This window comes from Sinohyriopsis cumingii, chromosome 10 (genome assembly GCF_028554795.1).
Source record: "Sinohyriopsis cumingii isolate HCF-2022 chromosome 10, ASM2855479v2, whole genome shotgun sequence".
Lineage (NCBI taxonomy): Eukaryota > Metazoa > Mollusca > Bivalvia > Unionida > Unionidae > Sinohyriopsis > Sinohyriopsis cumingii.
The window spans coordinates 46,685,792-46,807,687 of NC_142970.1; the positions used below are offsets into that span (position 1 = coordinate 46,685,792).

The 121,896-nt window shown below is 36.5% G+C and overlaps 3 protein-coding genes across 3 annotated transcripts; 1 reads left to right on the forward strand and 2 right to left on the reverse strand.

The window, feature by feature from the left end:
* Positions 1-12,962: 12,962 nt before the first annotated feature.
* Positions 12,963-32,657, reverse strand: LOC149789986 (E3 ubiquitin-protein ligase TRIM45-like). Its single transcript, XM_089972063.1, has 2 exons — positions 31,557-32,657; positions 12,963-16,554 (listed from the first exon to the last, which is right to left on the reverse strand). The coding sequence occupies exons 1-2, from the start codon at positions 32,526-32,528 to the stop codon at positions 15,547-15,549; spliced, it is 1,980 nt and encodes a 659-aa protein (XP_089828189.1). The 5' UTR covers positions 32,529-32,657; the 3' UTR covers positions 12,963-15,546.
* Positions 32,658-46,053: 13,396 nt separating this feature from the next.
* On the forward strand, positions 46,054-46,980 carry LOC149789987 (uncharacterized). Its single transcript, XM_089972064.1, has one exon. The coding sequence runs from the start codon at positions 46,180-46,182 to the stop codon at positions 46,966-46,968; it is 789 nt and encodes a 262-aa protein (XP_089828190.1). The 5' UTR covers positions 46,054-46,179; the 3' UTR covers positions 46,969-46,980.
* Positions 46,981-61,690: 14,710 nt separating this feature from the next.
* On the reverse strand, positions 61,691-119,731 carry LOC149789988 (puromycin-sensitive aminopeptidase-like). The gene is made up of 21 exons (XM_089972068.1): positions 119,275-119,731; positions 112,377-112,452; positions 109,290-109,372; positions 107,089-107,214; positions 105,433-105,540; positions 101,063-101,263; positions 97,960-98,056; positions 95,451-95,599; positions 93,531-93,695; positions 91,559-91,663; positions 90,195-90,350; positions 88,378-88,459; positions 86,628-86,764; positions 81,979-82,113; positions 77,893-78,112; positions 75,240-75,382; positions 74,662-74,718; positions 71,756-71,863; positions 71,228-71,380; positions 68,822-68,869; positions 61,691-62,947 (listed from the first exon to the last, which is right to left on the reverse strand). The coding sequence occupies exons 1-21, from the start codon at positions 119,641-119,643 to the stop codon at positions 62,807-62,809; spliced, it is 2,859 nt and encodes a 952-aa protein (XP_089828194.1). The 5' UTR covers positions 119,644-119,731; the 3' UTR covers positions 61,691-62,806.
* Positions 119,732-121,896: the final 2,165 nt, after the last annotated feature.

The window sequence follows — 121,896 nt, forward strand, 5'->3', positions numbered from 1 at the left end:
CGACTTTGTTTCGATCGAAAAAGCGTTTGGTTTGATGAGGAATCTGAATGATTCCTTGGAGTAATTGACGTGCCGTCACCGTGAACCATCGTAAGACTTCTTTGAGACTAGCTTCTAAGACACGAGCTCGTGTTTGTGGATCTTTTTCTCGACTGATGCCATACAAGGCACGAATCAATTTGACGGGAAGATGCGACTGAAGGGACGTCATGTTCGCACTGAGAGTGAGACAGACGAAAAAGGGTCTGAGGTTTTTATAGATTTTTTTTATGTGGAGTGAAATGAAGTCGAGGACGGAGACGTGTACAGGACAGGCCCTCCGTCTTGGCACCAGTGGTGAAACAAGTGGGTACGAAATCGCAAATCCTCGGGAGTCGTAGGTTTCAAATCGACGAGTAAATAGGCGTGTGGCGTTTGAGTGGAATCGTCGTAAGCCTGAGTCAGCCAAGGCGTTCCTAACTGTTTGGCTAAGACTTGCACTTGCGATTTATCTCGAGGGCTTGTAAACAAGACCACGTAATGAGCATTGAGACTGATGGTGTGATGGGCTTTACTTTGTTGAAACAAATTTTGGGTGATGTAAACGACACTGGCATTACGGTGATGCCCTTTGCGCGTGAACCACAGTTTAATTTCTTCTTCGTCTTCTCCTAACATGTCGTCAAAAATGACCTAATGGGTTTGACGGGAGTCAGAGACGATGCCGTCGTCTTCTTTAGGAATGCCTTCCACAAACACGATGGAATCGCCTTGACTTTCTCGCAAGAGGCTGTACGCCGATTGCCACTCTTTGTAACACCACACGATTCGTTGAGGGGGTCGATCGATCAAATGATGTTTATGTTCGATCAAACGTTTGACGAATTCGGTTTTGCCAGAACCGCTAGGTCCAGCAATGAGCATGTTAAAGGGATGGCGAAGATACAAAGCCTCCCAACTGGCACGATCTAAGTGTTCGTCGATGACTTTGACAGTAGAGGAAGAGGGAGCAGAGACAGCAGAGGTAGCCATAGTGTGAGGAATGTCACTTGTGACACGAAAAACAAACAAGACAAGAGTTTATATACTTTTTCAGAACACGTTTATTGAATGTTTTTTTCAAACATGAATACGAAAGACAAAAATACATAAAAGCCAAAGGCTTAAGTACAAGAATAAAAGGCACATGATAACCATGAACGTGGAATAAAAACAAGTGTCTGTACAACAACCACATGTTTTGGGTAAAGTTCTAACCAGTTCTATAGTAGGGGGTAAGGTCACACAAGTGTCCTCCCGAAAGGGTCTTTCAGGCCTGTCCACGACAGTCCTGTCCTGGGTGACGGGTTCTTCTGGCACCGTCACTAACACAGGTTGAAAAGTAACTTTTTTCCTTGAATAACTCTCGTGCATACTGCGCCACCTCTTGTGTCCAAGCCTCAAAACCCTGGTCTCGGTGATGTCCAACATTTGACTCCTAACCAATCTGGTTTCTTCTTCGTCAACGACATGGTAAGTTACTTCAATGAACAATGAACTATCGATCTTGCCTAGGGTTCCTTTTCATATACAGACCAATACCGACGTGACCGTACGGCAACGTAAAGTGATTGGGAAGTCTCACTCGCTTCTGGTACACGATTTGATAGACTTTTTCCAAGGGTCGACTGACGATGTGGTGAGTGGGTAAACGTACAATCTTGTTCGGTTGATAGGTGGTCACTTTAAAGTTTCCATCCTCTCCCGATTGCAAGGCTTCTTTCAATACCCCAAAGTTGACCACTCGACTGGTACGATGATTCAGAGTCAGTCCTTTCACTTTGCACGTCGTGTGCACTTCTCCTTGTTTGTCCCGGTATTCGTAGCCGTAATTTTTGGGGCCGCCACTGACGAAACTTAGAATCTTGTCGTCGGGATGCTCGTCTGTCCAGGCTCCTAAACGGTCTCCTTCGATGTCAGGATGATGTTGAATCGGGTGATGGATGTAAATGCAACTGTCCGTGTCAAAGTACAGGACGCGTTCCCCTAACAGTTCTAAAGCTTCGTACAATTTTAAGCGAGCATGGGCTGTCACGTAAGCCGCAATGATGACATTTCCAAAAGGGTCGTCTTGTACAAAGTCCAGATCTTCTTCGTAATTGACCAAGATCAAATCCTCTCGAACGACGTCCACGTGTTTCATGTATTTGGTTTTGTCGTGAATCATCTGGAAGTAGCGGGAAGGTTCTGTCAAATATTCCGTCTTGGGTAAACACGATCGTTGTGCCATTTTACCCCACAAGCAATTTAACATCACTTTGGCAAACGATCGCCTGCCTTCGTTTTTCTCGATGTGGTCTAAAGAGATGCCTTCTTGTGCATAGTATTTCTCTTTGAATTGTATTTGGTCTTCGGGAGTGTGACACCAGGAAGGATAGCCGCTGGCTTCTTGCTTCAGTTTCAAAAAGGCATCCACGTAGTCGGCGAAAATGCCTTTCTGAGTAGGGTCACCCTTGTGGTACTGTTGTGTCTTGGGAAAGTGGCAAATTTCGTACACTTCTAACAGTTGGTATCCCATGTCCAGAGCTTTGAACAATTCTACGCTGACCCAGGTTCCCGTCAAGGCCCGTTCTTCCTGGCTGTGATGACAAGGCTGATCTTGGTTGCACGTTTCGGCACAAGTACGGCACAATGGAAACATGAGTTTGCCTTGACAATGGTGAGGTAAGACGGGATGGTACAGGTTCGTGGGAGGCAAAACTTTGCACTTGATCAAGCCTTCGTATTGTCGAATGTTTTTCAGGTCGATGTGTTCCGTCAGCAATTGCGGGTGCCCTACAGGAAAGCGACAATATTTGCACACGTAGGGATACAGCGAACACACGTCCAAGTATTTGATTTCTTCTCCTTTCTCTTCGTCGGCTTGGTACAGCAAAGAGGTGGCATTGGTCCTTCCTCCGTACAAACTATCCCTCGGGTTCAGCGGGTCCATGAACTGGTAACTTTCCACGAGGCGTTTAAACTCGGGATCGGTTTTCATACGGTGATCGTACTCGTGTTCCCACATTTCCACCACTTGGTATCCTTCCTGTTCTAACTTTAGGCGTCGCTGACAAGTGTCCTGGTACAGGTCTTCCATGGTCCGTTGTAAAAACTGATTTTTAGTGTCACGGTCAGGGTAGCAGACGGGACATCCGTGAAATAAGCAACCGTTAAACTCGTACACGATCTTGGGGTTTTCTAAGTCCCAGCCATCGACCGAATACGTTCCGATGGTCTTTTCGCCTCCTCCGTTGCGGGCATGCTGAATCCATTTATCTTCTTTGTCGCACAAGTAATGTAACCAACGTAGGGCTTTGACCGATTACTGACGCTTGACATAGTGGGTCGTTTGAGGACTGATGACAGCCACGGTCTTTTCAGGCATGAATCGTTGGCGATACACTAAGGAACACGCTTTGGCAATGGTGCAAGCTTCTTTCAAAGGATCGACCCCTCCGTGTTCCATGAACAGTTCTCGAAATTTTCCACAGCAACGTCGTAAAATGTCCACGTCGGAACTACAATACTTTAACATTTCTTCCTGAAAGTCGAAGGGGTCCGAGGCGTGAGCCTGGTACCAAGCGTAGAAAGCTTCTCGTTGTTCGGTACGCATGTTGTCCGGGTCGTAACAGTGAGCCTCAGGTAAATGGGGTAGAACGGCGTGTTGATTGGCTTCCGTATTGAAAAAGTGTGGAAAGTACCCTTTAGCCATTTCTGTCATTCCAGACGTTTTAGGCATTCGACTCAAAGGCATGGCCAAGTAACTCATCGAATCTTTAAACTGCACTTGTCCCACTTGCATGAAAATGATTTTGGCTCCGTTCAAAGTGACTTTAGGACGCTCGGTGCCTTGTTCCGTATAGTACCTCAAAAGAAACTGTCCATCGTATCCGGAGAAATTGTGAGCCATCACCGTGGCATGACGATGACAATCTCCGTAACGTTCGATGTCCTCTTGGCTCCACGTCTTGTCGATGGGGTCTAAGACCCATCGGGCAAAATCGGCTAACGTGTTCGGTCCCCGAAAGATTTTTTCACGCCCTCCAGGAATCTTGCTGCAGTGAGGGCAATGACTGAAGATAGGTTCTTGAATGCACTTCTCGCACGCTCGATGAGCCACGCAGAAATTAGGAATGTGAATGCCAGTCTCTTGCATGCATTCGAAATCGAAAAAGATGAAATTGCCTTTCTTCTTGTGACCGTCCTCTTTCTCTGGTGGGGGTTGGTATTTTTGCACGTAGCATTGGTGTTCCAAGTCCACGATGTGGTGACAAATGTGACATTTTTTCTTTCCTCGACATGCGTGTGCCTTGGTACTATTGGTACGTATGTCTTGTCCACAGGTAGGGCACAATCTCAGAAGTTGACAAGCACATTTCTTCTGTGAACCTTGCGTCTTCAAATGTTGTTGGTAACAGGTAGGGCTGACAAACGTGCGCAAACAAGTTGAACAAGGCACTGGTTCTTCGCTCAGACAGGGTGGAGAGGCCAAACATCCTGGGCATTTCCATCCGCAATGTTTGTATTGCTCTCGATTGTTATAACCATAGTCACATTTCTCACAATAATAGCCGTATCGCAGGAATTCAGTGATACTGGTAATGGTATCGAAATGGTCATCGTGATGATAAAGGTGAATGTATTTTCCGTCCTTAAAGTCTTGGCCTCGAAACAACAGAGACCCACGCACTTCTTGAGGGTGCACTTTCAAGGTGTATCGTGGAGCTAGGGCATCTTGCAATTTTTGCATCTCAGGAATGCCACAGGGTGTGTCTTTGGACAGACCAGCTTGTTGCAACAGGAGTTCTGCTTCGTTTCGTTGTTTGGCTCGGTCCGATTGTCGAATAGTTTTCCAGGCTCTTTTCCATTCTGCCGTGTCGTTCTTGTTGGTATAGGTTCGTCCCACCACGATGGCTCGAGCTAAACACATCTGGTCTTGAGGATTGTGAATTTGGACAAGGCTACGCTTAATGCTGCGAAGCTCGTTCACTAATAACATCTTTTTGCGTCCAGTCCCTTGAGGAGGAGAGACGTGGGCCATTTTCAGTGTGGCTTTACCATCGGTGATGTCAAACTGATCATTAGATTGTTGTACGTGTTGAATCTTGTCCATGACTTTGGAAGGGGTTAGTTCTGCGGGTCTGCTAAACTCGATCCAAACAGGGGATTTCAAACCGTCGTGATCTATGGATAGTGTCAAGCGATCGTCTTCTTTGGGTTGACATTGTCGCTTGAGTGCAGTGAGCAAAGAATCCCACATCTCGGTGATAACCATTCTGCTTTCTCCAAGGGTACGTCGGCCTTGAAATCTTTAAACTTCACCGTGTAGGTGTAAGCCGTGGTTCTAAATTTTCTAGAGGAGCGCTTTTCCGTCTCTCGAATGTGATAGTACTTTTCAGGGTTGACTAAGGGTGGTGAACTTGGTTTAGAGGGTTCAAATTCTGGTTCACTCATGTCCTCTTCAAAATCACTGGCATGAATTTGTGCCAAGATTTCAGCCCTGGTACGAGGCGATAGATCACGTTTCTGCCTCTTACTTTCTTCTTCTTTCTTCTCGAATGAATAGGATCGTTTCATCTTGAGTGCAAAACGTCAAATGACTCAAGTTTAAACACCATAGACTAATTTATAGTCATGGCAGACCAGCGTATATAAAAGAGTGTGTGTCTTGTCCTTTCACTATTCATTTCACTCTCAAGCCGAGCACAATGATGGAAGAGACTAACCAAATCGAACGTTTCGTCAGAGCTTTGCGAGGGGTCATTAGAAAATTCTCTTCAGACCAGCCTACGGACTACTCTCCTTCCTTTCGAGATAAAAGTCAGGATACTTGCTATATCTGTCAGAAGAAAGGGCATTGGTCTTCAGAGTGTCCAGACCGTCAAAAAAGAAAAAAAACAGGGACTAAAAAAGACAAAAGTCAAGATACCTGTTATTATTGTAAAGAAAAAGGACATTGGTCTCCAGATTGCCCAAAAAAGAAACAAGAGGAGTCAGAAGAAAAGAAGGATTCTTCAGAAGAAGAGAGGGATTCTTCAGAGGAAGAAGAGGAAGAAAGAAGACAATTCTATTTACAAGAGGCAAAGAAACAGGAGAAGAAAAGAAGAAGGGAAGAAAATGAGGAAAAAACGGTGAAGAAATTCAAAAAACAGAGAGACTAAACAAGGAGAAAGAAGAAGTCAATGAACTTTTAATTAAAGTGTTCTGTGGTGAATTGTGAATTGGATTGTAACTATGGAGAAAAGAATACATGAATGATATAAGGTAAGTGTCTTTGAGTTTTGATTTTAAAATAAGAAGCTACACTCACGCACTCATACACAGACACGTACTATAAGGGTAAAATGGTTTGTATTTTTTTGTTGATTTTTGAGTTATTGGCAAATTGAAAGGCTATCTCTTTTCGAGACAAGTGGGCGGCCCTGAAAAGGGCCTTTTTATTTTGGTGTAGGGGTGAGTTTAACCAATCAACTTTAACTGCCTTAAGCCTTTGCCACGGCCGAGGCCTACTTCTGATGATTGGGTTGAAATCACTAAGGGTGGTACGATAGGCTTAGTCACAGGGTTGGCGTGTTTAGCTCGGGAAGGTCGTATTCTCTTCGGTCGTGATAAAGAAGTCTGATACATTTGTTTCAGACTTCTTAACTCCGCTAAAATGTCCAACAGTACCGTAGCCGTTTGATTTTCACCCTCTTGTTTCTTTGCTGCTAATTCTTCTTGTTGTTGTTTTTTTCTTACCTCTTCTTGTTGCTGTTGCTCTTGCTGTAGGAGAAAAGCTTGTTCCGCTTCCTTTTGTCGTTGCATAAATTTCTCCAATTCTTCTTTCTGTCTCTGTCTAAAATTCTCCATTTGCGGTAATGAAGAAGGTAACGAAGGTTCCGGAACAAATTCTTGCGAGGTAAGAAAATCCACAAAATCCCAATGTACCTCTTCTGAAAGTAAGTCCGGGTTCCCTTGGGCAGTCTCCCCTGCTGGTGCACCCCAATGGATCGTTTTCTGAGTTTCCGTCATGTTGAATCACTGTCGCATAGATTGACTGCACACAAGCGCTAACGAATCTATATAGACCACGTGACGTCACAGACTGCTCTCTTCGGATTGGATGCGAGCTGACTGAATTTTGTAACGCGTGTTCGGATTGGTGAATGAATTCAATCCGTTTCAATCCTTCCTGTACCTATAAATAAGCGCAGTTCACTGCATTGATTCACCTATTCTCGTCGCTTCAAGATGTGGACCACAGTTGAGTCATCCACCCTTGTGTCTTCCATGATGTTTAGGACGGACATGCTCATGTATGTCAGGTCCAAGTGGACTGTTGTTGATAGGACAGATACTAGTCAATGGATGAGGAGAGTTTACATAGAAAGACAAGGATGTCTCAAGAGGGTACTTGTGTATGGACCGGCAGTTAGAAGGAGTTTAAGAAGAAGAAGATGTGACAGATGCCATCTATGTTAATATTAATATTAACATAAACCCAAAGGCCCTTTTCAGGGCCAGCCATATTTCTCGAAAAGAGAAGCCTTTCCATTGCCTACCCCTTTTTGTAAATTTAAATTTAAATTTAAATTTAAATTTAAAAAAAAAAATCCCATATTCAATTCCCCTTGTCCCTAGACAAACCCAAACTCTATTCCCCCATGTTAAATTCCCCCTTGTACGTAGAGTGACCCACGATTTTTTCACCATGTTCAATTCCCCTTGAGGCTAGAGTGACCCAAGACTTTTTCCCATGTTAAATTCCCCTTGAGGCTAGAGTGTCCCACGATTTTTCTCCATGTTAAATTTCCATTGAGGCTAGAGTGTCCCAGGGGTCTCTGTAATGATAATTCCCATTGAGGCTCTAGTATCCCCATTCACTACTGCTCAGATGCACGAGATGCCATGCTCGTAAGAGAACGTTATTGGTCCCAATTTTCTGGTTTATCATCCACTTATGCTGCTATCATCTGGCATAAAGTTCTATTATACCGTTCCACAATCTCATTACATTGTGGATGATAGGGAGACGTTCGTGTCTTCTTAATCCCTAATATTACACGGAACTCTTTGAATACGGCACTTTCAAACTGTCGGCCTTGGTCAGATAACAGCACACGAGGCACGCAAAATCTACAGATACAATTATCCAGCAACGCTCTTGCGACCGTGGTGGCTTCACTATTAGGCAGAGGCACCGCCTCAATCCACTTAGCGAAGTGATCTCCAATTACAAGGATGTATGCATTTCCTTCTTCCGTTTTCGTAAGAGGTCCCAAAATATCCAGGCCCAACAGCTCTTCTGCTTCCCCAGCAGTTATGCCCTGAAGTTTCGCTCGGCGCTTCTGCTTGGGACTTTTGTGCTGAGTGCAGACGGAGCACGTCGCACAGTAGTCACGAATATCATCCCTCATACCGGGACAATATTAACGTTCACGCACTTTACTGAGCGTTTTGTCAACACCTAAATGTCCCCCGGCGACTCCATCATGGCATTGTTTTAGGACTTCTCGCCGCCAACTGTATGGTACGACGATGTATCTTTTAACTGGCTTGCCGGAACGATCTAGCCATTCGCACAAGCATCTCGTCTGACAAGCATCTCGTCTAATAATTTGTATGCCCCCCTTCCCCCCTCCCATAAAGCCTTAACGTCTGCACTGTTCCCATATATTTCTTACCAAGCAGGGCTTCTGTGCCTCAACCCAACTAATAACTCGTGATAAAGTAGCATCTTGTCTCTGTATATCTCCAAAATGTATCCCACTGTCCAGCCGTATAGCAGAGAACCCCAAGGTACGTTTGCTACAGTATTTGCAACCGTTGCACGGTAAGCGACTCAACCCATCAGCATTGGCATGGCGAGTTCCAGGGCGATGTTCTATCACAAAATCATATTCTGACAACTGCTCCAGCCAACGGGCCAAATGTCCCTCGAGTTCTTTGAAGCTCATGAGCCATAATAGGCTGCTGTGGTCATTGCGTACTTTGAAATTTATGTCATAAAGGTAGGTCTTAAAATGGCGAATGAAATGTAAGACGGCCAACAGCTCACGACGAGTGACACAATAATGGCGTTCTATCCTGTCCAGACACCGACTAGCGTAAGCTACTACTCTTTCTTTCCCATCTATGTTCTGGGACAGGACAGCACCTATGGCTTCACCACTCGCATCTGTGTCAAGTATAAAGGGGTTATTGAAATCCGGTACAGCCAACACTGGTGCAGAGGCAAGCGATTTGCGTAGTTTTCCGAATGCCACCTGGTGTTCCTCTGTGCAGCGGAAAACAGAAATTTTTTCTGTTATTCGACCCCTACCCTGATGGCTTCTTGCAAGCTGCTCGGGCGATGACGCCAAATTTCGGGCTTCAGGTTTTCATCCTGTACCGCCCCTAAGAAGTGATCTTTTGCGAGCCTATCGCGAATATCAGGTGGGCAACTGGGATATGCCAACGAAACCAGTCTTTGTATCGTTTGACCTAATTCAGGGAGTGTGTCCCCCCTTCTCCTGAAACAGCTTTGGAGCTGTGCCTTGTAGTACTCATCTTGGTTTCGAGGCGCAAAGCTAGCTTCCAAGGAAGCTTTCAAGTTCTCAAATTCGACTTGACCGGGCTGGACTTGGAGATCTGTTAAGACTTGGAGAGCATCTTTCCTTAAACACGCAGCTAAGCGCAACCCTTTTTCAGCTTCACTCCAATCGGTAATCATTGCGCAGTGTTCGAAATGTGTCATGTAGTCTAGGAAAGGTTGCGAACCATCGTAAGTGTCTGCTTTAACTCTTGTCTTTGTTCGAGTTGGAGACAGAGAAGAACTAAACTCTGTTTTTCCCGTATCACCTTCCTTGGTCACACGTAAGCCTGACGTCACTTTTCCATTGTTTATTTCACTGTGGCTCCCGACCGATTTTTTTCTTAACAAACAGTCTATGGTTGTTCCTAATTTTTCAAACTTTTCTGTGATGAGGGTATCTATAGTCTCTAGTAGACTGTCAGTGGGGCGACTAAACGGTCTCTTCGATACTGGATACGTAGCTCGATTATAACCGTCAGACCTCACGTTCTCAGGCGTACCCTCCTTTATAGTTTCGAACCTCAGATAATCAGACTTGCCACCAAATGCACGTGCATCGCCATCAACTTTATTGGCCTCGCACGGAGTCGAGGTCACAAGAAACTGGACGTTACTGTCTACGTCCACATGTTTTCTGTGCCTCGCATTAGTAGGCGACAATGGCGACAAGAGTCGCCACTGAACTGACTGTGGTCAAGGCGTATCGATTAAACAGGTAGGTGTACCTCTGCCTGTAGCCATTATAATAACTTATAATTCCTTTTCAGTATTCCCTATTAGCCTGTCGCGATGTACTTTGTAAGAAACTTGACAACTAGCAATTGCTATTTAAAACAGATTTATAAATATTTGTTGTTGTTGTTATTGTTACTGCCAAATCGGTTACGAAATTTCAATAAATTCAATATTAAACTCGTCGACTTAACACAATACAGCGAGGGGTGTGTCAAATAATTTGTAATAATTAATGGTCGCTAGTCACAAGTACGCAGACCGATGTATGTATTTTTCAGTTCACTGAGAAAGAAGCAGGTCTGTCAAAACTGAAATAATGAGATTTTAATAAAACGAAAATAGAGCGAGATGAACGATTATTTTGGTCAAATCTGTGTCTAGTTTATGCTATTTCGGGGGGGGGGGGGGGACATTATCAAACACGCGATCTTATTTATGGTTCTTATCTTATTAATTAAAAATTATACAGCCAGTTTCATGAATCGGGAATGCCATAATTTCATGGCCAATAATTCTGATATTGTTAGACCATTTCAGTTTAGTTATCTTGGGAATAATCAGTCGTTTTGCTCAATTCTATTTTCCACGTTTCAGCAATGTAACATGATGCTTCTAACTGACCTACATTCTTTTAACCCCTGAGCCATCTCAAATTTCACTTGCTTGTCTGCATCACTGCCGACATTACGTCCTAGATAGAAGATTCCGTCTTGACTGGACATATCCACTAAAATTAAATATATTTCTTAAGAGCAAATAAATCTAACTACATTGGCAGACTAATATCGCGAAATAATCAAAATAAAATTGCTAAAGGCGCTGTATCATTTGTGCATGTGTGTATATATATATATATATATATATATATATATATATATATATATATATATATATATATATATATATATATATAGGACACGTTTTCTTTCCAAATTTCGAAGAAATAGTCTGTTCTATACATAATAAAAACTAATCACTTTCAACCCAATCACATAACTATTCACATATCCCACCGCAGCCACCTGAAATTTTCTTGTTCACACACACAGGTATTTACTTGACAGAGCGGTTGTCAAACCCTGGCGCGATTCTCGCTAGAAGTCATAAGTTTACCCCGACTTTCCAAAGACTTCCATACAACTTCTGTTGTAAATTAGAAAGCCCGACGTGTCCATTCTATACCTAAATTTTCCTCTAATTAATGCAAGACCACAGATAAAGCACGCTGCCAAATATCTATCAACCACACATCTGCATGTTTAATCTTCATCGTGTTTCCGTAACGACAACCGTTCACGCCTTAGAAAATATATGAGTATCCCCTAACAATAGGAAGTATTTTAACTCCGCCACCTTAGGCCAGTCAATGTATGCTTTCCAGGCACATTTCGCAAATATAACTGCACCATTTTCGCCCACATAGCGACATAAACGCCCACAGCGACATAAACGGTGTCTGCCAAGTCCCTTCTTATGTATTCCCTTGTGTAATTTACCTGTTTAATACCGTAAATACTGCTGTTGCAGTCATACTACCAATGTACACCACTAGATTTTAATATGGACTATTTTACGACAGGGACATTCATTCGGTTTTGGCCGGAATTCGCTATTAGTGAACCATGGCATCATGGAAATACACTAACACTTCACTCCGTGACGTTTGCTCCTAATAATTGACTCATTATTTCGGGCTTGGAATATTTCCATGGCGCCGAATTCCAATAATCACACAAGTAATCACATAAATCTAAGAATTCCTTAAAACGGGGCGCTATAACCAAGTGCGCATACTCTAAATTTATTACAATATAAATAATAATTATATGGTTCCGTTCAGACGAGATTACATTCATATGAACTCTTCATGCATCTTTGATAAAGTGTTAGATTGCATGTTTAGATCTTTTTTTTGTAGTAAAACTACAAGAGTTTTAATAAAATTGCAGCGATTACGGTATGGACTGAACACTATTTTGTAGTCTATTTACAGCGGTGAGGGTCTGGACTTAACACTCTTCAGTCACATAATTAAGGTACTACATCTAAATATAAATAAACAACATTTGTCAATGACTTCGTTAGACATTTCCAATCTTGTTAGAAATAGTGGTGGCAGAATCTGGTCTTCAAGGTGGATAAAATTGTTGTACCCAGACAAAATCATAAAAGTTGGTATCGGTTATACGGATCAGTTTCGCAGCGGTGCATAGTGCGTAACTAAAGAACTGCGCTGTGTTCTGTCTTTTGAGTAGACTACATTAACATATGCAAACGATCTTAAATTTTATGTTATCTTTATTTTCTTCATTTAAGTACAGTGTGACCGGCGCAATCGACTCTGTTGAACACGGGCACTGGCTAAAGTAAGTTGGACTCTTTGCTATACACAGGTGATCTTTTTACAAGTGTGTGCTACATGTCAATTTACACCATGTCAATCTCGCTTAACTTATCAAATGCGTTTTATCGCTGCAACAATTTGAAAACGTTTTAAATAGTGAAGCTTTTTTCCGATTCAAAACCGTGTTCTATGGAGGAACTCTCATAAACATACACTTTTCCATATATATTGTTTAATCAACAACGTATGAACTTCATTTAACCATCACAAGGTTCGTCATTCAAATTTAAAAGAATAAGGCGGACAAAGAAAACAACTCAGACAACATGCTGTACATGCAGATATTTATGGTTTCAATGCTATGTAGCTTATAAGATGTTTCTTCAATTATTATTTTGTGAAGGGCGACAGTTATCAAGCATATAAAGCATCATTATCAGCCCACAATATGGGTTACCATAAACAATTTATAGCTTAATTGAAAATGTAGGCTTCCTATCATAATATAATATGTTACATTACTCTAGCAAGATATATATATATATATATATATATATATATATATATATATATATATATTAGACATATAATAGTAAGATTTAACTTTGAAGTCAACCATTTATACAAACAATACTTCATTATTTGCACATCTTGTAACCATGTTTACTATCTGAACACACACATACACACGCATACCTACATACATGCATACATACATACATACATACATACACGCATCCGTGATATCATTCTGTTGACCCTGAGAAATATATGAAAATATATATTTATGTATATGGAAAATAAATCAAAAGAAACTTTCCAAATAATGGTTCTTCATTTTTTAACATTTGAATTTAGTTGATTATTTAACTAAATCACAACAAATATATTTGCATATCAACAAAGTTTTCGTAACCTGAATGCATCGGGTATCCACGGAGAGAGAAAGAGAAAGGAGGAGTTCGCGAGTTTGTTTCGAATTTAATTCACTCTAAAAAGCTGACAAAGATTTCCAAATTATTAATAACGGGGTATTTAATAAATACAAAAAGCGCACTCTTGTAGTGTTCCTTCCTCAGAAAAAGAACTTTTACCGTCACGTCCCCGTCGAATCCCCAACTTCATATTAAACTTGTTCTTTTCGTCAGCTCTAAACAAAATACAGATATAGTTATTTGTATGTAAAAGTGGGACAAAATTGATATAGCCACAGCTGCGATACCACTTTTATCGATGCATTGACTATTTCAGTATTGGAAGTGCTTTCTTTTTCCATTTAGGAAATATATCTGCTCTTATTACAAATTGTATGCAAACGTCCATGTCTATATTTAGGACTATCTCAATTTTCCTTTTTCTTTTGCTCCTTTCCTTTCTCCTTCCCTTCATTACCTTTTACTCCTTCATTATGAAAAGGTCTTAAAATAGGTCAAGACTGTAGCGTGTAAATTTATGCAATTAGTGAAGGGCTGTAATAAAAAAGATAAAACCAAATAAAAAAAGAAGTGTAAAAAAACGATCTTTATGCTAAAAGTATTAACTTTTTTATTATTAGTTTTCAACATGAATCGTGCAAATTGTCCTTGACTGGACTAATATAACCCGTTTCTATGCGATTTTCACTGTTACCCTATCTTATCACATACCTTTCAAGCTCTACGACAAACGGAATAAATACAAGTGTATATTGTAAAACTCGTGATCAAGCAAAGCAGTCAAATTATTTAAGTAGTGATTTTAACTCTCATCACAATGATAATCATTTTTTTTTGAAACGATGGAGAAATCGGAGATAGAAGAGTATGGACTGCAACCATGGGAGCTTTTGGAGAATATTGACGTTATAATATGGATAATGACTATTATGGTATACGTGTAAGATATTAGTCTAAATGCCTATTGTAGCATATGCCCAGCTAACTGTATCTCACGAAATGATACATGATGTTAAGGGTACAGGTCGATAGTGAGAGAATAACTTGGGCAACTTATATTGAAGCGACTACTTTGTAAACATGAGTTTGATTTTTCGTACGATATTGGCGATATTGATTATCTAATGTGCAGTTTATACAAAGGTTAATTACACCGACATGCAATAGTCGCCCGAAGAAATACTTAGATCAACTCCTTTAAAGAATCCTATGGATGATGAAAGTCCTTATATAATGTGAAAAATACTCATGAATTGTTGTACATAACAAAATTTGACTACCGTAAATTATCTATTATGCTACATATCGCTCTATAATATGTAAAATTTCCCTTTAATTATCAAATGACCCTTACCTCGGTTAAAACTCTGAGAACGTTTCAACCTGTGAAACGTTGTACCTGCCAAAATCCTGTTTAATTCAGAAACTCTCATAAATGTATAATTGGTCGCTGTATCGTGTTTAATGATCGTAGAAACTTCTTTGAAACATTACAAAGTTTAAATTCGGCTTACCTTTTCAGAGTATCCTTGATAAGATAGAGCTGGTCAAGAGCTCTTTCTAATAAATTGTAAATAGGACAGGTAACAAGATCTGGTCTACTGGAAATATTTGCATCATATCCGTACACAGGTTCGACACATGCATTTGTGTGTAATAATGGCATATTAACAGAAGAATTCAGGTTATGTTTTGAATATAAAAAATTAAGTTTTGTCAGAAATCTAGGACTATTATTTAAAATTATCTTTTGTGATTTACATCGGTTTATCTCATGACCATATGTATTATTTACACACACACTTCATAAACTGTGCATGTCTCGTAATCGATTAATTGAGTAAATCTATTTCATTTTTTTTTTTTTTTTTTTGTAAAATATACTCTTAGCCGTTTATAACAAAGTCATCAGAAGGTCAACGTCACGCAAATCGCTCTCTACCGAGCTTTGTGGATAGGAATCACAATTGACTTAACTGTTACTTCAGTCGAAACACATTTATAGAATCTGAAGCAGTAGTCATAATAAACTTGTCATGACTACTGTTGAAACAAATTGCCACTGAATCGCAAGGAATACCCTCTGTGATGATTCTAATGGGAGTTCCGTCTGAGGTAAGCTGGTGGATGTTTTTAGACTTCCGTCCCACCACATACACGTTATCATCCCTGTCTGTAGCAATACCGAAGGCAGCCTTGAGACTGTCAGGACTGTATGTATACATTATCCTACCATCCATGTCAAAACAATACAGGGAATTGGCATTACACACAGTAACGTACACACGGGTACAGGATGAATTGAGAGCGATATAAGTAGCTGAATTACTACACTTACAGTCAAATGGATAACACATCTCCTTTCCTGTACTTTCGATCAGACTCCAGTAGCATTTACCTTTATCATTACAGAAACTAGAAACAGCTATTTTCCCATTTCCCGCTGAAGCGACACCATCACATGTGTATCTAGTGTTAACCTTCCTGGTGGGTTTGATGGCTTCGGTTGTTTTACACAGGAACTGAAGTGTATTTTGACATGGTAAAGAGACGGCCATCTCCTGATTATCCATAACACAGATGTCCCATGGCCCGTCTGTTAGTGTAACGCTGGCGATGTATTGGTACGAGGAATTCAAAAGAATAACTCTCTTATTATTATAATCTGCAAGCATCACCTGATCCCCTTCTAAATATGTGACCCCTGTAAACAATGGAGTCTCATCATCAGGCCCTTTTATCTTCACAGCATCCTCCATATCAATGTGACATTCCTTCAGTGGCTTTTTCACTCTTGATATAGGAATACGTTCACGTTCCTTTCTGTATATCACTCTCCCAATATCAAATCCCTGGGTCAAGATGCATTGAATTTGTGGATCAACTTCAAGATTTAATGTGACAGTACCCAGCGCTTCAAATTTTTCTTTAATCTGTTCGTAGTAGAACTTCACCTGCGATATCGTTCTGTCGGCCATAAGAAATATCTGAAAAAGATGAACTGACGTAATTTTTTTATTATTTTAATGTAGTTGATTATATGAAGAAATCACAACAAAATATATTAGTTCTATATCCCAAAACATGTAACCTAAATATATCATGCATCATTAAATCAATAAATCAATCGATCAATCAATCAATCGATCGATTGAGAGAAAGAGAGAGAGATAAAGATCTGCATCATTGCGAGATGAACAAACTTGTATTCCTTATAACTGAGTACCAAGGGTCTGAGTTCAGCATGCACTGGCCCTATCTCAAACGGAAGAAATGTTATGAGAGATATGCAGCACTATAAACGTGTGTGTTTGTGTGTGCGTGTATGTGATTTCCAGTCACATCGTTAAGATGTCTGCATTGTGGCAGTTTACAGTGATGTAAACACTAGAGGCATCACGCCGCAGACATAGAGCATGATGTCCGACGCAGACACATTATCCTGACATCAGGCCGACAAGTCCTAAAACTAACTTCTTAATACTGAACTCCTAGAAAGGCAGCTGGCAGTATCATTTTTATAAGTCTTTGGTATGACTCGGCCAGGGTTCGATCCACTTAGACCAACGAAGCGGTTGGACTACCAAAGTATGAAAGTACAGAAAATTCTGCATTGCGTGTAGGCGTAGGCAAAATACTGTACGTGATATTATATTTAAGTGCTTTGATAATAAAATGAAAGCCTGGCATTATTATCGAAGGTAAATATTTCCAATCAGTGAATATATTTCAAAGAAAGGAAAAGATGAATTAAAAGTCACCTGAACACTTAAATTCAAATGGAAACGATGAGATTTGTGTGATCAGATGTACTGGAATGTATGTTACCAATTGAAATTTATTTTGGGACATAAAATCTAGAATTTTGTAACATACACACAGACAAAGACAAACAGACACACGCACGCACACACACATATCCGAATTACATGAGCCATTATTTAAGTTCTCAATCTTGATTACACATTTTGAAATTGTACTGTAACTTTGAATATAAGTGCAATTACATCCTCCGTACTGCACTAAAAATGAAATAAGCATTAAATTCCAGAGTCTTTTTAATAATTGCAATTGAAGGACTTCATATATTTCCCACATCATGATTTCAAACATTCAACGACAGTAACAGAAACACATTTGCAGTTTTCAGCACGCTTCTCACTCGCTTCTTCAATCCGATGTATTTCATTTTGAATTTTCACATACAAATCCATTCCAATATAATGAGATTTTGTAGATTCAACAAAAAATACCAAAATCTTTTCATTCCAGACTAGATGGAATAGTTGTTGCAATGCGCACTCATTCACAATATGACTCCAAATTTCAATTTTAACTAGACGCCATTTTCCTTTGAAAGTTATGTGTAGCGCGCAACTGCGCATGTGTATTTAGTTTGGAATACGGCATACATTCAGTTACTTTGTTTCTTGTAGTGTATTTTGTTAATATAAATAAGCATTATGTGGAATAACAAAGTGAGCATATAATAAAATGGTTACTGCATTTGTATAGGAAAATATGAACTCGTTTTGTCGGAAGGATATACTGAACTCCCAATGTCGAGAAGTATTGCATCCGAAAAACTCGTTCATATTTTCCCATACAAATGCAGTAACCTATAATTCTTATATTAGCTTCCAACAGGAATCGAAACATTGTGACTGAACATATGTGAGCTGTTTTCTGTTTGATCTTCTGGGTCACTCATACCGTATCGCATACTTGTCATACTCAACAACGAACAGTACAAAATTTTAGGAGAAATCTCTTTGACCAAACAGAGCAAATAAATGTTTCATTAACGAGTTGATGTATCATCTCAATTATAGTGATTTTTGAAAACGACGGAGAAATCGGAGATTGACGAGTCTTGATTGTAAACATGGGAGCTCTTGGAGAACGTGGACCATATACGATGTATTTTTATTATTATATTCGGTGCATCAAATATTGGGTTATAATTCTGCTTATACGAAGCTGAAGAAAGAAAAAGTAAGAAAGTAATATATATATATATATATATATATATATATATATATATATATATATATATATATATATACATACATACATACATACATACATACATACATACATTAAAAATTACACGACATTTAAAGTGTTGGCATAAAGCAAATTGATATACCAATACTTTAGGTATATCAACCTGTGATCAGCCCATGGCGCAATCATACAAATGTATAAACTTTCTTTCAAATGCGGGCCTATAGATCAATCATGAATTTCTACTCATTCATTAATCATAAATGACATTTGAAAATAACAAAAAAAAAGTATTTTCTAAATGAAATTAAAATGGTTCACAATTTCATCGGAATATTGTTTTTCCATTCCCTCTCCCCTCTCCTGTGTAGGGGACCAAAAAAAGAGCAAAAATCTAGAATGTGAGAGAAAAACATATGGCGCTGGACGAATACATTAAAACTGAACATGTATCAAGTCACCTACAGTAATCTGGTTCGTCATAAAGATGTGTTCACGCTTTCCTTGATATATATCTACAGTGTTAATAACATTAATGATACATAGTTGCAATCGCACATCGACACTAGGCCTACATGTTAAACTTGTCAGTTACGAGCTTACAAGGCCCAGATATTCTAACGTATCTAATGCTTTGTTGTTGTTTGTTCTTAAACCAATTATAATGGTCTAAAACTCGATTATTAATTATTAAATATAAAAATGTCCAAATGGTCGCCTCGTCCCACCTTCTCTCTCCCTCTGTCTCTGTCTGTCTATCTGTGTGTGTGTCTCTCTCTCTCTCTGTTTCTCTCTCTCTCTGGGTTATCGCAGCTAGATACGGGCGAAAATTCATGAAAAAACAAGTGTTGGTGATTTTCGTTTGTGTAACACGATGATGACTCTGGCCCTATGAGTGATGGTAAAGCTTAGTCAAAATGTCCAAGGAAGAGAGAGAGAGAGAGAGAGAGAGAGAGAGAGAGAGAATTTTACAGTCTTTAGTAATGTTCAGTAAAGCAGTTTAATGACTGAGATGAACTGTCAATCTATTAAAATATTTTAATTACCTCGTGCTGGTTCATCATTTCGCTATGTTCCTATTCCACGCCAGTTTGCATACGCGAGTACGTGAATGCCTTACAGTTCAGGTTCAGTGTACAAGAAGCTAACCGTGTTTGTAGTGGACTACTTTCTTCATAAAAACCATATTTCATGTTCAAATCATGAGTGTGTCTTATACTGATTTAATCAATGTGAATAAAAATAGAAACTCAAAAATAAAACAATCAATTTATCAATTTGCATATGTGACTGTGAACAACAAGAACTATATTTTATGCGGACACACTCGCAGGGACGTGAGTAGTTTATTCACTCGGTCAATACACAGTTTCCAGGAGTATATCGTAACTCCATACAAAGTGCAAATATGTGTATTTGTATGTAATCTAAATAACATATATGTATAGTACGTACGCTGTATCAATGATATACCACTCGTTGTATAAATTGTTCAATAAACGGACACTCTGCAAGCCTCGTTTCCATTTAATGAAATATTTATACATCTCGTGGTATTTCACTGACAGCGTATATACTATACACGTATTCTCCCTTTCCCTCCATCTCTTTCTCTGTATATATATATATATATATATATATATATATATATATATATATATATATATATATATATATATATATATATTCTGCATTCAAACATAGGAAAAGTACTTTGCGAATTCTTTAATTAAGCATATTCTGTCATACGTCATACGTATATGATTAGTATAGGATCTCAAATAGGGATTTACTACTTAATATTGAATTAATTAAACAAGCTGAATAACTTCCAGTTTTACAAGTCTTGTCGAGCACAAATGGATATTATGCACCGAATTTCATAAACGCATTAAACAAATTAATGAAACAAGCACAATTGAATATTATGCAATGATTATCATAAGCGCAATCTCAAATTCGATTACCAATAGCGTTTACCAGTAGATACAAATTGCAATTCAAAAGACAAATATTCATCTAATCAGCAAAACATTCAATACATACTTTTTGTAACACTGGATCTCCACTGGAATTTCCTGTATGATGTTATTGTGTTCACTTGGTCAAGCCAACTAGAGTTGTTAATGAGCAATTTAAAATTGAATTTAGAAACAAGCTGAACCTTTTTCATCTTGTACGAATCTTGGTGAGTAAAAGTTGATGCTATAAAAATGTAATTCATTCAATATCAAATCATTTACATGTGAGAGTTTGCTTAGCCCATACCTTTCATTCTGAGTGGAAAGACTCTGGATAGAAAGAAGAACATATAATTTTCGGCATTTCATTTCATTCTAGCACAGACGCTACACCTTAAAATTCCTATGGATGAAATAAAATTGTCCCATACGCGAGTCTCCACAGTTGTGCACACAATTTGATGACCAATAGCACTTACAAGTATATATGTTTTTCTTCAAATTACAAATATCCCTCGAATCAATAGAAAATTAAATAGGGACTGCTTAAAAGTTTTCCGAAAAAAGAGGGTATAAAAACAGGCTGCGATGCCATGGCTTATATCAACAGTGATTCAACAGATTCCGTGGAAGGAACTCCATGAAGAAGAAAAAAACCTTGGAAGATTACCAACATTTAGTACCACAACTGTATCCGTTTAATTTGGGTCGACGTGTGGTGTGTGTCTTAGTGACTTGTTTTCTGGGATTTCGACTCTTTGCGATCAGTACTTTCCAATCCATTCAACATAAAAGTGGCACCTTTAAATGGTCACGAAATACTCATTTTGTTCAAAGCATTGCGTTTTCATTTGGATACTTCTCGACCTTTACGAGAAAAAAAGATTCGTCAACTTTTAGGTACCGAAGAAGTGTATGACGATGTGTGTGTAGCTTGTGACTTACACCCCCATTGGACAGATGTCCGTGACTGGAAAAAATGGGGTTTTGAGGCTTGGACCCAAGAAGTGGCCCAGTATGCTCGAGAGCTGTGATCCAACATTTCAACGTCCAAAGAAAAAAGTCACTTTTCAACCTGTGTTAGTGACAGTACCAGAAGAATCCGTCATGGACATTTCTAAAAAGACCCTTTCGGGAGGAAACTTGTGTAAACTTGTCAGAACATTACCCAAAACATGTTGTACAGAAACTGGTTTCTATTCGATTTTGATCGTTTTCACATGCCTTTTATCTTTGTACTTAAGCCTTTGGCTTTTATGTATTTTAGTCTTTCGTGTTCAGTTTTAAAACCTCAATAAACGTGTCCTGAAAAAAGTATATAAACTCTTGTCTTGTTTGTTTTCGTGTCACAAGTGATATTTATGACACTATGGCTACCTCTACTGTCTCAGCTCCCTCTTCCTCCACTGTCAAAGTCATCGACGAACACTTAGATCGTGCCAGTTGGGAGGCTTTTTATCTTCTCCATCTCTTTAACATGCTCATTGCGGGACCCAGCGGTTCAGGCGAAAACCGAATTCGTCAAACGTTTGATCGAACATAAACATCATTTGATCGATCGTCCACCTCAACGAATCGTGTGGTGTTACAAAGAGTGGCAATTGGCGTACAGCCTCTTGCGAGAAAGTCAAGGCTATTCCATCGTGTTTGTGGAAAGCATTCCTAAAGAAGACGACGGAATCGTGTCTGACCCTCGTCAAACCCATTTGGTTATTTTCGACGACATGTTAGGAGAAGACTGAGAAGAAATTAAACTGTGGTTTACGCGCAAAGGGCATCATCGTAATGCCAGTGTCGTTTGCATCACTAAACATTTGTTTCAACAATGTAAAGCCCATCGTACCATCAGTCTCAATGCTCATTACGTGGTTTGTTTAAAAGACCTCGCGAGAAATCGCAAGTGAAAGTCTTAGCCAAACAGTTAGAAAAGGCTTGGCTCACTCAGACGTACGACGATGCCACTCAAACTCCACACGCCTATTTACTCGTCGATTTGAAACTCACTACCCCCGATGATTTGCGATTACGTACCCATTTGTTTCACCACTGGTGTCAAGACGGAGGGCATGTCCTGTACACTACTCCGTCCTCGACTGAACTTCACTAAAAAATCTATAAAAACCTCAGACACTTTTCGTCTGTCTCACACAGCGTCAACATGACGTCCCTTCAGTCTCATCTTTCCGTTAAATTGATTCGTGCCTTGTATGGCATCAGTCGCGAGAAAAATCCACAAATACGTGCTAGTGTCTTAGAAGCCAGTCTCAAATAACACTTACGATGGTTTACGGTGACAGCACGTCAATTACTACAAGGCATCATTCAGATTCCTCATCAAACAAAACGCTTTTTTTATAGAAACAAAGTAGCCTTGCCCCAACTGGCCGATCCCCGCATCGATACTCAAACCAAACTCAAACTCAAACTCAAAACTCTAGGAGGGGTCATCCTTCGCTCCATCTTAAGATGGGATCCTAATGCTCCCAAAGTTCTCCCCAAGAAAAAGTCAAACGAAGCCCCAAGAAGAAAAAGAGCAACGGTGTCCAGACCAGGTCAAAACCCCAGAAAAAGAAAGCCCACAGAAAAAGAAACAGAGAAGTCCCCAGAAAAAGAAAAGCCCACAGAAAACTCGCAAGAGAGGCACTTCAGCCAGGACGCAACCTTACATTCGCAAACCACGACCTGCAAGGACGATGACCGCGTCTCCGGTAGCCTCAGGTTGATCCACCTCTCCGTTGATGACACCAAGAACTGAGAAGTACTTGGAGACGTTGATGACACTAAGAGCGTCTCCGTTGATGACACCAAGAACTTCTCCTCAAGGGGTGACACCCTTCTCCACTTCCTTAGTGCCAGTGGCCGCTGCTCACAAAGTACCTGCTCCCAAAATCAAAGTCCAAGAGAGATCGGGCATGTTACAGAGTTTACTGGATTTGTCCAAGCAAGAATTGGCACGATTTAGTCCGTTGCGAACCCCTAACCGACACGTGATGCTTGTCGTCAAGTTGATACGACGCAAAGACAATCAGTGGCGACGCGTTACAGTATAAAAATGACCTGAAACCAAGCAGGGGCATCAGTGTTTTTGTGCTCCTGAAGACCCAAAGATGTCACCCCCCAGAAAACATCCCTCTTCTAAAACCCAAGGAAAGAAAAGGACAGGACTGCCTCCTCGTTTAGTCAAACATGGTGACATGTTGTCTGTCCTGTCCAAAGCTTCTCCACCCCTGCGAATAAAACTCATTCAATCAGCCTCCAAAGATGTCATCGATACCGTGTGCGAATGTTGTTTGAACGTCTTGAAAGGCACAATCCCTTTCTCCAAACACCAGAAACAATGCTTAGACAAATATCGTCAGGTTCTTTGCCAAATGGTTCAAAAGCAAATTCCCATTCGTCATAAGAAGATGTTGGTGCAACGTGGAGAAATTTTTGCCACTCTTGTTAGGTCCATTACTGAAAGGAGTTTTTGGAACCATGTTGGGAGGCCTGGTGGGAGCAAAATAAAAAGGCTCTCTGGAGTCCCAAGATCTCAGAATTGACCCTTGACATCGAATGGAAGGACGAAAACTAGCTTTAGTGACTTACAAACGATGGATGGAATACCATCGTTGGCAAGAACAACGAACCCCGCATTTGCCTCCCAATCCCAATTTGAGCGAGATGTCCCAGTTACAACACGAATTGCAGTCGTTGATGGATCGCCACGATCTGTCCGAAACAGAAAAATCGCAAAAGTACAGTCAACTCTTGCAGCTACTGCAACTCCTTCACCAGAAAGCTTTAGACGAAACAGCTCTACCCACTCTTAAAGATTTTAAGACCTTGATGAAAAGTCCATCCCCCACACCATCAGTACCACCATCATTTCCAGGGATCGTGAGAGACGCTACCCCACGAAAGCCTGAAGAAGAAGACATACCAGAAGTTTTTCAAACGCCGTCAGCAGCTCCCATTTCTAGTAAGATTGCAACGTCCTTGTTAACCCCATCCCCCACACCCCAACGAGAAGAAATGAAAGTCTGGGTAAAAAAAATGATGTCCATTCCTCCTTCGACAGAAGTGAAAAAGAACGAAGGGAAACCAGAAGTGAAAAAAGAAAAGAAGGCCAAAGCCATTCCATTACTACCTCCACCACTACCTTCGACTTCTACTCTTGTAGCCCATCGGACACGTAAATCCGCTCCCAAACCACCCTTTCGTCCCGTCCAAAGTAGCATCACCGAAGAGTGGGTGACTTATTAACACGCACAAAAAATGGAGAAAGTGTTAGCCAACATTTACTACGATCCATCCCATCCTGCAGGTTACGGAGGAGTTCAGAAATTGTATCGTGCTGCCAAAACTCGACTGAAAAGTCTCCGTTTACCTCAGGTGCAACGATGGTTACAAGAACAAGCTTCCTACTCTTTACACAAACCCATTCGACGCAAGTTTTCCAGAAGTCGCACCCTAGTGGAAGGCATCGATCATCAATGGCAAGCCGATTTAGGTGATGTCTCTCATTTGGCCACCTACAAATATTTGTTTTGTGTCATCGACGTCTTTTGCAAATTTGCCTTGGTCGTGCCATTGACTTCCAAATCGAGCAGAGAGTTAGTGCGAACCCTGCAACGGGTGTTGAAACAAAGCGGTCGTCACCCTCTTCGATGGCAAACGGACAAAGGCACCGAATGTTTGAACCAAACTTTCCAAAAGAATTAAAGAAACGTGACATTCACTTTTTCACCACCGAGAATCCCGAAACCAAACCAGCTTCATGGAACGTTTTCAACTCACTTTGAAAGAACGCATGTGGACATGTTTTACTCATCACCACACACTCAAGTACATCATCTTACCGCACCTGGTGCAAGCGTACAACCAATCTTACCATCAAAGCATTGGACGTGTCTCGCAAGAGGTGACTCCCGACAACGAAGTGCTGGTTTCTGATCGCCTGTTTGGTACTTCCCCGATGGTGGCTGTCCCCAAGAAAGGTGAAGTCTTAGCCGTAGGAGATTGGGTGCGCATTGACAAAAACAAACGCACTTTCGACAAAGGCTACTTGCCTAACTGGACCACCGAATTGTTTCGTGTCACTGGACGAGTGCATGGCCGGCATCCTGCCGTCTATAAATTGGAAGACATGAACGGAGAAGTGCTCAAAGGAACGTTTCGCTTACCCGAGTTACAACGTGTCACCAAAAAAGAAGACGACGTGTACGACATCGAAAGCATTCTCGAACGCAGAACCCGTAAAGTGGGCAAACGATGTGTCAAAGAAGTCAAAGTACGTTGGAAAGGATATCCACCCAGTTTTGATCCTTGGATCGACGCTTCGCAAGTCATCAACTATAAAAAGAAGTGACCATCATGTCCTTTCACACAGACTCAGCTACCGCTACCATTATAGGGTCCAGTCCTTCACCCATTTCTTCTCTGCAAGATTTACAGAAACAACCCTTGTGGGTGTGGTGTTGAGTACGTGTGCCTAAAACACAAATCGTCCTTTTCTGCCAAATCTTTGTAGTGTATTGTGTCAGTGCCGCTTTCCATGTGATGGCCCATGCCAACGAATACATAACTATCATCCAAGAAGCCAGGCTCTACGTGCGTCATGTGGAAGTGTTACCTGAAGTGGGAAACGACATCAGTTACACTTTGAGCAGAACCACTGCCAAGTATCCCATACAAAGAGTGGAAGTGAAAACGTTCACTAATCCTACTGGACTACGATCCATGATCTCTTCCAAGGACAGTTACCCAAGCGATTAATCCTTGGCATCGTCAGCAATGCAGCCTTCAACGGAGACCACAACGAAAATCCTTTCCACTTTCAACATTACAACGTAGCCAAAATCGAAGTCAGTCGCGATGGCAAACCCTGTGTACCAGACCTTTCGAGCCTAAGTTTGGTGACAGAAATTATTTGAGATCATACTTGTCCCTGTACGAAGCCACCGGACAGTTAGGGACCAACACCAGTCACGGTATTTCGTACGAAGATTATGCAGGAGGCTAAGGACGTCGTTTAGAACTGTTGTATCGCTTACATTTGTAAACACTCACGAACGTTTGTGTGGATAATAGAGTATTGTGTTTTGTAAGCACTGACGTACGTTTGTGTGGATAGTAGATAATATGAGAAGAGAAAAGTAAGGGTGTTTTCCTTCACGTCCGTGCCTTTGATATAAAAGTAAATGATCGTCATTTGCACCATTCTACGGAATAAAGACAAGTAAGATGGCTTGCCACCATCTTGACAAAATGAAAAATTTGCAAGACGTGCTAGACAGTTTGAGGATGATAGAGCAAATGTTGCTCAACTTAAATGAAGATCACTATTCTTACAGTTCCCATCGAGTCAAGATGGAGATCAATAATCTAAGAAAGATGAAATAAGCGGTAAGTGAGCTGATTCAAGAAGAAAAGGAGGAAAATGAGGATGAAGAAGATAGAAGACAAATGAGGACATGGAATGAAAAAATAGAAAAAGAAGAATAAAATGAGAAGAGGAAGAAAGAGGAGGAGGAGAATAAGAAAAATGAGGAAGAAGAAAAAGGGAAGAAGAAGAGAAAAAGTGTAAGAGATAGAATAAGAAGTTGGTGGGGAAAAGAAGAAATTAGAAGAAACCTCAAAGGCCTTTTTCAGGGCCCCTTCCATGTCTCGAAAAGACATTGACTTTCATGCCTAACCTTTCTTAAATTTTTTTATAAATCTCCCCTGTTCCATTTTCCATTCCCATATTCATTTTTCCTTGAGGCTATAGAGACCCACCCATGTTCAATTCCCCTTAGAGTCCTATAGCCTCAAGGGAACCCTTGAGGCTATATTACGTATGAGTTTTTTATAAAAAGTAGAGCAACAGTGGGAAAAATTATGTTATTTGCCCCATGTTAAATTCCATTGAGGCTATATTACAAAACCCATTTTTTTCCATAGTACGTACCATTGAGGCTCAATCGTCCCCGTTCACCACTTACAGCAATTAGATAGACATTTATTCTGCCGTATCCAATTCTGCATTTGTGGTGAATGTCCGTGGTGGAGTCGACACACGATTTGGTGGAAACGTTGCCCACAGTCTCATAGAAATCAATGTATATGGCTTCTCAAATTTATCCAGCAGAACAGTGTGACATCACACAGAAATTTACTTCGGAGATCCAATGTTACAAAATGACGTTTCAGTGTCAAATTTGCTATTAATTTGGAAGAATGCTGTTCTTTGGATTTTAATTTGTGAAAAGAATTTATTTCCAAATGTTAGTGGTTATCGCATTGTGGAATATTGCTTGAACTCGAGTCTAAAGCTATTTTATTTTCAAACGCAAAAACAAAATGCCAAACATCAGTGTGTTCTTCTTTCTATAAAGACTCTTTGCCTTAAAATAAACATATGCTCAAATAATTAATGATTTAATATTGAATTTATGAAACTCATTGAATAATTTCAACCTCTTGCTCGCCAAGGATTGTTTCGTATATTCACTATTACATTATTACACGTTTGAGATCATCTATATATTTAAAAAGGTTGTAGTGGCGTCTTCCCTAAATAAATTTTCATTCGACACGTTTTCACCCAAATCATTGGTACTTTTCAGGTTTGATGCTCTGTCGTCTAGGTTACTACCAACATATGCTGAAGACAGGTAGAAATGGTCATGCAAACTTTCACGAAACTGTCGGCATATATAAACTGAAAACCAACAGTACAGAATTAGTTTCTCACTTGCCCGAACGCTTTCGACTCTAAACGAGTCTTTGTCATGGGTAAATTCAACTCAGAGACAAGACAATTAATAAATACAAAAAGCGTTGAAATGATAAATGTTAACATAACTATTTCTAATGGAATCAAAGCTTGAAGATGTCTTATGTTGCGGCTAGTTGTGTGTTTTTGTGTACGTAAGTAATTATCACAGAAATGTTGCACTACGGTTCTCTCTCTCTCTCTCTCTCTCTCTCTCTCTGACAATAAGTAGGCATGATTGCATTTGCTCTAACCATCGGGGGGTGATCGCAGATCCATGATACAGTGTCGAATCTACTCATGTAAAATATGGCCCCGTTCCCAATGTCTCTTCCACCCCATTATGAAGTTGAGTCTATGGTTCTGTGTCAAATTAAAGCAACACTGCGGAAAAATTTCACTGTAGTTTGTTTTCAGGTTGATGACCATAAATTTCAGTGCCTTTTCAGTTAGAAGTATTGACACGACTGGATTCTTTCCCAAAGAAAATAGCTAGATTCCGTTCTGTTTATAATATACCAAACAATGAAGGAGTCAGTCTTGATCTACACCATTAGCAGTTAGCAATGCGCATGTTTATACGGCATTTAAATCATTATGTCATACTTTTCGACATTTCAGATTTCAACAATAATGTTTAATTTATGATACTTCATACAGGGGAGCCTCATACGACGATTATTGATTAAAGGTCAGTTGGTGCTATATTTCCAAGCAAATGCCAACCGTTCCCAGACTGGATTTTTGCAAATTATGGATATTGATGGATTCATGCAAGTTGGAAGTTCATTTGCTCTATTTAATGCAGTTTTAAACATAATTTCCTTATTTTGTCATGATTGAATGAAACATCTAATTATACCAATTGACAAGTTCATTTTGTTCAACCTGAGTGAATCCCATAAAAAACCAATGTGACAACCTAACTATAATTTGATTGTCGTGGATCATAGTCTACAGTGGCTTATTTATAATGAAAGTTCTTTGCATTTTGCATATCTGTTGTCAGTAACTGAAAAATGAACATGTTAATTTTAAGACCTATACCGACACCCACCCAGTGGGTTTAAGGTCACTGTCTTGAACGGTATAGGAGTTACAAGGGCGACATGACGCTATTTCATCGCCATGTGTGGGAATAATAAATGATTTCTTACCTTTGTTAACACGTTTGATGCACTACTATTACAATAACAACATGCTGCTACTGATGACGACAACGATGACTTCAGAATTCATAAAAGAGGCCATACCATTTATACGATGTGACGAAAAATAATATTATTCACAACAAACAAAGGAAAGAACAAGCAGGAACAATAATTGATCCCATGAATTATTACATTTTCAAATTTAACATGGGAAAATTATCTTACTAAGTATCCAAACGCAACAATCCAGGCAATCTTGTCTGTATGAAATCCAGCATAAAATATCTAAATGTACCGCCCTTACCTAATATAACAGATGAAAATATCTGATAACACAGATAGTAGTAAGCTTGGTGAATCCAAGTATTTATTAGGAAGGGGATTCAGGTTTCAAACAAAATGTAAAACTGAAAACACGATGAACAGTTCCGCATTCAGAAAAAATCGTGCGCTCTGAACATGTATATCTTTCATCGATTTGCGCAGTTTTGTTCTTTTCTTGCGGCATAGCAACATATATAGGTCATTTAGTGCGGATGTAATTGTAGTGAAGTATCTTGAGGAAAATGTTAAACGCTTGCGTTACATTAATCAAAATTTGAGGGATCTATTCGCTCAACGAAAAATTGCTAAATGGTGTATAGTTAGCATGTATATGTTGATTGCCATATATCTGGTTCGGCTCAACTTTGTTTACATACATATTTGCATTTGTTCAGAACCTATCTGTGGATCAGACGTCCTAGTACCTATTGTTCCAATGCTTGTGAATGCAGCTAGTCGCAGAATAGAGGGGTGATGAAATTCGGGTTCCTGTGTTCGTATGCTAAAACGATATGTAGGCTAATAGCATTTCTTTTAAGTTCTTTTGTTTAAGTTTTGAGTTTAACCATCCACGAAGGCGGACAACACAAAGGTGGGATGTTGTAGCTTTGTGTGACTGATGCAATGCAAATGATGTAACGTTACAGAAGAAAATAATGTATAACAATTGAAGAATACTTTGTTTTAGCATTAATGAAACTGTTCTCATAGTAGCCGACCTGCAAATTCAACTTAAATATACTGCATGAATGCTCTAAATGGAACATACGAATGTAACAAGTTATAAAAACAATTGCTACGTGAGCTCTTCTGATTTGCAAAAACGGTATGTTATTCAGAAAATGAGTGAATTTTATTACCTCTAATTCATGATATTTCTTTAGGAAATAAAATCTGGTATTGTTCGAGATAGGACATCTCTTCAATGACCTTGAGAGGTTTAACTTCCAGTAGGAGACTTTAGCATTCTTTTTCAAGTCTAAAACTTGGTCGCAGTTTCTGTGATTAATGATACAGCAACTTGCACAGCAATATACAGCATACATAGGTATGTGGTGTTTGTGAATAATTTGTTGGGATACAAAAATATTGTCCATGGATTTTAGTTAAGCTGTATTATATATTTTAACGATCTTAAAATATTGACACCAAATTTAAATTATATTTTAAAATATTTTCAACAATACAAACATTAACCTATAACTGATATACCGGGTGTATATGTCAAAACGGTTCTAACTTTGATAACTTTCTTGGGATTGAAAGGAAAAAGCAGTATAATATCTGAAAGGATGCAACTCGAATTCAGTGGGATGGCAACGATCTCCTCACGATAGCGTAGAAGATACGGAGACGCCAATGACTCGTGACTTTATAAATTAAACCGCTGACATTTGGGCCGGATCATCATTGTTTGTTTCTTAAAGAAAACGTTGCAGCTTCTCAGTCGTTATTTTGAAAGGTACGCGTAAATATCTACTGGTATTATGGCACATCATTTTTTCTCACCAAATGGCAAATACAAAGAACGGATGTTCAGGATAACTGCTGGTCAATATTAGTGATGCTGCTACTACTAGAACCGATCACCGTTGATATATTCGTTGTCAAAATTATTTCATTTTTAAAAGTTTCTCATAACGTCATAGATCATTCTCTTATATTTTGATCACTGACTGAGTGAGTAATGTGTGAGTACAAGAAAATAAAGACATAAATCGTTGTGTATAGCTATACGAAATCAGTAACATATTTGTTATTTAACTCTATGTCACAGCTAATCACTACAAAGCTTGCTCACCACATACCTGAGTATCGCTTCCATGTTTCACGACCGCATCCAAGGTCACGTGTGAGTTTCGCACAGCATTTAGTAGGGCCTGGCATTCATGATTTTCCTCTTGTTTTCGAATTGCTTCTTGTTTGTACAGCTGATTTCCTTCCGACTTGACCTTGTTTTCTAAATCATCAAGAAGATTATTTAGATTTGTCCTGATCTCTTTAATCTTGTTTGTCATTTCTTGTAGTTGTGATTCTAGACTAATGACATACGAATCATTCTTTTTCTCGAAATTCATGAGGTGATCTTCAAGTTTTTTCATCTCTTCAATGACATTGAGAGGTTTAACTTCCAGTAGGAGACTGTTAGCAGCTTTTTTCAAGTCTAAAACTTGGTCGCAGTTTCTGTGATTAACGATACAGCAACTTGCACAGCAAGCAATTTTATCGTCTCTACAATAAAATTTCAAATCTTCTTCCTCGTGTTCTTGACAGCGAAAACCCTTGTGAAATCTGATTAAGTTCTTTGGGTTGTTTGATAGCTCTTCTATGGTTATGATGGAGTGGTCCTTTGACATCTTTTGTTTTTTGTGAACATTAAGACAGTTTTCACACATTGCCTCCTCACATACCACGCAAAATCCATTAGCTGTGACAGAGACGCCATCAGACACACAACAGTCGCAATTTCTATCCACTTCCTCTTTCTCTTTGTTTCCTATAGATTGTAAAATTGTATTGATTGGAAAGAGAGAAGCCCACAAATGTGAAGTTTTACCTTTTATTGGAACGGGAACCACAGTTCTGCATGTTGGACATTCAAATTCTTCCAGTTCCTTCACTTTTACAGCTTTGGATGAAATATAATTTTCCAGACAACCTTGACAAAACGTGTGTAGGCATGGCAGCTGTCTAGGTGTTTTAAATTTACCCAGACAGATTGGGCAATGGGGCTTCTCTCCATACTGACTATCGCCTGGATCTGTAGTAGCCATTTCCATAGTATTGATAAATTCCTGATATATATATATATAAGATTAAATCTCGTCAATCTTGAAGAATGATTGTGCAGATTCCTCTCGTGACAGTGATTGTGTTAAATCTTTCCCATAATTCAATGTGCTGTCCTTGTCGACTCTATCGCAATGCACAGAATATAAATAGAACAGCGATAGATATTCAGGTCATGTCTCCTAACGTCCTTGTATCGGTTCAACACAAATATAACTTCAACAGCATACAACACACAGGGGGTGTATTGACGGCAAATAATTTTGAAATCTTTTCAAATGTCAAATTACCCAGCACTTAGTTTAGTGACTTCATCACACATTGTCATTTTTCTTTGCAAGTAGTCATATACTCTATAAAAAGTCATTAAGACTATAACTAAGCTAATGAGTTCATGGGATGTAAAAATGGCTCAGTCGGAAATAATAATAATAATAATAATAATAATAGCAACAATAATGATAATATTAGCAATATCAACAAAAGCAACAACGGAAAACGAAAGTTCAGAATCAACAAATCTCTTGGTATTTGCCAAAGGATAGGGGACTATGTGTACATTCATAAAGATATTATCTCCTCTATCTTTATGACATACATAATACGCATATGTGAGATAGGTATGTAGCAATGCGTTTAAAATAATACCGTATCTAACAAAAAATTGTCTATCCATCCATCCATCCCTCAGTCCATCCATCCATCCATCCGTCTATCCATCCCATCCATCCATCCATCCATCAATCAGTGCATCCGTCCCATCCATTCTTCAATATATCTCTCTATGCATATATATATATATATATATATATATATATATATATATATATATATATATATATATACACCTGTCTGTCTGTCTTTTTATCTATTTATCTATCAGTAGATATGTGAATGATATCTTGTATAACCTTTGTCTTTAGTTTGTGTGCTTGTCTGTGTTTACGCGCATGCGTGTGTGTCTGTGTGTATGTATGAGAGAGATAGAGAGATAGCCAGAAGAAGAAAAAACCATATCTAAAAAAAAAGTATTCATCTGTCTATCAGTAGTTAATGATGGAAAGAAACGTTTGTGTAATGCTATCTTATATATCGTATAAAATTTATTTTTCTTTTTCTTGTTCTGAGAGAGAGATTTGGGAAGCGGCATACTTTATAAAAAGCTAAAATTCTCATTTTTAGTTCAAATTTTCGATTTATTTTTAAAGTAAAATTTGTTTTCTTTTCTTCCGCATATCTTTTGTAATGTGAAAATGTCTTGTATTTAAATTATTATTTAAATCACACCCAGGCTCGATTTTGGTTCGAGTTAAATTAGTGAAAGAAAGATATAAAGCTCCGAGACCTAAGTCAACAATGCCGACGGTTAAATGATTGAATATATAAAAAAGTGAAATTCACGAAAAACAATTTAATAGTAATTCAGTAGTCAAATGATTAAAATTGTCCAAGTACTCCCCTTTCGCTCGACCCTATGGATGCCTTTTTCATCATTTGATTAGTAGTGTGATATAGATTTCCACCTGACCTTGTATTCTACTCATCTATCTATTCTTTTCTCCTATTCCTTCCAATTCCTTCTCCTCTTCCTCCCAACTTTCTCCGAATTCCTCCTCCTCCTCCTCCTCGACTTCGCTATGCTCCTTTTCCTCCTCCTCGTCTTCGCTATACTCCTACGCCTCCTCCTTGACTTCTCTATACTCCTTTACCTCCTCCTTGACTTCTATATACTCCTTTTCCTCCTCCTCCACTTTCTCCTCCTGACTAATTCTCCTCCTCCACCACCTTCTCTTTACCTTCTCTCCACCGACTAGACTTTGTCGACTCCGACTGATCTGCTAGTCTCACTTCCGTCTCCCTCTCTTAGAGACTCAGGTCTGAGTTGAACCGAAGTTCTGCATCTAAAAATCTTCCTATGAAAACACAAGGACGGTACAATATTTTTCATTAGCCCTCTCATCTCACACTACACGCACCCTATCATCAGATAACGGCTATTAAATTTCTTCGGTCACGCATTCATTCACATCGAAATACTCATAACGTTCTTGTATGGTAAAACAAAGTCGTAATAAAAACACTGTATCAGTTACTTCTCATACATTGTTACAGTTTATTCGAGCCTAAAATTCTTTAAACGTTCTCTACTTTTGATGATATTTTAGAAGAAGCTTGCCGATTTCACTAAAGATTTCAAAAACATGGGGAATTCAAATTTCAAAAAACAAAGTATTCAGAAAAATTTTAGCCAAAATTCTTAAATTCGAGGACGAGAACCCAATTATTATGTTACGTGTTTAGGCTCGAATACACAGTAACAAAAGAAAGAGTGAAAACAACAAGCTTTGAAAAATTTAACACATAATTTATTTCCCTAAAAAGACACTATAAAATATGAAAAAATAAGAACTTAGGGTTTTAAGAATCAAATCCAAAAATAATCTAAGAATAATCCACGAATAAAATTTTAGAAGTCTTAATAATCAAATGTTCTAATGAATTCAAGTTCGAGTCCTGGCGAAGAATCCAGAATGGAAGGCGATGACGTATACTGTAGTCAGTATGGTGCTGTATCGTCTACAGTTCTTTTTTATTCCACAGTCAATAATATGCCTGTGTTTGAATTTCAGAATAAAATTTAAATAAATATCTTTGTCCAAATATTCTTTATAAGCACTCAAATATTTCCAGGACAAACAATTAATCTTTTAGAATCAAAATAATGCGAATAAAACGTAAAATCTAATTCCCAAACTCGTCACAAACACACACTTTCCAGTGCAAAGAAAACAGCCCCGACTGAGGCAATATCTCTATAAATAAAGATTATACAGTAACTTGAAGCGCAAAACAGATTCCCGGATGATGGTCAATTTTTTAGAATCATCAAGAGGCATTCACGCCTAAAAGTACGCAGTCCCAGTATGACCATGACAAAAACCAATCATCTTACTCAAAGAATAAGATAACAAATAGTTGTTTACTTGTCTCAGTGATTTCTGAATTAAGGTTGGGGACTAGGTCAATATAAGATACAAAGTTCTGTGTTTACTATTAACTCTAAGGTCAAACTTATTTCTGGAAAATATCAAATCCTCAGTAAACAAAATTACACTATTTTCACATACAATGAAATTAAGAAATAAAAAGATTTTAAAACTTAGAAACAATTAAATTAAATTAAATACAAATTAAATCAAATATACATAACAACATACATCAACAAATTGCTTAACATCAGTACATATTCCTATTCCCATTACACTAAACAATATCACAACAATCAGACACATTTCTTTATATTACAACTCATACAAAATACACAAATATTCAAATATCCGTGCTCTAATATATCCATAGAAACTAATCGTACACACCAACCATTTTCCAAATTCATAACTCAAGCATGTGTAAATTCTAACATAGCACATGAACAAATGCACCGTTTTACTACGAAGTAACCTAATAGCGAATTACAAAATTAATTCTGTATCACAAACTAACAATCTACATAATACTCTACATAATAATCAAGCCAATTTCTCAATTACGCATGTAAATGTGACACTACAAGGCAATTCTACATACTAAACAATCCGAGTAATTAAGCATACATACTACACATAATTACAATTACAATGTGTAATATTCTGCAAAAATCGAGCAAGTAGGTTACTGACCTTTCGAAGCTTTTCTTCCCTTATAATTTCTTTCTAAGTTTTACCGCCAAATTACGAGTGGCCATTTGCTGAGTAATATTCCCAGGAGAACTACTGACCTTTTGCTTCTGCGTTATGAAGTTGTAATTCGGATCTAAATTCTTATTAACCCTCTATCACAATTCCGATTGGATATCGCTGTGAACCGATCCAATCTATTTTAGCGGACAATGTCCCTCTCACTGTCTGTCCAAGTGTGGACTAATGAGAGCACGCCCCGTTCACCCCACGGGTTTTCTCTGATCTCTGAACAAATCTTAACATGTAGGTGTAATACGGCAAGCCTTTTTCCAGTTGGCACGATCTATCGCCTGTGTCGATTCAAGATTCCGCTTTATGGCCGATCATGGAGCATTGCATAAGAGATTAGCACTAGCATGCGGAAGTCTTCAGACATCAAACACATGGCCGCGGTACTATTTCAAAACAGGTAGATTATAGTTTATACATGACTTTATAGCTGGGGCTTAGCAACGTGACAGTATTAATTAATATTCACAAATCTCTCTTACTTAGGCATCAAAACCTATTTATTTCTGTAGCAAATGCCGCAAAACATCGGTATATGATAATGCTCCATTTTGAAAGTTTTGTTGATTTTTCAGTTATTACGGAATTTCAGTTGCGTAAACTTATATCCCAGGCAAGCAAAAATGTATAGTGATAACAGGTTCCACAACTCAAGATCAATCTCTGTGATGTCATTTTGGGTGTTGCCTGTTGCATTTTTTGAAGGAGTCTACTGTTTTATATCATGCAAACTTTTTGTTCCTTGTTCTTGTTTGATCATGTATGTAAATAAATATATATGAGTATGCGTGTGTGTAAGAGAGAGAGAGAGAGAGTAACCAGCATTTTCGAATGAAAGATAACAAAACAATATTTTGCATTCATTTTAACTTAGCGATTGTCAGTATCAATTTCTTTCAGGTTAGACTGCGATTGTAGCTAGTTATTTAATTTGGGACACTTCTGTTGTTTTCTCTTTGAGTTGGTTTATCCATATAGGTCCACCGTCGCCGGTGTATCCATTTTTAAACCAAAGGAAAAGAGTGGTATATCAATGAGACAACGTAAATCCTCTACAAAATTTTTATTTATACTAAATTTTAATACACATACTTGCATTTACAGTATTTTCAACGGAGATATGACTATCTAGAAGCAACTGTTTATTCACGGAGTTTGAGAACTTACATCCCTGCCATGTGTGTCCGCTTCAAAATGAAGTTCTGTACCTTTTCACGCTATTCAAAATCCTCGTTCGAAATAGATACGTTTTTTCTTTTCGTTTCTCCATCTATTTTCAATCATATTGATTGAATGAATATGAGACACACTTATGGGAACTCCGAGTGGCCGAGTGGTCTAAAGTGCTCACCGTTCCGGGTTACTGCCATCTCACCTCTGTCTGCATGGATTCTAAGGTGGATACGTGATAAAGCTTGTTAGTAGCTTCTTGGGTCGGTGGTCCTTACCGGAGTTTTCCTGGGTTCTTTCTCCACCAGTTATGCTGTCCGCCATGTATAGCCTATCTTGTGCTGAAAATGGCGTTAAACCCTACAGCAACAACAACAACAACACATTTATGATTTAAATATGAAAGAGGGCTTACATTAAGAAAGTAGAGCACTATAAACACGGTAGGGTGCGCTTGATGAACACTGAAAGTGCAGCCATTCACTCGGGAGGGACATCACCACGCAATATAAACGCTTTTATGTATTTACAGTTGATTTACATCCTTAGGATGCTTTAATTACCATGGATACCGACCACAATATTGTTTTTATCCTCCAGCTCTGTCTTTCCACTTTGTGTTAGTCTTATGACGTACGTTCGTATTTTTTTAAAAGGATTTTCGCCTATATTTTGCTACGATAGTCCACAGAGAGAGAGAGAGGGGGGGAGAGAGAGAGATACTGTGGTAAATGTGATATGCTAACAGAGTAAACAACAGTGAGGGAGAGAAAGGGTGGCAGGTGTGGGAGACTTAAGGTCAATTTTTTTGTGTCAATTCCAATGTTTCTATGTTCATTAACTGGTCTCTGCCTGACCAGAGAGAGAGAGAGAGAGAGACAGAGAGAGAGAGAGAGAGAGAGAGAGAGAGTACGGCATGTCTGTGCCACATAACCAGTAAATGTACCGTACAAGCTCGACAAGCGATTGCAACATTTTATCATTGGTATTGTGGAAAGTGTACACATACCGTTACGACGACCATTGTTATTGTAGGTTACTTGGTGTAAGTTCAGTTTCAAGAGTTTCATGAAGCCCCAAATTCTTTTTCTCTTTCACTGCACAGATTTCCACGTATTTTGTATATTATGCATGAGAGAGGGAGAGACTTATATATATATATATATATATATATATATATATATATATATATATATATATACCTTTCATAAAAGCATCATTTGTAAAATGACAAAATAACAAATGGTCCATGTATATATATATATATATATATATATATATATATATATATATATATATATATATATATATACACATCCGTGATGTCATTATGTTGGCTCTGAGAAGGATATGAAAATAGATATTTATATATATGAAAAATGAATCTTTCCAAAGCATAATTCTTCATTTTTTAACATCTGAATTCAGTTGATGATTTAAATAAATCACAATAAATAGATTTGCATATCAACAAAGTTTTCGTAACCTGAATGCATCGTACATCCATAGAGAAAGAAAGAGAGAGAGTTCGCGAGTTTGTTTTGAATTTAATTCACTCTTTAAAGCTGATAAATATTTCCAATATATTAATAACGGGGTATTTAATAAATAAATACAAAATGCACACTCTTGTACTGTTCCTTACTCAGAAACGAACTCTTAGCGTAACGTCCTCGTCGAATCCGCAACTTCATAGTAAACTTGTTCTTTTCGTCAGCTCTAAACAAAATACAGATATAGTTATTTGTATGTAAAAGTGGGACAAAATTGATATAGCCACAGCTGCGATACCACTTTTATCGATACATTGACTATTTCAGTCTTGGAAGTGCTTTCTTTTTCCATTTAGGAAATATATCTGCTCTTGTTACAAACGTTGTGCAAACGTCAATGTCTATATTTAGGACTATCTCATTTTTTCTATTCTTTTGCTCCTTTCCTTTCTCCTTCCCTTCATTACCTTTTTCTCCTTCATTATGAAAAGGTCTTAAAATAGGTCAAGACTGTAGCGTGTAAATTTATGCAATCAGCGAAGAGATGTAATAAAAAAAAGATAATAACCAAATCAATAAACAAATGTAATAAAAAAGAAGAAAGAAAAAAAAAACAATCTCCATGACGACAAACAGCACGCTTAAAGTATTAACTTATTTATCATTAGTTTTCAGCATGAACCGTGCAAATTGTCCTCGACTGGACTTTCATGACCCGTTTCTAAGCAATATTCACTGTTACCCTATCTTATCACATACCTTTCAAGCTCTACGACAAACGGAATAAATACAAGTTTATATTTTAAAACTCGTGATCAAGCAAAGCAGTCAAATTATTTAAGCAGTGATTTTAACTCTCATCACAATCATAATCATTTGTTTTGAAACGATGGAGAAATCGCAGATAGAAGAGTATGGACTGCAAACATGGGAGCTTTTGTAAGATATGGACGTTATAATATGAATAATGACTTATTATGGTATACGTGTAAGATATTAGTCTAAATGCCTATAGTAGCATATGCCTGGCTAACTGTATGTCAGGAATTGATACATGATGTTAAGGGTACAGGTCGATAGTGAGAGAATAACTTGGGCAACTTATATTGAAGCGACCACTTTGTAAACATGGGTTTGATTTTTCGCGATATTTGATTATCTAATGTACAGTTTATACAAAGGTTATTGCACTGACATGCAATAGTCACCCGAAGAAGTACTAAGATCAAACCCTTTAAAGACTCATAAGGATGAAGAATGTCCTTATATAATGTGAAAAATACTCATCAATTTTTGTACATGACAAAATTATACTACCGTAAAATATCTATTATGCTACATATCACTCTATAATATGTAAAATTTCCTTTTAATTATCAAATGAACCTTACCGAGGTTAAAAATCTGAGAACGTTTTAAACTGTGAAGCATTTTACCTGCCAAAATCATGTTTAATTCAGAAACTCTCATTAATGTATCATTGGTCGCTGTATCATGTTTAACGATCGTAGAAACTTCTTTGGAACATTGCAAAGTTTAAATTCGGCTTACCTTTGCAGTGTATCCTTGATAAGCAAGAGCTGGTCAAGAGCTCTTTCAAATAAATTGTAAATAGGAAAGGAAACAAGATCTGGTCTACTGGAAATATGTGCATCATATGCATACATAGGTTCGACACATGCATTTGTGTGTAATAATGGCATATTAACAGAAGAATTCAGGTCATGTTTTTAATATAAAACATTCAGTTTTGTCAGAAATCAAGGACTAATATTTAAAATATCTTTTGTGGTTTGCATAACGGAATCAGAAGTTTGAGGAATAAAAGAAAAAAAGATAATAAGGTGGAAGAGAAAAACAGACCAGAATATTAGCGGTGTATACAGACACTTATGGATTCAATATTATGTAACTTTTAAGATTCATTTTCAATGATTATTTTAACAAAAGTCCCCTTCATGCACTCATTTAGATTCAGTTAGCTCTGTAACGTGTGATGCATACTCAGTATAAATGAGATTAGTGAGAATTCATTAAAATTCAAGGATATTGCTCAAAATGAGACATAAACGAAGCACAAACGTAAACAATTATCAAGTATGTAAAGCAACACCAACAACACGCGCTATGGGCTATTCACTTCACAGCTGATCGTTAGGTTGGAAAGCAGACTGGGTATGAGGGTACACTATGTTTATAACACACCTTAGAAGCCTACAATATATACGTTCAGCATATGCTTCATACTCTAATAATTATGTTTGCTAGCTAAATTCAAATTTTATAATTTGAATATTATCTAACCATGTGTAATTATATATATATATATATATATATATATATATATATATATATATATATATATATATATATATATATAGCATAATCGGTTTATCTCATGACCATATGTATTATTTACACACACACTTCATAACTGTGTATATCTCGTAATCAGTAGTATTGGATAACTCTGATTTTGTTTGTTTTTTGTTCTGAAATATTCCCTCAGCCATAAAATACAAAGTGATCAGAATGTCATCATAACGTTTATCTCTGTACAGAGTTCTGTGGATAAGAAACACAATGGACTTAACTGTTACTTCAGTCGAAACACATATATAGCATGTGAAGCAGTCTTATTAGTTAAAATAAACTTGTCAAGGCTGCTGCTGAAACAAATTGCCCTTGAACCGCAAGGAATACCCTCTGTGATGATTCTAATGGGAGTTCCGTCTGATGTAAGCTGGTGCATGTTTCTAGACCAATGTCCCACGACATGCACGTTATCATCCCTGTCTGTAGCAATACCGATGGCAACCTTGAGACTGTCAGGACTATAGATAAACATCATCCTACCATCCATGTCAAAACAATACAGGGAATTGGCATTCCACACAATAACATACACACGGGTACAGGATGAATTGAGAGCGATACAAGTAGCTGAAGAGTTACACTTACAGTCAAATGGATAACACATCTCCTTTCCTGTACTTTCGATCAGACTCCAGTAGCATTTACCTTTATTATTACAGACACTAGATACAGCTATTTTCCCATTTCCCGCTGAAGCGACACCCCAACATTCATATCTGGTTTTAACATTCCTGGTGGGTTTGATGGCTTCGGTTGTTTTACACAGGAACTGAAGTGTATTTTGATATGGTAAAGAGACGGTCACCTCCTGATTATCCATAACACATATGTCCCATGGACAGTCAGTGTAACGCTGGCAATGTATTGGTACGAGGAATTCAAAAGAATAACTCTCTTATTATTATAATCTGCAAGCATCACCTGATCCCCTTGTAAATATGTGAACCCTGTAAACAATGGAGTCTCATCATCAGGCCCTTTTATCTGCACAGCATCCTCCATATCAATCTGACATTCCTTAAGTAGCTTTTTCACTCTTGATATAAGAAGACGTTCACCTTCATTTCTGCATATCACTCTCCCAATATCAGATCCCTGGGTCAAGATGCATTGGATTTGTGGATCAACTTCAAGATCTAATGTGACAGTACCCAGCTCTTCAAATTTTTCTTTAATCTGTTCGTAGTAGAACTTCACCTGCGATATCGTTCTGTCGGCCATGAGAAATACCTGAAAAAAATGAACTTAGGTAATTTTTTTATTATTTTAATTTAGTTGATTATATGAAGAAATCACAACAAAATATATTAGTTCTATATCCCAAAACATGTAACCTAAATATATCATGCATCATTAAATCAATCAATCAATCAATCAATCGATCGATCGAGAGAAAGAGACATAGAGAGAGATAAAGATCTGTATCATTGCAAGATGAACATACTTTTATTCCTTGTAAATAAGTACCAATGGTCTGAGTTCAGCATTTAGTGGCCCTATCTCAAAGGGAAGAAATGTTATGAGACATATGCAGCACTATAAACGTGTATGTTTGTGTGTGCGTGTATGTGATTTGGATTTTTAACGTAGCTGTACCAGTTTTCCAGTCATATCGTTAAGATGTCTGCATTGTGGCAGTTTACATGTCATAACCTAAATGTATCATGCATCATTAAATCAATAAATCAATCGATCAATCAATCAATCGATCGATTGAGAGAAAGAGAGATAAAGATCTGCATCATTGCAAGATGAACAAACTTGTATTCCTTATAACTAAGCCCTATCTCAAACGGAAGAAATGTTATGAGAGATATGCAGCACTATAAACGTGTGTGTTTGTGTGTGCGTGTATGTGATTTGGATTTATAACGTAGCTGTACCAGTTTCCAGTCATATCGTTAAGATGTCTGCATTGTGGCAGTTTACAGTGATGTAAACACTAGAGGCATGACGCCGCAGACATAGAGCATGATGTCCGACGCAGACACATTATCCTGACATCAGGCCGACCAGTCCTAAAACTAACTTCTTAATACTGAACTCCTAGAAAGGCAGCTGGTAGTATCATTTTTATAAGTCTTTGGTATGACTCGGCCCGGGTTCGATCCACTTAGACCAACGAAGCGGTTGGACTACAAACGTATGAAGGTACAGAAAATTCTGCAATGCGTGTAGGCGTAAGCAAAGTACTGTACGTGATACTATATTTAAGTGCTTTGATAATAAAATAAAAGCCTGGCATTATTATCGAAGGTAAATAGTTCCAATCAGTGAATATATTTAAAAGAAAGGAAAAGATGAATTAAAAGTCACCTGAAGACTTTAATTCAGATGGAAACGATGAGATGTGCAAGATCAGATGTACTGGAATGTATAATACCAACTGAAATTTATGTTGGGACATAAATACTATAATTTTGTAACACACACACACACACACACACACACACACACACACACACACATATATATATATATATATATATATATATATATATATATATATATTGCCAGACGGGGAGAGGTAGACAGACATAGACAGGGAGAGGTAGACAGACGTAGACAAACAGGGAGAGGTAAACAAACGTAGACAAACAGGGAGAGGTAAACAAACATAGACAGACATAGACAGACAGAGATAGAGGGTGGATGGAGATCATACACGAGTGTTAAACTAAGCGTATAATTTGTATCCTTTGCGAGTTTTGAAATTTTTGGACGAGTTTCTTATGTTTCATTTGAAATTAGCGTAAATGTGAAATTCTTTGAATTTATTGCTTGTAATACGAACCTTACGCGGTTGATCTGGCGTTAAACAGCAGTATATTTCCGTGATTGAAACTACCTTGGTGTCTTTCCCGCCGTCCGCGTAGTTATTATTAGATGCAGTGAATGGAACTTAATTCGCTTTCAGTTTAGCTCACCCTGAACACCTAAAAATATTTAGCAAGAATGAAAAGAAAACAAACGGGGTATGTAATAAATACAAAACCGCATTCGTGTATGGTTCTGAGTCCGCGGAGATGAACTCGTTGATATGGTTTATGAATGCGTCTCGGGTGAACGGTCTCTACGTATCCCCTACTTTATATCAATCTTGTTATTTCCGCAGATTCGAAACAAAACACATATTAGTTATGTGTATGTATCACTTGGAGTAAAATGATTTCGTCACAGCGGTAATACCACTTTAATCGCCAAACTGGCTGTACCCCCTTTGGGAAATGCTTTCTTTTTCAATTTAGGAAATATATCTACCCTTACGTTGTGCAAACTTTTATGTCTGTATTTAGGCCTATCTCATTTGTATTCTTCTTTGCTTATTTCCTCTCTCACTTTCAACATATCCCGTCTTTCTCCCTCCGTCAGGATGAAAAGATCTTAAAATATGTCAGCACCGTAGTGTATTCATTTATGCATTGAATGAAGAGTTGGCATCAAAAGCGAAAAGAAGTACGCTTGAAGTATTAACGTTTATTATATGCTAATTTATTTCTCCGTTAACATCGCATTGTCAGAATCGTTCAATATTTACGATACTGAACTCGCGCGCAACTTCATATTGTACTCATAAAGGAACTACTTTCTATCTTAAACAAACAATGGATGCAGTCGCTAGTACTTTTGATTTAAAAAATCATGTACATTCGCTTTACGTTTTTTTTTAAATTAAATTTGTCTCTGAATAAAGTAAAACGTGTTTCGTGGACTGCCACATACCAGCTGCTTTGGCATATTCCGCGTAAATTCTTTTGACGCAATGTTTCGGATTTAGGCTAGCTTATACAGCAAACGTCAGAAAGGGTCCTTACAAATAACATACAAGTGATAAGGCATAAACTGGATTGAGAATTAGATAATGGAGAGAGAGAGAGAGAGAGAGAATACATATCATTTTTATGTAGGTAATCACCAATTATTCCAATTTGAACAGACTGCTAGTTTTAATTTGTGTATAAATTGATTATTTAATTTGTCAACATGTGTAGCAAACATCATGTAAATTCTATTTAGTAATTACGTTTCAGCGTTTTATGTTTTGGTTTTGTTTAAATTTGTCTGCTGTAGCCATTGTTCTTGAAGAAGGAATCGGTGTATTCCAATAAGCACTTGGGCTGGTTTTTTGTACTTTTGTATGTGAGTTTGATTATACAACCACGTCTCATTGTGTACATTTCAATTTAAGTGAACAATTAAGTTTTAAGTCATTCTTCTTTTTCACCATTTATTTTGTGGAACAAATTTCCTTACAAAATTTATTGACACATGTATTCTATTATCAAGGTAAAGAATACGATGTCAAGGAATTTATTTAATTTATTCCTTCGTGCAAGGAAGAATGTTAAGAGCCTAGAGTCTATGCGTGCATATATTTATAATGATGCATGTATTTTAGGTTATTTATTCCATTTACGATAGGCTCAGTGGATGGTCTCTCTCTCTCTCTCTCTCTGATGATTCATTTAGGTTCTTTGAACTGCGATATTTCAGTCTAATTTAATGCTATAATAAAGTAAATTCAACTGATTTTTTTTAAAAGAACGTGAAAAGAGAAACTTAGGAAAGCTTGTGCACGTTTTATTTTTTTTTTATTTTTGTATTCCTAAGTATATCTTTTTCAGATATTTCTCATGGCTGACAGAATGGTGTCGCAATTGGGGTTATACTACGAACATATTAAAGAGAAGTTTGATAAGACGGAGACTGTCACATTAAATATTGAAGTTGATGAACAAATCCAGAACGTCCTGGCCCAGACCTCTGATTTTGCGAGGCTGATATGTAGAAAGAAACGTGAAAGTTTTTATATATCAAGAGAGGAAAAGCCTCTGAAAGACTATCAGGTTGAGATGGGGGGAGTTGTGAAGATAAAAGGGTCTGATAATCAGCGTCCCTATTATACAGGGTCTACATATTTACAAGGGAATAACGTGATGCTGGCAGAATTTAACAACAAGAGAGTTATTCTTCTTAATTCTTCGTACCAATACATCGCCAGCTTTACACTAGCAGACAAGCCATGGGATATATGTGTTGTGGACCAACAGGAGGTGGCTGTCTGTTTACCGTTTCAGAAAACACTACAGTTCCTGTCTGTGACAAACGGATCCATCAAACCCACCAGAAAGGTTCAAACCAAATATGCATGTCGGGGTATCACTTCGGCAGGCAAGGGAAAAATAGTTGGATCTGGTCACTGTAATGATAAAGGTAAACACTATTGGAGTCTGATCACCAGTACTGGCAAAGAGGAGATATGTCATCAATATGACTGTCAATGTATACCCTCAACTACATATATCACTGCCAATTCATCTTGTACCAGTGTGTACCTTACTGTGTTTCTGGCCAATTCCCTATACTGTTTTGATATGGATGGTAAGAGGATGTATATCTACAGTATTGACAGTCTCAAGGGTCCTAAAGGAGTTGCTATGGACAGGGATGGTAACGTGTATGTGGTGGGATGGTCGTCTCACAATATCCACCAGCTGACACCAGACGGCGCTCCCATTAGAATTATCACCGATGGTATTTCTCGGGGTCCATTAGCCATTTGTTTTAACAACAGCCTTGACAGGTTTCTTATAACTAATGATACTGCTTCCGATTCTGTAAATCTCTACGCGTTTAGATAGAAGTAATACTTAAGTCAGCTGTGATTCTCATCCACAACACTTGGTAGATGGAGATTTACATTATGTTGACATTCGGATCATATAGTTCCATATGCATGAAGGCATATTTCACACGAGCAAGAGACAAAAACAGGTAGATTTCTTTGATGTTATAGGTTAGTAGATGTACACAATTATGAAGTGTGTATAAAAATATTGCCAATTGTTTGGAGATGTATAGATTATGAAGCGTTTATTGGATATGTAAACATTATAAAGAGCATAAAGATAGTACACATGGTTAGGTGATGTACAAATTATAATGGGTGTGTATAGATAGTCAACAGTACAAGGTCATCATGATGTACCGAATCATCAACCAACTGGTTGAAATACCAGCAACGGGGCACTTGATCCCCGTGAAAGCATCAACCTGAGGCCATGCCTACAGGTACTGGATACCATACTGTTCCAAGGACGCATTCTTCCCCACAGGCAATCGTCTTTGAAACTGCTTCCCAACGACGGCCGTTACAGCGCCTTCCATTTAAGGACCACATTGGCGCTGCATGTCCGATGTCTTGGCATGTAGACTTTGTGTTATTTTATTCTATTTTTAACTTGTACAAACACCGCTCCGGTGGCCTAGTGGTTAGAGCGTCCGCCTCGGATGCGGAAGGTCATGGGTTCGATCCCCGGCCGAGTCATACCAAAGACTTATAAAAATGGTACTAACAGCTGTCTCGCTTGGCGCTCAGCATTAAGATGTTAGTGGTAGAACTGGTCGGCCTGGTGTCAGGGTAATGTGACTGGGTGGGACATCATGCTACATGTCTGCAGCATGATGCCCCAGTGCTAGACATCACTATAAACTGCGGACATCGTAGCGATATGACTTAAAAATTGTTTAAAGCTACGTTAAAAATCCAAGTCACAACTTGTACAAAGAGCCTTCCTTCATATATGTACTTAGTTCACCACAGTGCAACGATGCCTGGATATAGACCAAGCACTCAACTGGAAGACGATAGTACGCATTGTTTGGAGATGTACAAATTATGAAGAGTATATAGACAGTCGATACTGTATGATTCAGTGATATGTGACACTATTATTTATTTCATAGTTGCTACACTTTACGTACAGTGTTTGCTTTTTTAAATTTACTTTTTTATATGTTAACACGTTTAAATATCGCTTTCTGTTAATCTGATTGGTCTAAATAAACCCACGAATTCAATCCACAGCTTTCTCATTATTGATCGGCTCAAACCATGGGAGTATACCTTGCCCTGCCTTCTGAAACGACTTTATTTTACTATTTACTATTGATAATATAGCGGCCATCTTTCCAATCGTTAGCCAAATGAACCTTAGGAAACAAATCGATTGGCTATCACGCAAACGCACAGTAGCGGTTACGTATGTCGGAATATGACTCCTTTACTCTACACTGAATTCTCCGAACCAAACATTAACTAGAACACGATTAAACCCGCTTCGCCAGTGGAACCGAATCTTTGGAGAACAACAAAAAAAAAAAAAAAAAAAAAAAAAAAATCCAGCACACCGTCCAACACGAACATAGAGAGTCTATGCAGATAAACGCCTGCATAGCCTATTGGCATACAGACAGTCCCATTTATGTTGCTGTTACAACACAGTATGGATCTTGAAAACCGCCCCAGGAGAATCATGGTTCAAAGGTCAACATATAATGAAGGAGTAAATCAGACCCTCTCTGTTATGAAAAGAAACGTTGACAAATGCTGGTCTCCAAATGACGTAACGTTTTCAAGCCACTTCATTCATCCAAATCAAATAATGCAAATATCCAGTCACAAAAACATTAAATCTGGGAATCACTAGAGCCATATGAATGGGAATCAGCACCGACGTATAAGTTATCCCCGATACTCAGCAAAACATGTACAGTAGCTTTAGGACAAATTCTGCATCCAGTAGTCATCCCTTCAAACAATAATGTAGCAACTGGAATGGTGTTTTTTTCTGTTGTATCTAATAATGCGTCTGTGTTGAATATCCATAGTGGAATCGACTCACTTTTCTGTGCAAAATCAATAGTCTTGCCGAAATCCGTATATACTCGTTCCTCCCATTCATGCGGGTTTCCTGATCTCGCGATGTCAACTGTTTCTCTTCTCAATAGATCATTGCACCAACTGCCTGGAGTTTGAAGCAGTAATATGATTATAAAGAGTTTGATCTTATCTAATAACACATTCTTTCAACAATGCATCATTTAAAGGAAATAAAGAAGTTAATGAATCAAAAGAAAATGTATCGGAAAACAACCTTCCATTCACCGACCCCAGTAAAATAAGTCCCTTACATCTCACACCGAAAGTAAAAGCCGAAGTACTTCCCACTTGTATTAATAAAATCAAATCGTCGTGTTGAGTATGGTTAACAATGATACAAGCATAGTCTCGTGATTGGCCCTGTTTACATATTGCTCAAAAATGCTATACAAGAAGGGTTTGGTAAGGGAACCTGTAATATTTTGCAGTCTAGGTGGGACAAATCTATCATTAAGATCTCCGTATATGTAGAAAGGTGAAGCCATGTACCTGGCAAGACGGGTGGATATTTCACTAAGATCCCCGTAATTGGAACTCTATGTAGCCGCGGGCATGTTAGGACGGCAGATCTATCAATAAGATCTCCGTAAATGCCAAAAGATGAAGCCGTAGGCCTGGAGACACGGACACAACTTCCTGGAAGATCCCGATTGAGACCTCTGGACTGGCTGAACGGATGGCGCAACTGGTTGGACGATTTTTGTTGTTGTTGTAGGGTTTTAACGCCATTTTTCAGCACACGATAGGCTATACATGGCGGCCAGTATTAATGGTGGAACCTGGGAAATCTCCGGAAAGTACCACCGACCCTCCAGAAGCTACTGGCAAGCTTTCTCACATACCCACATTGGCCGAATCCGAGACTCGAACCCACGTAGACAGAGGTGAGATGGCAGTGATCCGTAACGGAAAGCGCTTTAGGCCACTCGGCCACTCGGGGCCCCCTGGTTGGACGAACATGGACGGCTATACAATTGTAAAGGATAGATCCACTGGATCCGTTAAAAAAAACCTTGCGTCCGGACCTGCTCGAACAAGCGGAAGGACGTAGGCCACCTGGGCTGCCTAAAATATTTGGGTACATTCCCCACACTGAATCACAATTACTTGTATGAATTTTAAAATTTGAATCATCGTCACCCCTTTCTTTGCTTTGGTCGGCTTCTGCAAAATGGTATTTTATACATTCTCAGACCATATAGCGCACATACTACATGGTACTGGCAAAATACATTTTGAACACGAAAGTCACGACTAGTATGTGTCTTCCGTAGCCTTGAACATGTGGCATTTATTAGACTTCGATGAAACGTTTCACTGTAACGATAAAATAAAAACCCAAAAACAGAAAAGACCAGAAGTGTATCCATTAGTGACGCAGCATGTTTATAAGTCACTAAAACAACACCCTTTACTAACTGGGGGAGGTAATAATAGACAGCGTGCACGAAACCGTGAAATCAGCATGCACCAGCGATAGTGTGTTGTACCATGTGGTCTAAGAATTGGAAAGTCCGAGAAAGTGTAAAATTTCACAAAATATTCACAAAATTAAAACACTAATATTTACCCACCTGTTACGGAATGAATATTAATCCAGATACATCCAAAACTGTTGTATAGATGGTTCAAATTTAACGTAAAGGAAGAGGTTCAATAAGGGCCGGTTTTTGCCCCCAAATTAGCGATAAATTACAGTGTTTGTATAAGTATTTGTTATGGTTATGCCATATCCACTATACAACAACATCAATATATGCACAGCTGATAAAATGTAAGTGCGAAAATAGAGGTTAATTTAGTTCTAAATAGGCATGTGTTCAATCAAAAACTCTAATTTTGCAAGATTTCCGCCTCTTTTAACTCCTCAAAACTAACAGCGCATTCGAGAACACTCTCGAGTTTTTGACAGAATATACTTTGCGTAACCAACTGACACATGCAAATTTTATACATGTCATCGTTTACGCTCAACAATAAAGAGCAGAAAACCAAGACAAAATGTGTAACTTAGATCACCTACCAAGACGAAATGGGTAACTGTGATCACCTACCATTCCAGTCACAATATACGCTGGGACTGGTTCACTGTAAAACAAAATACCTTTTTATGTTTGAAGTTTCTTAAAACCAAACTGACGTTCAATTGTTGATTTCTATTTGTATGGGAATGATGGTAAGAAATAAAATCCTCCTTTATTTTTTGTTACCCTAATCATATAAAGTTGCATTAATATGTTTATTATATTCTTATATGGTTTCAAATATATCTGCACTGAGGCAAACAGGATCATAATAGGAATAATAAAGGGAATCACGCCCATACATTATAATTATGAAATTGACACTGAATCTAGTAAACATGCAATATTCATTGTTCATTTGTTTAGCTTTAAATATTCATCCGTAGACCGGATTTAAAATAGCCTTATTCAGTTGGATACCAACACATTACAACACATACTATTTATTACATCAATTTTCAACAACAAAAAAATATTGATTGACGAAAGGATTAGTTTACGATTTGCATACTTTTAATGAAAAAGATAATCGACAGGTGGTGTAAAGGTTAAACTTTTGTTTTTAGAATTAATGATCGGATGTAGCTGTTTGAGCCCAAAAGTATCCTTTTTTCTCTTTTTCTTGTATATTATTTTTTCGTTTGCTAATCTTTCAAATATAAAGTTTCTATTTATTATCGCCTTTTGTAATTCATGCGTATTCTGTTCACATCATTTATTTATTTCTGTTTTGCTTTCCATTTGTTACATGTTTCTGATGAATAACTGAAACTGTAATCTATCCAGCTCTCGAAGTATTTGTCTTTAAAAGACTACAATTTCAACTGATTGCTTACACATTAATATTGTTAGAAATGCCAGGAGTGGATGTGGGTGGGTGTCTCGTTAATAACTCTTTATAGATATTAATGGCTATAACATATTGAAGACGTGGAAGCTAAGTACCTTTTTCCAGTGACACACAGAGACAGCCGGTCCGCGCAGTGACTAGAAAAGGTATCACACCCGCGACCCTTATATTACAATCAGATACTCAACCAACTGAAAAGCTGCTTTTCTCACCCTCCTCAACCCCAAAAACTGAAATAGTATGTTTCTAAGCCATAAAGGGGTGGCACGTGTCTCATGTATATTGAATTGAAGAAAATCTCCGCCAGTGAGTCCAAAGCTTGGAAGACAAACCAATCTTTCTTTAGGAAAGAACACATACACTGTAACTCCTGTTTTGAATCTTTTCCATGACAAATGGCTGTCATGATATCGCTTTTGCCCCTGCATGGCACCTTTGATATTTTCCCTTGCTAGAGTGTAAGTATCTTCCACTCGCTTTCTAAGCTCTCATGCCCAGCTATACCCAGGTGTATGCTTCATACCAGCGGGGATTTGAGGCATGTCCAGAGGGGTAGAAACTTCTCGTCCCAGCATCATCATGTTGGAAGTGAGGACGGTTGTCTCATGCTCAACCGAACGGTATGCCGTCAGTGCGCAGGGCATGCAATTATCCTAACCTCGTTGGTGTGCGTTTACGTAACTGCTAAGCATTATTTTGAGAGTGTTGTCAAATCTATCTACCATTCCATCTGATTGGGGATGAAAAGGAGTAGTTCTCGTCTTGTCAATATGAAGCCGTTTGCAGACTTCGGTAAACAGAAGGCCTTCTAACGATCGTCCTTTTTATAAGTGAATCACCAACGGCACGCAGAGTCGAACAATAAACTCTTCCACTTTGACTCTTGGCTACTCCCTCAGCTATATTCAGCATAGGAAATGTCTCTGTCCACTTCGAAAAGTAATCTGAAATTACGAGAATGAATATTTCTATCCTTTGTTTCAAGAAGAGGCCCCGTGATATCTACAGATATGCACTCCATGGGTAAACCGTAAGAAGTTACTTGCATCGGAGCTCTTTTACACTTAGACCGGTTTTGACGTGCACAAGTCGCGACCTACTATATACTGTCTTAAATCCCTCTGTAGGCCAGGCCAGTAACAGTTCCGCCGAACTTTGCTTAAAATTTTTCAAACACCTAAATGACCACCAAATTTTCCGTCGTGTCAGCAAATAATAATATTCCTCTCTGTGCAAGGGATCACCGCCTGTAGCTTACAGGCCTTGATGTCCAAATCTTCCCATCTTCAACAGAGAACTCCATCTCTGATAACAAGTCTGTACCATTTTGCCAATAGTGATCTGACGACTTATTCCAAACCAAATATTTCCGTGAAGCTGGGGGTTGTCTCCCCTTTCCACCCAACTTCTGACCAAGTCTGTTTTGGGATTCTCGCATGGTCTGATTAGCGTCGCTGTTTTCATTCTCTTTCGGACCATTCCAACGAATAGCAGTGACAGTTTCTTTAAGAGTGATTAAAGGAGACTAGAAATCAAAATTTTCCTTTTACGTGCGCAATTCTCTACAGATTTTAATTCGACTGTAATGTTTATAAATTAAATATCGTAAGCGGGTAGTGATTATATTGCGTGGAAGATAGCACGATTCCGTAAATTGCCGAGTTTTTCAGAGTTTTGATGAGACGACAGATCACGTGGTCCTGTGACGCAATACTAGCCAGTCCTCGAATACAAACATAAACATGGCGAGCGAGGCAGACAGGAGGAGACCACATTTGGGTTGCACATTCAAAAGTTGAATCTGCTATCTGATATAATAGTTTATGTACTGTACTGGTCAGTGCTAAAAAAAAAAAAAATTAGGCACAGGCCCCGGGCTGGTGACTTAAATAAACTCAAGCCCTGACTGAAATTCTACAAGCCCGGACAGTTCATACCTGTCAACTCTCAAGCCGGCAGAAAAACCTCCCGAGTTTTGGGGTATTTCCTCATCTACCTCCCGATCTCGTATCTCTCAATTTTTCGCAGCGAAGTACCAATTATTACATTATGTCTGTCAATTTTCATTTGTCAGAAGAAAAAAAACCCCAACCCCAACCATTTATAAATAGATATAACGTATGCAATCCACAGTCTAAACTGCCACACTGCAGGCATCGTATCGATATGACTGAAAAATTGTTAAAGCTACGTAAAAATTTAAATCACACGCACACACGTCTAAATCCGGCACTGGACGAAATAATTAATATACACAAGTTTTTTTCTTCTTTTCTTTTCAGTCAATAGAACGTGAAGATTAAACATTATTCAAGTAAATTTCAGATGTTTTTAAACAACTACAACAGTGATGTAGTCATTAAAAAAAATAATAAAATTGTCACCAATTAGCTTAAATGAATGATCACTGTGAATGCTGTTTAATTTTATTTGCAAACAAAATCGCATCTCCATTTCCGCCAAAGAAACTCGGCCAGTTAACACCTGACATTCCTCTACCGTATATGTAAAATTTAATTACCATGATTAAATTACAACAATGAATAAAACCAAATATACCATGCAGTATATGTGCCCCTAAAGAACTAATTCAGAACAAATATTTTATTCAGCAAACAGTGTTACATGCATTAAGACTTAAACCTAAGTAAATAAGGTGGGACATAAAACGTGGAAAAAAAACAGTTGCCATATGTATGGTAACTTGTGACTGCAGATCTGAACTGTTAAAATGAAGTCTATGGGATCGTAAGTAACAACAAAATAGGCATCGTTTATTTGGCAATCAATTGATGGTGCTTACATACACACACAATGTCGAACATGGTTTCTTTGAAGTATGTCCGAAGGGCAGTCCTTTTCACAAGATCAATGCAAAGATAAGGATGAACTTCATTAGTCACAGTGGCTTTATTGTTTGCGTACTTAAATCAAAGCTGTAGTTATTTTGCAATTAAGCCAGAACTGACCAGAATATGCAAAAGGAGATTGTCCTGGGGGAATAATAAGGCGTATCACAGGGAGAAAAGGCACGTTCTATGGGCGCTCGCACATTGGGGCAAGGGGGTTGGGTCAATAGTCTCTTCATCCCCCCCCCCCCCGTTTCGATTGTCAGCCAGTTAATGTGAAACTTTGACCTTTTTTCTTTTAATCGCTGCTATTTAAACTGCCCAAGGGATAGTTTTATATCAGTTGCAATCATGACAGATTACCGTTTATACATACTACATGTATACAATGAAAGTTTTTTATTTAAATTTTTACTTTTTCTTCAGATTACTGAAAATTGTGTTTTCTCGAAACACGACAGATTTAGAATCTTATTTTTAGCAAAGCTTCCATTTGATTAAAATCAGATGTAAATTTCACCTAGGACAGAGGTGATTTGATTTAGAGTGTGCAGTGTTAAGGCATGTATGTCAACATCTTGAAAATACATTTACTCATTTCACCAGCGCGATCAAAGTTTCCTCAGGCAAACAATTTTTGTCTCGACAAGCCTGACGGGCACCTCACTTTGAATACAGGACGGGTCGGAACTAAAACCAGAGGGGCCCAGGGTGTCGGGCTATCAGATTTGTTTTTAGCACTGCTGGTTTAGATAAAAGATCGGTGAATTGATTGTTGCATTTTGTGGTCACTTACTGGGCCTTCTGTCTATTTTCGTAACTCACATGTTTAACACTTTTCCCAGGATTTCAAATGTCCAAAGGTATGTCTAGGCCAACATTTGCGTATCCTTGAGCTGCCATGTTTTCATGATCCCTCTCGTAACATTCCTTTGAGAAATGTAACGAACACAGAGGGCTGTATAGTTTTGCTTTGAAATCGACTCGTTTGTAATAATGTATCCATTCTTTCATTATGCCTTTATCTTTCGGAAAAGAAAAAAAAAAATGATGTCCACAGGCTTTTCTTAATGTTCTATTACACCGTAAGCAACGTAAAACGGCATTGTCTTTTACTCTGGCAACTCCCACTTGGGCTGCTGGAGTCGCTACTATGACGTCACATCCCGAAAGTAACCGAATAGGCGCGGAAATTTTGCATACGAGGTCACGGAAATTCAGCTCCTAGAAGATAGGCCAATATTTAAATATTGGTATTACGGTCGCATATGATACTTCAGAATAAGGTTTTCTGCTATGGTACTTTTATTATTATTCTATATTTCCATTAGTTTCTGGTCTCCTTTAAGCTAGACTCATATCCAAACTGCCTACAAGGGCGCCTGCTCAAAACATCGGCATTCCCGTGCTGTTTCCTAACCCGATGTTCAATGTCAATTTTATAAGTGGATAATGTTTCAATCAATCTGACCCTCGTGATTTTTTGTGCTAAGAAGCCAGCGGAAAGAACTAAGGTTAGACGTAATAAAAAGAAAAGTGTAATCATGAAAGCAGTACCTTAACTATTTTACGAATTACACAACAGCTAACAACCCTTTTCTTGTCACACAGTAGCATATTTCCTGCTTAGTGAGAGTGCGGCTAGCATAGCAAATCACTTTCTCCTGTCCCTCGAAATCTGTGACAACGAAGTGCAGATTGCAAAATCGCTTGCATCCGTGTCAAGTATGAAGGACTGAGAAATCAGGGTGAGTCAGTACAGGTGCGCTAACGAGAGTATCACGAAGCCGTTCGAAAGACTCCTGACGCTACGGTGACCAGACAAACTTATTTCTTTTCTCGGTCTGCTTGTTTGAAGTTTTTGCCAAGTTTGGTATAAAACACATGAAGTAACTACACAAACCCAGGAGTGATAAAACGTCACAACGATTAGCTGGAATTCGCTTTTCTTTTAGGACGCTAACCTTCTTTGGGTCAGTCGAGGCACCATTCGATAAACGACCTGACCAAGAAATTTAGACTTGATAGGAGGATAAACATTGTTTAGGCATGAGCTTCAGCCCTGCCTCTGCCATTTTGTCTAACACCTCGTCTAAATCAGCGAAAGTATCTTCAAAACGCATTTTTATAACGAAGATGTCTTCCAAAAATATAAGGCAATTATTCCAATGTAATCATACCAGAACAGTTTCCATAAGCCGTTTGAATGTCGCTGGTGCATTGCACAGGCCAAATGGCACTATAGGCCTCCTCAAATAGAGCACGCTGTTTTCTACCGATCTGCTTCATCGACCTTAACCTACCAATATCTGGAGCAGAGATCTAGTGTTGAAAACCATTCGGATCCTGCTAATTGATGAAGTGATGCGCCTATTTTCATTCAGTTTACAGTAGTCGACACAGAACCTTAAGATCCCGTCCATCTTCCTGATAAGTATGGCTTGTGACGATCACAGACTATAATAAGGTACCACAATATCCTGGCTGATCATATCATCAATTTGCCTATCCGCCTCTTCGTTTGTATGTACTGGCAGACGACGCAGTGGCGCTTGATGAGCTTAGTATCCGAGTTTATAGTACGTATCACTGTAATGTGCCTAAGATCTTGGCTTGATGATGCAAATGCCCTGAGTGCTTACCGAACAATTGTTTTACTTTCTAAACTTGCTCCGGTAATTGTTCAGACGTTGAGGATCGGTAAACTCGCTTAAACAGTCCGCTAGCTTGCCCCTTGCAGATTTATTTCAGCTACTGGACAGAAAATTCGCCTGCTACTGTTCCTGGATATAGCATTTGCGGTTCATTTCACTGATTTATCATCCGTAGCCAAACTGTATGTTCCCCTTTTACTAATATTCTGGCCACAAATTCTTGGCTTTTCGTAAAAATATAATAGATAGCTCTATCAGCCCTTCAAACTGGGGAGTTCGTTTTCCTCCAGGAACAAAACAGATTGTAGGTGTAACAATCTCACTTCTAGGTGGCAAGTTTGCAAGTGCTGCTAAAGCTATTGGGGTTTTACACCCCAACGTTCCTTCAAACTTGATGTGCAGTGACATTTCACCAATCTTAAATATGCCGCTATTGACACACAGTTGTTCTTCATAAAGTGCAAACCTATGATCTAAGCGAAATCAATCTTTACCACCACTGCTTTACTGTAGTAAATGTTACCGCCCAAAACAAAATGAAAATTGTGTCTCCTAAAAGCATAAACATGGTACCTCCTGCAGAGACAATATCCTGCTTAGCTTTGACGAGTGGAGTCCGGTTTGGGATATAAATTTGCCAATATAATTTCTCAGATAATAGTGTGACGGTCGCTCTAGTATCAATCAAAAGCTTGGTATTGACACCTTGGATGCTGGCTGCTACATACATTCCTGCCTCGGTAGCTACAAATTGGACTCAGAGTGCCGCCGGTTGTGGTCTTTTCCCCCTAGTATCGGTTTCCATGAATGTCACGGCGTCAACCCTGGCACCTGCACAACCTCAGTACAGAGCCGAATATAGCTTGGTCCCTTGTAATTTTGTTATTTTTTTTAGGTTGCTTTAGTACTGTAACCTTTTCTTAATATGTCTCCTCTGGCCATATTTGAAACATTTGACACGTGTCAGAGATTTCGAGTTAGAATTCTTATAAGAATCTGCTTTGACGTTAGTACTTGGGACTTTATCATGCTCAAACAACTTTTTCAACATACTTATTTCATCATGGAGTTCTCCGATCATCTGATTCAGCAGAACCAGCATGTGTTCCACTGATTCTGATATTTTCTTCATTTCTTTTTCATTTCCTCCAAACTGACAAAAGTAGTTATGGTCACCCTTACGCTGTTTCTCTGCATGATTCAAGGCTTCCAATTTGAAATGAGACTTGTAATCAAGCCAGGAACCAGTTCCATCAAGTGTTGCTGATTTGATGTATGATTTTGTCAGATTGGCCAACTTGTCTGTGGTAGACGCATGTGCTGACAAACATGGATCAGGACTTTCACCAATTATACTACTTACTGCAACATGGAGCAAGTTATATGTGCAGTTGTTAAGCTCGATTGTTGTTGTTACTGTGCAAACTGTCAAGGTAAAAAACACGAGAAAAGTGCTATAATCTTGTTTTCTTACAAGAGAATCTGTGCCTTCTATTTTACTATTTTTCACAATCTTAACATGGCACCAAGATGTTATAGTATGATGCATGCTCACCAGATGCATGCAACTCGTACAGCTGTGCATCAGGGCATGGCACTTCGACTAATGCATGTGACCTTGAACCTGCACCATGGCACACAGCGCCTTATTTTGTTCCTGCACCTCAACATTTCAAGTACTTGTTGCTCAATGGCTAATACCGTCATGAATGGTGCACAGGGCTGCCTCTAATTTATCATCAATGCATTCAATCAGGCCATCTCCAAGCTTCACTGCTAGCCCACTCACAATCTGAATTACATCTTCACTGGCACTAGGCTTTGAATGTTGTGCATTCCTCTTGGGTCAACCATTATCAACCACACCAAAAGCTTTGTCAATCAGAACAAACTCTGCGGCCACATATCTATCCTTAGTACTATGTCTGCGTCTTTAATCAGACAGCATTGCAAGCCATTCGCCATCTAGTATTCTATATGCCATGCTAACAACTATAAAATTATCCCACAGCTAACACCAATTAGTAAGTGATTTATAAGGAGGGCATGCATAAACAAATATTTACAGCTTTTGTAGTGAACCTTCCCACTAGCTGTTCATACCGTTTTTACTCAGAGATTGGTATCGCTGCCTTATATATCTTCTGAACCCTGGCATTTGCCTATGTCAACAAGATACAATCAATCTCATTATTGCCTTTACCATCGCTAGAGTAGTGGAAAGCCTTCTTCAGGCACTTCACATCTAGCCTATTTATTTTAACAATTCCTCACGATTATCTTGATTTATCACTTCCCTCTTAATATCAGCTTTCTCAGAGGATCACAATCTTGAAACAGCTCACTGTTGGTCTTATATACACTGGTACCACATGACCTATCACATTACCCAATGATTCTGTTCATTACTGGACCATCACATTCTTAATACTGGGATACGTATCAAAATGGCTGACTTAAGCTGCATGGGAAAATTGTTACAGTATTTCCATCAATATTTGAGCATCTGTGACAAGAGAGACAGTGGCTATGTGAATGACCCAAGCTAGGAAAATGTGATGGTGACAGTCCTTTTAAAGCATATTTTCAGTATTTTGCCAGTGTTCAGTTGGTGCATTTTGAATGTTTTTGCTGTATTTTTCATTTTGATTTGTACATGTGTTGCATATGTACATGTTTTTTGTGTGCACACATGCAAACTAAAATTCTGTCATTACCTCAACCAGAGTTGCTGCAATACTTCAGATTAAACCATAAATTAATAGACTGAATGCCAGCCTAAAATCAGGTATAAATTGCATATCCACAAGTATGTTGCTCCTTTAAAAAAAAAACATTCCAGATACTCAACATCTCAATGCCATGTCGGAGAATATGTTGATGCGCACGTGTTACTTTTTAAATGAAAACAAAAATAGATGTCAGAGGCAATCAACAATTCTTAATGTAAATATATATATCATTTAGACAGTTTTGTAAACCAAAAAGACATATTTCTACACACTATCACTGACTATTAGGTGTACTGTGTACGAATGCAGAATTTCACCAGTCAGCTTTATAGAGGCATGCTAGACATAATGTCTACAATCCACAAAAATAGGTTACACAACACAGGAGAAAACCTTTGGCTTTTTAAAAGCTGATTTTTTTTTACCATCAGCAATCCTGGATAAGAATTATTTTATATTTTGGAAAGGGAGGGATCTCTTTTATCTGTAAGAGTTTCACAGGAATCTGATTGCATGCCAAAATCAGCCCTTACTGAACCTTGTCCTATGACTTTGAGTTCACAGGAGATGTCTCATAAGTTGTTGTACAAAAGCCAAGTTTAAAAACCAGCAACAATTTGTGGTAGCAAGGGAGGTAATGGACAAGAGTTTTTGCCCTTTACCTATATGAGATGGGCAGAAAAGAGAAATTTTAATCTTTTCTGCAGAGTGGATTGGACAGGTAGCAGGCTTTGCAACTGAAGGAGAAATCTAAGAGTTCACAACCAGCACATGACTACTTGACTAAAACAGTGGAAGAGAATGACTGAACAGTAATAATACAGGCTAAAAAGCAAGATAAAACTTTAACCAATGAAACTGCAGGAATTTTTTAACATCCGACCAAAAGAATCGAGGGCATTCCATTTGCTCCATGGCTCTGATGTTTCCACAAAAAACAAACGATTATGACTGATGATTAAATATAGCCAAATGATTTAATGCATTTGTGACATGCAGAAAAGAGTTTCATGTTTTGATTGGAACTCAGATTTTTCTAAGAAAGATAACCTAATTCTCGAAGCTGCTCTGATCAAATTGGAGGTTGCTGTCATCTCTGTATGTCTACACATCTACATGCAAAAGGGGAGAACTATGGGTAGCAAAATGGGTCAAGGAAATTATTTTGCAGCCAATAGTTTCCATTCCAAATCAAGTGACTGCCAAATTCTGCATCACTATTTTCTTAGCTTTCTTGGGTCAATATCAAAGTATCCAATCCTCTCCCTCATGCTACCCTCACCCCCACCCCTGTTATCCTGAGCTTATTGACTTTCTATCTCTCAAGTTTTGATGGGACTCATGGTTGTTCATAAGCTATCATGTTCTAGAAATTGCATTCATGTCTGATCACTTGATCAGTTTGCTACACCGGTGACAAAGGTAACTCAATTGTTACCCTTTTCTGTGTAAGCCACACCAGAAATTGATCAAATGAGTGCTTTCATGCACACACTATACGTTAGTATGGACAGAAAAACGCCCAAACATAGTCCTGATAAATATTTATTTTTAATTTTAAAAAAATGTGTTGTTAATTTGTGTAATCAATCATCCACAGGATCATAAAAGTTGCACAACATCTATCAGCTCCATCATTTTTAGATGAATCACACAAATGACAGCTTGTCTGCCAAATCCCAAATGATATGGGGTGGATGTGAGTTGGGATTTGAATCAGAGTTCATTTTGAAAGATTCCATAATCTGGCAGCTTCTCTGCTTATTTATCATGCCTTTTGCTGCTAAAACATTATCACTGTCTATATATTATAATTGTCCAAATATAATAATTGTCAAAATATTATAATTGTCCAAACATTATAACTGCCCAAACATTATAACTGTCCAAACATTAGAAATGCCCAAACATTATAATTGTTCAAATATTATAATTGTCAAAACATTATATTTGTCCAAATATTATAACTGTCCAAACATTATAACTGTCCAAATATTATAGTTGAATTTTTCCTTAAATATGCTAGACTTTCTAAGACCACATTAACAATTTTGAGGACATCAAACACCTCAAATCATTCTTGATTAGTTTCATTAAAAATACAAGAATAAAGCAAAATGAAATATGGTATGCCTGTAACAACCACATGCCATTTAAAGCTGGAAGTAATATGTTCTGAACAACTTATGCCTTGTGCAAACACAATATCACATCACTAGTAGATAACAGTCTGACTCAAACCATTCAAACTCTCTTGAAACATAGTCAGTCCATATCATTCATTAATTCAACAAAATGAATCATAATTGATACCGTAACGATGTTCACTGAAATGAAGTGTCCAACAAATAAATTTCCAGAAACTGTAAAGTGTTTTTATTTTGTTTTGATGGACATTCACAATAAATTAAAGCTAGCAATTGGTCACATTTTCTCGCGAGGTTTATTTAATCACACAACTTGAATTTTAATATGTAAATTACAATTAGAAAGAATTTGGATATTATCCAAAATAATTCAGTCTCCAAGTTGGACACATCAATTTCTCTATGACCTGCAGCAGGAAACATGAGACTAATTTCATATTCATGATCAAAGCTCCTACTCCAATCATAATCATGGTGACTGTTGACTTCACTGTCGGCCTTTTAAGAGCTGAATTTCTCCTTTAGGAACTTGCAGACTGCCTCTGCCTCACGAGCCATCCAACTGGCATTGAGGCGGATGTTCTCACATGACTGCTGAACTGTTCTCTCTGCTGCTGGAGCTGGATGCCCCTCAAAGAAAGACTGAAGTAGAAAAGATAATTACAGTAAAACCAATCTGATGTAATCCACACCTGAAACATCTTGAAATTATGCAATATGCAAATACAGTTTAACCCACTATCCTAATGAACCTCAGGCCTCTCAAACACTATTCACGGTGAAAAGATTATCTGGTCTTGATGATGTCTGGACATTTTACTGTACCAAAATTCTAATCATAATCATTATTTTCCTTTCTATTTTTCCTGACTGATTAAAAGATATTAATTCTACAAAACAACTCCAACGCTGACATACTGGTATACTTGCTAAAAAATGGTCCAGCTATTTATTTTATGAGCTAATGAACCAATCTATGTGTGGTGATATATTAAATACTGTATTCCAAAAATTGAATGCTGCTTATTGGCTAAAAATCATTACTTGAAAAAATAACACAATTATTTGGAAATAACTTGACAAATGCATAACAGCATAGCTTGTCAAATGCACAACAGCAGGATTGAACTTAATACAATTTCAAGTTTATCACAGTTTGCTGCATAAAGACCACTAAATGTAAACAAAGAGTTCAGATACTCATAGCAGGCACCTGCGAGGGTATTTCTGTTAAAATCTAAGGCATCCAGCACACACCTGTCCCTTCATAACTGATGCATGAAGTGGTCAAAATAACAAAGACCGCACTATAAGCGAGAGCACAAGTTACTGTGGGGCCTCTAAAAAATGAATAAGTATATGCTATAACTAGATATGCTAAACATTGAGAAGACTGGGGAGCAAAACTGTCTAATGGCTGGAAACTCATTTTATAATCGCACTGTGAACAATTGTTAGCAAACAGCTTTTTCTACTGAAATTGTTTCCTTTTTGGTACAAATTACCTGCAAGATTATTTAAAACAGTACTCAAAGAGGTGTACATCATCGTACTTGCAAAATATTGCATCTTACATCACTGCTTTTTGCAGAACAAAACTATATTCCTTTTTTTAAGAACCAGGTACATTTAGTTTGTAAAAAATATTGCTGCTGTGATTTCACTGCAAGTAAACAGTGAAACTTTTGCTTATCGTTGAGCAAATCTCATTGCCAATTCAATAATTTTAAGTTCACAACAAACTTTGGAACTTGTTTCTCCATAGTGAAACATGTCTATAAAACAAAGCTTTTCATTTCCCAAGCACTCTATTTGCTTGGCTGCCTTTCTATCTTTGATAAAATCTTTGAATGACTATGGTAGTTTATGTTACTTACATCATTAATATTCATAACGGTGTTCAAGTGGTCCACTGAAATGAGTTAACCTGACACATGACCATGACCCTAGCACTTGTGCAGGTAGGATTTGCATGCTTATAAAATTGTATTTATTCCATTTGATTTGATACAAAAGATGTAATTATAATAAAAACACAAAACATGTCTGCATTTAATAGGTTGTAACAGTACAACAAATACATCTGCAATTCAAAATGCAGTTGGTAGTTAATTAGGATCTCGTAGAAAGGCTCACAGACATAGCTATAATTGTAGACTGACATTTTTCACACTTGAATACCAAAGGATATATCACATTTATCTTAAGTACAATGAAACTGAATGAAAACATAGAACTAAAACACAAATTAAACTTGACAAAACCTTTTTAATTGGTATTTATGCATTAGTGACATATTCATTAACTGAATTTTCATCAAATAATGTTATTTACAGTGTATGGAAAATTAATTTGGTAGAGGCAATGTAACAAAAAAAAGGACCTTTTCAAAGCTTACAATTTCATGATACTGATTCCAGTATTCAGGAAGTAAACAACATTTTTAACAATAAAATGAGTGATGTACCAAGGTTTCATAGAATAACTGTTATTACAATTTTCTTCATGTTCAACAAGTAAGATTCAATTCTTTTACACTTTTCTAGAAATAAAAATGGGATTCATGCTGACTCTAAATTATAAGAAGGTTTATGAGTTATTCAGGTGGGAGTTTTTGCAGGAGATGTTATATTTCTTTCATCGTTTTAAACGTTTCCTCTTGGAGATATTCATTATTTATTATGTTTTATTATTATTATTTATTATGTTTTGCTAATCTTGTCACAATAGTTTTAGTGATTTGGCTAAACAATAATAATGCGATTTATAGGAAATGAATTAGTTTTCTGAGCTCTAAAGCAACAGACACCCACCCCCCAGTACAAAAGGGCCAAATATATAATGCACAAACCCTTTCTCAATTATTTTATCAGTCAGTTTGGGTGAATTTGTTTGCAATATTAGCAATAACTTGTCTGATGCATACACTTAAGTCATTTTTACCAATTTTAAGTGATGCTGGAATTTAAACAGGCTTCCTGAGAAAACTAGATAAAATGCTGTTTAACATATTTTCTCAACAGGTGCCTCCAAAAATCTGTAATAAATTCCTTGACTTTTAAAAGGGATTGCAATTATTAAAGGTTTGGGATAAAAATTATGCTTTCCACAATTTTCATCTATTTTTAAAAATGCTTTATGGGTTTTATTACAGGTGGATTTCTTTCTGTTCCATGTACAATGATGAAAATAGTAAAAGAAACATGAAAGCACATTTTTTATCAAAAGCAGCTGTCCACACAAGATCGCATAATGTCAACACATTTACATGTATTTTTCATGGGCATTAATTTTTATTGCCTTCAGAAGATTTTACAATGTCATTATTACTTAAATTTTTGGAGAGGTTAAGAAATCTTGTTTACACATAAGCATTATTGTTCATATGGTTTTAAAATTCACTGCATATGCAACACTTAACTCCATGAACATTAGCACTGCATAAGCAGTGGTACATTCTGACAAATGGCATCGAATAAAAAACAGTAAATTCAAAATAAAGCTTATATATTTAACTAAAATGGGGTACAACTCTAGAAAACTCACTATAGTGTGGAAACATAATAGTATGCACATTATCAAGTAATGTTAATAGTGTCTTTTTAGTTTGAACACAGACTGTGGAAAGACATTGGAGTAATTTCATCTGTACTTCAGGATGTACAACAGACCTGCCACCTCTTAGTAAGGCTGATGATTTTTTTTCTCCATAAGTTTGACCACTTTTCAATAGCCAAATATACTGCTATTTTAAAGTTAGAAAACATGTATTTTAAAACTTCAGAATTTGAAACTGATGCAGTGACAGTAAACATTATGTTCAGCTTAAAAGTTGGGAAGTACAAGTAGACCATATTTAAATAAAGTAAACTTCCATACACTTTAGTTCCAAACCCTATGCAGTTCAAGGGCTTGTTGCTATCTCTGAATTTGATGTAATTTTTTGAATATTTTTTCCGTTTCACATGATGACAGTATAAATCATATCTCCCACCATGAGACATACTCAAATCAACATGTGATATCCAATATGTAACTGTATCCCTTCCTACTTTTATTTATGAGAACCTGAATATTTCTCTGTATTCTTATGTACTAATTATTAAACCTTTTTAAGAAGCTTATTTTCCATTTTGTCTTCAACAAGTACATTCATGCCAACTCCTTGAAAGGTATAAACATAAATATTGCTATTATACATGGCACAAAAGCATAATCAGGGTGTAAAAAAAGTGTAAGCTATATATTTACATGCCAGAATTACAGCAACTAAGAAAAAGATACATTTTGCTACAAACCTGGTTCTGCAGCTGTCAAAATTATTGTCACAAAGGGCAAAATTCATATGGATTAGAACCAGAATACAAAACAGCAAATATATTGAAAAATTACCTATAGTCAGCACTCACTTCATAGTCTACATGTGTAACTTTCGCTGATTGTTTATGAAATGGAATTCTCCAATGATCATGGTCAGGTGTTCAGAGTGCTGTATTACATTACTCATATTATTCTTTTAATGTTTGCAAAGCAATGTTGATTTGACATTTTTTCTGATCCAACATGTCTTTAAATTTGAAAAGTGTTTCATCTGGTGCCATTTTCTTTTTTTCTTTTTAAAGCATAGACTGGTCCGCTAACTAACTAGCCTATCAATATAATGAATCTGTGAGGCAAACTTCATATCTGAAGAAACCTGTCTGATTTCTTGGAAATGGGTCATATAAAGTTGCTATAAAAAGCAAATAAATGAAAGTACTCTTGCACTATTCTTAAGCAGCAGTCATCTTTTTAAGAATATTCTCAAATTTATATAAGTGGAATTAACAGACATTGATTTTGATCTTCCACAAAAAAGCTGAAAGTCTGAAAGGAGGGTTTTGGGGTCCTCCCCCAACTAGGTTTTGAGGGGCAGTGCCCCCGATCAGGGGGTCCAGGGGGCCAAAGGCCCCCATCCAAAAATGCATTTTACACTCATGATGCAACTAATGTTCATAATATATAACAATATAATAATTTGAAAAACTAACCAACTTACAAAAAATTGTCAGCTTGAATAATTTCACAATATTTATTGTCACATGAATTTGTTCTCCAATACTATTGGTGCTTAAGTTATTTCATGTGCATGTCAGTGTTCACATCATAATTAAGTCAATAATTAGGCATTTTTTGCTGCCAACATATTATACTTCTCTCTTTTCATAACAAATTTGTAAAATAAACACCCAAGTACATCACCGATATACAAATAATCCCATATATTCACTTGTCTTGTTGTCCACTGGACAAAACCTGTTGATATGCCAGTCAAGTTCTTTTTGCGGCTTTATCAAAGATTTCTTTAGCCTTCCTTTTTGTCACCAATGATTTTGTTGGCTCAATGTGCAATCATTTCTTTTCCTTCTCAAGGAGAGCCTTTTTCCTTTCAAGCTCCAGCTTGTATTGGTGACATGCAGTGTGCATATTCTGACAGAGGGCTACATATGTTCTCATGCTGTTCCAGACTCTTCCAACCACGACTTCCGTAATTTATATCCTTATTGCGGAGGTCACAAAATGCCAGTCCTCAAGCGTTCAGTTTTCTTATAAACTGACCAACTAAATTTCCATCGATTTTTGCTCCAGCCATTCCCATTTCCATACATTTTTTTAAACCTTTATCTAAATTTTTCGTGTCATGGTCTCTCTCAACAACTCGGGCATTTTTTTTTAAGCATGCTTCTTCTTTATATTGCCATCAGTTTCATTTACACAAAGATTCACTGGATGAATTTAAACTTTTGACCAATCAGAATACTCTTTACGAGAGTCGTGGGCTAACTAATATATATGGCAATACATTACAAGGGTTATTGCGGAATGGGACAGAACAGACCGTTTAAAAGACCGGACAAAACCCAGATCGGACAAAATAAAAATAAAAAAAGGACTATATCAAGAAAAATTGGATTCAAATCAGGAAAAAAGAGGAATTCCGCTTTAAAACGGAGAAAAATCATGTCTGAATTAAAGTGTACAACTTAATTTGGTGAAAAAAACATAACGATTACGCCAAATGCATAATGGTTGGTATGTACGCAAATACTGCTTGCTAGATGCCATTTATAAAAAATTCTATAATCAACAGTTTGATCATGCGGATGCTTTGCATGAAAAAAATGTGCAGTTCAAAGCATCTGAAAAGTTAGTCTGGTTCTCTTACTAACTCTACAATATCTAATCTAAAAAGTTAGTCTGGTTCTCTTACTAACTCCACTATATCTAATACAAAACCCAGATCCAAATCAAACATAAACAAGGGAAATATCCAGATTTTACCGCAATAATCATATTTCCGGAGTTTTTGCTTCTATTCTTAAGTCTGAATCTTCACTGTCATTTTTGTAAGACTTACAGCAAAATCATATGGGTTGGAAGGTCTGTGTACATACGTGGCAAACGGCTCATAAAGAATGATTTACTCTATTTCCATTAATTCACAAGTTATCTAATTATGTATGTGTATATACATACCTCAACTTCCTTGGCTTTTTCTTCAGTCACAAAATGCTCTGTTGTACTCTGAAAAATACAAAAATTCACAGATGAAAGCCATCAAAAAATGCTGCAATCTTTTAAAAGTATATTTGCCCATCCCCCAACCCCATCTTCCTAAGGTGTGCATTCAGGATCTGAAACCTTCAATGTCATCTAATTATCTTCATGAAACATCAAACTAAATATGATCATTTCAATCAGTGCACATGGAGATAAGGTTACAAGATGATTTCCTATAACTTACAGAAAACAGGACTGTTTGACCAAACTCCATATTCTCAAACCTTCATACTCATCTAGCCTTGTGAAACATACCAAGTTTGATGACCTTTCCTATAAATAATGTTCAGTTAACAAGGAAAACTGACAGAGACAGCCATGATAAATAACGTATCAGCAAAAGAGCAGATATCACCCATAGTCATCCAGCTCTCTCCATTCCTCAAAGACTACAAAGATTTTGCCAAAATTAATTGCTTCACTTAACTATTATGCAAAATAAAGATTCTACTATAAAGATATATAATTTAAACTTAATTTACTTAATTTGCACATCAAACTCTAGCACCTCATTTCTCTCTCTCTCTCTCTCTCTCTCTCTGTGCCTCCTAACACTGTTCAAGCTCAAGTCACTTGCAACAGAATGACAATTTCTGCAATGCCTCGTTTCTCCAGTTTTAAACTTCAAGCTATTGAATAAAACATCCCATTTTAGAAAGAAATAACATGTGGACAAATTAACTGATTATTAATCATAAATGAATTGTTAGAGTAGACTGCCAACTCCCAACACTAATTCCTCAGATCTTAATTAACCAGCAATTAGAAATAGCTGCCTTCCCATGCAACCTGAAACCAGCACTTTGCAGAAAACATTCAGTAGCTTGTCAAGAACCTTACTAGTTATTTCAATTTAGCTGGCTTGAGGTCAAGCAGGTTCTGAAAGTTAGTTTCAAGCACTAAATTGTTAACCAGCCAAATTTTTCTAAGCTGATTTGTATTATTTTCCAACATTAATGCAGCAAACAACTGCACCAGTTGCAATTTAATGATGGACAGTCTGCACAGGCACCATAGGCAGTTCAAATTTGAGTTGAAGTGCTGCTGTATTAACAGGTGGAGAAAGAGAGGAACTGCTAGCAAATCATTAAGGGTTTGGAAAGATCTGATAAAATGGATGAGGGTTTTGACATGTCAGGGCACAAAAGTCATTTCACATGAGTGAATTCATAACTATAAAGACATCCAAAATCCAAAATTCTGACTGGGTCATTTGTCCACCATTAAATTTTCTATTGTTGTTCTCTGCCACTAACAATAACTTTAAAAAAAGTAAAAAGTGGCAGATAATGATTTTATCTAAATTGTTAATTGAATGTGCTGTCTGAGTTGATGGAAACGACAATCTGGAGGCAATGTGGTGTCTGAGTTGATGGACACAACAATCTGGAGGCAATGTGGTGTCTGAGTTGATGGACACAACAATCTGGAGGCAAATACTATAGTTGGTAGATTTTTAAAAAAACATATTATAGTCTATATCATATCATCCTGATGAAGTGGGAGCTAAATGCTTTTCAATAAGGCACACCAAGGAAGCTGACCCATGCTGGCCTGGGTGGGTACTGAACCCAAGACTCCTAGATTAACAAGTCTGTTGCTCTATCAATCGAGTTACTGCTGTTCTTGGCCAACACTGATCCCACTAATCTTTCATAATCCAATCTATAGTTCTTCCTCCTTCCTAAGGGGAAGGGAGAACAAAAGCAAATTATCTGGGACTAACAAAAATCAAATTTTATCATTGATAGTTTCTACCATAAGCTTTGTGACCTCTAATACTCATGAAGCCTAAGATATAATTGTTGTTGTTGTTCTTGGGTTTAATGCCATTTTTCAGCACAAGATAGGCTATACATGGCAACCAGTATAACTGGTGGAGGAAGAACCCTGGAAAACCCAGGGAAGAACCACCGACCCATGAGAAGCTACTGGCAGGCTTTCCCACGTACCCACGTACAAATGCTAACTGAGCCTTGGACTCGAACCCACGCAGACAGAGGTGAGATGGCAGTGATCCAGAACGGTGAGCGCTTTAGACCACTCAGCCACTCGGAGCCCCCTAAGATATAGTAAACAATAAACTAGTTTCATCTGTAAAATTTACTTCCACAAAAAATAAAAGAAGAAATAAAAACCTGGAGTCGAAGTCATGTTGTGTATGTGCTACCTCAGATTTTCACTCCCTTCTCTCTCTGTTATTCGAAAAGAGCAATCAAGTCTTAGTAGTATAGAAAAACGATAAAGTTATGGAGAAGATATTATTATAAATATAATTTAGCACTTTGTGACCAAAAAATTTCAAAATTTAAGTGATCTAACCTTAATTAGTCTTGGCAGAAGGAATCCACTCTCGTATCTCCTGTACAGTTCCTTCCATTGGTCCTTAACAAACTGCCAAGCCAAATCACGCCCCTTCACTGACCCTGTCACACCAGCTATCACAAACACGGTGTCCTGTGACCTCACCTTGTCCTAGCAAAAGCATGAAAATAATGTGTGCTAAATTCTTAACTGATAGTTATATCCATATTATTTTCCTTGTTGGTAGAGGGCATTAGTAAATGCAGGACAATGCTTGATGGAGAAATTTCTAATCTTTTGGGATAGGTCTTTTTCTTATTTTAAAATGCCAAGATGAGCACTTTAGACCACTTGTCCACCCAGGGCTGTGTAATATTCACCTCATTGGCAAGAAATATTTTGCACAATCAGATTATTTTTATAGAGGTTTTGCTAGTGTATCTAACATGGATCTTAAAATGGCGGGAAAAATTCTGTATACAAGAGTTTATTCATGCTTGTCATGAATATAAACCACAAAGAAGTAACTAATATATGGCGACTTACAGACATGGCAAATTCCAAGACTCTCTTAATCAAGTTCTCGTCCTTCACCACTCCGAGTAGACGGCTTATCCTAACCTTTTCTTCCTGCATGCTGGCATCATCATACAGCTAAAAATGAAAGAAAATAAAATCTTGTATAATGGTGGTAAATATCACATTATATATACTCAGATGTAAGATAAATTCAACTCCATAGGCCCTTTCTGCTATTTCTTAATACACTGGCAGATCTGGGTCTATGTAGCTCATTAGGAGAAATCAGTAGAACAAACAGCACAGACCCTGATCAACTGGTGCAATATGTGATTGCAGATCAGAGTCTATGTTGTTTGCTGTTGGACTCAACTTATAAGTGAGTATGGTAGATATCTGCAGAATTCTATTTTTTAAGACCAACCCTTGAAACAAGTAAATCTTCTGCAAACTTGGGGTACAATAAAAATGCAGCTGCTTAAATATAATTTTTTAAAAAAGGGTTATATTTTTTATTTGCAAAAATTTCTTCCTAATTCAGTTTTAATTGTGGTAACATGTATAAAAACCATGACAAATTTTTCATGTCATGGGTCTTGAACTATTCAGCTAGGCATGGCATACAAATCACCAAAGTGTGTACTCAAACTCACAACTATCAGCTTCCAAGGCAATTCATTGATGCTACATGCTAATAACTCTAACTCACAACTATCAGCTTCCAAGGCAATTCATTGATGCTACATGCTAATAACTCTTAACTCAAAACTATCAATTAGCTTCCAAGGCAATTCATTCATGCTATATTCTAAATAACCCAAACACACAATTATCAGGTTCCAAGGCAATTCATTCATGCTACATTTTAAACAACCCAAACCCACAACTACCAGATTCCAAGGCAATTCATTCATGCTACATTCTAATAACTCAAACCCACAACTATCAGGTTCCAAGGCAATTCATTGACTCTACATACTCAACAACTCAAACCCACAACTATAAGGTTCCTGTTTTATGGGGCGAACAAATTTTCCAGGAATTCAGGATAAGACCATTTTCATTTAGGATCAACCAGATAGCATCAGAAGTCTACTGGTGAAAACCCCATGACGATATAACCAACCATTTAGGAGACTCTGGCCACTAGGATGGTTACATTGTGGGTCTATTGGCATCATTTTTCTTTAGGACCTAATAAACACACTGAGAACTTCTCTAATATAAATACAGTGTCAAAAAGACTTTACATTTAAGAGGAATATTTATAACAAGATTCTCAAGTATTCTGGACATCAGATCAATTTAATTTTGGACCAGCAAGACAATATAAGAAGTCTTCTGGTGAAAACCCCACGCTGATATGACTTTCCATTTCTTTTGAGCAACAATAAGAAAATGTTCAAGATGGTTGCCATCACGGCTCTTTTTGATATCAGTTGGGTACCATTTTCACTTTAAATAGGACAATTAGACACCACTAGCAGACTAGCACCATGCTGATACACCACTCCAGTAGTCTATGGTACTAACAAAGGTCATCCATCGAGTACTGTGTCTCTTTTATGAACTGAACATTTGACATTAATAAAAACAAAATTTCTTGTCACTGGAGTGTAAATGATACATTATAAAGGCTACCTTTTGTAACAATGTAGTAGTACTTAGCAGAAGCATCCCCTCATAAAGTTTCATGATTTTAGGGCACGAGCACACACTTAACCAGAGCCACTAATATCTGAATATACAGGTCACAGTGACCTTTGTGTTACAACAGTGTGGTACTAACAGAGATGCACTGTTCATGCTCAAATTATAAAACCTAATTATTTAGGTTTCATAATTCAAGCACGAACAGTGCCTAAACAGTGACCTTCAAACATAAATTTAATCAACCCAGTTTAGTGTGAAATAATGGGTCACAGTAATCTACATTTGTGATAAAGGTGTATCCCCTCCACAAGTTTAATGATTCTAGTGACTAGTATGTATACAGAGCAGACCTGCCGACCGTGATGAGACCACCCCAGTAAGGCAGTTATTTTTTTCCATAAGTTTGACCAGTTTTCAGTAAGGTGTAATAAAATATCATAAACTGCTATTGCAATGCTAAACAATTTATTTAGAAGTTTGGTATTCAAAACATGCAGCGACGGTAAACATATGTTCAACTGAAAGTGTGTAGAGTACACACAGACCTTATTTACCACTAGTACAGTTGTACAAATTCCAGTTCCAAACCCTATGCTGCTCAATGGCTTGTTGCTATCTCTCAACTTGACATAATTCTTGGAAATGTTTTACATTTCACATGATGATAACAACCATATCCCCCACCACAAGACATACTTAAATTGTCATGTGATGTCCAATAAATGCAATTGTGTCCCTTCCTGCTTTTATTCACAAGAATATGAATATTCCTTTTTATTCTACTGTGCTGATTACTAACACTATTTAAGAGGCTTATTTTCCTTTTCGTCTTCAACAAGCATCGCTTTCTGGATGACATTTTAAATATTCTATAATCAACAGTTTGATCATGCAGACACTTTGCATTAAAAAAATAGGTGCAGTTTAAAGCATCTAAGGTATTTCTGTAAAGTTAGTCTGGTTCCCTGACTAACTCCACTAATCTGATATGAAACCCAGATCCAAATCAAGCACAGATGAACCAGTTATCCATCAAAATCATAAGGGCTGGCAGGTCTGCAGAGAGTACAATGAACTATATGGTCATGACCTGAAACAAAAACAACCTGGTATGAAGTCAGGTACGCTCCAAGTTAGCCCCCTCTAGTTAACGGAGGCAAGATATATATATATATATATATATATATATATATATATATATATATATATATATATATATATATATATATATATATATATACTATTTGGTCGACAAAGAATATGACTCATTCTATACCCACCTTAAGCATTTTGTTGAATATATCCTCATCTCCATTTGACAACACTGTGCCATAAACCTGAAGAAGAAAAATAACACAGATGAAAAGAAAAATTTGGCTAATTCTAAATTTTTATTAACTTCCAAAATGTAATTCACTGAGATTTTCTCAGTTTCTAAATAATATACAAAGTTCCTGACAGCTGGAATAATGACTTTAAAAATCACAAGACATTCTACAAAAATTACACTTAATTGGCTTTCATTTATTCATTTAACCATTATTTTATTGTAATTACCACCACCAATTTTCATCATTATCATTTTCACCATTATTACCATTACCAACATCTTCATAATCATCATCATCATCATTGCCACCACCACATATTTCATTAATACGATTGTTACTATCATCAATTTAATCATCACCACCACTGATCACATAGTTGCCATCATCATCATCACAAACATACCCTCCATTTATGCAACAACAATTACCTGTTCCTAAACATCAAAGGAAGTTGAGTGATCTGGCCTGACAAAGTTAATTCGCATTACCTGTATCTCTTTCTCTTCTATTCCACACAAAATACTTACAGGCGACCTCAGATCTGCTGGCAAGGTTTTTGTGCCATCGCAGTGTGCCTGAAATCGTTTTCTTGCCTCAGCAACAGTGGCTTCATCTCCATAGCGACCCATACGTGTTAGGGCCAAATCTCTCAACATGGCAGTCAGATGACCTGTAAATATGAATGGAGATAAACAGTGAATTCATCAGTTTTGTGGTTTTGGAGAAGCTTTCATTTTCGTCAGTATATAAATGTGTGTAAGTTCAATGAGGAGAGAGGTTCTAGCATGTCCATATATGGATTCATGTTTGATCTTTATATCAGTGGCTGTAACAGCCATTAAATCCAAGATACCAATGGAAATGTATAAGCTAACAGAATCCTAATGATGTGTATAACAAGATGTTCTAAACTAGTGTTGTTGTTTTGGGTTTAATACCATTTCTCAGCACAAGATTGGCTGGCTATACAAATTGCCCAGTACAGACCTACCAACCCTGACAAGTCCGTCTCAGTAAGGCAGTAGATTTTTTCCTTAAGTCTGACCAGTTTTCAGTAATGTGCAACAAAATAGCATAAACTGCTATTGTAAAGCTGGAAAACGTCATTCTGTATTCAGAACGTGAAACGACGATAAACATTATGTTCAACTGAAAAGTTTGTAAAGTACGCATAGACTTTATTTACCACTAGTACAATGCACAAATTTTAGTTCCCAATCCTAGGCAGCTCAATGGTTTGTTGCTGTCTCTCAACTTGATGTAATTCCTGGAAATTCGTTTTCCATTTCACATGACAACGGCAATCATATTTCCTCACACAAGTCATACTCAAATTGGCATGTGATGTCCAAAAAACATAACTATCTGTTCCAGCTTTTATTCACAAGAATCTGAATATTTATTTTTATTTTTCCTGTGTTGTGTATAACACTTTTCAAGAAGTTTTCAAGCTTCTTTTCCCTTTCATCTTTAAACATACATCGCTTGCTGGATGCCATTTAAAGCATCTCATGGGCTGCTGTAAAGTTAGTCTGGTTCCCTGACCAATTTCATTCTTTTTAATATGAAACCTGGATCCAAATCAAACACAGCCAAACCAATTTTCCGGATTTTTCGGCAATGATCATTCATCCGCAATTTTTGCTTTTATGCTGTAAGTCCATATTTTAAGAGTAATTTTTGTAAGACTTACGGCAAAATCATAAGAGTTTGCAGGTCTGCATACAAAAATGGCATAGAAAAATTTTAAAACTGCAAAAATGACTGGAAAATGTCATCAGTCATCTACATATGCATATAAACATGCCTACTAAATTTGTGTTTGTCTATCTCTACATGTTTTGCTTAATCGAAGTAGTAAGTTTTTAAACGTTCGAAACTGTACTAAAATTGATATACAGCTTTATTATACAGTCAAGTTATGTCAATAATAATACAAAAATGCATACTAAATTCATAGTCAATGATTTGGATTACAAGAAAGTTATTTACAAAGAAAGGTTTCAAAATGTCTGAAAATCTATCTAAATCATGTGTTAAAAACTACAGATCAGCCTAACAAAAAAAAATCATAAGTGCATTGGATTTTTGCTACTAAATTATGCCAAGAAGATTTTGGTCAAAAAAATGTTGGGACAAAAATGTTCAAAGTTGATGTAAAATGGTCTGAAAATCTAATCTGCTTATCTACATGTTGATACAATTATTCCAGCCAACTTCAACTTGTCTACATTAAATGGAGTTTGCACAATTTTGCTAATAAGCTTCCTGGGATAGACAGATGGACAAATTGTAACATGGAAACACATGACCAAATTAAAACGATCCCAATTCAAGCAGTTGGGAAATAACAGACTATGTACATCCTAATTCACATGCTAAATTGCACTACTTAAAATTTAACCTTGCCCATTTCATTATCAGTTCTGAAATACTTGACTATTTTATCACTGAAAGTGACAACAGGTCAGCAGGGTTATTCCTGATGCTTCTCTATCACTGAAAGTGACCATAGGTCAGCAGGGTAATTCTGATGCTACTGTATCACTAAAAGTGACCACTGTTCAGCAGGGTAATTCCTGATGCTACTCAAGATTCAAACATCTATGCCTCACCTTTTGATACATAAGTTCCATGTTAATTGGGGATTAGTGACAACTTCCACTTTCAATAAATTATAACATTAATTAGGGATTAGTGACAACTTCCACTTTCAATAAATTATAACATTTGAGTGTAATTAATTTTCCTGAATTCTGTAACAGCTGCACAATTCTATTTTAAGTTGTAATCAACTTCCCCTAAACTAACAAAAAATGACCAAGTTGGTATTTCATGTTAGTTGTTGTGGGGTTTAATGCCATTTTTCAGCACACAATAGGCTATGCATGGCGACCAGTATTAATGGTGGATGAAGAACCCAGGAAAACCCCCGAGAAGAACCACTGACCCATGCGAAGCTACTAGCAAGCTTTCTCACATACCCACATTGGCTGAATCCTAGACTCGAACACACGCAGACAGAGGTGAGATGGCAGTGATCCGTAACGGAAAACGCTTTAGACTACTTGGCCACTCGGGGCCCCATTTTTTTATGTAAGTAAAGTTTAAGCAAGTAAATTTTTCTTGCCATATTTGCGCAAATGTTTTTTCGTAATAAAATTGTATGATTTACAATACCTTCCCCTTCTACAGCATCCCAGCCCACTTTGGCAGCAATTGGTCCAAAGAGAGCTTTGCCAAAGGCCTTGTACTGCTCATAATTGTCTGTGTACTGTAACATTAAGGCTATTGTGGCCAGGTTGAGTGCAAGGTCTGACCAAACCGTGAAGTTATCCTCATGAACAAAGGCTTCTGCCATTTTCAGAACATCCACGGAGGACAGTAGACCAGCTCTGGTCTGAAGGTAGACAACAAAGGTTTCATAAAATAATTAAACAGAAGCCCAAGCTGAAAATTTCTTAATATTTTCTGCACACTAAAATTACTGTAAATAACATACATTGTTTAAACAAAATATCACGAAAAGCATAAGCAAACTTTAGTGAAACAGGGGGCTTGTTAGCACTGAGTAAAAAAAATTGGTATTTTGAAATAAACTGAAGTTCATATCATAAATGTTAAATGTTAACATATTTTATATGAAACCTTACCAAATCACTGTGCATCCAGTAAAGGAAATTTGCCTTGGTGATAAAATATACTGCTTACCATTTAAAAAATGGAGTTTACTGGATCTATTCAAATACAGACCAAGAGTCATCTAAACCACACATGGTTACTTTTGTTGGTGATGGTAAAAGCCACAGACCACTACACAACAAAATCCGAAGAATTTATAATCTGCAGAAAATCTTGGAAATTAACATTTCATTACACAAAATGGTCTGAGGTATTTTTGTTACATTAAAATGTGATAAAATCTCCTTGGCCAATGTCAAGATTGATAGTTTTACATAGTAAATTCTAAAGACTATGTTATGTCATGGTCTGAGACCCTCACAGCAACAACAGGTATGTAAATAAAGCTTAAGTGGCCAGGGTAACCTCAAGCATTTTAAAGTACTGGTCTCTGAAAAATATAAAAGTTTTCCTTACACAGACTGCATTCTGCATCAGTCTTAATATGGAGCCTGTATCTGCATATGGAATATACAGATATCAGTCAGGAAATATCATCATGTACTCATATACAGATATCAGTCAGGAAATATCATCATATACTTATATACAGATATCAGTCAGGAAATATCATCATGTACTGATTGATATACAGATATCAGTCAGGAAATATCATATCATATACTGATATACAGATATCAGTCAGGAAATATCATATCATATACTGATATACAGATATCAGTCAGGAAATATATCATAATCAGAAGATACATATCATATACTGATATACAGATATCAGTCTGGAAATATATCATATACAGATATATCATATCATATACTGATATACAGATATCAGTCAGAAAATATCATATCATATACTGATATACAGATATCAGTCAGGAAATATTAAGTAATGTTTATCTTTTCTTTTTCTTTTTACTAGCTCAAGTACTAAATCTCAAACAATGATAATAAAGGGGCAGAGGTTGAACCACCCTCAAGTATGGCCTTTTACAATTACACAAGATGTAATAATAATATAAAAGATTGAAAATTATTCTCTAACTTAATCACCAAAACTGAAAAGCATGTAAAACTGAATAAATAAAAGGTCAAACCATGAGGATGAATGCTTTTCAAAATCTGTTCTTTTTTGTAAAGGTCCAAACATCATAAAAAGCTCAAATATTTTCTCCCACAGACCTTCCATATGTAAAACATTTATCATCTCATGTAATGTATATTTTAACCTATTTGTAATAAATACAAATGCAATATTTTATGATGCAATCAAAAAAGATACTGGCATCCAATTTTTTAAAACACTTTTATATTTTGGGAATAGAATATTTTCTTGATGTGTGAAAGTGAGATACCCATTGTTTATTGGTCCAAATAAAAATGCCCAATATCTTTCTAGAAATATATAAAAGAACTTATTATATTAGCATATATTAAGTGTTTAAAAAGCTGCTGCATTATAATTTTATCTCTAATTTAAATTTAATTATGCATGTATAAAGAATGTCATTTAAGGCAACATTATCTACTTGTCTATATTTGTATAACTCTTCACAAAACCTTTGTGTTTCCTTGACAATATTCTTTTGCTCGATATTACTGTGCCAACAATAAAGAATAATTTGAGCATCATTTTTTTTGCCAAGTATTTTATAAATTACAGAAGTAATGACTTCCATTTTCTCCTCCTTCCATCAATCTCACATCTTCTAACTTGAAAAAAACTTCCATATGTGATTTCCATGAACTCCATTTGCTTTGGTTTTAGTATTGGATTATAACTGTATATTTCACATTTCTTTTGTCAATAGTTCTGTTCTTCTATCCAATAATTCCCACTCATAACAGAAAGTTGTACCTCTTATTTCTAAAAGTTTCAAAAATAGTTCCTCGCTGACATAAAACTGAAGTTCTGAATACAAAGTTTTATTTCTGCAAAATGATCTGTTGGATACAATACTATTCTATTCGAATTTTAATACATTTTTATAAGACTAACATAATCCAAATACTTAAATAAAAAAATTATTTAATTTCCAATAAGGTTTACCTTTAGAATACTTGTCAATGTAAAGTATTATATTTACAGCAAATGATCCATTTTATAACCCATTTCAATTTCAAATGAATGTACATCAAGAAGAATGTTTTCTGAAACTCTGGGTTAAATAGACGTTAAATTCAATTTTAAATATTAATCTGATAAGCTTCTCCTGCATTTGAATTGTTAAACCAATTATAGTTTTGACTCTCCATTTCATGATCTAAATAAAAAAACGAAGTCATTATTATGGTTTCATTCCGAAGACTATCATTATCCTCTTTGAATAATTCAGAAATATATCAGGCTTATCCGTATTTGGTCCATGTACATAAGCCTGTTTTGAATAGAAAATCTAACACTGTCGTATTACCAATCATTTCCTCATGTTACTCAGTGAAGTATATGCTCAAAGTGATGTCTATTAATATTGTTAGTACCCTTGCCACACTAGTAACAAAGTAAAATAAGTACCCATGTTTTATATCTATTGCACACTATTTTGGATTCAAACATGAATACCATGAATGGCACATTTATTAATCATCTATGTAGAGAAGTGAAATATTTCTGCTGAAACCAATTTGTTCTTGAAGTCAAAATGACCCTGACCTTGGTCCTTTTGAACCTAAAATGAATAGACACCTTCCTTGTCCTAAGTGCAAGACAAATTTTTGGCCAAGTCTGCTATATAAAATTACTGTTATTGTATGGAAATCATTTTCTTCTTTAAGTCAATGACCTTGAATTTTGACCATTTTGATCCCCCAAATTAATCGTCTTCTCCTTGAAAATGTGCAAAACAGACTCTGGAAATGCTTCTATTTTGGCTTAGCCCAGCTGTGACCTTCTTTGGGAAAGGTATCTTTTGATGGATAGCAGCCAAGTGTACACATATATGTGATATTTTGACCTATACAAAAATATTTGGAATATTAGATCTGAGAACAGCAGACTTCACGTAGAATTTTATGTTACTGTGTGGAAAGCAATATTCAGGTGTAAAATAATTTGACTTCCCTGATATGTTGATAATTTTACACCTTGGGACACTTTTATTTGCAGGCAGAAAAATATATTGCTTTAAAAATGGTAAATTCAATGAATTGTTAAATTTGTATTTCAATTTAGTATCAAGTCCTAATTTCAGTAGCTAGGCTGTTTTCAGTATGTACTTGCTTGCAAGTCAGATCCAACTGTGCACAATGTAGACCCTGCTTTGCCAGCATATCAGGGTTAAAGCTGCTTTACTACCGATTACTCCTAACTGCATAAACCCAGATTTGCCAGTGCATTATGCAGTTGGATCCATCCTAAATACGAGTCAACATGGTATGTTAATTTCTTGTACACAGTATCCTTATCTCATTATCCACATACAAAAACAATTTTTATATTTTATGTTCATCATTTAATTACATGTATGAACACATCATTTGTGTCATGTACCTTTTCACTCCTTTTAACAAACCATGACCAATCTAATGACACGAGGAAAATAAAGTTACAACAACCCTACTCAACCATTTCAATGGAGTCTCTTGACCATTTTTATTGCGGGAATACTACAACTGATATCTTACCAGAGCAAAGAGGTCACTCAGAAGTCCCAGGCGGTCCCTTGGGGGCAGGGATTTGTCTTTGACAGCAGGGATAAGGGCCTGTAACATCTCAGAGGTGTACTGCACCCTGTAGACTCCCACTGATCTGTAGTTCAACTGAAATAAATAAAGTAATACATGGTTAGAAGAATGAAAACCTTACCAAAACTGAAGCTCTGTTTCACATTTCTCCACAGCATATGCAATCTAAAAAATTTCATACAAAAGCATCCAGTTGTATCGTTATCCAACACAATGGATTAGCTATAAAAATTTCTCAAGCCATTGACCTAAGCGTTATGAAAATAGATACAAAAACTGCAAAGAACACGACGTCATAGAAACAAACTTTTGGAGTTAAATATGCTGCTTCAATAATACTCATCTGATAACAATATATTAGGAATATATCCACTCGTTGGAAGTCAGACCAGAGTGATCTCCCCTTGAGTAGATGAACTGGTGCCAAATCCCTATCATACTTAAATTACTATTAGAATGGGTGTGCATATTCTGTCAGGGAAGTAACTGTGACAAGGCAATAAAGGATATACCCATCTCATGAACAGGTAACTATTCCTGAAGGAACATAATTTTTACTCATAAATTGGTATCTTCCAAAACATTACCATCATTATAATACAGGAAGAAAGAGGTGGAGGGAGTTACATCCCCTATTTCTGGTCACCTAAAGTAAGTGAAGCAGGTTCAGATCTGCATAATTCAGGCTGTGGTTAGCATATTGATACGCAGGGCATGGCCTGAAGAAAGTTTCACTCTGGCAAAAGTGAAAGTAAATTAACCACATCATTATGAAGCTACTGAGCATTCTGGGAAGGTAGCCTGACAAGCTGCTTTGACAGATCCCCTCAGTTCAACCTGAAACCTTTGGGGTGAAAGGTGTCTGAAGAAAAAGCAAAAGAATGTGATGTCCTCCCCTCCATCACATTGCTTTGATAATGTCAGTTAGAGAAGACTTATACTCCAATGCTATGCTAGTGGTGATCATCTGAATTCATAAAATTTCATTTGATAAATTTCTCATACACAGTTGTTGTTGTTGTTGTAGGGTTTAACACCATTTTTCAGCAAACGATAGGCTATACATGGCGGCCAGAATTAACGGTGGAGGAAGAACCTTGGAAAACCTGGAAAGAACCACCGACCCACGAGGAGCTACTGGCAAGCTTTCTCACATACCCACATTAGCCGAATCCGAGACTTGAACCCATGCAGACAGAGGTGACATGGCAGTGATCCGTAATGGAGAGCACTTTAGACCACTCGGGATGCCACCCCTTTAAGTAGTAAGAACAAGCAAGACAATAAGATCACCCTCCTCTGATCGACTTTATTCACTTCAAAAGCCCATGTGGGTTCATGTAAGTACCGCTGGGGCAAAGGGTCCAAAGAATAAAGATTTCACAATAAAAGACTGATACCCGATGAGGAGACTGTTCTTGGCAATGAAAGCAGGAGGTGTCATGAATGAGATCAAATGATTATATCTGATCCAACTTAATGTAGCTAGAACAAGTAGGTAGGGGCTTTTGTAGGTGATGGCTCAAGACATAGGTTTGAAAGGTGCATTATTCAGCCATAATGAACCCACTGCAGACTCAATTTTGGACACAGGCTCAAACTCTTCAGTCAAAAGAAGCCAAGCATTGCTAAGAGGTGGGAGAGATCTTTATTTTGTGCTACAGCCTCCTTCCATGATGTCAAAACATGTCTGAGATTGTGGAATGGCAGCCATAGACAGTGATGGGATAACTTCCGTTCAAAGAGTGACAGGAGGAAAAAAAATAGTGTACAACACAATCTGACACAGGCTGTTTATATGAGCCTTTTCCACACCTTGTTTTTTTCTCTCAATCATTATCAATCCCAATGTACCAACTTTCATCGATGATCACAATTCTATGTGATTTTCTTACTGAACTGTTTTCGTTCTAGCATATGAGTAATCCTTTGCAATTTTACTGTCTGGAAAACAGGTGTGAAATAAATCGCCAGCAACACCAGTAACTGAAAGAGGAAGGTGCATTTCTAAATGAAATTCAATAAAACAAATTTTGATCAAATTACATCAAGATTCTCTCTGGTATGTATATAAGTTGTAAGTTCAGGCTGAATTGTATATGATGAAGCAGCAAACTGATGTTTTTTAGCTTTTTCATGCTCTTGTATTTCATGGGGGTCTCCATGCCTAATAATGAAATCACACAGCAGAAACTGTTTGCACAATCCAATATGGTAGATAAAGACAGGCATGGTAGCCTTGATTTTGAATGAACCAATCATATTGCAGAACTGTAATCCTATATAAATGCAATAAATTTCTACCAGAATGGAACCGAGTACCCGTTCTGAACTGAAAATTGCACGGATATTTTTTATTTTTTTAAAAATTAAAAACGTTTTTTGCAAACAAAAACATACACCCGTATTCAGGTCCAAAACACAGGACAAATACGAGGGAAAAAACAGGACACCTGGCAGCTATGGTTTAACTAGTAGCAAATATCTGAACAAATGACTAGTATCAAATCTGACTAAAAAATGGCTAATGTCAAATCTCTAACCAAATTACTAGTATCAAATATCTGACCAAAAATAACTAATATTAAATCTCTGACCAAATAATTAGTATCAAATCTCTGAACAAATAACTAATGTCAAATCACTGACCAAATGATTAGTATCAAATATGACCCAATGACTAGTAATGAAATCTCTCACCAAATGACTAGTATGAAATATCTGACCAAATGACTAGCATGAAATCTCTGACCAAATGACTAGTATCAAATATCTCACCAATGACTAGCATGAAATCTCTCACCAAACGACTAGTGTTGAATTTCTGACCAAAAAATGGCTAGTGTCAGATCTCTAACCAAATGACTAGTATCAAATCTCTGACCAAATGACTAGTAACAAATATCTGACCAAATGGATAATATGAAATCTCTGACCAAATGACTAGTGTAAAATCTTTCAACATCTGACCAGTGCAAAATCAATGATGAAACAGATATCAGAACTTAAGAGCATTCAATAGTTCTTGAGTGAGAATTGTGTCAATATTGGTGCTTGTTTTTTTTTAAAACATTTCAAAACTGAATCTAGAAATATCCCTGGATTTACCAACCATAATCTCTGCCAGACTGGTCAGTAATTACTGATTACCATCTATACTCACTTATAAGTTAGCTGGACAGTAATTACTGAGTACCATCTATACTCACTTACAAGTCAGTTGGTCAGTAATTACCGAGTACCATCGATACTCATAAGTCACTGCCATTACTCACTTGTAAATCAGCGCCAACTGACCTAGTCCATAATTAAAGTTGTTGTTGTTGCTGTTTTGTAGGGTTTAACATCATTTTTCAGCACAATATAGGCTATACATGGTGGCCAGTATAAATGGTGGAGGAAGAACCCAGGAAAAATCCCAGAAAGAACCATCAAACCATGAGAAGCTACTTGCAAGCTTTCTCACATATCCAGATTGGCCAAACTTGAGACTCAAACCAACACAGACAGAGATGAGATGGCAGTGATCTGTAATGGTAAGCGCTTTAGACCACTCAGCCACTCGGGATCCCTCCATAATTATAGATTACCATCTATACTCACTTGTACATCAGCTCCAACTGAACTAGTTGTAATTACAGAATTTTATCGATACTCACAAGTCACATCCAACGGAGCTAATCCATAATTACAGAATTTTATCGATACTCACAAGTCACATCCAACGGAGCTAATCCATAATTACAGAATTTTATCAATACTCACAAGTCAGATCCAACTGAGCTAATCCATAATTACAGAATTTTATCGATACTCACAAGTCACATCCAACGGAGCTAATCCATAATTACAGAATTTTATCGATACTCACAAGTCACATCCAACGGAGCTAATCCATAATTACAGAATTTTATCAATACTCACAAGTCACATCCAACGGAGCTAATCCATAATTACAGAATTTTATCGATACTCACAAGTCACATTCAACTGAGCTAATCCATAATTACAGAATTTTATCGATACTCACAAGTCACATCCAACTGAGCTAATCCATAATTACAGAATTTTATCAATACTCACAAGTCACATCCAACGGAGCTAGTAAAATAATTACAGGTTACATTGTATGTCATGTCGGATAGCTTGAGTAGAAGAGTTATTATTGTATGTGGCCATCAAGGTTCAAACTTGTTTATACCAAAACAAATCCACCAAAAATATTAGACAAAATTTATACAATATCCTCTTTATTACATACTCTAAATTATAATGCTCATCAGTTACCAGATTTCCTAATAATACTATAAAGAAAAGATACCTATAATATTCAAATAAATACATTCTGTATGTTCTTTAATTTTTTCATAATTGTATTCATGAAACTCAATACTATAGTTAATGTAAAAGGTTGATTTCTTGTCGATGAGATATACCGTTTGAGACATATGTATGAAAATACTATTTACTTACCCTATAAGTCAATGTGATCAACTTTCGCGTATAATATAAGAAGCCATATGTACCCATAGAAAAAAATCAATATACTTTCTCGATTTCACGCTAACTAAATCTTTTTCATAGCTCACCTTGACCCAATCACCAGGCTGGACATCATTCAAAGTGACTGTAGTAGATTTACTGTCAAGAAGAATGGTCTGGACTGGTTGGTCAGGGTTTTGGGATGTGCATATGCTGATTGGGACTATCCAGTGTGATTTATCGCCTGAAATAATCAGTGGTTGTTGCCAATTAAGATACACAAAATACCAAAATGGTTTTTAATCAAAGCAACATCAGATTTGATATATATATAAACATAAAGTCAATTATTGTGACTATAACAAAGATGGTTGTGATGATGACCATGAAAATAATGTTATCAACATCTACTTCATTGCCACTATGCATTTCTAATTACGCCTAACCATCCATCATTAAATTACTGACATTACACTGACTTTGAATAAATGTTAAGCTTGAATTAATGTGTATCTCTTAAATTATCTAACATACTTAGAATCTGGTACAAAACCTCTGGGATAAACACTGGATGTTGGTAATTATTTTTTTATAATTTGGATCCTGAACAAAAGACGGATAACTCACTGACATCCACACACCATCTTTTCAACATGACACACCCTTGCAATATGTGTTAGTCAAATGATTTTTTATCTGGACACATAGTGAACTGTACAATGGACAGGTAACTATGATGATGATGGTGACCAGAGAAAGTAGCAAAAGGTGTGCTGCAAAAACCTCCACTCTCTACAATTTACTCTCAATGGCCTTAAACATTAGAATTTATGATGGAAAGCAAAGTTTGGAAACAACATACAGGAACCAGAACTCCTCTAAATGATAATAAGGAATGCTGGAAATCATTCAATGTCATACGATATTCCTTATTAAAATTCAAAGCAAAGTTAGAAGGAAAAGCAATCAAGATAGTGTGAAACAATTAAAATTTAATTCATAAAAGCTCTCAATGATATAAAGCTGCATGCCAGTTTTTTGGGTTTAAATCCAACAAAGTTTAGTAAACTTATGCTGAGGAAACAAGTTAAATCGGTGTTTCTTCATTCTGAAGCCACATGCAAATTTAGGTGAGATCCAACAAAAATATGTTGAAGATATCAAGCAAAAACCAACATTAGGAGGAAGTATGATCAACAAAAAAACTAAACTCATGTAACACATATACAAGTCTATCACATAACATATACAAGACCATCGGATAACACATATACAAGTCTATCAGACAATGTTCATACCAAACTGCTTTAGAATATACTGAAAAATATGCAGGCTACAAGAGAAATTCCATGTGACAATATGAAATTAACTATGAAAAATGGAGATGAGACCAAACCCATAAATTACATATTGTCTTCAGAAAATGTACACAATAAATTTCAAAAGAATATGTTAAATGCTTGTTACGTGGATATGCTTAAGTGGAGATGTAACATTGAAGGAAATGGCATTAATGCCATCAAACTTGTGAACTCCTGAAATACACAACTCTTTAGAAAGGCACACCTATCTGTAATAAGAAATTCAACAACTAAATGGTAGCCATTTATGTGTAACCACTACAGATATATGCTAGTTACAAAAAGTGGGAACAGACATACAGACAAAAAAGGAGATTTTTGCAATGCTCCTATATCTTGATGCTGCGTAATGATGATTGATGGTGGGGGAAGAGGAGGATGAAAAAAACAGAGAAAGGAAAATAAGATAAATATGAAGAAAAGAAAAACAATGAACAAGGAGGCCAATTTTATCTCCAACAAAAATGAAAATAATTCAGAAAATAAATGGACTCACCCTCTGGTATTTTCCCATTTGCACAGAATTTCTCCTGACTGATCACTAGGACTCTCTTGTTGTCTTCTTGTGACTCAGTCACCTGTTCCACAGAACAAGACATTTTTATGTTCATAATACATACACAATGAACTACACAGACACGAATCTGCAGTATCTTTAAGTGCATGCACACTTAGCACTTCATTTCTTCCTTCCATTAAAGTTAAAGCCACAAAAAATATTTTAAATTTACTAACGTTAAGTTATTGTGGAATTTTGTAAGACTGAAATAAAAATGTTAACATTAAAAATAAAATAAAGAACCACTTTTCCAATCTACTAATTTTAGTACCAACCAGTGCACATTCTCCCCACCCAATCCCATTTATGCCCACAAAAATGAAAGAATTCACAGTATACGGTTTTACCTACAGTCATTATCATAGATTAGCTCCAAACACTGAAATAACAAGTGTCCCTTAGAAAGACTGATGCTCTACTGCTGAAATTAATTTCCAGAAATCTAATATCAAGTGACTTTGTTTTAACTGCTCAATGTCAACACCATCTTTGATAAATCTGAGCAATAAAACTTTTTTCAAAATTTACAAATGTAAACCATTTTCACCTAGAACCAACTCAACATCAGAAGAAAACCCCTAGCTAATACGACATCTCTTTAAGAGAGGTAGCAATAACAAGATTTTCTTATCATGATGTCTGAGAAGCACCATTTTAATTTAGGACAAATTACACCTGGAGTGAGTCTGAAGTTCCTGAGCAATCCTACAAGTGGTTCAGTAGGAGTAGAGATAACAAACTTGTCGTAACCGATGACTAACAATCCTAGCTCTCCAGGCCAATAGCAAAGTCGTCCCGCAATAAAATAAACTATTTGTGCTGTTTATCATAGTGATATTATCATTATCACTTAATGATAATTAAGCATTTCTTTTCAAAAACAACAAATGAAAAGGTCTAATATATATTATAATATCATAATGTTGAATGAAAGGCATGATATCATAAAGCTGAGCAACATCATACTATCCATCTTTGCTAGCCAAGGTTCTGATATGTTAACCCTATCTACACCTTGTTGGATCAATCAGACATTTCAGTGCTTTGTCCTAGTGACATCTATTGGATCTCAAAGTTACCTCCCTTAGTATGTAATGCCAATCAACCAATATTGCATACTAACAGTGGTGTTTTGTATATCAGCCAACAATAGTGAGGGCAACTGACTTCAAAAGGATACTTTGTAAGATTAACATCAAAAGTACGACTATATACCAGAAAGATGCCATTACAGGTGTATTTGAGGGAAAGGATGTATTTCTGAAAACGTGGACTGGCATTAGAAAATTGCTTATTTTTGAGACCATTCCAATTGTGTGCTATCCTTCTCTCAACCATGTAGGAACAGTGTTCAAATTTGAACAACTTGATTTTGATTAGATAGGTAGCTTGCCATCACATCCAATGAAATTCACGGACCTGAAGCACTGAAATATCTGATTGAGCCAAGGTGTAGATAGAGTTGGTATATAGGAAAATTGGCTAGCAAAGATGGATACTGTCACAATATCATAACGATGAACAACAGCATAATATAAAGATCAATAATTGCATAATATCATAATATTAAACAATAGCATAATAACATACATTTGAACAATGGCTTCATATCATAATGATGAACAATATCATATCATAATTTTGAAAATATTACGTAAACCATATATGGATTTTCAGTTTCCTCAAACTTGGTGATGCAAGTGTTGGTCAATACTAAAGAGACAAATCACAATAATTAACTATATCACAAGTACCTTGATGACTGGGAATCCCATCTGTTTAGTCCATGTTGTCATGACAGCTCTCACTGGCTTGCCACTAGCTGTCTCAAGGGCATCCCACAAATCCTCAGTATAAGCATTACAGTACTTGAACTTGTTAAGATACTGGTTCATTCCTTTCCTAAAATCCTATAACACAAATACAAAGTTCTGGATAATAAAATGTGAGTTGGAGCCGAGCAAAGTCGTGGAAAGAAAACGGTAACATTCAATGAGAATAAACTCCATTTCTGTGTCAGATAAAAAAAAAAAAAAACAATAAAAATTTGCAAATCAACAAAAATCATAATTGCAACACATATGCCCATCTACAATAGAAACCATAAACACTGGCACATTGTGAAATGGTAAAACAAAAATAGTGTTGACAGGGTTCTCATTATGTCATTGTTTATTTTTGTGCAAGCCAATAACTCTGAAAATAACTCATATATGGTTAGACAATGTGTTCAACTGAACCCTTATTGATTTATTTATCACTACCAAGAAAAAGAAAGACCATTTTGTTGCCAGGATAACACATTATCTTGACTACAGAAAGTCTACACCAGTGCTGTCCAACCCGCTGCCCACGGGCTAATTTTAAATGGCCCACCAGAGTTCGAGCAGCTATATAGTCATTGCTTTTAAGTTTTCTGCTGTGGCCCTCGGCTTCAAGAAAAACATTTTTCAGTGGCCCATGGTGTCAAAAAGGTTGGACAGCACTGGTCTACATTATGCTTACCTTCAGTCTGGTCAAGTAACATGTACTCAGCAGTTTATTTTTTAGCCATGTTAATAAAAATCAGATTCATTAATCTGGTCCAATTAATCTGATTAATTTTTCATTCAAATTTGATATGCAGGTAACATAAAATCATTCAGAGGGTGGTGGTAAAGGTGCTTTCTTCACAGAGATGCATCCCCAATTTTTGTCTTAATTATGAAATTAGAACTTCACTCAAAGGTCTACATGTGTATGTGTGTGTATAATTTGGATTTTTAATGCAGCTTTAACAATTTTCCAGTCATATCGCTAAGATGTCTGCAGTGTGGCAGTTTATAGTGATGCCTACCCTGGGGCATCATGTTGCAGACATGTAGCATGATGTCCCACCCAGTCACATTATCCTGACACCAGGCTGACCAGTTCTAACACTAACCTCTTAATGCTGAGTGCCAAGCGAGGCAGCTGTTAGTAACATTTTTGTAAGTCTTTGGTATGACTCGGCCGGGGATCGAACCCATGACCTACTGCATCCGAGGCGGACGTTATAACCTCTAGGCCACCAGAGCGGTCTCAAAGAAAGCATTGAAGTATGGTGTAAATTATGATCTGCCTAAATGTTAATACCTACAGCATCTCCAATGTAGTTATGCAGCATTCCAATAACAGCGGCACCCTTGCTGTAGGAGATGGCATCAAATATCTCATCAATCTCACTGGGATGACCAACTGGAACCTGGAAATTTGATGACATGTACAAATTTACAATGGAACTACTTTTAATAGACAGACTAATATAGAGACCAACAGGCTGGCTCAAACATGATTGGTTCAAACACAATTGGCTCAAACACCCTAGATTCCTTGAACCTGCTTTTAAGACCTTACAGAAAGTTTATCAGGCCAACATAGATGATGCAAACTGAAAAGGGATGATAAAATGTATTATCCAAGTTTCTTTATAAAAGGGCATTTTTTTCTGGAGGCAGAGGTAACATAAGTAATACCTCTGGAAAGATGCTTTGAATTTCAATTACCATTAATAAGCATATCATACACAAAATGACAGACCATTAATAAGGTTATCATATACAAAATGACAGACCATTAATAAGGTTATCATATACAAAATGACAGACCATTAATAAGCATATCATACACCAAATAAACTGACAGACCATTAATAAGCATATCATACACCAAATAAACTGACAGACCATTAATAAGCATATCATACACCAAATAAACTGACAGACCATTAATAAGCATATCATGCACAAAATAAACTGACAGGCCATTAATAAGCATATCATACACAAAATGACAGACCAATATCAAATCTTCAGTGAAAACCATCAAATTTGTTTCAACACTCTAAGACTTTGACGCTGGTGTAACGCTTTCTGATTTCTAATCACCGAGATAAAAAAAACAAGAATCTTTTATGTGCATACTTTTATCTACTACCAGAAGCCATATTACTAAAGTTCATGTCCAATGAGTACTCACAATAAAGCATGAAATCCTCAGCAATTACACGGTTTTAAAGTTCATGTCCATTGAGTACTCTCAATAAAGCATGAAATCCTCTGCAATTACACTGTTTTAAAGGTCATGTCCATTGAGTACTCTCAATAAAGCATGAAATCCTCAGCATTTACACGGTTTTAAAGTTCATGTCCATTGAGTACTCTCAATAAAGCCTGAAATCCTCTGCAATTACACTATTTTAAAGTTCATGTACATTGAGTACTCTCAATAAAACCTGAAATCCTCTGCAATTACAGTCACAGTAACATTATATTTAATTAAAATCTTTTCTCTTCTCTATTTAGTGTCTCAATACTGAATAGACAATTATTTTAAAAACGTGATCAGCCATTTCGAAGTGAAACCTGTAAATGCTGGCTGACCAAAGAGTCTGTTTTCTGCTTTACAGTCATTTGTAAGCTGTAAATCAGTAGTAAACTTATTGTTCTGTCATGGTGAACAAAACAAACTAAAATCAGTGATTATTTTACGTCAGTAAAGAAAATTTATAAGATTAATTAATGTGACAAGGATACAGCAATCTTCTTCAAAGCATTCATTTGGGAGAGAACAATAAATACACATATTTTATGGTTTTGTTGAATAGTGCACACAAAATAATAATAATAATAATAATGATAACAATATTCGGTGCATGGTATTTGGAAAGAAAACAATTATGTTGTTTGAACCTCTGCACTTGTCTACAAAGGCCAGTTTTGACTTTTCCCATGGGTGGCCATTGTTGACAGTACTGTGAATTCATTTATTTTCATAGTTTTGGGAAAAATGCCTTTTTAATTGTTACATAAATTCAAGACATTAGGAAAAGACTCCTACTGCTTCCATGAAATAATCATTCCTTGATGTGTTCGTAAATCTACATGTAGCAGCCACAATATCCTTGAAATTAGCAACATGTGAAAAATAGTCAATTTAATGTTTATCAAGTTACCTACAAAGAAAGTCAATCTGTCCCTCTTTGCAACCCTCCCTTTCTTCCTCTCTCAAATAACTGTTACATTTCTTGGCCAATACGAAGATGATACAATGGGCAACTTCACGTTGCATACCTCAATAGGGTGACTGTTGTGTAGGGCGTCCAACTCCAATGCACTTCCTAGGGCTTGATTTACAAACTGCGTCCAGATGTCATACTCAGGGAAACAGTAGTCCACACACAGGTATTCTATCCAGGAGGCAAACCCTTCATTCAGCCATAGGTGGGTCCACCATTCCTACACATACAAAACACAATTATAGTAAAATTGATCTTATGCAGATATTAATAATAAAAATGACCTTCAAATCATGTACAATTATTATTAAAAAGTCTACATACATAAAGTGTCTTATTTCATTTACATTTAATAATTATCTCCATCTATTATCTCATGTACATAACCTAGTGTAACAGATTCTATTTTGGGGTTGGTACCAAATTAAGGAAATCCCAATCAAGAGAATACTTAATTCGTCTTTTGCAGGGCTCTACCCAGTAAAAGTCAATCAGCATAGCTCTGAGACTGGATTTTCTTCTTGTGGTGTCAATCCCACACTGATTACTTTTCTCACCCAACTGGGAAGATATAAAAACAATAATTATTAAATTTCATTGCATCACATCACTGACTTACTTCATTTGTACTGAAGTCATGTTTGGCTTTATAACATCCTTTAAGTGCATCACGCTTATTATAACATCAAATATAATAGGTGATAAAAATCTCAGTTTTATTTCAATGACATATTCTAGTCAAGTCTGTCTCAAATCTCAGATGTTAGCATGTTCGACTCATGACCACCTTGTTTGTGATATTGACCTTTGATCAAGTGGACTGGAAAAAATGGCACAATGAGCCAGCAAAGTAATTTGTACTGAACATATAAAAAGGCCTCACAGCAGAACCAAATCAACTGCCACAGTGAATACGAGAAGCTGCACTTTCTTGCTGAAATCCTCATCCTGTTGGAAACAACTCGGCAAGTTTGACAATCCAGATTACCAAGAAAATAAGGGAGAGCAGAACAGTGGTTATAGGTTTCTGGAGAAAATTGTCCAGATATGCTGCCATTGTCATAAAGAGGAAGTAGACTGGAACAAGGGGTATGTGTGTCTGATTTGGATTTTTAACATGCTTTAGCAATTTTTCAGTTACACTGCTAAAATGTCCGCAGTGTGGCAGTTTACAGTGATGTCTAGCACTGGGGCATCATGCTGCAGACATACTAGCATCCTATCCCACTCAGTCACATTATCCTGACACCAGGCTGACCAGTCCTAAAACTAACCTCTTAATGCTGAACGCCAAGTGAGGCAGCTGCTAGTAATATTTTTATAAGTCTCTCGTATGACTTGGCCAGGGTTCGAACCCGCTTTGAGGTTTGTAAATAGGCTTCTAAATATTTTAGATTTATTTATGTTTTGGGCAAACTCATGAAGATAGTCTGCCCCATTTTGTAGCTTGACAAATTTTGAAAGTTTCTTAGCTTCTTTGTAGAAAGGGATCAAGTGTTTAGTTAGTAGCAAACACTTGGCTTGTTGGCATTCTGAAACTGGATTGCCCAGTTTTCTCTTTTTGTTAGTGTTCATATCACTTCTAATCAATGTGGTTGTGGAGGAGCTCGATAGAAGTGCTGATTCACTTCAGTAGACACTCACTGGGCTCTCAGTGGATCTGGATCGAGCTACGAGATTTGTTTCGCACAGTGCTCATAACGCTGCTCCAAACCAAGCCCCTCCATTAAAAAAACGCATTTGACTCCAAATCTTACTAGAAAATATTCTGACCAATCAAAAGGTTGCAATTTTCAATTCTGAGAAACATTTCCAAGTCTGGAGTAACATTTGTTACTCAAAATGTTGAGTCAAGTTTATAATGGGAGTGCCTGGACATTAGTTTATTTAAAACCATAGACCTCAGCAAATTTTTAACTGTATGATCCAGTAGTAGGCTTGACAAAATATAAACCATATGGAATAAGTTTCTTACCATGGTGACAAGGTTGCCAAACCACTGGTGAGCCAGCTCATGACCAACAACTAGTGCCACCCACTGCTTGCCTTTGGCTGAGGAAATCTCAGGGTCAACCAGCAGGGCTGTTTCTCTGTATGTCACTAAACCCCAATTCTCCATAGCACCTTTGAACAGAAAATTATATTTTAGTAAATAATTTTCTTACCATGGCGACAAAGTTGCCAAACCACTGGTGAGCCAAATCATGGCCAATAACCAGTGCCACCCACTACTTGCCTGTGGCAGAAGAAATCTCAGGGTCAGTGAGAAGGGCTGGTTCTCTGTATGTCACTAAACCCCAATTCTCCATAGCACCTTTAAACAGGAAATTATTTTTGTATGATTTATATTAGCCATGTATTTCATGCATACAAAAGGAATAGTGAAGGTCTAAACATAGTGAATTAGTAAAGAATGAATGGCCCAATCAATTTTCTATCTATGTCATGTACTCACCATTATTGCTTATGTATTTCCTTGGGAAATACTTAAGACCCATTTCCTCAAATTTTGATGCAAAATAAAATGCTAAAGTGGCATTAAAACCAACCAATCAACATTAATGTTAAGGTGCTTGTTTTTCTTTTCTTATGCTTGGATTTGCTTTATATTGGCAAGCTACTGGTTCTCTTAACAAATAAAAAATAACCTGCAATTAATGACAATGATTAGGAAACAAAAGATTTTCATTTTTTTACACTTTTTTAATCTGTTTGGCTTTAATTTTGTTGCTGTGTAAATTTTCCCCCATTTGAGGTTAATGATGACCTTTGATAAAACTTTTCCGAAAATTGTAGAAAGTGGACATAAATCAAAATTCAATTAACACTGTATCTGTGCAAGTAACTATCTGAATAAAAATTATTCTTTGGGTAAATTTTGAGAGGTTAAAGCTCATCTCAATAAATGCACACCAATGTCAAAACTATGTTCCCATCATGAATAGATGATTTACTTCCCTTTGACTATATTGTGGACTCTAGAGGTGTATTCCCTCTTCTAACATTAATGATTAAGTAAAAAAAACAAACAAAAACAAACTCTGACATTCTGTGCAAGTTTTAGCAGTCACTTTCCTCCTAGATGGCAGGCCAGGACTGAAACACATGCATTCATAGTTGGTATGTGTGATTATGTGTGTGTGTGTGTGTGATTATGTGTGATTATGTGTGTGTGTGTGTGTGTAGGATTTTTAACAAAATTTCAGTCATATCGCTATGATGTCTGCAGTGTGACAGTTTATAGTGATGTCTAGCACTGGGGCATCATGCCGCAGACATGTAGTATTTTGTCCCACCCAGTCATATTATCCTGACACCAGGCCAACCAGTCCTAACACTAACCTCTTAATGCTGAGCACCTAGTGAGGCAACTGTTAGTACCATTTTTTGTAAGTCTTTGGTATGACTTGGCCGGGGTTCAAACCCATGACTTCCTGCTTCCGAGGTAGATACTCTAAATACTAGGCCACCGGTGCAGTCACTCATAGTTTGTATTCTGTATGATCATTCTGACCAAAAAGTGTGTATGTGCACATTCAAGCATGTACATCATGTGTAGTGTGTGTATGTATGTCTGTGCAAATATTATGTAGCATACAGTTTGTTTGGAAAGCATAAAAGAATGAGTCTATAAAAAAAACAACATAGATTTATTTTTTCTATTTCATCTAGAAAGTAAAGAACTCTTATGAACATGTATTGGCCTGACAGCTCCAATATATCCCTATCCTGTCAGAGCAAAACATGGGATACCAAAGAAAAAAAACAGTAGACATGTAAATGAAAACACTTGCTCATGGACACGTATGCTGTTGAAACTATTCTCAGTTAAAAACTTAACTCATATTTTTTTAACATTAAAACACTTGTGCATAATTTATTTACAATTTTGTTATTGTTGTTGTAGGGTTTAACGCAATTTTTCAGCACATGATAGGCCATACATGGCGGCCAGTATTAATGGTGGAGGAAGAACCCGGAAAACCCCCGGAAAGAACCACCGACCCATGAGAAGCTACTGGCAAGCTTTCTCACATGCCCATATTAGCCGAATCTGAAACTTGAACCCACGCAGACAGAGGTGAGATGGCAGTGAACTGTAACGTGGAGCGCTTTGGACCACTCGGCCACTTAGGGCGCCTTAATTTATTTACAAAAGTTTAATAATATGTCAAGACATGTGAAATAAAATGTTCCAATCTTTCTGATATATATAATTTTGGTATGCTGTATGGATCTGGCCAATGGATTGAACATTCATCTTGAATTTTAAAGAAACAAAATTCAATGGGCATGTAATTAGATGAGTTTCTGCAACCAGTCAATCGGTTTTATCCTTAACAAACTGGCATCCAATCTAGAGAAAGCATTATCTAAGTCTCGGCGGTGGGGGGGGGGGGACAAAAATAAGAGGCCAAACAAGAAAATTCCTAAGAACGTTTGGTTTGCTATAAGCACAAGTACACATAAATGCTCATTCTTACCAGAGGCAAAGTCAGCTATGGCAATAAGATCTATCTTGGGTAGAGGGTAAGCTATCTGGAAATAGTTCTTGTAGAAGGGTAGAGTCTTTACGGACACCTATGGCAGAAACAAAAAAAGTAATAGCTCTCTTCTGTTCATATATAGTACTATTCATTGCATATTTTTAATATCTTTTAGTATATTTATAGGTTAATGTATTTGTATGGGAAAATATGAACAAGTTTTTCGGATGAAATACTGCACAACCTTGTTATTATATGCTCATTTTTCTTATTCTACCTAAGGCTTAATTATATAAACAAAATACACATCAACAAAGTAACTGAATGTATGCCGTATTCCAAACTAAATACACATGCGCAGATTCATCATTACACAACAACATTATTAATGCACACATGAACTCCGCCCAGATAAATTTTGAACTTAGTCGCACTAACATAACTTTTGAAAGAAAATGGCATTTTGGTCTACTTAAAATTGAAATTTTATTCATATTGTGGATGAATACGCACTGCAACAACTTTTCAATTTGATCTGGAATGAAGAGATTTTGGTATTTGTGTCAATTCTACGAAATTTTGTGATTATGGACTGGATTCATCCGTGCAAATTCTACATGAAATATATCGGATTGAAATATCAAGGGAGAAGCATGTTGACATTAAGTGTGTTTTTGTTCTGTCATTGAATATTTGAAATCATAATGTGGGGAAAATATGAAGTCTTTCAATTGCAATTATCAAAAAGACGCTATGGAATTTAATGTTTGTTTCATTTTGTGTGCAGTAAGGAGGATGTAATTGCACTTGGAATATAGTCGAAATTACAGTACAATTTTGAAATGTGTAATCAAGCTTGAGAACCCATGATATGGCTCATATAATTTGGATTTGCAGAACTAAGAAAGGAAATTCAGGATGTAAAACTGTAAGTATATTTTTTGCCATTCTTATTTCCAGCTAAAGAGGTCAGTTAATGCTTCGTCACTTGCATGTTATTTGTAAGGACCCCAGCAATTTTATAAAATCTGACATCTCCCACCTAAATCCAAAACACTATCAAAAACATAATTGTGGAATGTAGCAAATCAGCTGGAATGTGGCAGTCCACGAAACATCTGCTTTAGTTCATTCAGAAACAAATGTAATCAAGTAAAACGTAAACCGCCTACTATGTGAGTGTACATGATTTGTTTACAAAAAGTGCTGGCCATCTGCATCCATTGTTTGTTTTCAACAGAAAGTAGTTCCTTTATGAGTGCATATGAAGTTGTGCACGAGTTCAGTGTCATAAAATACTGAATGATTCTGACAATGCAAAGTTAACAGGGAAAAAAATGAGCATATAATAAAGTACTATTCATACTGTAAATTAATATACTAATTGCTATTCACACTATATACTTATATTTTCAGATATAGTACTATTCATACTGTGTGTGTGTGTGTATATATATATATATATATATATATATATATATATATATATATATATATATATAATCTATCTTCATATATAGTACTGTTCATACTAGATGTATGTTAATCTTCATATATAGTACTGTTCATACTAGATATATATTAATCTATCTTCATATATAGTACTGTTCATACTGGATATATATTAATCTATCTTTATATATAGTACTGTTCATACTGGATATATATTAATCTATCTTCAGATATAGTACTGTTCATACTGGATATATATTAATCTATCTTCAGATATAGTACTGTTCATACTAGATATATATTAATCTATCTTCATATATAGTTGTGTTCATACTTGATATATATTAATCTATCTTCATATATAGTACTGTTCATACTGGATATATATTAATCTATCTTCATACATAGTACTGTTCATACTGGATATATATTAATCTATCTTCATATATAATACTGTTCATACTAGATAGATATTAATCTATCTTCATATATAGTACTGTTCATATATTAATCTCTCTTCAGATATAGTACTGTTAAATGTAATGCAAAAACATATGAATGGAATGACAAGAAGTCCAGTTTTTGGAAATATATCATGATTACAAACTGCAGCACAAAAGTCTCTTTGCCATTTTTCTGTAAAACTGTGGCACAGTTCAATATTCACCAATCAATAAATGAAATCTTAGAATCTGATGACACCAGAAGAATCTAACTTTGAAAAAACAAAAAATGTTACACCAAAAAAAACAATTTCTGAAGTAAAATGTTTCTTCAATAATACTTACTTGATCACAATATATTAGGAGTAAATCCAATAACATTATAAATTCAGCCCTCCAAATTAATGTTTCTGTCTAATGCCTCTTTTGTTAATGTGAAAAAGCACGAGTTTAATTAAATGTGACATGAACGAGTGATGGACAGGTTTTCAATCAATCTTGACAAGTTTGGATTTGCAAATAGGCAATACTGGGGACTGATGAGGTTGTAATGAAAGAATTACTGAAAACATTTGCAATATCAATATCATCAGTGGCAGTGGTGACATTTACCGAAGTAAGAGGATTTTACAGGTCTGATTTCTCTGTTTCCCCAGGTAGTTCACTGAAAACTTTCCAAATAGAATTTGAGTTGCTCTTTTCAGTTTTCAATCATTAATTTATAACAAGTTTTTGTAAGCTTGTTTAATCATACCTGTTAATTTGTTTCTCCATACTTTATATTGCAGCTGGTTTTTCCCATCACCTTGAACTGGTCTCGTGCTTTCATGGCATCAAAGATTTTAATTGTATACCAAAGATACAATATATCGTAATATCTTTCCAAGCAAGAAAATCAATAGTAACTGACCATCAAGTGACATTACAAAAAGGTAACAAGATACAAAGTATAAAATAGGGCACAGTAACCTATATTTATTATGATCATAAAACTCTCTTAATTTTGCCTGCCCTGCTCCCAAACATGACTGTTCCACTGCTAGATCTAATTCAAGCGCAGTATGTTGCTAAAAACTGAATGAAAATGCTTTAATTCATCCATATATTATAAGTTTACAATAAATTCTTCTCTCCATCAATACAAACAAAATCTTTACAATCTTATTTAAAACTTGAATGCCCTGTGACATAAACTGGTAACTTACATCAAGTGCAAACTGTCCCTGCTCCTTCTTGCCAACCGGTGTGTATACTCGAATCAGCACCCCATCTGCATCTCTGGCCTCTACGTAATCATATTCTCCGACAATAAAGGCCAACAGATAGGTAGACATGATAGGACTTCTCTCGTACTTCACAACCTTCCAGTTCTCATTTGTTTCGTCAGTGGTCTCAGACTTCACTGGCTGAAATGTTCAAAATTGTGCAGACTTTCTGTCTAAATATGTTTTAAGACTCAGTCTTTGGTCTTGAATTTTTTTTAAAATAACTTGGTAGAAAAATTTCTGGTACAAGGTTTGGTCGAGACCAACAGCAGAGCACCAGTGACTTTTAACATGGTAAAATTCATAAGATCAGAAAAAGACTGTTGCCCTTTGGTAAAAAAATATATTGTACAATTTAGGGAAAAATTAAGTATATACACCATGCATAAATCAAACTCGTGCAAACCAGAGTCTGAAACATACTGGGACTAGTCTAAATACATAAAGACTTTACATTCACAGCTTTTACCAGAATGCTCAAAGATTAGTTTTCCATAAAAGAACAAAAACAGTTCATCAGAAGTATTTAGGATACCCTTCAACCACAGCTATTAATATAATTTTAAAATGTTATATGTCCAGTGTCTTTCACCCTTTAAACTGCTGATGAAACTTGCTGCCCCTTCTCGAATTTAACACACATATATGAAACTGATAAAATGTTGTGTGCAGAAAACTTGAGAAAAATAGAATGATCATTTGGATTCCAAAATGACAATTTATGTTCCTGTGACACTGGCATTTTCAGAATCCAAAGGAAAGTGCCTGTGCTCATGTCACCACATATGAAGTCTGATGAATACGGGATCATTGAAACTTGATTTGTCATGCAGAAACACACACAAAATGACAATATCTGCTGTGACCTTGACATTTTTCACCACTGACTCCGAATCATGGGCAAGTTGCCCCTGCCCAAATGATGTGTACTTAAAAAGTTTGATGAAAATTAGGCCAAGGAAATGAAATTCATCATGCATAAGTGAAAATCACATTTTGAGCTCCACTGACATTGAACATGGACCTAAAAAAGCTGCAATCGATAGGTTTCTACCACCACCTTCACATGATGTTATGTTGCAAAAATCATCTTGTCTATGGATGGGTCGACAAATGGACACTATCACTGCTCTATCTCCATGCCCCTTCATCATTGATGTGGGTAACGGGGGTGCGGGGCGGGGGGGGGGGGGTGAAAAAAATAAAGTCCAAGTTGGAATGTAATGTATGCAAAGGAATTAATGGCACATCATCACAATAGAGGCTACAGAGAGCAAGAAAAAGTTAAATTCAAAAACTGTAATGATAAAAAACTTTTAAAAAGATAAAGTCTTCCAAAATAAATGTCAACATCTAGTACTCCAAGAGAAAAAATTAAATACACATTTGTTAAAAATTTTCAAAGGTATATAAAATAAAAGGTAAACAATATAAAATCTTTAAAATATAGTGTCAAAATTAATTACAACGCATTGTTTTAAAGATATTCTCTGACTGTATATCTTCACAGAGCTTCTTAAAAGAGCTTAAATAATTTTTAAAAAAACTATTTCACATGATGAAGTCATACCCTCAACAAGAACGTTTTCCACTGTCAGTGGATACTGACAAAGCTATGTACTCTGGCTGAAGTTTACCCTTCTGGAGATATGCATAGGCCATGTGCCCTACACATGATCAGCACAACACCATCTGAACCACATGACTTGTTCTATACGAGGAATGTCACATGCAAATGGTGGATTTAAAGTTCCAAAGCTTGCTTGTGAAATTTGCATTTAAGATGTTTTGCTCGGTATATAGAACATGCTGATTTATATGGAATCTTTCATTCAGAAATGGGTAACTACATGGCAGCTTGGGCTACTTTTTCTGTTCCTTCATTACCCTCAACACCAATTTAACCAAGTTGCCAAGAGTACAGAATACTTCTTCCACCTATTATGAGAAAATCCTGTATTTCCAAGGTTTCGGACAATCACTGATAATCAAATTTATGGTTTTGTTAAATTTTCAATGTGAAAAAGGTCCAAATTGATGATGAAACATGTTTCAGAGAGGTTTTAATGTAGATTTGAATATCTCTAATTTCTACTGTTAAAATGGAGGCTTTATCTGGTAAGCAATTAAAGATATTACCATAGTGTTGCAATGGCAGCAGCAACCTCATTTCCATCTTTTGCATTATCCCCACACAGAAAAAAATAGGTCACAATAGAAGGCTACAATTTCAATAAATCTGCTCCTATGAACGAGAAGATCTGTTCAGGAATTTTTGTAATGGCAAAGATCAATTATACATTTTTGAAGCTTTCTTAACAAGGGGGGTAAGATGGGAATAGATTGGAATGATTAATTCTTGCAAAATGAGGATGAATTCAATTTTTTTTTAATGGAATGAACTTTATGTATCCTATCATACAAGGTTGGATTTAGAGATAAAAACAACATTACATGTGGGTTTAGCTGGATCAGAGGACAGTTTAGTAGTATACTGATTTGCTCATATGAAATGAAGTGATTGGTAATTTGACTCTGCATTGAGACTATCTGCTGGTAAAGTTGAAAATGCTACCAAAGTCCAAGTCCCTGATTCTGTATTGTACCAAACACCTGCTGGTATGATGTATAAGCCTATTCATACACAGTAAAGACATAATCAATTTAGATAAGTGAAGTTTGACCCTCTGCTTCCCAACATATAACAAATGCAGGGGTTGCATCATATGTCCTTGAGGCATCTAATGTGTGGAAGGAAAGTTAGTTTACAGGCAAAAATAACTCTTAAAAATGTGGAATCCTCCAAAACAAGGTTAGAGAACCACAAATATAGAATTTTGGGTGATAAAATCTGTTACTTAATCTGCAGCACTGTATGCAAACAGTTTTAGATTTCAAAAATTGTAATCCATTTTCTTCCCAACATTTTTAAAAGTTTACTAAGGCATACCAGTGGTTGACGTTCAATATTATGCATACTTTTGATGTATCGGAGATCAAAATGTTGTTAATAAGCAGTCAGTTCCTGGATTTAGGCACCTGACTATGCTGTTAATTCTGATGTTAAAACGGGTTCCTGACAATATGCTTCCATAAGCTACACCATTTCTTGAAGGTGGCTTTCAGAAAGGTGCAACCTACCTTAACTTGGAATTGTGCATCTTTCAAAAGTTTCATATCAAGGTAGGCAGGCAGACAATTCAACCAAACAAGCCATTTATTATGCCGTATCCATATGATGTCAGGCATTATCAAAGTCCAAAAAGATGGCAACTCTTTGAAAGCTCCTCATATACATGTATCAAGTCAAATTTGATGGTCAATGTTTTTTCTTTCAGGTTTCTTATGTAGTGGATGTTTCCAGAAACATTCTGGGAGGATTTTCTGGCCAATGTGTTTAAAGATTTTGGTAAGGTAGTGACCAATTTCTCAAAGTTTTACAAATAACTCATACAGCTGTTTGTAATTCTGTCAACAACTTACCAAACCATATTCCATACTGATTTAATATGGAAGTGAAATTTAATCTGAAATTTAGTTTGCGCATCCCTGAAGAATTTTTCCAAGGAGTTTTTAAAGACTTCCGAACCTTTCCCAGGAATAATTTGTCTCAATGAAATTAAACCTTCTCCATATTAATTTGTTAATTGAATTGCCAGTGTTGCATGCCATTTGAGCCAACACATTTTATAACATTTACCCGTTATTTTTGGACAACATGGTAATGACAAAAACTTTAACATCTACAGTTTCATGGAAATCCCTTAAATTCAATTTGTGAATAGGATTTTTAATGTAACTTTAACAATTTTTCAGTCATATCGCTACGATGTCTGCAGTATGGCAGTTTATAGTGATGTCTAGCACTGGGGCATCATGCCGCAGACATGTAGCATGATGTCCCACCCAGTCACATTATCCTGACACCAGACCGACCAGTCCTAACACTAACCTCTTAATGCTGAGAGCCTAGCGAGGCAGCTGTTAGTACCATTTCTGTAAGTCTTTAGTATGACTTGGCTGGGGTTCGAACCCACAACCTCCAGCTTCCGAGGCGGACACTCTAACCACTAGGCCACTGGAGCAGTCCCTTAAATTCTATGATTTTTCTATGCTGTTTGAATCAAGGTATATAAGTTTTCCAATAATAATCTGTAAAGCAAGTTTTTGTTATATTTTCTTGTGCTAAATATTGCTGACAGCATAATTTATCTTTTTCTTGAATGTTCCCTCCCAAAACTGACAATGTCTGCCATGAATGAACTATGAATAGTAATAGTAATTCTTCTTGTAACAGTGTAATAAAATACCATATTTGAGAGGGCTACTCTGTTCTTAGGCACAACAAGAGTGACATCAAATGTGGCTTTCACTGCTGGTTCATCATAGCATGGGAAGGCTCTCCTGGCATCTGTAGCCTATGCAGAAAAGATAAATAACAAATACTACACTTGAGAAAATATGTGTGCTATCAATTTTTCGTAAATTTATGTACTTCTAATTTTCATGGTGTATTTTTCAAAAACATGATTTTGTCAGTACTACTTAAAGTCATGACTATTGGAATGGACTCATTATTTCCACAGACAAATTATTGTTTTACAAGTCTATAAATTCATGGCTGTGGGAATGAATCCTATTATTTCCACAGACAAATTATTGTTTTAAAGGTCTTTAAAGTCATGACTATTGGAATGGACTCATTATTTCCACAGACAAATTATTGTTTTACAAGTCTTTAAGTTCATGGCTGTGGGAATGGATTATATTATTTCCACAGACAAATTATTGTTTTACAAGTCTATAAATTCATGGCTGTGGGAATGGATCCTATTATTTCCACAGACAAATTATTTTTTTAGGTCAAATAACCATGAACTCTACAGAAAACAGTATATTCATGGCTGTGGGAATGGACACTAATACATACACCCAAAAATTATTGTTTTAAGTGTGACGACAATAAAATCTACAGAAATCAGTATATTCATGGCCGTGGGAATGGATACTATAATTTCTACAAAAAAGGTATGTGTGACAACCATGAAACACACAGAAAACAGTATCAAATTAATAAAAGAAATTTCACAATATTCAATTTGCAGAAATTAGCATGCTGAATATGTACAATTTTTAAGTTTTACTATCTAAACTTCTTTGAGTTAAATTTGTACAATTCATGGCTGGGATGCAAACTTTGCAAGAATGATATCAAACAACAGTTTTCAATGAACAGTATCTCCTATATACTCATATTAGCATACAAATTTGATTCTTGTAAAAGCAGCATATTGCTTTATTTAATTTTCAACATTCATGTCTGGCTTATTTAAAAGGATGAAGTAACGTAAACTTCTGTTTTTTTATTTAAACTGTTCTGTGGAGACAGGGGGCTTCAGCTGCTCACAGAACTGCTGATGAGTAAGGAAAATATTGAGAGTGTGTATGGGATTTCAGATCAATTAACTAATTCACTATTACTAATTTTCAGAGAACGGTAAACCTTTTTCTCATGTTAGAAGTGTCACTAAATAATTGTATCATGCTTTACATTTCTAATCATCAAAGATTACAATTCCTATACCAAATTACTAAAGTCAACTAAAACTCAATGCTGGGCTGGTAGATTTTCATTTAATTGATATAATTCTAAGAAAGGAACAATAACATAATTAAATCGTGATACCCCGATTCTTCCTACTAAGACAGAAAGAAGTCAGTAATGGAATTTTCAGCCCACTCCAAATTCCCACTACATCATTACATGGATAACTGACCTACACAAAATACTTTCCACGAATATTTTCAAGGCTAACCTATTTCTGAGGTACAAACTTTTTTTAAGGAGAAACTATCAATTTGTTATACCACAATATCACATTAACATACGGAAAATATTTGCATGCAAGTTTTCTTAAATGTATAAATATATGAAAACAGAGACACTATAAAGAACTATAGTTTACCTCAAACTGTGTCACTGCACCGTATCTCTCCTCCCCATCTGGTCCTGTGTACTTACTTCTGTAGAAACCCTTCATCTTGTCATTCAATTCACCAGTAAATTCTATATGCAAGATACCTTCACCTACCTGCAATTATGACATTTTTGGCATTATTATTATAGTACTCTATTTAATACAGGCAAGTGACAATATCACATGCTTTCTCATCTACAATCATATTGTTACAATATATTTTCCCACCTGCAATCTTACCTTACTATTATTCACATCACCGTTATCACCTATCAGCAATATTTTTAACAATGAAATCCAAACATGCTCTTTTTTTCTGACAGAAACAACAATACAAAAGGTTCATAGGCTGATGGTGGCAAAATCAAATTAATCCACAGAAACACAACAGGGAATATAAAGGGAGACAAATGGGTACATAAACATATGGACTGACAGACATAATGTGATAAGCTGATAGGCATTTAAAACTTGATGGTTATACTACTCAACCAAGCTGAGTAGAGTTTTTAACTCCTAAAAAGCACTTTCCACTGTATGCCTTTTTAATGCAAAACAATTCTAGCTCTTCCATACAATGGATCTACCAAGAAAATGCTCCCATGCCATTTTGTCTACAAGAAATTCCAATCTGGAGAAATAAAAATCTCAGCCACAACATTAAATCCATCATATCTTTCTTATGAGAATTTGACAGATTATTCTGGCTTGCTGTCCAGTCGTAAGTCCATAGTAACTGTCTCACAATGAATTTGACAATATTCTGGCTTGCTGTCCAGTTTTAAATCCATAATAGCTGTCTTACAATGAATTTGACAGCATTCTGGCTTGCTGTCCAGTCTTAAATCCCTAATAGCTGTCTTACAATGAATTTGACAGTATTCTGGCTTGCTGTCCAGTCTTAAATCCATAATAGCTGTCTTACAATGAATTTGACAGCATTTTGGCTTGCTGTCCAGTTTTAAATCCCTAATAGCTGTCTTACAATGAATTTGACAGCATTCTGGCTTGCTGTCCAGTCTTAAATCCCTAATAGCTGTCTTACAATGAATTTGACAGTATTCTGGATTGCTGTCCAGTCTTAAATCCCTAACAGCTGTCTTACAATGAATTTAACAGTATTCTGGCTTGCTGTCCAGTTTTAAATCCCTAATAGCTGTCTTACAATGAATTTAACAGTATTCTGGCTTGCTGTCCAGTTTTAAATCCCTAATAGCTGTCTTACAATGAATTTGACAGCTTCTGGCTTGCTGTCCAGTCTTAAATCCCTAATAGCTGTCTTACAATTAATTTGACAGCATTCTGGCTTGCTGTCCAATCTCAAATCCATCAAAGCCTACTTACAATAAATTTGATACCAAGAATTCTAACTTACTGTCCATGTGCCATAAAAATATGTTTCTTTCTGCAAAGTTCTAAATAAGCTTTATATTCAGATATATTATCCAAATATAGGAATAAAACTGCAAACAGAACTGGTTTAATGCTAAAAGTAGGCAAAAGAGTTTACTCTGAGTGTGTGACCCAAATGTTTCAAAGTGTATGACTGGTGGAGGAAGAACCTGGAAAAATGACTGACCTGTGGAAAGCTAATGGCAAGATATCTCACATACCCACTCTGTCTGATTGTGAGACCCAAACCCACATGGATGGTGGTTTGATGCTGGTGATTTGTAATGGTTAGCATCTTAGACCACTCGGCCACCTGCGCTATGGTTTCTATTTAAGATATAGTCCTATGTCTGCTATTTCAAGGAACTGGGTATGATTCTCCAATCTCCAAAATGGAGGCCACAGATTTTCAGCTCAGCATTTTTTTCTGGTCTTGATGATTAGAATACGGCTTTGAAGGCTTCATTAAGTAAGATATAGGCTTAGATATTGATGTAGGCAACAATGATTAAGATATTGAGTGTGTGTGTGTGTGTGTGTGTGTGTGTGATTTGGATTTTTAACGTAGCTTTAACAATTTTTCAGTCAAATCGCTATGATGTCTGCGGTGTGGCAGTTTATAGTGATGTCTAGCACTGGGGTATCATGCTGAGTGCCAAGCGAGGCAGCTGTTAGCACCATTTTTTAAAGTCTTTGGTATGACTCGGCCGAGGATTGAACCCACGACCTCCCGCATTCGAGGCAGATGCTCTAACCACTAGGCCATCAGAGTGGTTTAAAAACTAAGTACAACTTACCTCAAGCTTAGATGGGAAGGAAATTTTGATTGTTTCCTCTTCTTTGTTGTAAGTGACTTGCCCCTGAATGAGATCATCAGAACCTGGAAAAGATATTTACTTATTGTAGACAAAAATATAGCCCATCATGCTATAACCCTTAAATATGATGACTAAACATACATTAGTAATACGTTCCATAGGTACCAAAAAATAAAAAGTCAGTACATATTTATAGGCATATACACATTACACCATTTTTTTCAAGATGGCAACCTGAATGGTTATTCTTTAAAAGTTAGACAATGTAACTATTTTAAATAAAAATATAAATATCTAGTTTACAACTTTGGACATACAAGACTTTTTGATATTAGTATTTAGGAGCTACTTGGCAACCTGTACAAGATGAAAACCCTTCGGATAAAATTGAAATGTCCAAAAACTAATGTCCAAAATGTTTTACATTTTGACAAAACACCAAGAACGAATCAATTTTTCAATAGTTACCCATGATAATTTGGATTTCATTGCATCTTACTGTATCTTTGTGGAGTTTATTTCCCTCTGCAGCTTAAAGACCAATGACTGGGCATTTGCTCTGAGTGAGTTTCGGTTTTATGAGTTTTATTTTGTTACTTGTGGGACAAAAAATTCATTTTTTCAGAACATAGGGGTTTGGGTTTAACGAATTAGAGTTCCTTTAATGAAAATGAAACTGACAAGAAAATGAGTCCATTTCATTGAATTTGCATTTACTGAGGTTTAAATCTCATGAAGCTTCTGTGTATAGGGTAATGGTAAGAAAAGAAAATCAATATAGAGGAATGTTACTGGAAAACAAAATTCATTTTCTCCTTTCTTTTTTCTTACTATTCATGAATTATTTTCCCTTATTTTACGATTATAGACATTAGTGACAAGTGACTAAAGAACCTGCTTTGAGAAAGTGTTCAAGCCATTAACCAGAGGGTGAAATTTTATCAGTTTAAGACAAATGGCAATAATTCATTCTGCATTGTTTGCAGGTGAAAATGATAAGGTGTGGGTCACTGGCTGTAAACATTCACAAAACTTGCTAAAAGTTGTTAGCCTGGGAAGGCTGGGTTTGCAAGAAAGTTTTAGCTCTCTTGGTAATGTGATTGGGTAATGCATTGTACATACCACAGTGTCACAGAAAAATGTCTACATAAAAATGCAAAAGCTAAATGTAATCAATGGAGCATTATAAATAGGCCATTGTGACCTCTTCTTGCATGTGATAGCCAAACATTCTATCATTAAAACACACCCAATAAGTTTCATGTCAGTGCATACAAAAAGCATCAGAGAAACTGAGCTTCATGTAAATGCAAAACCAAAATTTAATCACTGAAGTATTACAAGTAGGTCACTGAGACCTCTTTTTACATGTGACAAGTAGTATCTTCTATGATAATAACACCCATTAAGTATCATATCAGTCCATGCAAAACGTGTCAGCTGAACTGAGCTAACAAAAAAACAAAAAAAATTGATGTCAACAACACTGCTGTTAACCATTTACCTCCTGTAAGCCTATATGGACACCTCTACCCCATTCTCATGGAAGCAGTGATAGATGCCTCTACTAGATTTGCATGCATGTGTGTTTGGGCACTTCTGCACTATCCCACTGAAGCATGTTTGGATGCCTACTCTAAAAATCAGCCTATTTGAGCCATCTATTTGATTCTACTGGCAGTAAAGTAAATGTCCAATACATCACACCACATGGTTTCTATTCAGGATCTAGTCACAATCTGCTATTTAACACATTAACCCCTAGCAATGACTTAACGGGGCTGGAGATAGTAGCCTACTGCCGAGCTCTGTAGCATCCTTGTCATGCACGATACACCAAAGTCAGTAGTATTACAGAAAGGTAGACAGATGTAGCTCTACAATGATACCAAATAATCTGGAATATCTAGCTGCACTACAAAATACAGACTTTTTTAAAACCCAAAATTCACTCATGGTCAGACCCCGATTTTGCGTCCAGATTTTAGACTTTTTGGTCTCAGATCTAAAGCAAACCGGTATGAACTGCAAACAGATGAGCCTTTACAAAATGTAGGATAAGATGGGCATTTGGAATAAAGAGTGGTCTCCATACAAAAATAATAGCTCAGATTAGCAACCAAAAAATACAACTTTTACCCTTCGGCTCATGCACGAGTCAAATAGCCAATGAAAAACGATGTTTCTAACACATCTAGGTAGTATGTTATTGAAAGATGACTGGTGATTTCGTGTTTTCGAGGCTATTCAGAAATAGCTTTCAAAATGTGTTTCCTACTCGATTTTCAGGCGAAATGACAATAAGCTCCAGGGTTTAACGTGTTAACGTAACTGGGTCAGATTCTCCACTCTCCAAAATGAAGGCTGAGCATTTTGTTCAGTACCCTTTAGATTTTGGGTGGTTAAAATCACAACTATGAAAACTTCAATCAGTCAGATATAGGCTCTGATGTTAATGTAGGCAACACCGAATTTTGATAATTTATTAAATTCAGATGATTTAGAGATGCAGACGTAGACTAAGAGATGGTAGATTCTGAGGATGAGAAATGTCTGCTACGGTTGGTCACATTGCTTGACTGACTTGATAGTAAATGGACGAATCAGTTCTCTCAAGATTTTAAAGCATGTGAAAAATTCTTCCATGAAAAATAATTATACAGCTATAAAGATCTGATTTTAATGTCAAACCATTTTATTAATAAATGCATAGCAAATAGGGTCAGATGTTTAAAAATTAGGTTGAACTTTACATGTACTAAACTACTCTATATTTAACAGGCAGGCCTACGTGTATCGAGTGTAACAGGTAACAGGTGTTCTATTTATAGCAAACAACAATGTAGGACTTTGGTACATGTACAACAACTGCCTACACAGCCACAGACCACATGAGGTAAAGGGTTAAAATGGTAACACCTATGTCTTGCCCTAACATCACATGTGAGACAAAAACCAAACCAAGCTAGCATCAGAGTCATCAATACGGTATGTGGTATGATCTATTAACACTTGCAAACTGACAAAAAGAAAAGCAATCCAAATCTTAATCATTAAATTTATTACCATCAGATTTGTATGAAGCATTCTGCACTTCTATCTCTTCACTGTTCAGGGTAACAGAATCTGTAGCATGCTTCACCTGTAATTTGAAATATATGCAAATAATTTTTATATACAGTCCCTGAAAATATTCAAATTCCAAATGAATGTTTCTAGCAAGATTTGTAACAGTTACAGGTTCACTTGTGCAAAACATGTCAAAAGCAAATATTTTTTCCTGCATGAACCGATAAAAATATTTCCATTCCTGAATATTTGAGTTTCCATTCCTGTATATTTGAGTTTCCATTCCTGTATATTTGAGTTTCCATTCCTGTATATTTTGAGGCTTATACTGGCCCAATTGTAGTGCAACATAAAGTTTTTTTTTACTCAGAATACAAAATAAATTAGAACTGCTACAAAGGGTTTTATAGAGGTCCCTGGAGGTGAAAATAGATCAATATCCTAATGTAAATGGGCCCAACTCTGATCTAAACTGTTTTTAAAAATCAAGCCAATTCTCAATTTTACCAACATCTGCTCCTGAAAAGTCCAGATTGATCCATTTTTTTAAATCATGAACCATTCTTAATCTCCCAAGACTACAGAAGTGCACATGATATTATCATGTTATCATTATTAGGACATAATGTTATCATGATATTTTATCATTATGATATATTATTGCTATTACTGTAATATATTATAATATCATCAGGATAAATTACCATTATTATGATATTATAATTATTATTATGAGGAATAGAAAGAACAAAATGCATAATTCTTTCTAAAAGCACTTGAAAGATCTTGATGCAGAGACTTCAAATTCAAATGTCCAATTGTTAAATGTTTTTATTTTTACCATCATATTATCCTTCACATTTCAAAGTAAAGTTCAGCCAAAAATCATAAATATGCACTTACTAAGTAAAACGTTTCAACCTTTCTCAGGCTGCCTTATAATGAAATTATCTTACCTCCAAAATACATAAAATATGATTATGGAATTCAGACATTCTTTTTCTAAACAGACTTGTTATACCCAGTTGTAAAGCTTCTGAAAATGATCAGGATCAGAAATATGTTTTTCAGGTTATTATCATGATTCATGTTGGCTCAGCGATTTGTATTCTGGACATACAACCTGAGAATGTTTGGATAAAATATCTCAGTGCCCTGACTGACCGAGTGGTTTAAAGCAATCACCATTATGGATAACTGCCATCTCAACTCTGTCTGCCTGGGTTCAAGTCTCTGTTCAGTCAATGTGGGAATGTGAGAAAGCTTGCCAGTAGCTTCTCGTGGGTCAATGATTCTTTCTGGGGTTTCCCAGCTTTCTTCCTCCACCATTTATACTGGCCGCCATGTATAGCATATCCTGTGCTGAAAAGCCTACAACAACAACAACAGTTACTATCTCAATGGAAAGTCTCAAGTTAACCAGCTCATTTTAAAATTGGATGTTTTATTTCAATTTCTGCAACAATGACTGGCCATCCTGTGTTTTTATTGAGATTATTTTAGAAGGCCTTTTGCAAACTAGCCCAGCTGGTCTGGATCTATTAGCATAATTAACTGTCAATTATTGATATCAATTACTCACAGTAAGTTTTATTTCTATCCTTTCCCAAAGTATACGTCAACGTCATCATGTAGGTGCCTTTATCAATCTTTTAATATTAATTTCTATTCATAAATTAAATACAAAATGGTAATATAGTTTTACCAAAGTGAATCCATTCCTGATTTTTCTAAAGATCTATACCACTGCTGTCATAAAAAAAAATCTAGAAGAAAATTATCGACTGATATGGTTTATAACAATGGCAGATGGGTTCTAAGCATGGTCAAGATGCATTTCATTGGGAAGTTACATCTAGCAGGTAATATTGCTCAATAAGCAATGCAATAAACTGAACTGCCATTTAAAGTATGTGGAATGAAACTCTCTCAAATGACTTCTATAACTGAAATAGTTGGAATCGCATGCCTACATGAACTGTATTACTTGAACCATCATTATTCAAATTTAGGTGCTGCTTCCAACTCAGCAAACATTAAATCTAAGATAGTTCATTCGAAGAACTCCCAAAATTAAAAGTTTCAAGTAAATATGACAATGAACAAAAATCAGACAACTATTTCTAAATACATAAAAATATACCTAATCATTGCAACACAAAAAGGTGCAATATCTCATAGGCAAGTTTCATGAAGATTACAATAAACCTATAAACCAGTGGTTGCAAACTCAGGTCGCGACCCAAATCCAAGTTAAGGATTGTCCTTAGTAGGGTCATGAATGGTCAGCCAAAGAAATCATATCAAAGCCTGAAGGTCGGGAGGTCCTGTCTTGGTGGGCAGTTTAGGGTTACAGCCAAAACAGTGATTTTTCTAAAAGCTTCATACCCTGCTATAATTCATATCAAAGGGAATGGTGATGTAAACCAAAATACCTTAACATGAATACCAAAGGCATTGATCATATTGATATCATGTAGAGAAGAACCACATTTAATAACGTTTTGTTTTTGTTTATCTCTTCGGTTTTTAATTAGTTGCAAAAAAAACAATAATCTAAGCACAATTTAACTCTTATTCATTGCATCGTATAAAACAAAAAAAGGCACTCATATGACCTTAACACTTACCCTCTTATCTGTCTATTCTTATTAATGAAAATGGAGCAAATACTTGATATTCGATCAATTATGTCCACTTTATACACTCTGAATAATCCGAATCAATCTTACATTTTATTCACAAAGTGGATGCCAATTCCCATACTCCGAGACAAGATCCAAACCTCAGCTAATTATTATCACTGTGTTATGATAGATGTTCTAGATCACTACACTATAGCTTAGGACAAATCTTCACATGCACAGGCATCATGACTGAGCTCTTGGCTGAATCAAGTATAAATATACCTTGGCATGAACATTAGTATGATTACTGTCTTTAGATAAACTGTACCTTGTTTCATCAACAGAAAACAAAGATTGTTTTCTTCAGAGACAAAAGAACAGGTACTTAGCCTCATATGAAATTATCAAAACATAAGATGCTGGAGTAATTTTATCATCAACCATTGGTCATGTTCATTTTTTATAAGTTTTAATGTTCCTAAAGTTAAGACACATACCAGGGCACTATTATCTGTTGCTTTTTTTTATTTTTAAAATCTGATACTTTGCTAACAATTACATAGCCAAAGAACTGATATGTTCAGCTTTGTTCTCATTACTTGCTCCAAACCCATTCTGATCACTGACTGAGAACATGTTTAGACATGGCAGATGCTATCTTTCTTCTGGTATTCAGTTCCAAGGTTATGTTAGCCTTACTCTTTACTTGTGCCTTCAGATCAGCAAACCATGACAAATATATTGTTCACAGGATAATTAATAATATATCAGTTTCTGTTATATAATCCTCAGCTCTTTCCATTTTCTTCCATCAATGATTTTGTTGTGTGACTTGCACGAAATCTTCTACCGTAAAAGTGAATGTTACAATGAAATCAAATAATTAGTTCAAAAAGATCATGACATAATAAACAGGAACATTAAACCTTTTTTTTGGTAAAAACTAGAATATTAGTTCTAATATTTTAAAAGCATGTGCAATTTTCTTAATTCAAAACGTAAAGCAAATGTTGGTGCTATAGAAATCTTAAAAGCTTTAAATGCAATACAAAAGCCAGACAACTGAAAGGGGATATAAAGGCCACCTAAATTAGAATAATTATAGCACTTGACTACACATCTATTTTCCTCCCTACACATTTAAGAAATTATTAATATCCTTAAATCCTCAATACTAAAGCAATTTCTAACTTCTAAGTCAATACAAAATGAAGTAAAAATCATTTGAGCACCATATAAAAATGATTTTGTCTGGTACAAGCTCACGTTAAATGTGTGTGTATGATTTGAATTTTTAACGTAGCTTTTCACAATTTTTCAGTCATATCACTATGATGTTTGCAGTGTGGCAGTTTACAGTGATGTCTAGCACTGGGACATCATGCCACAGACATGTAGCATGATGTCCCACCCAGTCACATTATCCTGACACAGGATGACCAGTCCTAACAGTATCCTCTTAATGCTGAGCACCAAATGAGGCAGCTTTTAGTACCATTTTTATAAGGTTTTGGTTTTTATAAGTCTTTGGTATGACTTGGCTGGGGATCAAACCCATGACCTCTCGCATCCGAAGCAGATGCTCTAACTACTAGGCCAATGGAGTGGTGGCTCACATTAAGTATTAAAGTACAAATCATAAGTGATTATGTTGTTGCATGCTACAAAACTATTTTATTTGCAAGTGTCATTTGTACAGAATTTGTACCACAGATAACTTCAAGTGGTAATTATACAGTTAAGTTGATCTGGCTGCTCAGTGGTCAATATTCCTCACTGGGTCATTATATAATAGCCCCAGGAAGTCCATGCAATAAAATAAGTGTGCAGGTACTTTTATATCAGGCCAACCAATAGGTAAGATCCAGAAAAAACTGGACAAAAAGCTGTGTTATGATGTAACAATAAAAGGGTGGCATATCACTGTACTGCTAATAGTTCAATCAAACATCTGCTTTTTTGTACTCACTTCAGCACTCCGATATCACTGTAAAATGTCCGAACCTTCAATGAAATTATTCTCTGATGACAAGGGTTCAGATCACTCAACAATTTGTATTGATGTCTAGCACTGAGACATCATGCAGCAGACATGTGGCATCATGTCCCACCCAGTCACATTATCCTGACACCAAGCTGGCCAGTCCTAACACTACCCTCCTAATGCTGAGAGCTAAGTGAGCTGCTAGTACCATTTTTTTAATAAGTCTTTGGAATGACTTGGCCAGTGTCCAAACCTACAACCTCAAGCATCCATGGAGGATGCTGTAACCTTAGGCCACTGGAGCGGTCAAACAGTTATAAAAATATAACTACTGAAGAAATAAATATTCAGAGTTAAGACAGTGGAGGAGCAGTCTACTGACTGTGATATGCATAATTAAAAAAAATCCAAATACTTACCATGCTTAAGTGCACTATAAGCAAAACAACATCTGATCAAGATGACTTCTGGAAAAATGGAAACGTTATGGTTTCAACCCAGTATTTTACTCACAGCAGAAGCATCAACCCCAATGGAAATTAACACAGCAGAAGCATCAACCCCAATGAACACCTTATACTGCTGATATTCAAGTAATGTGGAGAGAAATTTCAAGTGCTCATATTACCTCTTCAGCGAATAACTGGATCGAAAACATTACTGACTCATCAAGACTGTAAATATGTAAATAATTTTTTTTTTATTTCTTCTGCTCTTGTTGATAATTTGGCATTTTATGTGACATCATGTTCATTTCATACTCTGCTTCCACCCCTAAACAGCTCTAACTGGGATGGTCTGTGCTCTCAAAAATAATTTTAGGACTCACTTTATAACACATTAAAAAAAATAAAAACACCATAGAAAGTGTTCAACTATATCTACTTCACTTACTCATTTTTTAGAAAAATGTCTTTATTTCTTTGCAAGCTTTCATTTTGTTTACTTCCGGAAGTTCCTCAGTGGTTTGTGCCCCAGAAAAAAAAGGCCATATCTCATACAACTTAAATGTGACAATTAGGACAAGGTGTAGATCATTTATTAATATATGCATCTGTATATATATTTCTTTTTTTTCAAATGCATATTCACTATTTATAAAATGTTTATAAATAAACTAATGAAAACCAATCATGATGCAGATTTTGCTTTTGTTTTTCAATAAAATTATTATATTTAAAGATATGGTACATTTTTACATGATTTTTCTCAGGACATTGTGTGCCCATTTTGAGATCTTGATATTATGAACTGTTTTACTAGTGCTCCTTGACCATGAAAGTATTTTGTGGCAATTAAGAAATTTCTGTTAAATGAGATTTAATCAAAGAAAAGACAATGAAAATGTCCAATTTTAACTAAGGCCACAACTGCCTCAGGTTTGTGGTCCTGGAAAGAGTGTTAGCAGTTCAAGCTGAAGCCACTATGCATTTGCCAGCTGCTTACCTTTTTATTATAGAAATAAACACACAGCAGGCATATTCTGAGACAGCAAATAATTTTGTTACAGTAACATGCACTTCTTGTATCATATTATATAAAATAAACCCAATAAAAACTATATATTATGAAATTCTTTACTGGATCCTTTTAATATAACAGTGGGAAAATGTTAAATTAAAAATAATTTAAAGAAAGTCAGCATATCTTTACACTAAAAAATTTATTAATATAACTTTAACAAAATTAAATACATTCTTTCTTATTTTTATTTTATTTCTGTTATTAATTTTATATGTTTTTATTACAAATTTTATTTGAACTTCAACAAAATTAAATATGTTGTTCTTAATGAAGTCAATATTCTTTTGAATGCAATGGAATATATCAGAGATACAAATGATAATAATAATGATAATACTAATACTAAGACACCATAAATTATCAATTTCTATACAGAGCCTAATTGTCACATGCCTCTGGTACGTCACGTGACCAAAGACGGACTGCCGGAGCCAATCTCGGAAACACTGCAGCTGCCAAACGATTTTGATATTTTATATATTTTATCAACCACGGTAAAATTAAGCAGATATACCTGAACACTTTCTATCCTGGTTTTAATATATTCTCTTTATATTATATTTCAAGTGTTAAGATTCACGTTTGGGCATGAACAGTGCAGGTCGATACCGGGTGAACGCTTTTTGAACACAATAATAAAATAAGCATATTTTCAAACAACTACCTTTTACAGTCGAACCAATAAATTTTGACAGTTCACTTGGCCGGGAACAAGTTACATTTTCTTCAAATTCAACGGCCTGAATCACGTGTACTGTACCTTAACAGAGATGTCTTCTGACCCTTCAAACGTGAAAGCTTTGAGATTTGGTTTCAGACGTAAGTCATAATTTGTTGGCACTACATCTTTGGGAAGGCGTTGAAACGGTTTTTTCTCAGGCATTGTATCTTTGGCTGCAACTGTCGTTAAATATTTTTTACAATTAAAGGAGCAGGAGAAGGAATTCTGGAACAAGAAGAATCCTCTCCCGTAGAATGTATGCCTCGATACGTTTGCCGGCACAACAATGAGTTCCGGTTTCCGGTAAAATGGCTTCTCCTGTCCGCGAGCCCGATTCCGAGCAGAAAACAATGATCTACTGCCTTGAATCCGGAAAATACAAGTAAATTCACGAACGAGATTACGCATTTATAATCACTGTATTTCGCTGAAATCTAAACTTTTAGTGAAGTTTACTAATGCATCCACAAATTTGCGAAATCCGAACACGTGCGAAACCCTCTAGCGGCTTTTTGTGAGTTATAGTTTGCTTCAAAGTATGCCATGGTACTGAGAGTACTTATTGACCTCTTCATTGACGCGATTTCAGTTACAAGTTCACAAGCAAAACTACCACGTTTAATACGAAAATAATACGATTTTGTATATGCAGCAGAGGATCTAGATTAAAGTGAACCGTGCCAAAAATAACATTCGTTACCAAAATAAGAAGAAAAAAATCAATACAGTATTATTCCGAATGTAATTTATTCATGAAGACCGGGTTAGTTGAAAATTTGTCCTTGGTACAAGTTGTGTCATGACATTTGTCATAAATATTACGCGCATAGTACTTGGTTTCGAACTGTTTGTTTATTACAAGTGTTGAATATTTTATTTATAAAACGTCAAAGACTACATTGGGGTTCTGAGCATAGTGTAACGCCTTTCAGTTCAACAATGTCATTTCTAACAGCGTGATTAATGTTATGGTAAAATATTATGGAAAGACATATACCAGTATTCATTTACAATTACGGAAATGAATTGTAATAACTGTGAACATGATGATTTTTATTAAGTGTGAACAGTTTGTTGATATTGCAGTACTTGGTTTGAATAAACTTTTATTCATTGCGTACGTTGTTGGTAAGATAATTCACGAGATGGTGATAGTCGTCATCTTCTTCACCTAAGGTGTACAATTAATAAATGTTAGAACAGGAGTCGGCGACCTACGGCACGAGTGCCATAAGCTGGCACGTCAAGAGGTTTCGTGTGGCACGCACGCCAAAAATCTCAATTTTAACAGTGTTACTCTCTTACTGGTGGCACGCGCTCGTTCATTTTGTAATTTATCTGGGAAAAAAGGTGGCACGTTACATGAAATAGGTTGCCGACCGGTGGGTTAGAAAATAAAAAAAAAAACACATAGTTTTGTAGAGTTTGAATCCCGTCACGTTTTGCATATTGTAATATTTTGATTTTAGCATAGCTATTTTAAATAAACTGCTATGCTTGTGCATGTCAGTGATTATTTCCTTTAAGCGGATAAATCAGCCACACACCTATAATGATACTGACTGGATGTTTGGGGAAGATCTCGCCTATTAAATACTAACTGCAAAAATCTGCAACACTCGTGTCTGCACACATCGGTGTACATTTTATACAATTACCAGCATATCTTGCGGCTGTTGAGCTATTGCGGCCCAAGGGTCCGTTTGGCGATATGTACACACAGTTTCCAGAAGAAGAAAAAATTCATGTGTTTGGCGACCGGCAAATCAACATGGAATAGCATGAGATTCTGTCCTGTGACCATTTTAGAGTTCGCGCTAGATATGGCATAACCAGTTACCTGTAGGTATCTGAACTATACGCAGGTGTGTTCCTCAACGATTTGCATGCAGAAAAATTGCCCATTTTAATAAACAAGTGACACCAGACCCATATATCTCCTATGAGTATCAACACAAATTGGGGGGGGGGGGTATCGAACTATATTGCCTTGTGGTGTTTCATTAGTTACACCACCATTCTCGCACACCCGTAAAATATCAACCACTCTCCAGGATCGATAAATAAGAAAAGAAACGTATTTGCCATAAAAACACTTTTCCTTATTAAAAAAAGTCATGTTTTAAAGTTAATTGAATCCCATTTGTATTTGCATCGACTAAACTTTTTCTCTAAATATTGCACATAGTTTTTTCAGTCAACACATCTTGTCACTGACATCAGTACAGAAACGATATGATGAATCAAAAGCTTGTCGACAGTCTAGCACACTTTGTGTATTTGCTACACATAATCATCGGAAACTGACTATAGTATAAATATTTGCGCTTTTCTATGGTAGTCTTTTCTGTTTCATCGCTAAAGTTGCACAAATTTAAGTCGAGTAAAAATGTTAACTGTACAATATTTTAAACTAAAAACTAACACACAAGCAGACAAACAAACAAAACAACTACAGTCTCTAATTTAAACAAAATACAGAATATAAAAAGAAGCTGACACTGTCAGGTATCACGATCATTATCTACTCTTAACTTGCAGCTAACAAATCTCTATGACATGTATTCCTATTTTTAGATCTATTGGTCTTAGACCATTTGACCTTATGGAATGGCAGGTTGATCTTAATCTGTCCGTCCGTCTGCACAAGTTTATTATTGC

Excerpts from the sequence above, each read along its gene's own strand:
- LOC149789986 (XM_089972063.1), bottom strand. The coding sequence starts at position 32,528 with ATGGAAATGGCTACTACAGATCCAGGCGATAGTCAGTATGGAGAGAAG. Across the intron at positions 16,555-31,556 it reads AACATGGAAGCGATACTCAG|ATATTTCTTATGGCCGACAG; the intron begins GTATGTGGTGAG and ends CATCTTTTTCAG.
- LOC149789987 (XM_089972064.1), top strand. The coding sequence starts at position 46,180 with ATGGGGGGAGTTGTGAAGATAAAAGGGTCTGATAATCAGCGTCCCTAT.
- LOC149789988 (XM_089972068.1), bottom strand. The coding sequence starts at position 119,643 with ATGCGTAATCTCGTTCGTGAATTTACTTGTATTTTCCGGATTCAAGGC. Across the intron at positions 101,264-105,432 it reads GAGTAGCCCTCTCAAATATG|CCAGTGAAGTCTGAGACCAC; the intron begins GTATTTTATTAC and ends TGAACATTTCAG. Across the intron at positions 68,870-71,227 it reads TTCTGCCAAGACTAATTAAG|AGTACAACAGAGCATTTTGT; the intron begins GTTAGATCACTT and ends TGTATTTTTCAG.